Source organism: Lithobates pipiens, unplaced genomic scaffold (assembly GCF_037356315.1).
Source record: "Lithobates pipiens isolate NorthernLeopardFrog02 unplaced genomic scaffold, aLitPip1_a1.2 Scaffold_30, whole genome shotgun sequence".
NCBI classification, from domain to species: Eukaryota; Metazoa; Chordata; class Amphibia; order Anura; family Ranidae; genus Lithobates; species Lithobates pipiens.
Genome location: NW_027507791.1, coordinates 39,660,853 through 39,805,031, shown reverse-complemented (window position 1 = coordinate 39,805,031; position 144,179 = coordinate 39,660,853). Strand labels below are relative to the sequence as shown.

The following is a 144,179-nucleotide window of genomic DNA, read 5'->3' as shown; positions in this document are numbered from 1 at the left end:
CCTAGTGCTGCGTAAACACGATCGGAATTTCGGCCAGCAAAAGTCAGATGAGAGATTTTCATCGGAAAATGCAACCGTGTGTGTACGCTCCATCGGAATTTAGCTGGCCAATTTCTACCCAGAAAAAATTTGAGAGCATGTTCTCAATTTTCCCGATGGAAAAACTTTCTATCGTAAATTCCGATCGTGTGTATGCGATTCCGACACACGCAAAAACTCACGCATGCTCAGATTCAACTACGAGATGGAAGCTATTGGCTACTGGCTATTCAACTTCCTTTTTTCTAGTCCCGCTGTACGTGTTGTACGTCACCGCGTTCTAAGCGATCGGAATTTGGTGTGACCGCGTGGAGGCAAGACAGCTTGAGCAGAATTCCGTCAGAACACAAGTTTACCAAAAATTTTTAAAAATTGCATGGGGACTCCCCCCAAATTCCATTCCAGGCCCTTCAGGTCTGGTATGGATATTAAGGGGAACCCTGCTCCAATTTAAAAAAAAATGGCGTAGGGTGTTGGTCTGGTGTGGATTTTGAGGGGAACCCCGTGCCAAAATAAAAATGGCGTGAGGTCCCCCCAAAAATCCATATCAGACCCTAATCCGAGCACGGAAACCAGAGGGGGCGGGCCACCCGGGTACATCACCGTGTGGCCCCGCCCTTAGTAATAAAAGAACTGTCACCTGAGAGGACTGTCATTACGGCGGGTGCCTCCCATGGAGGCGGATCAGTGGTGGTGTGCGTTTTTTTTTTCGGTCCATCGGCGGAGCGAGAGAAGAAGATGACTGGACTTTTATTTTTTTATTTTTTAATAAAGGACTTGTCCCAAGATGTGTCTTGTGTTTTTTTTAACATTTTGACACTTTTTTGTGAAATGGTAGGGGTACAACGTACCCCATTACCATTTCGAACAGGAGGGGGGGCCGGGATCTGGGGGTCCCCTTGTTAAAGGGGGCTTCCAGATTCTGATAAGCCCCCCCACCCACAGACCCCCACAACCACCGGGCAAGGGTTGTGGGGATGAAGCCCTTTTCCCCATCAACATGGGAACAAGGTGCTTTGGGGGGCTACCCCAAAGCACCCTCCCAATGTTGAGGGCATGTGGCCTGGTACGGTTCAGGAGGGTGGGCTCTCTATCCCCCCCTCCCATTTTGACACTTTTTTGTGAAATGGTAGGGGTACAACGTACCCCATTACCATTTCGAACAGGAGGGGGGCCGGGATCTGGGGGTCCCATTGTTAAAGGGGGCTTCCAGATTCTGATAAGCCCCCCCACCCACAGACCCCCTCAACCACCGGGCAAGGGTTGTGGGGATGAGGCCCTTTTCCCCATCAACATGGGAACAAGGTGCTTTTGGGGGCTACCCAAAAGCACCCTCCCAATGTTGAGGGCATGTGGCCTGGTACGGTTCAGGAGGGTGGGCTCTCTATTCCCCCCCTCTTTCCCTGCGGCCTGCCAGGTTGTGTGCTCGGATAAGGGTCTGGTATGGATTTTTGGGGGGACCCCTACGCCATTTTCTGTTTAAATTTTGGTGCGGGGTTCCCCTTAAAATCCGTACAAGACCTGAAGGGCCTGGTATGGAATTTGGGCTCATCCCCATGCAATTTTTTTTTTCTATTTGGTTCGGGATTTCCCTTAATATTTTAAAAATTGCATGGGGATGAGCCCAAATTCCATACCAGGCCCTTCAGGTCTGGTATAGATTTTGAGGGGGACCCCTATGCCATTTAAAAAAAAAATAGGTGCAGGGTTCCCCTTAATATCCATACCAGACCTGAAGGGCCTGGTATGGAATTTGGGCTCATCGCCATGCAATTTTTAAATAAATAAAAAAAAAAAATGGTTCGGGATTCCCCTTAATATTTATACCAGACCCAAAGGGCCTGGTATGGATTTTTAGGGGGACCCCCATGCCGTTTTCTTCAATGACTTGCCGAGACCCGACAATTCATTATAGCTGCGAATAGTTTTAAATGACTTTTTTTCCTTTAGAAAAGTCATTTTGTTCAGGGACTGTTCTAAACACGGGAAACATGCGCCCCTTTACAGGCATACTATAGACACCCCCCAGGTACGAAATTGAAATGAATATTTCACTTTTATTGTTTCACTTTAAGCATTATTAAAATCACTGCTCTCGAAAAAACAGAAGTTTTTAAAACTTTTTTTTTGCATTGATACATGTCCCCTGGGGCAGGACCCGGATCCCCAAACACTTTTTATGCATATAAGCCTTTAATATTAGCACTTTTGATTTCTCCCATAGACTTTTAAAGGGTGTTCCGCGGCTTTCAGATTTGCAGCGAACACCCAAAATAAAAATAAATAAAAAACACCGTGGGACCACAGAAAAGGAGGATCGGGGCCAAAAAAAAAAAAAAAATAATAAAAAATAATAATAATAATAAAAAATAAATAAATAAATAAACACCCAAAATAAAAATAAATAAAAAACACCGTGGGACCACAGAAAAGGAGGATCGGGGCCACTCTGTGCAAAACGAACTGCACAGTAGAGGTAAGTATGACATGTTTGTTATTTAAATAATAATAAAAAAAAAACAGGAACTTTTAGTGTCACTTTAACTTTAGATGATATTCTAATTTTATGAGATGCACCTGTATATCCAATTACAAAAAAAAAAAAAATTCTTCAAAAAAAAATGTATTCTGCTACATCTCTTTCTTCCGAAGGAATTTCCGACAAAATTTTTATAATTTTTTTTCCCCCAAATAGAGCTTTCTTTGGTGGCAATTTTTTTTATATGTAAAAAGACCAAATAAAAAAAAAAGATTTTTACTTTTGTTTTTTCAAATTTTATAAAGGGTCATTTTTGTCCGTCATTGATGTACGCTGATGAGGCGGCACTGATGGGCACCCATAGGTGTCAGTGATGGGCACTAATGGGTGGCAGTGATGGGCACTGATCGGTTACACTGATAGGCAGCACTTCTAGGTGGCACTGGTTGGCACCACTGGTGCTAATCAGTGCCATTGATGGGTGGCAGTGATGGGCACTGATCGGTTACACTGATAGGCAGCACTTCTAGGTGGCACTGATTGGCACCACTGGTGTCAATCAGTGCCAGTGATGGGTGGCAGTGAAGGGCACTGATGGGGGGCAGTGATGGGCACTGATCGGTTACACTGATAGGCAGCACTTCTAGGTGGCACTGATTGGCACCACTGGTGCCAATCAGTGCCAGTGATGGGTGGGAGTGATGGGCACTGATGGGTGGCAGTGATGGGCACTGATCGGTTACACTGATAGGCAGCACTTCTAGGTGGCACTGATTGGCACCACTGGTGCCAAACAGTGCCAGTGATGGGTGGCAGTGATGGGCACTGATCGGTTACACTGATAGGCAGCACTTCTAGGTGGCACTGATTGGCACCACTGGTGTCAATCAGTGCCAGTGATGGGTGGCAGTGATGGGCACTGATGGGGGGCAGTGATGGGCACTGATCGGTTACACTGATAGGCAGCACTTCTAGGTGGCACTGATTGGCACCACTGGTGCCAATCAGTGCCAGTGATGGGTTGCAGTGATGGGCACTGATAAGTGGCAGTGATGGGCACTGATTGGTTACACTGATAGGCAGCACTTCTAGGTGGCACTGATTGGCACCACTGGTGTCAATCAGTGCCAGTGATGGGTGGCATTGATGGGCACTGATGGGTGGCAGTGATGGGCACTGATCGGTTACACTGATAGGCAGCACTTCTAGGTGGCACTGATCGGCACCACTGGTGCCGATCAGTGCCAGTGATGGGTGGCAGTGATGGGCACTGATAGGTGGCAGTGATGGGCACTGATCGGTTACACTGATAGGCAGCACTTCTAGGTGGCACTGATTGGCACCACTGGTTCTAATCAGTGCCAATGATGGGTGGCAGTGATGGGCACTGATCGGTTACACTGATAGGCAGCCCTTCTAGGTGGCACTGATTGGCACCACTGGTGTCAATCAGTGCCAGTGATGGGTGGCAGTGATGGGCACTGATGGGGGCAGTGATGGGCACTGATGGGGGCACTGATAGGCAGCACTTCTAGGTGGCACTGATTGGCACCACTGGTGCCAATCAGTGCCAGTGATGGGTTGCAGTGATGGGCACTGATAAGTGGCAGTGATGGGCACTGATTGGTTACACTGATAGGCAGCACTTCTAGGTGGCACTGATTGGCACCACTGGTGTCAATCAGTGCCAGTGATGGGTGGCATTGATGGGCACTGATGGGTGGCAGTGATGGGCACTGATCGGTTACACTGATAGGCAGCACTTCTAGGTGGCACTGATCGGCACCACTGGTGCCGATCAGTGCCAGTGATGGGTGGCAGTGATGGGCACTGATAAGTGGCAGTGATGGGCACTGATCGGTTACATTGATAGGCAGCACTTCTAGGTGGCACTGATTGGCACCACTGGTGTCAATCAGTGCCAGTGATGGGTGGCATTGATGGGCACTGATGGGTGGCAGTGATGGGCACTGATCGGTTACACTGATAGGCAGCACTTCTAGGTGGCACTGATCGGCACCACTGGTGCCGATCAGTGCCAGTGATGGGTGGCAGTGATGGGCACTGATAGGTGGCAGTGATGGGCACTGATCGGTTACACTGATAGGCAGCACTTCTAGGTGGCACTGATTGGCACCACTGGTTCTAATAAGTGCCAATGATGGGTGGCAGTGATGGGCACTGATCGGTTACACTGATAGGCAGCCCTTCTAGGTGGCACTGATTGGCACCACTGGTGTCAATCAGTGCCAGTGATGGGTGGCAGTGATGGGCACTGATGGGGGCAGTGATGGGCACTGATGGGGGCACTGATAGGCAGCACTTCTAGGTGGCACTGATTGGCACCACTGGTGCCAATCAGTGCCAGTGATGGGTTGCAGTGATGGGCACTGATAAGTGGCAGTGATGGGCACTGATTGGTTACACTGATAGGCAGCACTTCTAGGTGGCACTGATTGGCACCACTGGTGTCAATCAGTGCCAGTGATGGGTGGCATTGATGGGCACTGATGGGTGGCAGTGATGGGCACTGATCGGTTACACTGATAGGCAGCACTTCTAGGTGGCACTGATCGGCACCACTGGTGCCGATCAGTGCCAGTGATGGGTGGCAGTGATGGGCACTGATAGGTGGCAGTGATGGGCACTGATCGGTTACACTGATAGGCAGCACTTCTAGGTGGCACTGATTGGCACCACTGGTTCTAATAAGTGCCAATGATGGGTGGCAGTGATGGGCACTGATCGGTTACACTGATAGGCAGCCCTTCTAGGTGGCACTGATTGGCACCACTGGTGTCAATCAGTGCCAGTGATGGGTGGCAGTGATGGGCACTGATGGGGGCAGTGATGGGCACTGATGGGGGCACTGATAGGCAGCACTTCTAGGTGGCACTGATTGGCACCACTGGTGCCAATCAGTGCCAGTGATGGGTTGCAGTGATGGGCACTGATAAGTGGCAGTGATGGGCACTGATTGGTTACACTGATAGGCAGCACTTCTAGGTGGCACTGATTGGCACCACTGGTGTCAATCAGTGCCAGTGATGGGTGGCATTGATGGGCACTGATGGGTGGCAGTGATGGGCACTGATCGGTTACACTGATAGGCAGCACTTCTAGGTGGCACTGATCGGCACCACTGGTGCCGATCAGTGCCAGTGATGGGTGGCAGTGATGGGCACTGATAAGTGGCAGTGATGGGCACTGATCGGTTACATTGATAGGCAGCACTTCTAGGTGGCACTGATTGGCACCACTGGTGCCAAACAGTGCCAGTGATGGGTGGCAGTGATGGGCACTGATCGGTTACACTGATAGGCAGCACTTCTAGGTGGCACTGATTGGCACCACTGGTGTCAATCAGTGCCAGTGATGGGTGGCAGTGATGGGCACTGATGGGGGGCAGTGATGGGCACTGATCGGTTACACTGATAGGCAGCGCTTTTAGGTGGCACTGATTGGCACCACTGGTGTCAATCAATGCCAGTGATGGGTGGCATTGATGGGCACTGATGGGTGGCAGTGATGGGCACTGATCGGTTACACTGATAGGCAGCACTTCTAGGTGGCACTGATCGGCACCACTGGTGCCGATCAGTGCCAGTGATGGGTGGCAGTGATGGGCACTGATAGGTGGCAGTGATGGGCACTGATCGGTTACACTGATAGGCAGCACTTCTAGGTGGTACTGATCGGCACCACTGGTGCCAATCAGTGCCAGTGATGGGTGGCAGTGATGGGCATTGATAAGTGGCAGTGATGGGCACTGATCGGTTACACTGATAGGCAGCACTTCTAGGTGGCACTGATTGGCACCACTGGTGTCAATCAGTGCCAGTGATGGGTGGCATTGATGGGCACTGATGGGTGGCAGTGATGGGCACTGATCGGTTACACTGATAGGCATCACTTCTAGGTGGCACTGATTGGCACCACTGGTGCCGATCAGTGCCAGTGATGGGTGGCAGTGATGGGCACTGATAGGTGGCAGTGATGGGCACTGATCGGTTACACTGATAGACAGCACTTCTAGGTGGCACTGATTGGCACCACTGGTGCTAATCAGTGCCATTGATGGGTGGCAGTTATGGGCACTGATCGGTTACACTGATAGGCAGCCCTTCTAGGTGGCACTGATTGGCATCACTGGTGTCAATCAGTGCCAGTGATGGGTGGCAGTGATGGGCACTGATGGGGGCAGTGATGGGCACTGATCGGTTACACTGATAGGCAGCACTTCTAGGTGGCACTGATTGGCACCACTGGTGCCAATCAGTGCCGGTGATGGGTGGCAGTGATGGGCACTGATAAGTGGCAGTGATGGGCACTGATCGGTTACACTGATAGGCAGCACTTCTAGGTGGCACTGATTGGCTCCACTGGTGCCAAACAGTGCCAGTGATGGGTGGCAGTGATGGGCACTGATCGGTTACACTGATAGGCAACGCTTCTAGGTGGCACTGATTGACACCACTGGTGCCAATCAGTGCTAGTGATGGGTGGCATTGATGGGCACTGATGGGTGGCAGTGATGGGCACTGATCAGTTACACTGATAGGCAGCACTTCTAGGTGGCACTGATCGGCACCACTGGTGCCGATCAGTGCCAGTGATGGGTGGCAGTGATGGGCACTGATGGGGGCAGTGATGGGCACTGATCAGTTACACTGATAGGCAGCACTTCTAGGTGGCACTGATCGGCACCACTGGTGCCGATCAGTGCCAGCGATAGATGGCAGTGATGGGCACTGATGGGTGGCAGTGATGGGCACTGATTGGTTACACTGATAGGCAGCACTTCTAGGTGGCACTGATTGGCACCACTGGTGCCAAATAGTGCCAGTGATGGGTGGCAGTGATGGGCACTGATCGGTTACACTGATAGGCAGCGCTTCTAGGTGGCACTGGTTGGCACCACTGGTGCCAATCAGTGCCAGTGATGGGTGGCAGTGATGGGCACTGATCGGTTACACTGATAGGCAGCACATCTAGGTGGCACTGATTGGTACCACTGGTGGGAATTGATAGGTGGCACTTGTGGGCATTGATAGGTGGCACTTGTGGGCATTCATAGGTGGCACTTGTGGGCATTCATAGGTGGCACTTGTGGGCACTGTTAGAAAGCATAAATGAGGTATAATTGCCTCTTTCTTTTTGGGACCAATGTCCCTTTAAGATAAGCCGGTGATCGGCTTTTTTTTCTCCTCCGCTGTCAGGGTGTCAAGGATCACCGAGCTTTTGTTTGGCTAACAGCTGATCACAGGGTAAGGGGCCGGGACCAGCCCCTTACTCGGTCTCAGTGACTCGGTGATCACAAGGCACTCCGCGCGCACCCTGTGGGGCGCATGTAGGGAGCGGGCACGGGGGAGGCCGTCATATGACGGCCTTCCGAGAATTCAGGTCCGCACTGTGGCCGTCATTCGGCCATAGCGCGGACGTCAGGTGGTTAATCAACAATCAAAGTTACCCTGGATTCGGCTTTGGTTGGGTGCTCCTTTCTGTATTTCTATGGTTTGAGCTCATGTAGATGAACGGACACTTTGTCTATCCACGTTGTTGGGCGTCCTTCTGAGTTTGAAGTCCCCCCGTCCCCCCCCTGCTCATCAGGCTGCATAATTGTGAATTACACCTCCCGATAACCACAACATTTGTTCCAAGATAAAGAGCAGCCAACAGACAACCACATCAGTGAGTATTATACGTCCAACCTCCTCCAATCATCACAAGATACCAAGATCATCTGTTTTCCAAACGAGTATAAATACATCCATGTAATACCAACTCACAAGACGTCTCTCAGATAAAAGTCACATAAAAGTCACGTAACATATATGAAATAAAATATTTGTACTTACACAGCACGGTGATGAAGATGAAGAGAGACATGCTGGTCCCATCCAGTACGGGGAGTGGAAGGTATTTTGGGGAACAACAGAACTTATGACGGGTATTGCACTTCCTGAGCCATTTCTGTAGAATATTTTAAAACAGATAAAGCCGATTTACACACGGGATGATGGGATGGGCGCATTTAGTAAGACAGGAAACAGATTTCACAATAATCTCAGATCAGTTAAAGACTAACTCCATCCAGACAGGTGTGTGTTTTTGTTTTTTTTTGTTGGGTAGAGTAGAGAAGAGTTATGCCAGGCTGCAGGCCCGGATAAGGGTCTGGTATGGATTTTAGGAGGGGACCCTGCGCCCTTTTTAAAAAAAATTGGCCATTGTAACCGCAAGTCATTTTAAATGGGATTTGACTTGTTTTTGTTTCTTTAGAAACGTAATTTTTTGCTGCGGCTTGTTCTATACATGCTACAGATGCGCTACTTTACAGGCGCGTTAAGGAGAAACTCCAGACACTATATTTAACCACTTCAGCCCTGGAAGAATTTACCCCCCCCTTCCTGACCAGAGCACTTTTGGCGATTCGGCCGCTGCGTCGCTTTAACTTTAAATCCATACCAGACCTGAAGGGGCATCTTCATGGAGATCCGACAAGTCATTATAGCTGCGAGTAGTTTTAAATTACTTTTTTTTCCTTTAGAAATTTCATTTTGTTCATGGACTCTTCTAAACACGGGAAAAATGTGCCACTTTACAGGCATACTATAGACACCCCCCAGGTACAAAATTTAAATGAATATTACACTTTTATTGTTTCACTTTAAGCATTATTAAAATCACTGCTCTAGTACGGTTCAGGAGGGGGGGGCGCTCTCTCGTCCCCCCCTCTTTTCCTGTGGCCTGCCAGGTTGCATGATCAGATAAAGGGTCTCGTATGGATTTTTAGGGGGAACCCCATGTCAATTTTTTTTTATGGACGCGGGGTTCCCCTTAACCACTTACAGACCGGACCATTTTGCTGGTCAAAGACCAGTCCACTTTTTGCTATTCGACACTGCGTTGCTTTAACTGACAATTGCGCGGTCGTGCGACGTGGCTCCCAAACAAAATTTATGTCCTTTTTTCCCACAAATAGAGCTTTCTTTTGGTGGCATTTGATCACCCCTGCGGTTTTTATTTTTTGCGCTATAAACAAAAATAGAGCGACAATTTTGAAAAAAACGCATTATTTTTTACTTTTTGTTATAATAAATTTCCCCCAAAAATACATAAAAAAACATTTTTTTCCCTCAGTTTAGGCCGATACGTATTTCTTTTACATATTTTTGGTAAAAAAAATCGCAATACGCGATTATTGATTGGTTTGCGCAAAAGTTATAGCATTTACAAAATAGGGATAGTTTTATAGCGTTTTTATTAATAATTTTTTATTATTATTTTTTTTTTACTAGTAATGGCGGAGATCAGCGATTTTTATTGTGACTGCGACATTGTGGCGGACACATCGGACATTTTTGACACATTTTTGGGACCATTGTCATTTATACAGTAATGACTGCTATATAAATGCAGTGATTCCTGTGTAAATGACACTGGCAGTGAAGGGGTTAATCAGGGGGTGGCAGTGTAGGGGTTAAGTGTTCCTAGGGGTGTGTTACTAACTGTGGGGGGGTTGGGCTTTCATTTAGTGAACACTGATCTCTGCTCCAATCACATGGAGCAGAGATCAGCGTCACTAGTTGCTAGGCAGAATGGAGAAATGCTGTTTACACGGCATTTCCTCCATTCAGCCGTCCCGTGAGACGATCGCGGGTATGCCCGCGGCGATCGAGTCCGCGGGTCCCGCGACTGGACTCACGGGGGTCCCGACCAGCGCGGGAGTGCGCCACCGGCGGCGCGCTCCCGATGGCAGGGCGGCATTGAAGATTGGACGTACCTGTACGCCAATATGCCTGCCCGTGCCATTCTGCCAACGTACATTGGCGTGCGCTGGTCGGTAACCGGTTAATATCCATAACGGATCTGAAAGGGTCTGGTAATTGAATTTGGGGGAACCCCACGCTTTTTTTTTATTATTATTAATGACATTCAATGACTGTTCTCTGTATTACGGGGAGCCGACAATTCATTATAGCCACAAGTGATTTTAAATGACTTTTTTTCCTGCAGAAATGACACTTTGTGCAGGGACAGTTCTAAGCACGGGAAACATGCACCCCTTCACAGGCATACTATAGACACCCCCCAGGTACAAATTTAAAGGAATATTACACTTTTATTGTTTCACTTTAATCATTATTAAAATCACTGCTCCCAAAAAAACGCCCGTTTTTAAAACTTTTTTTTTGCATTGATACATGTCCCCTGGGGCAGGATCCGGGTCCCCAAACACTTTTTAGGACAATAACTTGCATATTAGCCTTTAATATTAGCACTTTTGATTTCTCCCATAGACTTGTACAGGGTGTTCCGCGGCTTTCGAATTTGCAGCGAAGACCCCAAATTGTACGCTATGCAGCGAACAGGCGAACATCGGGCTCATCCCTACTTACAGCTAGTGAAAACCCAAAATTCATCTCAGAAAAGTAGAATATTACATAAGACCGAAACAAAAAAAAAAGGATCTTTAACCGCTTCAGCCCCAGAAGATTTTACCCCCTTCCTGACCAGAGCACTTTTTGCGATTCGGCCACTGCATTGCTTTAACAGACAATTGCGCGGTCATGCGACATGGCTCCCAGAGAAAATTGATTTCTTTTTTTTCCTCACAAATAGAGCTTTCTTTTGGTGGTATTTGATCACCTCTGCGGTTTTTATTTTTTGAGCTATAAACAAAAAAATAGCGAAAATTTTGTAAATAAAAAAAAAAACGCATTGTTGTTTACTTTTTGCTATAATAAATATCCCCCCAAAAAATCTGAAAAAACATTTTTTTCCTCAGTTTAGGCCGATACGTATTCTTCTACATATTTTTGGTTAAAAAAAATCGCAATAAGCGTTTATTGATTGGTTTGCATAAAAGTTATGGCGTCTACAAAATAGGGGATAGTTTTATGGCATTTTTATTAAATTTTTTTTTTTACTAGTAATGGCGGCGATTTTTATTGTGACTGTGACATTATGGCGGACACATCGGACAATTATGACACATTTTTGGGACCATTGACATTTATACAGCGATCAGTGCTAAAAAATTCCATTGATTACTGTAAAAATGTCACTGGCAGTGAAGGGGCTAACCTCTAGGTGGCGCTAGGGAGTGATTAAGTGTGTCCTAGGGAGTGATTCTAACTGTGGGGGGGAGGGGCTGTGTGTGACACGTCATTGATCACCGCTCCCGATTACAGGGAGCGGTGATCGGTGTCCTGTCATTAGGCAGAACGGGGAGATGCTTGTTTACATCAGCATCTCCCCGTTCTTCCTCACCGTGAGACGATCGCGGGTATCCCCGTGGACATTGGGTCCGCGGGACCCGCAATCGTGGTCACGGAGCTCCCGGCGGGCGCGCGAACGTCCGCAAGCCGCCTCTTAAAGGGCTACATACAGGTACCTTAATCTGCCTGTACGTGCCATTCTGCCGCAGTATATCTGCGTGAGGCGGTCGGGAAGCGGTTAAAGTGGAGTTTCACCCAAAAAAAGAAAAAATGTCATTAATGTACATGAAATAAATGTAAAAAAAAAAACATTTGGAGAAAAAAACAATTTTTACTTACCTTTTTATGACTGTTGCTATGTGGACTCTCGAAATCTGCCTCCTTCATCACCTTGGCTCCTGACATCACTTCCCTGGGCACCTCCGCTCGCTACTGCTCCTGGGAGACATATGTGCCATAATTTCCCAGGAGGCAGCGCCGAGGGCTAGGTTGCCTTAACAATGGGGGGGGCGGGCACTTCCGCCGCCACCGCCTGTTGTTATGGCAACCTGTATAAATCACAGCGCCGCTACGGCGCGTTACTGCACATGCGCGAGAACGGGAGGTGGGGGCGGTGCATGCTTGTCGCTCAGCTGCACCGCATCCCGAAACTAAATGCTTGTGGGCATCACATGCCCACAAGCAAAATGACAACGGCCAGCAATTAATTATATACGTTTATTTCGGGTATCAAACGTAACATCGGGGGATGGATTCATCCAAAAACATGGGAATTAAATAATAATATCATTAACTAATGAAATTTTTATTTTATTTTTAATTAGTAAGTAACTCCGCTTTAAAGGAAATTTTCATTTTTATTGTTGCAAAAAAGAAAATGATTGATACATATGGTATCCCCCAGGGCAGTACCCAGGTCCATGGGCGTCCGCAGAACTTTTTCCAAGGGGGGGCATCATTTCAAGGCCACTCATGCTCCGCCCCTTTTCGACAATCTCATGAAAATCTTTCCACTGGTAATACATATGTGTTATATAACAGATAATTCATCTTCACTTTGTATTGGAAGTTACTCTGGCGGCTATGTTCCATGCCCATATAGCCTAGAGAATGTACATCTTTTTACATTGCAATACATCTGTTGTGGCCATATTTTGATCTCATACTGTCACTGTATAGACTGTTTTCATCAAGATAAAAATATGGCAACAACAGATGTATTGCAATGTAAAAAGATGTACATTCTCTAGGCTATATGGGCATGGTACGCAGCCACCTGAGTAATCTTGCGGACGCCCATGCTTTCAAAAACCAGCCCTGGAAAAAATTTCATACCAGCCTCACAGCATAACGTCATTATTTTCTTGTTCATGAAAGGGAAAAACCATACATTTTAAAGCACATTTGATGAAGAGAGTATTAGATATAGATATGAAATCACATAGGGCTATATATATATATATATATTCAAATTACAGTTAATAGTGGTAAGTGATCACTCATCAAGGGGGACCCCAGAAACTCAGAACGTGGGGGGGGGGAACCACCTTCTGCACAAAGAATACTCTAAGGTAAGGGGGGTGGGTTACTAATATAAGGAGGAAACCCTTTATATCAGTGCCCCTTACATTATCGTATTCATTCCCCCCTTACATCAGTGACCCCCGACTGGCCTGGCGGTGCTTTCACTGACCTCCTCTCAGGTGCACTGTGCAGGGCTCAGTCAGTCGGCTCCAGCTTGGAGGTTTTATCCTATAGTTTCCTGTTCACAGTCCACACAAGTCTGACTTCTCCCATGACCCCCATCCCGGCGGTGCTCCCACTCTTGACTCCTCTCGACTCCCTCAGAGACTGCAGACATGTTACAGGAGATGGACAGAGACTGCAGACTTGATGCAAGAGCTCAATGCAGCCTCACCAGTGCCCATCAAATTCAGCCTCACTGTGCCCACCAAATGCAGCCTCACTGTGCCCACCAAAAGCAGCCACACTGTGCCCACCAAAAGCAGCCACACTGTGCCCACCAAATGCAGCCTCACTGTGCCCGCCAAATGCAGCCTCACTGTGCCCGCCAAATGCAGCCTCACTGTGCCCATCAAATGCAGCCTCACTGTGCCCATCAAATGCAGCCTCACTGTGCCCATCAAATGCAGCCTCACTGTGCCCATCAATAGCAGCCTCGCTGTGTCCATCAAATGCAGCTTTACTGTGCCGTGAATGCAGTCTCACTGTGCCCATCATTGCAGCCCCTCCTGTGCCCCATTTCCCAGTCTACAGTCCCTGCCTGTGGGAAGGTGTGTTGTTGATGCTCGGTACAGTACCTTGCATGCCAGCAGGATATCCATGACGGCCAGCAGCAGGCAGGGTCTGTTCTCGTTTTGGATGGAGACGGTGCTCCTTCCAGGAGATCTGTCTGCTGTGAGATGGAGTGGTCCCTGGCCACCTGCACCTTCAGCCGTCCTCATTTTCCGGCCCCAGTCAGCCTGCCCTCTGGTCCTGGGGAAGTGGAGAGCACTGAGTGGGAGTTGGAGAGAAGGGGGAGCAAAGAGTACCGGCGGGGTTGGAGAACACATGGGTGGGGGCAAAGAGCGAGGGGGAGTGGAGATCACAGGGGTGGGGAGCGGAGAGCACTGGGGGGGAACTTGAGAGTACTGGGGGGGCCAACAAGAACAGGGGTAGAGAGCAGTGGGGGGGCTAAGAGTGTGGGGTGGTGGAGAGCACTGGGGGGGCTAAGAGTGTGGGGTGGTGTAGAGCACTGGGGGGGCAGAAAAACAGGGGTGGAGAGCACAGGGGCTGGAGAGTACTGCGGGGGGTACAAAGAGCAGGGGGGAGTAGAGAGCAATGGGGGGAGCTTGAGAGCACCAGTGGGGGCCACAAAGAACAGGGGTGGAAAGCACGGTGGACTGGAGAGCACTATGGGGGGTGGAGAGTACATGGGTGGGGGCAAAATGCAGGGGGAGTGGAGAGCACAGGGGTGGGGAGTGGAGAGTGCTGGGGGGAGCCAAAAACAACAGGGGTGGAGAGCACGGAGGGTAGAGAGCACTGGGGGGGGCTAGAGAGCACCAGGGGGGCAGAAAGGACAGGGGGGGAGAATGGGGGGCTGGAGAGCACTGGGGTGGGGGCTGGAGAGTGATGGGGAGAGCTGAAGAGCACTGGGGGGGGGGAGAAAGAACAGGGGGGAGAGCACTGGGGGGAGTGGAGAGCACTGAGGGGAGAGCACTGGGGGGAAAGAACAGGGGAAGAGAGGAGAGCGCTGGGGGGGGGCACTGGGGGGGGAGCACTGGAGGGAGTGGAGAGCACTGGGGGGGAAAGAACAGGGGGGAGAGCACTGGAGGGAGAACAGGGGGGAGAGCACTGGGGAGGAGAACACGGAGAGGAGAGGACTGGGGGGAGTGGAGAGCACTGTGGGGGGGGAGAACAGGGGGGAGCACTGGGCGAAGTAGAGAGCACTGGGGGGAACATGGGGGGAGAGCACTGGGGGGGGAACAGGGGGCAGAGCACTGTAGTGTGGTGGTGGAGGAGAGCACTGGAGGGGGTGGCAGGAGAGTGTGGTGGTGGAGGAGAGCACTGTGGGGGAGGGGGCAGGAGAGTGTGGTGGTGGAGGAGAGCACTGGAGGGGGTGGCAGGAGAGTGTGGTGGTGGAGGGGAGCACTGGAGGGGGGGCAGGAGAGTGTGGTGGTGGAGGAGACCACTGGGGGGGGGCAGGAGAGTGTGGTGGTGGAGGAGACCACTGGGGGGGGCAAGAGAGTGCGGTGGTGGAGGAGACCACTGGGGGGGGGGCAGGAGAGTGCGGTGGTGGAGGAGAGCACTGGGGGGGGGGGGCAGGAGAGTGCGGTGGTGGAGGAGAGCACTGGGGGGGGGCGGAGAGTGTGGTGGTGGAGGAGATCCCTGGGGGGGGGCGGAGAGTGCGGTGGTGGAGGAGAGCACTGGGGGGTTGGCAGGAGAGTGCGGTGGTGAAGGAGAGCACTGGGGGGCAGGAGAGTGCGGTGGTGGTGGAGAGCACTGGGGAGGGCAGGAGAGTGCGGTGGTGGAGGAGAGCACTGGGGGGGGGGGCAGGAGAGTGCGGTGGTGGAAGAGAGCACTGGGGGGGGGTCAGGGGAGAGTGGTAGTGGAAGAGAGCACTGGGGGGGCAGGAGAGTGCGGTGTTGGAGGAGAGCACTGGGGGGGGGCAGGAGAGTGTGGTGGTGGAGGAGAGCACTGGGGGGGGCAGGAGAGAGCGGTGGTGGAGGAGAGCACAGGGGGGGCAGGAGAGTGTGGTGGTGGAGGAGAGCACTGGGGGGAGCAGGAGAATGTGGTGGTGGAGGAAAGCACTGGGGGGCAGGAGAGTGCGGTGGTGGAGGAGAGCACTGGAGGGGGCAGGAGAGTGTGGTGGTGGAGGAGAGCACGGGGGGCAGGAGAGTGTGGTGGTGGAGGAGAGCACTGGGGGGGCAGCAGAGTGTGGTGGTGGAGGAGAGCACTGGGGGGGGCAGGAGAGTGTGGTGGTGGAGGAGAGCACTGGGGGGGAGGGTGCAGGAGAGTGTGGTGGTGGAGGAGAGAACGGGGGGGGGGCAGGAGAGTGTGGTGGTAGAGGAGAGCACTGGAGGGGGCAGGAGAGTGTGGTGGTGGAGGAGAGCACGGGGGGGGGGCAGGAGAGTGTGGTGGTGGAGGAGAGCACTGGGGGGGGGCAGGAGAGTGCGGTGGTGGAAGAGAGCACGGGGGGGGCAGGAGAGTGCGGTGGTGGAGGAGAGCACTGGAGGGGGCAGGAGAGTGTGGTGGTGGAGGAGAGCACGGGGAGCAGGAGAGTGTGGTGGTGGAGGAGAGCACTGGGGGGGGCAGGAGAGTGTGGTGGTGGAGGAGAGCACTGGGGGGGGCAGGAGAGTGTGGTGGTGGAGGAGAGCACTGTGGGGGAGGGGGCAGGAGAGTGTGGTGGTGGAGGGGAGCACTGGAGGGGGGGCAGGAGAGTGTGGTGGTGGAGGAGACCACTGGGGGGGTGGCAGGAGAGTGTGGTGGTGGAGGAGAGCACTGGGGGGGGGGGCAGGAGAGTGTGGTGGTAGAGGAGAGCACTGTGGGGGAGGGGGCAGGAGAGTGTGGTGGTGGAGGAGAGCACTGGCGGGGGTGGCAGGAGAGTGTGGTGGTGGAGGAGACCACTGGGGGGGTGGCAGGAGAGTGTGGTGGTGGAGGAGAGCACTGGGGGGGGGAGGAGAGTGCGGTGGTGGAAGAGAGCACTGGGGGGGAGGAGAGTGTGGTGGTGGAGGAGAGCACTGGGGGGGGCAGGAGAGTGTGGTGGTGAAGGAGAACACTGGGGGGGGGGCAGGAGAGAGCGGTGGTGGAGGAGAGCACTGCGGGGGGGCAGGAGAGTGCGGTGGTGGAAGAGAGCACTGGGGGGTGTCAGGAGAGTGTGGTGGTGGAAGAGAGCACTGGTGGGGGCAGGAGAGTGCGGTGGTGGAGGAGAGCACTGGGGGGGGGGGGCAGGAGAGTGTGGTGGTGGAGGAGAGCACTGGGGGGGGGGGGGGCAGGAGAGAGCGGTGGTGGAAGAGAGCACTGGGGAGGGCAGGAGAGTGCGGTGGTGGAAGAGAGCACTGGGGGGGGTCAGGAGAGTGTGGTGGTGGAGGAGACCACTGGGGGGGTGGCAGGAGAGTGTGGTGGTGGAGGAGAGCACTGGGGGGGGGGGCAGGAGAGTGTGGTGGTAGAGGAGAGCACTGTGGGGGAGGGGGCAGGAGAGTGTGGTGGTGGAGGAGAGCACTGGCGGGGGTGGCAGGAGAGTGTGGTGGTGGAGGAGACCACTGGGGGGGGTCAGGAAAGTGTGGTGGTGGAGGAGACCGCTGGGGGGTGGCAGGAGAGTGTGTTGGTGGAGGAGAGCACTGGGGGGTGGCAGGAGAGTGTGGTGGTGCAGGAGAGCACTGGGGGGGGGGGCAGGAGAGTGTGGTGGTAGAGGAGAGCATGGTGTGGGGTAGGGGGCAGGACAGTGTGGTGGTGGAGGAGAGCACTGGCAGGGGGTGGCAGGAGAGTGTGGTGGTGGAGGAGACCACTGGGGGGGGGGGGTGGCAGGAGAGTGTGGTGGTGGAGGAGAGCACTGGGGGGGGGAAGGAGAGTGCGGTGGTGGAATAGAGCACTGGGGGGGCAGGAGAGTGCAGTGGTGGAGGAGAGCACTGGGGGGGCAGGAGAGTGTGGTGGTGGAGGAGAGCACTGGGGGGGGGCAGGAGAGTGTGGTGGTGGAGGATAGCACTGGGGGGCAGGAGAGAGCGGTGGTGGAGGAGAGCACTGCGGGGGGCAGGAGAGTGCGGTGGTGGAAGAGAGCACTGGAGGGGGTCAGGAGAGTGTGGTGATAGAAGAGAGCACTGGGGGGGCAGGAGAGTGCGGTGGTGGAGGAGAGCACGGGGGGGGGGCAGGAGAGGGTGGTGGTGGAGGAGAGCACTGGGGGGGGCAGGAGAGAGCGGTGGTGGAGGAGAGCACTGGGGGGGCAGGAGAGTGCGGTGGTGGAAGAGAGCACTGGGGGAGGGTCAGGAGAGTGTGGTGGTGGTGGAGAGCACTGTAGCCCCCCCCCCCCTCGATCCTCCTATCCAGGCACTGTGGCACGGATGGGCATCTACTCCTCTGGATCACAGCGCTGGATGGCTGTGTTCGGCGGCCGCTCTGTAACACAGTCCCACCCCCCAGACCGGCTCATGTGATAGGCGGAGCGTGATTCTCTCTACTATCAGCCTACTAGCCGGTCTGGGGGGGCGGGACTGTGTTACAGAGTGGCCGCCGAACACAGCCATCCAGCGCTGTGATCCAGAGGAGAGAGCGGAGGGTGCAGCGTGGCGGCAGCAACACCTTGGGGATTCCAGGGGGGGGCGCTTGACCCCCCTTGCCCCCTGCTGCGGACGCCCATGCCCAGGTCCCCCATACCCCTTTTATGGCCAATTACTTGTACAAAAGCTTTCAAAATGGACACCTTTCCTGTTCGGCTCCCATAGACTTCAATGGGGTTCGCCATTGGGATTCGAACATTTCCCCCTGTTCGGGGGGTTCTGCTGTGAACCAAACAGGGGGGTGAACGGCCCATCCCTAATAAATAACCTTACGTTAAAGGCTTTCAGACGACACACAGTTTACATATGGAATGCAAACTTGTATTCTTACACAGTAATGCCATACAAATAAGGCAAGGTTGGTGGCCCCTGACTGGCGCATTGTAAGCTTTTGTTTGTTAACCATTTGCTGACTGTGCCCACAATATACTGCGGATGGACGTCTCGTGCAGGCAAAGCGGGGGGCGCACATGTGCTCCTCCCCGCCGCCGCTTGGTGTGATTGTAGGCCGTCGGCAGGTCCTGGCCAATGCTTGAGGACCTCCCGATCACCTGTTTCCAACCATAGCCCAGAGCCCCGTGTTCACAATCAACACAGGGCTCTGTACACAAGGAACGATCTCTTTGTTTCTTATCCCTGCAAAGCAGGGATAAGAAACAAAGAGATATTTAGTTTAAAAAAAAAGCAGCACGCATTATGCACATTTCACACAGTTCGGCACACAGTTAAACCTTTGATCGCCCTAGATGTAAACCCCACTTCCCAGCCAGTGTCATTAGTACAGTGACAGTGTATAGTATTATTACTGATTACTAGACAGTGTCAGCGGTGATGTCCAGCTTCAGTTAGTAAAAAAAAAAATATATATATATATATATATATATATATATATATATATATATATATATATATATATAGTTTGTAGTTGGAACTCCGCTTTAAGTACAAAAAAAAAGTCAAATTTCCTGTAATCATCACAAGAAATCAAGATCATCCGTTACAAAACGAGGTGTATAGCTTGTGGTTATAGTTGGTGTGTAGCCACATCGGGGTGTAATACAAACTCACACGACGTCTCTCAGCTAAAAGTCACATAATAAAAATATAAGATAATTTGCGCTTAACAGAAACATGATAAAAATGAAGACAGAGACGCTGGTCCCATCCACTCCCGGAAGGTATTTGGGCTGCAATAGATTTTATGACGGGTGTTGCGCTTCCTGAGCTATTTCTGCCGAATATTTCACAGCAGGTTAGGACAGGGGAGAGCGGGGGCTGGGTATATTTAGCAAGAAAGGAAACCGATTCACTGCAACTCAATCCAAAATGCGTGTTTTCGTTTTGGATTAAAGCGGAGCTCCGAGGACAACTGAATTTTTTTTCTTTTTTTAGGCACTTTTTTAGGCACTTCAATACCGGGACAATTCTCAGCTTCCAACGCTGTCGCACTTTGAATGACAATTGCGCGGTCATGCTGCACTGTAACCAAACACATTTTTTTATAATTTTCTTCCAACAAATAGCGCTTTCTTTTGGTGGTATTCGATCACCTCTGCAGGTTTTTTTTATTTTTTTTTGATAAACAAACAAAAAAAGACCAACATTTTTGAAAAAAAAAGTTTTTCTTTGTTTTTGTCATAAAATGTTGTTTTTCCCTTCACTGTTGGGCACTAAGGCCGCGTACACACGGGCGGATTGTCTGCCCAACTAAGTTCGTCAGACAATCCGACAGACAGTCCGTTCAAAATTTGCATGAACGGACTTGACCACACACGATGAGCAGACAGTCCGCTGAAAGCGTGCGCGATGACGTGTACAGCACGTACGACGGGACTAGAAAAACGACGTCCAATACACTGCAATGCAACCTTCGGCCGTGTAAATCCTTTCTGAGCATGCGCCATACTTAGTCCGTCCAACTTGCCTACACACGAGCGGACTGTCCGCTGAAACCAAGTTTGGACGGACAAAACCAAGTTTGAACGCACAAAATTTCGGAAATTCCGTAAGACTTTGTTCGTCAGACAGTCCGCTGAAAAAGTCCGCTGAAGCCCACACACGAGCGGATTGTCCGCTGAAACACGGTTCAGCGGACTAAGTTGGACAGACAATCCGCCCGTGTGTACGCGGCCTTATGAGGCAGCACTGATGGGAACTGATAAGGTGGCACTGATGGGCACTGATAAGGTGGCACTGACGGGCACTGATGAAGCAGCACTGATGGGCACTGATAAGGTGGCACTGATGGGCAGTGATAAGGTGGCACTGATGGGCACTGATGGGGCGGCACTGATGGGCAGTGATAAGGTGTCACAGATGGGCACTGATGAGGTGGCACTGATGGGCACTGATAAGGTGGCACTGATGGGCAGTGATAAGGTGGCACTGATGAGGCAGCACTGATGGGCACTGATAAGGTGGTACTGATGGGCAGTGATAAGGTGGCACAGATGGGCATTGATGAGGCGGCACTGATGGGCACTGATAAGGTGGCACTGACGGGCAGTGATAAGGTGGCACTGACGGGCACTGATGAGGCGGCACTGATGGACACTGATGAGGACTTACTGATATGTAGAATTGGAAAAACAAGGGAAAAAAAAGGGGGGGTGCGCCAACAAATAAAAGTAACTGTAACAATTGTCAGTAAACCACGGTGATTACACACGAGTATCAAAAATGTGCCCAGCCACCGACAAAAGATTTCGCTTACCAGATGGTAAAAGCGTAAAGCCCCATACACACTATCAGATTATCTGCTGATTTTTTCCTTCAGGTTTACCAAAACCATGTAGTAGAAGGGCCTGCCTGATTGCATACACATTGAAACTCCTAAGGTTTGATCTCATATTATATGGTTTTGGTAAATCTGAAGGAAAAACTCAGCAGAAAAACTGATAGTGTGTATGGGGCTTAAGGAGCGTTTTAGTAAGAGCCAATCGCAACCTCTCGCCTGTACCAGGTGTCTTGCTTTCCCGGGGGCGACACTTCATATACTGTAGGTCGTTACGGTGCTCCACACCGAACCTTTGAATGGACCAAAAATTCGTACGAACTTTAGAACCCTATTAAAGTCTATGGGAATCGAACGTTCGAAATCAAAAGTGCTAATTTTAAAAGCTAATGCAAGATATGCAACAGACAACACCAGCAATAAGGGGTATCTTCAGGTGTATAATGTGCTGGAGGCACACAACACCCACTTTAACTCCTGCAGATGCCTGTATTAGAGAACACCAGCAATAAGGGGTAGATACAGGTGTATACTGTGCTGGAGGCACACAACACCCACTAACTCCTGCAGATGCCTGTATTAGAGAACACCAGCAATAAAGGGTAGATACAGGTGTATACTGTGCTGGAGGCACACAACACCCACTAACTCCTGCAGATGCCTGTATTAGAGATCACCAGCAATAAAAGGGTAGATACAGGTGTATACTGTGCTGGAGGCACACAACACCCACTAACTCCTGCAGATGCCTGTATTAGAGAACACCATCAATATAGGGTAGATACAGGTGTATATTGTGCTGTGCTGGAGGCACACAACACCCACTAACTCCTGCAGATGCCTGTATTAGAGATCTACCAGCAATAAAAGGGTAGATACAGGTGTATAATGTGCTGGAGGCACACAACACCCACTTTGACTCCTGCAGATGCCTGTATTAGAGAACACCAATATAGCAATATAGGGTAGATACAGGTGTATATTGTGCTGTGCTGGAGGCACACAACACCCACTAACTCCTGCAGATGCCTGTATTAGAGATCACCAGCAATAAAGGGTAGATACAGGTGTATATTGTGCTGTGCTGGAGGCACACAACACCCACTAACTCCTGCAGATGCCTGTATTAGAGATCACCAGCAATAAAAGGGTAGATACAGGTGTATACTGTGCTGGAGGCACACAACACCCACTAACTCCTGCAGATGCCTGTATTAGAGAACACCAGCAATATAGGGTAGATACAGGTGTATATTGTGCTGTGCTGGAGGCACACAACACCCACTTTAACTCCTGCAGATGCCTGTATTAGAGAACACCAGCAATAAGGGGTAGATACAGGTGTATACTGTGCTGGAGGCACACAACACCCACTAACTCCTGCAGATGCCTGTATTAGAGAACACCAGCAATAAAGGGTAGATACAGGTGTATACTGTGCTGGAGGCACACAACACCCACTAACTCCTGCAGATGCCTGTATTAGAGATCACCAGCAATAAAAGGGTAGATACAGGTGTATACTGTGCTGGAGGCACACAACACCCACTAACTCCTGCAGATGCCTGTATTAGAGAACACCAGCAATATAGGGTAGATACAGGTGTATATTGTGCTGTGCTGGAGGCACACAACACCCACTAACTCCTGCAGATGCCTGTATTAGAGATCACCAGCAATAAAAGGGTAGATACAGGTGTATAATGTGCTGGAGGCACACAACACCCACTTTGACTCCTGCAGATGCCTGTATTAGAGAACACCAATATAGCAATATAGGGTAGATACAGGTGTATATTGTGCTGTGCTGGAGGCACACAACACCCACTAACTCCTGCAGATGCCTGTATTAGAGATCACCAGCAATAAAGGGTAGATACAGGTGTATATTGTGCTGTGCTGGAGGCACACAACACCCACTAACTCCTGCAGATGCCTGAGAAAAGAACACACTGTCCCTGCCTATCTTGCTCTTTCCCTGTGGCAGACTTATATAGTGTGGGGCGTGTACTAAACCCCCTGAGCTATAATTGGCCACAAGCATCCTGCCTGTGGCCAATTATGGCTCTCCTCGCTGCCGGTGCTGTGATTGGCCAAGCATGCGGGGTCACAGTGCATGCTTGCCCAATCATGAGCCAGCAATGAACTGCAATGGCGTAGTGCATTGTGGGCCGTTCGTGCCACACGAATTTGGTGCGAACCGTCCACAAAGTTCTGAATTCACAGAACAGGCGAACGGCCCATGTTCAAGTCGAACACCGAGCTCATGCCTAATGCTCAGAAAAAAAAGAGAATCTTCCCATAGCGTAAAACCATTAATAATCATAAAAAGAGGTGCACTTACATAAAAAAAAGTATATCCAATCATGTAAAATACAAGCTGGCCGGCAAACTCGGAAGCCCGTCCTCCTCTCATACAGCGTGGTTACGACACAGCGTGCCCTCCCAGACACGTTTCGTCAGAAGTGACGGTTTCAATGGGGAACGCATGTAGAATGTAGAATTGATGGGCACCGATAGGCGACACTGATATGCAGCACCGATGGGCTCCAATAGGCGGCACTGATATGCAGCACTGATCGGCACCAATAGGTGGCATTGATATGGAGCTCTGATGGGCACTGACAGGCAGCACTGATGGGCACTGACAGGCGGCACTGATGAGCACTAACAGGCAGCTGTGATGGGCACTGACAGGCGGCCATGATTGGCACTGATAGGTGGTACTGATTGGCACTGACATGTGGCACTGATGGGCAGCACTGATGATGAGGTACTGATGTGTTACTGACAGGTTTTACTGCTGGGCACTGATTGGCACTGTGGTGGGCACTGGCACAGTGGTGGGCTCTGGCACTGTGGTGGGCACTGATTGGCACTTTGGTGGGCACTGATTGGCACTGTGGTGGACACTGATTGGCACTGCGGTGGGCACTGATTGGCACTGTGATGGGCTCTGATTGCACATCTGATGGGGCTGTGCTCATAATCAATGTGCTTATTATCAGCACAGACCCCCCCTCTCTGACAGGGAGAGCCGTTGATCGGCTCCGATCAGTTCTCCCTGTCTGGGCGAACTGAGAAATGCTGTTTACCACCACCCTCTCCCTTTAGAATGTAAGCTCTACGAGCCGGGCCCTCCTGTCCCTTCTGTATTGAACTGTACTGTAATTGTGCTGCCCCCCCCCCCTCTACATTGTGTAAACAGTTGGCGCTATATAAATCGTGAATAATAATAATAATAATAATAATATCACTATGTATATATCTTTTTATTTTTTTTGTGGGAATTGGTTTCAAACGGTAGAGCTTTAGGGATTCAGTCACTCACCAGCTCTACTTTTAAAAGGCTTTTCCTGCCCACTTTTATTCACCACATTGATCACAGCATATATTCATTATTTTTTTTTTTTTAAAAGCTCTGAATTTAAAGCGTGATACTGTAGTTATCTGACACAGTTATTGTTTAATATAATCTTTGATAAAGGTATTTTTTTTTTCTTCTGGATTGTTGTTGGTCTTTATGGCTTAGGACCTCACAGGAACCATCAATATCATTCATGGGAATATGCAGAGTTTGGTATCATCCATTCCGGGTCCGGTATCCTTTCATAGATATTTATATCATTGACAGTAGCGTAAGTAGCAGTCAGATCCTCCTGGAAAAGATTAAAACATGTATTAGTATTATAGTAGTATTCTGTCTGTCCGTCCGTCCGTCCGTCCGTCCGTCCGTCCGTCCGTCCGTCCGTCCGTCCGTCCGTCTATCTCTACAAAATGATCTTTACAATGGCTGCCATGATCTACAAAAATTCCACAACACCCCCCACCCCCCCACTGCCTTCCCGGGAGACACACAGGTCCCGGAAGACAGCGGGACCATTCAGAAAGCACAGCACGACCTGCCCATGTGCAGTAGGAAACAGATTTTGAAGCTGCAAGGCTTCACTTCCTGTTTCCCTTAGTGAAGATGCGGGCGCCTGCACCCGGAGCCAATGGATGGGTCGGCTTAGGGTGCCAACATCGCAGGATCCCTGGATAGGTAAGTGCCCTTATATTAAAAGTCGGCAGCTACAGCATTTGTAGCTGTTGACTTTTATTTTTTTACTGGCTGGAATGCCTCTTTAAAGAGCAACTGCAGTCGGCTCACCTAATTTGTAATAAAAACATTTTTGCCATTCTGAAGTTTCCCCCCAACCACTTTGCATATTATTTTATATCTACTGAGGTTCTGTACTTGCCAAACATGCTGCAGAAATCTCCCTTCACCAAATCTGGCTGCAGCCATTTTAACTGTGGGCAGCTGAAGCAGCTGCCTGTTCACTTCCTGGATTTACACAGTGGCACACCGCCAGCCCTACCCTATTATGACTCATCCCCCCTCCCTTCCTGGAAAACACTTATGCCGCGTACACACGACCAGACTTTTCAACGGATTAGGTCCAACAGTCTTCCCGACGGACTTGGGGGGAGTTTCGATGGACTCTCTGAACGAACAGACTTGGCCACACACAATCACACCAAAGTCCGATGGATTGGAATGTGATGACGTACGACCGGACTAGAATAAGGAAGTTCATAGCCAGTAGACAATAGCTGCCCTAGCGTCGGTTTTTGTCTGTCGGGCCCGCATACACATGAGCTGATTTCTCGATAGGAACTGGGTCCGGTGGAGTTCCGATTGAAAAATTTGGAACATGTTCTATTTCTAAAGTCCATCAGATTTTTGGACAGCAAAGGTCCGATGGAGTCCACACATGATTGAATTGTCTGACGGATTCGTTCCGTCTGACCTTTGCTGTCGGAAAGCCCGATTGTGTGTACGCGGCATTAGGAGAGTGAGAGAGATGTGCATGATGTCATAAGCCTAGGCTAATGACCAGACAGGAAACAGGAATTGGGCTGTATACGGGATCTACTGGCAGAAAAAAAATTTTTTGCTATCCAAAGTTAAAACAACAACAAGGGCAGAAGATTTAATAGATGGAAAGTTGAAAAAAATACTGATGGTCTGCTTTAAGTTTAATGGACAGGGCATTAAAAGGGCACTAGACTGGATCTCTGGAAGGATCGACAGGTATTTTTCTGGTACTTAAAAAACACTACTTAAGGCGGAGGTCCTCCTACCGGTGCAAAAATTAAAAGACAGCAGCTACACATACTGCACCTGCTGACTTTTAATAATAGGACACTTACCTGTCTTGGAGTCCAGCGATGTCGTCACCCCAGTTGATGTTTCCATCACGTGCCACCATTGCGGGTAAGGGAACCCGGCAGTCAAACATTACAGCTTCGTGCCCGGGTCTTACTGTGCATGCACGAGGCACCTCTGCGTTATCCTACTGGCCCAGTGGCGGGGGGGAAAGGAGGAAGGAGGAGGAGGGAGCTGACTTGCTGGCGTACTTCGCCGCGGCCCAGTCTCCCGGAAGTGGGGACAGGATACCTGTCAAATGCCCCGTACACACGGTCGGAAATTCAGATGGAAAAAGTCCAATGGGATTATGTTGTCGGAACATCCGATCATGTGAGGGCTCTATCGGACTTTTCCCATCGGAATTTCCGGAGCACAAAGTTTGAGAGCAGGAGCTAAAATTTTCGGACAACAAAATCCGATCGCATAAATTCCGATCGTGCATAGACAATTCCGACGGACAAAGTGCCACGTGTGCTCGGAATAAACTAAGGCCGCGTACACACGAGAGGATTGTCCGTCCAACTTAGTCCGCTGAAACACGTGTTTCAGCGGACAGTCCGCTCGTGTGTGGGCTTCAGCGGACTTTTTCAGCGGACAGTCTGGCGGACTAAGTCTTTCGGAATTTCCGTAATATTGTCCGTCCAAACTTGGTTTCAGCGGACAGTCCGCTCGTGAGTAGGCAAGTTGGACGGACTAAGTATGGCGCATGCTCAGAAAGGATTTACACGGCCGAAGGTTGCATTGCAGTGTATTGGACGTCGTATTTCTAGTCCCGTCGTACGTGCTGTACACGTCATCGCGCAAGCTTTCAGCGGACTGTCTGTTCATCGTGTGCGGTCAAGTCCATTCATTCAAAAGTAGGACGGACTGTCTATCGGATTGTCTGACGGACTTAGTTGGCCAGACAATCCTCTCATGTGTACGCGACCTAAGAGTAACGAAAGCTATTGGCTACTGGCCCATTTATAGTCCAGACAAACGTCAGCTTGTTCTGAACGATCAGATTTTCCGACAACTTTGTGCGACCGTGTGTATGCAACACAAGTTTTGGGCAAAATCCCTCGGAAAAAATCTGACGGATTTTGTGGTTGGAATGTCCTACCGTGTGTACAAGGCATTAGACAAATGAGTGGAAATTCCACTTTTGGGTGGAACACCGCTTTAACTTGAAAAAGGTAAAAAAGGCAGCCATCATATCTATGGAGTGGTACATTTAAATGTATGATATTTTTGTCCTTGGGTTCAAATCTCCTTTACGTGTGAAGTGAGCTAAAATAAATTCATGTTATCTCCAAACATTCATTCATATAAATCAAATCAAAATGAGTTTTAATTCATCTAATTCCAAGTTGTATGTTTTCAATAAAATATGTTCAGTTTATCGAACACTTTGGAAAAATCAGTTTTATAATTTAACTGTTTTGGGTGTTTAAAATAACTCAGCCATAGGTCATCCCATCATTCTACAAAAAAGAAAAATGTTGGATACTTACATGTTTAATTATATTACCTATAAAGGGAACAAGAAAACAATGATCAATAATTATTATTTTAAAGGAAAACATAACACTTTTGCATATAATATATCCTTGTTGTCAAAGAGGGTGGGTTTAGAGCAGGGGTTCTCAACTTTTTTTGGCACCAAAGCCTGGAAAATTCTTTTAAAACCTCCTATGCCCCAGCAGTAAAAAATTACCTGTACAAATAAAGGTTATATTCACAAAAAATGCATGGGAATAAAACGAAAATGTATTGAAATGCTGAAAGGCTCTGGATGGGGCTGGGTGTCAATATGGAGGGAGTGAATACAGTTGGGCCGAGTGACGTCACACACCAACATTGGGTGGCGCACCATCCTCGGTCGGGATGTGTATACTGTAATATAGCAGAGACTTTTTAGGAGGACTTATCTACTGGCAGAGGCTGTGGGCAATAGTGATGGCCGAACGGTTCGCCCGGCGGTCGTTTCGCGGCGAATTTCCGACTTTCGCCGTCCGCGGGTTCGAACGCCTTTTTCCGTCGTTCGCCCCGGCGGACTTACGTGTTTAATGTATACAAGAACTTTAACCTTTCGTGACACGTTTATCATGTGTTACAGGACAACCAATTGAGACATGACAGCTCATGGACACTTGGACATTCCCCCTAACCTATAAATACACCCGATCCGGTGGCCATTTTACATTCTTTCTTCTGTCACTGTAGGGAAAGGATCCTGTGTGGAGTAGGGACAGAGAAAACGCTAGCTATTTGGTACACAAAAGTTCTTTTCAGGACTGGTATAGGTGTTAGGTCAGCAGCCTGAGTTTCTTTTGTCAGTTTAGATAAAGGGACAGAGCGCTGTATGCTGCTATTTTAGGGACAGCTCAGCCAGATTAGTCTTTCTTCATCATCATCATCATCATCATCATTAGCTGTTACTATCAGGTCCACAAAAGAGCTGTTCCAGCTAATCGTTCCAGCCTACTCTTTTTTGCCAATTTGTATAGGGACAGGCAGGAAGCAGTGTGTCAGGCAGTGAGGATAATTTTAAAGACTTGCTGTTACTATTAGTTCCACAAAGGTTCTTTTCAGGACTGGTATCAGTGGTACGGTAATAGGCTTGTACACGTATAATATTCTTTCTTCCAAATATAGAAAGAATATTATACTTGACTGCTGCCCTTCTGCTGCAGTCTGCTAATCATTCACAACTCACTTGTTCCACAAAGCTCTTTATCAGGACTGGTAACTTGGTCTGTCTAGGGTGCTACGGTACATAGGCTTGGGTGCGGTACAGTCTGCTGTTCTGTAAGGACCGCTATCGGTCCACAATAGATAGGGTTGCCGTGCACTACTGCTGACCGCTGCCCTATACTGCAGCAGTCCTTCAGCGGTATAGGGACTGACGCACAGTCTGCTAAACACTAATACACAACCTGCTTGGTCCACAAAAGTTCTTATAAGGACTGGTAACTTGGTATAGGGTGCTACGGTACATAGGCCTGAGTGCGTTACAGTCTGCTGTTCTGTAAGGACCGCTATCGGTCCACAATACATAGGGTTGACGTGCACTACTGCTGACCGCTGCCCTATACTGCAGCAGTCCTTCAGCGGTATAGGGACTGACGCACAGTCTGCTAAACACTAATACACAACCTGCTTGGTCCACAAAAGTTCTTATAAGGACTGGTAACTTGGTATAGGGTGCTACGGTACATAGGCCTGAGTGCGTTACAGTCTGCTGTTCTGTAAGGACCGCTATCGGTCCACAATACATAGGGTTGACGTGCACTACTGCTGACCGCTGCCCTATACTGCAGCAGTCCTTCAGCGGTATAGGGACTGACGCACAGTCTGCTAAACACTAACACACAACCTGCTTGGTCCACAAAAGTTCTTATAAGGACTGGTAACTTGGTATAGGGTGCTACGGTACATAGGCCTGAGTGCAGTACAGTCTGCTGTTCTGTAAGGACTGCTATCGGTCCACAATACATAGGGTTGCCGTGCACTACTGCTGACCGCTGCCCTATACTGCAGCAGTCCTTCAGCGGTATAGGGACTGACGCACAGTCTGCTAAACACTAATACACAACCTGCTTGGTCCACAAAAGTTCTTATAAGGACTGGTAACTTGGTATAGGGTGCTACGGTACATAGGCCTGAGTGCAGTACAGTCTGCTGTTCTGTAAGGACCGCTATCGGTCCACAATACATAGGGTTGCCGTGCACTACTGCTGACCGCTGCCCTATACTGCAGCAGTCCTTCATTGGTATAGGGACTGACGTACAGTCTGCTAATCACTAACACACAACCTGCTTGGTCCACAAAAGTTCTTATAAGGACTGGTAACTTGGTATAGGGTGCTACGGTACATAGGCCTGAGTGCGTTACAGTCTGCTGTTCTGTAAGGACCGCTATCGGTCCACAATACATAGGGTTGCCGTGCACTACTGCTGACCGCTGCCCTATACTGCAGCAGTCCTTCAGCGGTATAGGGACTGACGCACAGTCTGCTAAACACTAACACACAACCTGCTTGGTCCACAAAAGTTTTTATAAGGACTGGTAACTTGGTATAGGGTGCTACGGTACATAGGCCTGAGTGCAGTACAGTCTGCTGTTCTGTAAGGACCGCTATCGGTCCACAATACATAGGGTTGCCGTGCACTACTGCTGACCGCTGCCCTATACTGCAGCAGTCCTTCATTGGTATAGGGACTGACGTACAGTCTGCTAATCACTAACACACAACCTGCTTGGTCCACAAAAGTTCTTATAAGGACTGGTAACTTGGTATAGGGTGCTACGGTACATAGGCCTGAGTGCAGTACAGTCTGCTGTTCTGTAAGGACCGCTATCGGTCCACAATACATAGGGTTGCCGTGCACTACTGCTGACCGCTGCCCTATACTGCAGCAGTCCTTCATTGGTATAGGGACTGACGTACAGTCTGCTAATCACTAACACACAACCTGCTTGGTCCACAAAAGTTCTTATAAGGACTGGTAACTTGGTATAGGGTGCTACGGTACATAGGCCTGAGTGCAGTACAGTCTGCTGTTCTGTAAGGACCGCTATCGGTCCACAATACATAGGGTTGCCGTGCACTACTGCTGACCGCTGCCCTATACTGCAGCAGTCCTTCATTGGTATAGGGACTGACGTACAGTCTGCTAATCACTAACACACAACCTGCTTGGTCCACAAAAGTTCTTATAAGGACTGGTAACTTGGTATAGGGTGCTACGGTACATAGGCCTGAGTGCAGTACAGTCTGCTGTTCTGTAAGGACCGCTATCGGTCCACAATACATAGGGTTGCCGTGCACTACTGCTGACCGCTGCCCTATACTGCAGCAGTCCTTCATTGGTATAGGGACTGACGTACAGTCTGCTAATCACTAACACACAACCTGCTTGGTCCACAAAAGTTCTTATAAGGACTGGTAACTTGGTATAGGGTGCTACGGTACATAGGCCTGAGTGCAGTACAGTCTGCTGTTCTGTAAGGACCGCTATCGGTCCACAATACATAGGGTTGCCGTGCACTACTGCTGACCGCTGCCCTATACTGCAGCAGTCCTTCATTGGTATAGGGACTGACGTACAGTCTGCTAATCACTAACACACAACCTGCTTGGTCCACAAAAGTTCTTATAAGGACTGGTAACTTGGTATAGGGTGCTACGGTACATAGGCCTGAGTGCAGTACAGTCTGCTGTTCTGTAAGGACCGCTATCGGTCCACAATACATAGGGTTGCCGTGCACTACTGCTGACCGCTGCCCTATACTGCAGCAGTCCTTCATTGGTATAGGGACTGACGTACAGTCTGCTAATCACTAACACACAACCTGCTTGGTCCACAAAAGTTCTTATAAGGACTGGTAACTTGGTATAGGGTGCTACGGTACATAGGCCTGAGTGCGTTACAGTCTGCTGTTCTGTAAGGACCGCTATCGGTCCACAATACATAGGGTTGCCGTGCACTACTGCTGACCGCTGCCCTATACTGCAGCAGTCCTTCAGCGGTATAGGGACTGACGCACAGTCTGCTAAACACTAACACACAACCTGCTTGGTCCACAAAAGTTTTTATAAGGACTGGTAACTTGGTATAGGGTGCTACGGTACATAGGCCTGAGTGCAGTACAGTCTGCTGTTCTGTAAGGACCGCTATCGGTCCACAATACATAGGGTTGCCGTGCACTACTGCTGACCGCTGCCCTATACTGCAGCAGTCCTTCATTGGTATAGGGACTGACGTACAGTCTGCTAATCACTAACACACAACCTGCTTGGTCCACAAAAGTTCTTATAAGGACTGGTAACTTGGTATAGGGTGCTACGGTACATAGGCCTGAGTGCAGTACAGTCTGCTGTTCTGTAAGGACCGCTATCGGTCCACAATACATAGGGTTGCCGTGCACTACTGCTGACCGCTGCCCTATACTGCAGCAGTCCTTCATTGGTATAGGGACTGACGTACAGTCTGCTAATCACTAACACACAACCTGCTTGGTCCACAAAAGTTTTTATAAGGACTGGTAACTTGGTATAGGGTGCTACGGTACATAGGCCTGAGTGCAGTACAGTCTGCTGTTCTGTAAGGACCGCTATCGGTCCACAATACATAGGGTTGACGTGCACTACTGCTGACCGCTGCCCTATACTGCAGCAGTCCTTCAGCGGTATAGGGACTAAGAGTTTTGTCACAGGGTGATTTAAAAAATGACAGGCAGAGGAAGAGGCAGGCCCTTCCGCAGGGGTGGTAGGGGTAGGGCAGGAGCAACAGCCTTGAGCCAAAGTGGGAAGTTGCAGAAGGTGCGTTCAATTACTTTAAAGGACGCACCAGACTTGGTTGAGTGGCTCACTCAGCCTTATTCTTCTGCACCCTCCTCATCCTCTCGATCTGCACCCTCTTCTTCACTCTCTGCTATGTGCACCCCCAAAGACACTACCACCAACAACACCACCACCACCACATACCTTCCGCTTGAGTGCAAATGGGGGCCTTCATGCTCCAGTGTTTTAATAGGGACCCCCGTATAAAAAGCATGAGGGTCAAGGACCAGTACTGGGTGGCAACGTACTTAGATCCCCGGTACAAACACAAAATGGCGGAAATGTTACCGCCGTCGCAGAGGGCTGTCAGAATGCAGCACTTCCAGGCCTTGCTTCGAGAAATGCTGCATTCTGCTTTTGCGTGCGCTGGCAGAGGAGCAATTCCCACTCCCAGAGAAGGATTTGCGGGTACCAATCCAACAGCGCCTGCAAGAAGAGGCCGGTTTGAAGATGTGTTGGTGACTTCGGATATGAGGTCATTCTTTCAGCCGACCCATCGACAGGTGTCATCCGGATCCAGCATCAGGGAACGCCTAGACCGTCAGGTGTCCGACTACATTGGGTTAACGGCCGATGTGGACGCTCTGAGGAGTGATGAACCCCTAGACTACTGGGTGGGCAGGCTTGACCTCTGGCCAGAGCTTGCCCAATTTGCAATCGAACTGTTGGCTTGCCCCTCATCCAGTGTCCTGTCCGAAAGGACGTTCAGCGCAGCAGGGGGGATTGTGACCGATAAGCGTACTCGCCTAGCTCACGACAGTGTTAACTACCTCACATTTCTAAAAATGAATGAGGCATGGATCTCGGAGGAATTCAACACATGTGATCAGTAGACCATGTATATGTCTATAAACAATTTTTGGAATCAAGCACACAGACCTTCTTAATTCATTTGGCTCACTTCCCTGACCCAAAAAAGCACACCGTACTATATGCCCCTACCCTCCTCTTTGAAGAGATTGAGCGGTGTCATATTTCTACTGGGGCTGCTTATTATGAGGGGTTCCCACCATCCCTGTGCTGTGCTGACTTCCTCCTGGGTGTTCTTATTATGAGGGGCTCCCACCATCCCTGTGCTGTGCTGACTTCCTCCTGGGGGTTCTTATTATGAGGGGCTCCCACCATCCCTGTGCTGTGCTGACTTCCTCCTGGGGGTTCTTATTATGAGGGGATCACACCATCCCTGTGCTGTGCTGACTTCCTCCTGGGGCTGCTTACGGTGCTGCTGTCAGCGCTGTATGTCACGGAGCTGCTGTCAGCGCTGTATGTCACGGAGCTGCTGTCAGCGCTGTATGTCACGGAGCTGCTGTCAGCGCTGTATGTCACGGAGCTGCTGTCAGCGCTGTATGTCACGGAGCTGCTGTCAGCGCTGTATGTCACGGAGCTGCTGTCAGCGCTGTATGTCACGGAGCTGCTGTCAGCGCTGTATGTCACGGTGCTGCTGTCAGCGCTGTATGTCACGGAGCTGCTGTCAGCGCTGTATGTCACGGAGCTGCTGTCAGTGCTGTATGTCACGGAGCTGCTGTCAGCGCTGTATGTCACGGAGCTGCTGTCAGCGCTGTATGTCACGGAGCTGCTGTCAGCGCTGTATGTCACGGTGCTGCTGTCAGCGCTGTATGTCACGGAGCTGCTGTCAGCGCTGTATGTCACGGAGCTGCTGTCAGTGCTGTATGTCACGGAGCTGCTGTCAGCGCTGTATGTCACGGAGCTGCTGTCAGCGCTGTATGTCACGGAGCTGCTGTCAGCGCTGTATGTCACGGTGCTGCTGTCAGCGCTGTATGTCACGGAGCTGCTGTCAGCGCTGTATGTCACGGAGCTGCTGTCAGCGCTGTATGTCACGGAGCTGCTGTCAGCGCTGTATGTCACGGAGCTGCTGTCAGCGCTGTATGTCACGGAGCTGCTGTCAGCGCTGTATGTCACGGTGCTGATGTCAGTGCTCTGTATTACGGTGCTGCTGTCAGTGCTCTGTATCTCCTGCACCCTCTTGTTTGCCTACCCTGGTCCCTGACCTTCCCTCTCCTCCATTGCCTTCATTAGCTCCATAGTCCTGAATTGTCAGAACAATTTCCCAAATAAAAAAAAAATGCTTGTAGTTATCGATCCCAAATTCACCTCATACATGTATTATGCTATTGTCCAGGTGGTGGGACTACGTGCTACCCCCTAATAATTACCCCGTGGCCGCAAATTCGACCTAAAGGTTTGCGAAATTCGCCTCCCATTGAAGTCAATGGAGCCCGCGGCGAACGGTCGTTTTCGCGAACGTTTGTGTCCGTTCGCGTTTCGCGTTCGCGAAACGTCCCGTCGGAAGTTCGTCCATCACTAGTGGGCAACCCTTACAAGTAACGGCAAGGCGGTATGTTTAAATTAGAACAACATAATCGGAAACTGCACAATTGGATATTTAACCATTCCTAGTCATTTCTATTTTACCATCCAAGACTCGTCTTTGAAAACTCTTTGTACATATATCTAAACCTTTTGGGGGCTCTGACCATTTTGGTTGGATGGATGGTGTAAAGACCCAATATCACGCACCTGGTTGGAGGCTGAAATTCTGGGAGGGCTTTTACTCGTGACTAAGTGCAGAGTGCCCCCTGAAGGGGGCACAGGGAGAGGTATACTCAAAGCGGCAGGGGTCGCTGGCTGCGGCAAGCTGAGGTGGAGAAGAGAAGTCCACTGGTAGGCAGCTGATGAGCAGGGTCGACTGCTAGGCAAGGGTACCTCGGAAGTACCAGATGAGATCGTGCAGCAGGGAGAACCAGAAGCAGTGTCAGGAGCCAGGCTGGAGTTCATGCACAGGAAAGCAAGCAGCAGCAAAGTCAATTGAACAAGGCAGGGTCGTACACAGGGCATAAGATCAAGCAGGTAAACAGGAACAAGCCAACGGTCAAGCCACTACGTAATGTCCGTAATTGTTGGCCAAAATTTGTGTGACCATGTGTATGCACGGCAAGTTGAAGCCAACAACCTTCGAACAAAAATCCACGGTTTTGTTGTCGGAAAGTCCGATCGTGTGTACGAGGCATTAGGGTTTCTCATATATTATGTGAGTAGACAATATTACTCTTATACAGACAGACCTAGTTCATAGCTTTTTTGGAAGTCATTTATAACTTTAGTTGGTATGTTCTATCCTTATATCATTGTCTCCAATAATATACATGTCTCCACATTCGCCTCAGTGCCTGGTATTGGTGTAATCCCATGCCCCTCTTGGTATCTAGGTCTTTTCCCTTCATGGAGTTTTTATAAGTTTGCCATACCTTTGGTTGTGATACTGATAATTACAAGACGACTTATGTATCTGTGTATTCTTATTGTACATGTTTCATCTAGAAAGTATTTTCAAGCTCCTGAAGAAGCGACCACTCGCAAAATATGTAGAGCAGAACACTACCAGGCTGTTTCGTCCCACGCCACTGTCTTGGGTCCCTCTATAGTTGAAGCATCTTCATTGTCCTCAATGTGCTCCTCTTTAGATGCCTGTATGACCCGCAGTTACCACCAACTACTCAGGTTTGAAATCAATACATTGTATGATTTGTAATAATGTTTTAAGATGAAACTTGATAACATTTGTTCATTTTTATATATTGTTACCTACAAAGTCCATGTTTTCCTTTTGGTTATTGTTGGTTCTCTAATATATTTAGGGGTGAGGCACAGTACACTTATATGTGCACCCTCAGTGTCACCTGGAGTAATATATCATTTATCATCTACTGTATTTATGTTTGAAAGAAGCTGTGGAGCACTGTCAGAAAATGTTGAAGATTGTGGGGAATATGGGGGTCTGGTTTCTCTGCACCAAGCTGGGGAGAGCGGGAACATTGTGGGAGGATGGGATAGACTGTGGAGGCTTAGGGCTCCCAGGGGGCCTGGTGGAACTCTGGGCCACTATGGGAGGGTAGGGTCCACTATGGGAGGGTAGGGGCCACTATGGGAGGGTAGGGAGCACTATGGGAGGGTAGGGTCCACTATGGGAGGGTAGGGGCCACTATGGGAGGGTAGGGAGCACTATGGGAGCTGGGAGGCACTATGGGAGTTTAAGGGATTTGCAACTAGCCCAGGAGAAGGAAGGCCACGGTCTGGAAATGGGCCAGGGCCCAGCGGTTGAAAGCCACTGAATTAGAAGACTAAAAATTACTTTGATAATCATAGTCCTTTGATTCAACATTTGATTAAGGATTAGAGCTACTGCAAGTAAAGTCTGTTTAATTACATTCATCAATATAAAATAAGCTTATGATGATGACAACAAGACCTGCATGAGGTACACGTTATACATTTCCATAATTCAGTAACAAATGGAGGATTCAACTCATTCCGTCGAAATATAATTTCGATATTTACATTGATAGGCTTTGACGAATACAGCACTGTCACAAAATTTGACAACTAACCTTTGGGAACATGAATTATATCTAGGTAGGTGTAGTAGACATCTTGTGAATCGGGGTCCGCGTTATTTTCTGGAGGTTTATTTGTGATTTCTTAATAAGAAAATAGAAGACATTAAAATGGCATGAAACGTAATTCCTACTTGATCAAGTACACATACCCTTCAAATATGAAATGCAAACTTTTGTCTCAGGACTGTCAAGATGTTTTTCGAACCAAACTGTCTGATTTCCATGGTTGTAAAGATTTTTTTTTACACTTATCTCAGATTTGCACTGATTTGGGTATCTTTTTCAGATTTACTATTTACATGTGTGGCAAATGGTTTTAAAAAGAAACACACCTAGATTGAAGTTTTTCTTACTATTGTTTATTGAAAATATCTATTTTATAGATGAAAAAAGTTTTAGTAGATGTTTTTTGGTGGAAGTTTTAACAATAAAAAAAAATAAAAAATGATATATATGTGTGTGTGTATATATATATATATATATATATATATGTATATATATATATATATATGTATATATATATATATATATATATATATATATATATATATATATATATATATATATATATATATATATATGTATATATGTATATATATATATATATACGGTATATATATATATAGTGTGTATATATATATATATATATATATATATATATATAGTGAATATATATATATATATATATATATATATATATATATATATATATATATATACTACCAGGAGACATTAGTAAAGAGCACATCCCAACCCCCAAGCGGCCCTCAAGTTAGCAACCACATTTAAAGACAGGCATTTCATCAATCAATATGGTTTCACAAGGGAAAAGCTTAATATTCTTAATAGTGGGATTGGCGCCGTTTCTTCTCACCTTGTTGGGGGCGATGGGTTCCCCCATTCGGTGGGATATGCTGATCGATCAAACTCCTCTTGTTTTGGCTAGCTTGGGGATCTGTCACATTAAGTTCGACCCCTTGTTTGGATCCTGAATCTCAATCTATTTTTGTAAGTTAATATGTTCAACATATGTAATATATAATCAAAATGCTATGAAAATGATGAATATGTTCTATGAATATCTATTATGTGGGCATATCTTCGAATCGAAATTCGGCCGAATTTTGCATCTTTTGGACATTCGGATGCATCCGAATGTCCGAATAAAAAAAATAACGAATTACAACGAATACGAAAGAAATATAACGAATGAATTTGAATGAATTCTACATGATTCGGTAATTCTTTAAAGATCTAATGAAACAAAAGGTCAGCTCAAAGTAAATCTTATAGTCCAATCAGCTAATTAATTTTTTACTGGAGGTTGGATTACTGGCAAAGTGCATTCCTGAGAACTGAGTTAGAAGGGTGTTGTATTGTATTTGAGCCGAAGTACTAAATGATTTCAACATGATTCGAAATTATTTCAACCACATTCGTAATTATTTCAACATGATTCGACATTATTTCAACCGCATTCGAAATTTTTTTGCGACCCGATTTTGGGGCCACATATCTCGGGGTCACTTGGTGCTAGAAACCCCAAATTTGGTATGCAAACACAATAGTACTAGCACTACAACATATCCAAATTTCCCTGAGATACATGGCCCTAAAGTCGGGTCACAAAATATTTTCGAATGCCGGTTGAAATCATTTCGAATCATGTTGAAATCATTTCGAATGCGGTTGAAATAATATCGAATCATGTTGAAATTATTTCGAATGTGGCCGATTTTTCGAATTCGGTAGAAAACTAAACGAAATCCGAAAACGAATTTAAGGAAGTTAACGAATATAACTAAACGAAATTAACGAATTAAAGAATTAAAATGAAACGAAACTAAACAAATTTTTTCTTTTTGCACATGTCTAGCTTTGATATGTCATTTACTGTGTTTTTATCTCAACCAGGGTTCCTCCAGAGGTTGTAGGGGTTCCTTCGGCATTGGGCAATTTCTGCCTCTCAGATAAGTTTCCACCGACACCATTGATCTTTTTAGCTCTCTGTAAAGAGGTAATTCTTCCCAATGACCACAAGTGTAATGACCAATCTTCTCACTGACCATCACACTAATGTATCATGAGTTGTAGAGTCCTAATATTTAGCAGGGGTTCCTCAAGACTGGAGAACTATTTCAAGGGTTCCTCTGTGTTGAAAAGGTTGAGAAAGGCTGATTTATACCCTTGTTGTCATAAATTGTTGTATACAATAAAGATTTCCCAAACCTAATGAACGTTGTCTGATAATTAAACTGAGGGGGTTCCAACACCTTTAAAGTCCCAGCAGTTCTACATTTTTTTTTTTCCTATTTCCTATTTTTGGGATGTGGTGTTGATGTGGTTGGCCAAGACCATATGTGTTTTTCTATTTCACAAGGGAAAGGGTAATATCCAAAATGAAATGAGCCATGCCAATCAGTTGCCTTCTTTAATCATGATAATCCTTCTGCACTGATGACAAAAGCCATGGGATTGGTTGCTTGGATTAGTGGACACTGAACATAGTAATTTTTAGGTTTTTTTTTTCATGACCTTAGTATACAAACGTATTTGTTCCCCTTAAGCTAAACTTTATTGTGTTCATAAACTAGACCTTTTTTAAATAATTTAAATACAAAGTTCATATTCTTTAGTGCAGTAAACTCGTGGTAACCATTTATAAGTATAGCGATACCCTCACTTAAGAGGGCCGCAAGTTTGGTTTGGGTCCTGAGCACAGCTCCGCCAACCCCCCGGCAATCTGCACTACCCACTCTGGCACAGTTAGTATCTAGCAATACACATTAAATCACTTATACTCTAAATATGTGTGTGTGCGTGCGTGGGTAACTCAAGCTCATAGACAATCTTTGAAAGTATATAACTGACTTTACTTGTTGTTTTATAAAAGGAATAACATGAATTGAACATTTGGTTTGCAACACATAAGCAGGTCCCTGCAGTAACCAGTAATAAAGATAAACAGAGTAATCAGCACAATAAAGTATTGCTATGCAACTCTAACGCTGCCCTTTTTCAGCTACTTCCCCGCATGGGTAAACTAACACCCAGCACTATCTACCTATGCAGTCAGGCCTGACTGATCTAGATGGAAGTCCAGTAAAACAATATTCGCTAGCAATCTTTCGGTGGTGCACTTGAAGAACAACTTTGTAATCCAAACGAATAATAAAGATAAAGCATCTGTCTTTAAACAGCTCTCACCACCCGGACAAGTCCAAGTCCGGTTTCTCTGCTTTTTCGTCTAGGAACAGGAATCCACCGACCTCCCAGTCTTCAATCCTTCTGGTGTACTGCAGCAAGGAATGAGAAAATGTCTCTCAGGTGCAACTAGGCTGGCAGAGAGCTCTTTGGAAAAGAGCACAAGGCCCAGGCTTCAGGCCTTGTGCCTCAGCAGTTCAGCACAGATCTCCTCTTGCTAGGAGAGGGGGGGGTGTCCAAAGAGAAAGAACTAGGCCTCTCCCCCTCCTTATATGCCCTCCCCCATAAGTCTCTGGGGCATAACTCAAAACATCCTGGGAACCAGCGGGGTTCTGGGAACAGTAGTTTTATAGTCCTTAAAGAGACCCCGCTACATAAGTAACTGTGCAAATATAACCAGCCAAATGTGCCTTTTTCAACAAAGAGGTCTTGGTATTTAGTATACTATACTTAAAAATTACAACTAAAGAACCTTATTTTTGTAAGTCCACTTGTATAAATACAATGGAGTCTGAACCTCTAGTTCATTCATTAAAAACTTCTAATAGGCAAAACAATCTTGCTTTAAGTTCATTGGCCTTTGTATGTTCAGTAGGGATGGGTGAATGGTTTGGGGCGAGCATAAGTTCGGCCCGAACATCGCCCATTTGAGTGTTTGTCGAACACTCACATTTTCCGTGTTCGCCCACCAAGCGCACAGTCAATAAGTTGTCAAGAAGTGGGGCTGGGAAGCCGGCCGCCTCATCCTTAACAACGGACAAGTCATCAGCTGTCAGCGAGCTTCAATACTGACAGCTGACTGACTTTGCATGGATTTGGTCTGGCATGGATTTTGAGGGAACCCCCGTGCCAAAATTTAAAAACAAAATGGTCAGGAGTCCCCCCTTAAATCCACACCGGACACTTATCCGAGCATGCAGCCTGGCAGGCCAGAAAAGGGAAGGGGAAGCAAGCGCCCCCCTTCCTGAACCATACCAGGCCACATGCCCTCAGCATAAAGGGGTGCTTTGGGGCAGGGGGCTCTGCCCTCCTGCCCCAAAGCACATTGTCCCCATGTTGATGGGGACAAGGGCCCCTTCCCCGCAACCCTGGGTGGTGGTTGTGGGAGTTTGTGGGCAGAGGGTAGGGATGAGCCGAACACCCCCCGGTTCGGTTCGCACCAGAACTTTCGAACGGACCCCAAATTCGAACGAACGTTAGAACTCCATTGAAGTCTATGGGACTCGAACGTTCGAAATGAAATGTGCTAATTTTAACGGCTAATATGCAAGATACTGTCCTAAAAAGGGTTTGGGGACCTGGCTCCTGCCCCAGGGGACATGGGTCAATGCCTAAAATGTTTTTAAAAATGGCCGTTTTGGCGGGAGCACTGATTTTAATGACGATTAAAGTGAAAAAAAAAAAGTGAAATATTCCTTTAAATATGGTGCCTGGGGGGTGTCTGTAGTATGCCTGTGAAGTGCCACGTGTTTCCCGTTATTAGAAAAGTCCCTGCACAAAATGACATTAAACGGAAATAACACCATTTAAAACTGCTTGCGGTTTTAATGTTATATCTGGTTCCTGCAATATGGTTGAAAATCATTGAGAAAAATGGCATGGGTAGCCCTCCCTGCCCATTACCAGCCTATTTGGGTCTTGTACGCATATTAAGGGGAACCCTGTACCCATATTAAAAAAAGGAAATGCGTGTGGCCCCCAGGCCCTATATACTCAGAACAGCAGTATACAGGCGGTGCAAACAAGACAGGGACTGTGTAGGTTTGTTGTGTTAAGTTGAATCTGTTTGTAATTTTCAACTGGTACATTTTTAAAGTGTAGCTCCAGTCAAAAAATCTATTTTTAAGCTTTTTGGAAAACATAGGGAAGGGTTATCACCCCTGTATAATTTGTTTTGTCGTCCATCTTTTTTCATCTCACTTGCTGTTGTCTCCTTCCGTTTGCAAGTAGGAGATGTTTGTAAGTTGGATGTTTGAAAGTAGGGGCCTGCCCTATATGCTCTGCAGAAATGGCGGAACAAGGTGTTGGTTTTGCCACAACATTGTAAGCCCTCAAAGTGACTCTTGGTGGGCCCTGGAGCGCCCTGCTGTGAACGATTATATCAAGAATTGTAATTACATGCAATTGTTGAACAGTGGTAGAAAAATTGACCTTTGGTGGTTGTGGTGCTGGTGCCACCACACTGCAACCTCTGCCATATACTCTAGTTTTATTGCAGGAATTAGCCCTGCTGCAAAGCATTGCATCAAAAATTGTAATTAAACGCCCCTGTTAAACAGGGGCAGAAAAATTGGGCCTTAGGCACTGGTGCTGGTGCCACCACACTGCAACCTCTGCCATATACTCTTGTTTTATTGCAGGAATTAGCCCTGCTGCAAAGCATTGCATCAAAAATTGTAATTAAACGCCCCTGTTAAACAGGGGCAGAAAAATTGGGCTTTAGGCACTGGTGCTGGTGCCACGACACTGCAACCTGCAACGTACAACACGTACAACGTGACTAGGAAAAGGAAGTTCAATAGCCAGTAGCCAACAGCTTCTGTCTCGTAGTTGAATGTGAGCAAGCGTGATTTTTGGCATGTCGGAATTGCATACACACGATCGGAATAACCGATAGAAAGTTATTACATTGGGAAAATTGAGAACCTGCTATAAATTTTTGGCTGGCGGAAATTCGGACAGCTAAATTTCGACGGAGCAATACACTAGCTATATAGGTGAGTTGAATATAACGGTGTATACTGCGGTCAGGGCACGCAGACAACAACCATTACACAACAGCAAGATCGAAAAGCGTCCGAAAACAATCGGTGTGTACTGTGTTGAAGGTACACAGAACACCCACTAACTCCTGCAGATGCCTTTATTATAGAACACCAGAGATAAAGGGGTATATACAGATGTATACTGTGCTGTGCTGGAGGCACACACAACTTCCAATAACTCAGATGGCAAGTGGGTTCAAATAGAGAACAGCTATGTAGGTGGATATAGCGGTATGTACTGGGTACAGAGCACGCAGACAGCACGCACTATCTCCTAACACTACTGACTGCAAGCTCTATTATAAATGATAGATCACTAGCTATATAGGTGAGGTGAATATAGCGGTGTATACTGCGGTCAGGGCACGCAGACAATAACCAGAGAACAGCAGAGATAAAGGGGTATATACAGATGTATACTGTGCTGTGCTTCAGGCACACACAACTTCCAATAACTCCTGCAGATGGCAAGTGGGCTCAAATAGAGAACAGCTATGTAGGTGGATATAGCGGTGTGTACTGGGTACAGAGCACGCAGACAGCACGCACTATCTCCTAACACTACTGACTGCAAGCTCTATTATTAAAGCTAGATCACTAGCTATATAGGTGAGGTGAATATAGCAGTGTATACTGCGGTCAGGGCACGCAGACAACAACCACTACACAACAGCAAGATCGAAAATCGCCTGAAAACGATCGGTGTGTACTGTGTTGAAGGTACACAGTACACCCACTGCTTCAGATGCCAACACACTACACAAGGCCGCCCCGCTGGCGGCCTTATATAGTGTGGGGCGTGCACTACACAGCCTAAACTATGATTGGCCACAGGCATCCTGCCTGTGGCCAATCATGGCTCTCCTCGCTGCTGGCGCTGCGATTGGCCAAGCATGCGGGGTCACAGTGCATGCTTGGCCAATCATGAGCCAGCCGTGAGCGCCACACGAATTTGACGCGAACGGACCAAAATGTTCGGATTTCGCCGAACGGGCGAACAGCCAATGTTCGAGTCGAACGTACGTTCGACTCGAACACGAAGCTCATCCCTAGCAGAGGGCTTATCAGAATCTGGAGCCCGCTGTTCCCGGCCCCCTCCTATATAAATGAGTAGGCGGTACATTGTATCCCCTACTCATTCAAAAAGAAAAAGTGTTAAAAATAAATAAAAACAGTACGTTTTTGACAATCCCTTTATTAAAAAAAAGGGCCCCACCAATGTACATCCATCGTCAATAACACCGGCCCATAGGTTGACAATAATTCACATTGCAATTATAGAAGACAACTGGTAGTTTGTAGAAAAAAAAAACGCTATCTGTACTAGCAGATCCATGATTATTCGATGTTTACTCCAAAGAACTTTGTATGATGATTGTCCTTTGATGGCTGTAACTAGAGATGTAAACGATGTGCAATGTTATATTTTTTTGTATGTACATTTGGCAAATAAAAATCTTTAAAAAAAATAAAAAAATAACGGCACCCACCGCACCGTTGGACCAGAAGAAAAAAACAATTCTGCCCACAATGAAGGCTAACCGCCGAATGCCTGCTCCTCAGTTCTTAAATAGGTAAGGGACATGACCACATGGTGACGTCACCTCGTGGCCCTGCCCCCTTGTGACATCACTGACCAGTGCATGCTGAGTCTGTGACATCTCAAGGGGTGGAGCCACCAGATGACATCACCAGGTGACTCCGCCCCTTACCTATTTAAAAAACGTTTTCCCTGTTCAGGTGTTCTGGTGCGAAGCAAACCGAGGGGGTGGGGGGGTATTCAGCCCATCATTAACGTTCAGAATGGCACTGTGACGGAATACCAATTACCTGTTGTAAATATTGCTTGGTGCGGCTCTGGATGTGAAACCCTTTTTCTTTTTTTACATTGCCAGATAATAACAGCAGAGATGACAATGAGCACAAGACTCCCAATTACGGCTGCAGCGATTACTTCCAATTTTACAGGTAATTTTTTTTCTGTAAGAAATATATTAAAGAATAATAAATGGGGTCGGAGAAAAAAGATGAAAGAACGCACAAAATAAATGAAACATAAAGTGATACTAAACACACACTCTTTATATTACATTATATTCTTTTTTTTTGTATGTGGACGATGGCACCGTAATTAATTTAATTTAAAAAAAACTTTTTCCTTATCTAGATACAGATGTCACCAAACTTGTCTGCAGGGAAACATAAGCAGGAGGAGCTTCTAGTCCTCTGCTGCTGGTCACATGTTCAAAATAAAAAAGCAGCCTTTGGGATACAGAGTATACATCCTGTAACCATCTATGGGTTTCTTACATCTCTCTACTGGAATTTTGAACCATTCTTCTTTCGCCAACTGCTCCAGGTCTTTCAGATTGGAAGGGTCCCTTTTCCCCACTGCTGTTTTGAGATCTTTCCACAGGCTGTCTATGGGATTTAGATCTGGACTCATTCCTGGCCAGTTCAATACTCTCCGGCGCTTTGTCTTTAACCATTTCTGGGTGCTTTTTGACGTGTGCTTTGGGTCATTGTCCTGCTGTAGGACCCATGACCTCTGACGGAAACCCAACTTTCTGAAACTGGGCCTTATATTGCACCCCAGAATTCTTTGGTAGACTTCAGATTTCATAATGCCATGCACACGGTGAAGACATCCAGTGCCTGAAGCAGCAAAGCAACCAAAAAATATCACTGAACCTCCACCATGTTTGACTGTAGGATCTGTATTCTTTTATTTAGAGGTCTCATTTCTTTTTCTGAAATCAATTGCTTCCTGTAACCATCAATGGGTTTCTTACACCTCTCTACTGTAATTTTGAACCATTCTTCATTCACCAACTGCTCCAGGTCTTTCAGATTGGAAGGGTCCCTTTTCCCCACTGCTGTTTTGAGATTTCTCCACAGGTGCTCTATGGGATTTAGATCTGGACTCATTCCTGGCCAGTTCAGTACTCTCCAGCGCTTTGTCTTAAACCATTTCTGGGTGCTTTTTGACGTGTGCTTCGGGTCGTTGTCCTGCTGTAGGACCCATGACCTCTGACAGAGACCCAACTTTCTGAAACTGGGCCTTACATTGCACCCCAGAATTCTTTGGTAGCCTTCAGATTTCATAATGCCATGCACACATTCAAGACATTCAGTGCCTGAAGCAGCAAAGCAACCAAAAAATATCACTGAACCTCTCTACTGGAATTTTGAACCAGTCTTCATTCCCCAACTGCTCCAGGTCTTTCAGATTGGAAGGACCTGGCCAGTTCAGTACTCTCCAGCACTTTGTCTTAAACCATTTCTGGGTGCTTTTTGACGTGTGCATCGGGTCGTTGTCCTGCTGTAGGACCCATGACCTCTGACGGAGACCCAACTTTCTGAAACTGGGCCTTACATTGCACCCCAGAATTCTTTGGTAGCCTTCAGATTTCATAATGCCATGCAGACGTTCAAGACATCCAGTGCCTGAAGCAGCAAAGCAACCAAAAAATATCACTGAACCTCTCTACTGGAATTTTGAACCATTCTTCATTCCCCAACTGCTCCAGGTCTTTCAGATTGGAAGTGCCTGGCCAGTTCAGTACTCTCCAGCACTTATTCTTAAACCATTTCTGGGTGCTTTTTGACGTGTGCTTTGGGTCGTTGTCCTGCTGTAGGACCCATAACCTCTGACGGACACCCAACTTTCTGAAACTGGACCTTACATTGCACCCCAGAATTCTTTGTTAGCCTTCCGATTTCATAATGTCATGCACACGTACAAGACATCCAGTGCCTGAAGCAGCAACACAACCCCAAAGCATCAGTGAACCTCCACTATGTTTGACTGTAGGAACTGTATTCTTTCCTTTTAAAGGCCTAATTAATTTTTCTGAAAACAGTATAATTGTGGGCTTTACCAAAAAGCTGTAATTTAGTTTCGTTTGTCCACAGCACAGTCTCCCAAAAGGATTTTGACTTCCCCAGGTAAGTTTTGGCAAACTCCAATCTGGCTTTTTTAAGTTTCTTTGTCAGCAGTGGGGTCCTCCTGGGTCTCCTACCATAGCATCCCTTTTCATTCAGATGGTGCCGTATAGTGCGAGCTGACACAGTTGAACCCTGTGCTTGAAACTCAACTTGAATTTGTCTGGAAGTTGACCCAGGTACTTTATCCACCATTTGAATAATCCTTTGTTTCAATCTTTGATCATTTTTTTTCTCTTTCATCCATGTCCCGGGAGATTATCTACAGTGCCATAGGCTGCAAACTTCTTGAAAATGTTGCACACTGTGGACACAGGAACATTAAGATCTCTGGAGATGGACTTGAAACCTTGAGAGTGTCCAAGCTTTTCCACAATTTTTGTTCTCAAACCCTTAGACAATTCTTTGCTGCTATTTTTCTTCTCCATTCTCTGTGTGGCACACAGAGACACACAACAGAAAGGTTGAGTACACCGGTGGCTGCTGCCTGTCAGGTGGAAGCATTCGGGTGGCTGCGCTTCCACCCGATTGCGTCGGTACCCGAGCGCACCTCCGCCATGTAGTCTGGGTGGAGGGGAGGGAGAACAGCGGACACACAACAGCTCTCCTCTCCTTGGAAAGTGACGTGTTTGAGTATGACGCCACTTCTGGGTGGTCACTTTTTGCCCAGCTGGCATAGCCGGGAAGTAATGTTTTGCAGAGTGATCTGCATTGTAATACATTCAGTGGAGCCCAGAGGAGACATTGGGGGACATTTAGACTCAGTATGCCTCATGAAAGAAAACCTGTCACCTAAAGATCATTTCATAGGGGACTTTTTGTCCCCTACGTGATGAAAAAAATGGTTTGCCCAAAAATGTAAGTTATGCCCCAAGCACATAAAATCCCATATCCAAAAAACATATATATATACGCATGTATGAACGTAAACTGTCATTTCATGGGCGCACGTAAATTTAAGGTTTGACATGTTGGATATTTACTCCCTGCAACCTCGTATTTTATATTTTACCAAAAACGTAGGTAGTTTATTGCGTTAGTTTGCCCTAAAATTTACTTTAGTGTGTTTTTAACTTAAATTTAGCTTTTCCTAAAGCTTTTTGGCAATTTATATATATATATATATATATATATATATATAAAAAGCCGGTCTAATGCCGCTCAAGCTTGGCTTGCATACATACGGGTCACACAAAAGTTCTCTGAACTTTCGACCATCAAGAACGCGGTGACGTACAACACTACGACGAGCCGAGAAAATTAAGTTCAACGCTTCCGAGCATGCACGAAATTGTTTCCGAGCATGCATCGGAATTTTGCGCGTCGGAATTGCCATGGACGATCGGAACTTTTTCTATCTGAAAAATTTAGAACATGCTCTCAATCTTTTGCTGGCAGAAACTCAGCAAAAGTCCGATGGAGCCTACACACGGTCGCATTTTCCGACCAAAAGCTCACATTGGTCTTTTGCTGGCGGATTTTCCAATCGTGTGTACGCGGCATTATGTTTTTAGTTTTTTTTGGGTGCTTCAGAATTCTCTGCCTATAGGCTCCTGAGATGTAAATCCGGCCCTGGTATCTAGCACTTCTCGGGCAGCACTGGGGCCGTTATCTAACTGCTCTACGTCAGCAGAAAGGCACAGGCAGGCAGATGGGAGTACCTGTACGTCCCTTAGAATTTGCCACCTATCGGGTGCGCTCATGCCCGCCACACGCCGTGGGATCGTGCCCATGGATCCCAGGAACTCGATGTCAGCTGGCGGCCCACGATTAACAAGGCATTTCTCCCTTCTGCCTTGTGATATGACAGAGAACCCTGTCATTGGGACCAGTGATTGCTGTCATGTCAGTGGTAGCCCATCACCCCACAGTTAGAACATCTCCCTAGGACACACTTAATCCCTTCATCACCCCCTAGTGTTAACCCCCTTCCCCGCCAGTGTCATTTACACATTTACACATACATGCATTTTTATAGCACTGGTCGCTGTATAAATGACAATGATCCCAAAATAGTGCTAAAAAGTGTCTGATGTGTCTGCCATAATGTCGCAGTCCCGAAAAAAAATCGCAGATCGCCGCCATTACTAGTAATAAAAAAACAAATTATAATAAAAATGCCTTAAAACTATCCCCTATATTGTAGAAGCTATAACTTTTGCGCAAACCAATCAATATAGGCTTATTGCGATTTTTTGTTTTACCAAAAATATGTAGAAGAATACGCATCGGCCTAAACTGAGGAAGAAATTTGTTTATTTATATATATTTTTAGGGATACTTATTATAGCAAAAAATAAAAACCACAGAGGTGATCAAATACCACCAAAAGAAAACTCTATTTGTGGGGAAAAAAAGGACCTCAATTTTGTTTGGGTGCAACGTCGCACGTCCACTGCGCAATTGTCAGCTAAAGCGAAGCAGTGCCGAATTGCAAAAAGTGCTCTGGTCAGGAAGGGGGTAAATCCTTCCGGTGGCTGAAGCGTTGAAAATCCCAACCACAGCACTACCTGCTTGGAGTTTGCTGGTAGGGTAATTGGCCCTAGCATGCGTATGTACGAATGTGAGATAGGGACTTTAGATTGTAAGCTCCTTAGGGGCAGAGAACGATGTGAATGTACATATTAAATGGCTGCATCAATTGGTGGTGCTATATAATTAAGTACATAAAAAAATATAAATATAATATATATTTATATAATATAAAATAATATAATAATATAGTTTTTTTTACCCTCCCCCATTACCTGATGAAAGCCAATATACTCATCTAGGTCCTTTGTCCAGGCCCCCGATGTGCCGATCCCGTGTTCTGGCAGATAGTGTCCTGCCATCATATAGTGTCCGCCCCGTACTGCGCATGCACAGTACGGAGCAGAAAAAACTTCAGAAAATCTCCGAAGATGAACGGCGCCTGCGCCGTGAGTCGAGGTGGTAGCCCCACCATCCAAGCGGACATAGGGTTGGGAAAATTAGAGGGCCCCTTGCGGGCTCGCTTTGCTTGCCACGCTTTGGGCTCGGCCTCTCTGCACTCGGCTCTTTTATATTCCAAGTCTATGTCCACTTGGATGGTGGGGATAGAACCTGGACTGCATGCGCAGTACACAGCGGACACTATCCGATGGTGGACTGTATATGATAGGACACCGGCACTGTGATGGTACCCACACCCCCGTGGCAATGTCATTTTCTTCTCTCTCCTGAGAGGACCCAGCTGGTGGCCATACCTCCTTATAGAACAACATTTCTAAGGATACAAGACAAGTATTTGGCGCAAATCAAAGATATTAGGTTCCCACTTGAAAAAAAGGAGTCTATAAGGTTACATATGGTGAGTGCAGGGAATGCACTACTTTGTCCAGACCAAAAAAAGGAGGGAATAAATGTTCTTTAGTTCATGGAGAGGGGGAGGGGAAAAAGGGATGGGGAGGGGGGGATGGATCCGCATGCAGGGCTGCCACCTTAAAAGAGCTGAAACTTGAGCTCCTGGATTGCTGTAGATAAAGGAGAAAAAGGAGAGAAAGGGGCGCCTCCGGGTGCAGATTTTTTTAAAAGGTTTTATTTTCAGTGTAAAAAACATAAAATTTTGCACTCACATTTAGTAGGCAAAAAGTAAGCATTAAACACCAGGGGTCATCTGGTATATCAGATTTTTGGGACGTCAGCCAGTGGTCCGGTCCACATCTGTCATCTCATCGCGTTGTTCCTGTTCCTCTCACATGCTGTCCACTGCAGGTGTTTTGTATGAAGCAGCCGGCTTGTGGTGGACACGAGATGTGCGGTCTTCAAAACGAGGCTTGGGAGGCAGAGACGACCAGGGCGCGGGGCTGTGACGTCAGCGGGTATGCGACGCGTTTCTTGAGCGTGCGGGTCGAGATTGTCGGACGACCGCGCTCTTTCATCAGGCAGAATCAGAAAAAAATGCAGGGGACTCAGGATATAAATAGGGGCTGACGTCCCAAAAATCAGATATACCAGATGACCCCTGGTGTTTAATGCTTACTTTTTGCCTACTAAATGTGAGTGCAAAATTTTATGTTTTTTACACTGAAAATAAAACCTTTTAAAAAAATCTGCACCCAGAGGCGCCCCTTTCTCTCCTTTTTCTCCTATTTCTAAGGATACAGTTTAAGTAGGACTTTAATTTACCTTTCACAGAGATAAAGGATTCATCTGAGAGCTCCACCACATTTGTAATATCATTGCGGTGTATTTGTTTAGTACATTTGTACCGTCCAGACTGACTCCTGATTATATTAGGAATATGGAATGTGGAGTCGGATTCCGATGATTGTATCTCCTGATCATCCTTGTAGAATTTTGTGTTTATTGCCGTAAAATGTATTACATGATGACATCTCAGAGTCAGGGGGTCTCCTTCATAGATGGCAGATGGAGGTCTCTGCAGGATGACGTGATCTGAAATGTAATAAAATGATACTTTAGGTTGTTCTATTCACACCCAACAATCTGTAATGATGGAGATGAGATGGACGACTCACTTTCTGTAACATTTAGGAAGACGGGATCACTGATATCACCACCGATGGTCTGGCACTGGTAATCTCCACTGTCCTCCCATACTGAAGATCTAATGATATGAAGTCTCTGTTGATCTCCAGGTATTGGTCTCTTATCTTTGTACCAGTGATAGGTCCGGGGCTCCTCTGGTGCAGTAGACGGCACATCACATGTTAGAGTCACATCGTCATAGTATAATATATTCCCCCAGTTGGGTGTGAAGGTCACCACAGGTTTGATGGCCCCTCCTAAAGAAGAAAAGAGATCACACAGAACACATAGAGAGCACAGTGTGCAGCAAAACACAGAGAGGTGAACACATCTTGTATGAGAAAAATACATTCTCTATAGAAATGGGAATGTTTATAGTCCTGGGCACAGAGATTTTCCCACACATTGGTAAATCTCTGTTTGCAACAATGAAAACTACTCCTCTTAAAGTGATATAAAAGTCAAACATGTCATACTTACCTCCTCTGTGTAATGGCTTTGCATAGAGCAGCCCAGATCCTCCTCTTCTCGGGTCCCCCCACCAGTGTTCCTGGGCCTTCCCTCAGTTTGCTACGGGGAACACCCAAGCCGCGCAGCTGCTCTGTGTGTCCATTCAGACATGGAGCCGTGGCTTGGCCCCTGCCCATCTCTCTCATCATTGGCTCGCTGACCTTGATGGACAGCAGTGGGAGCTGCTGTCCATCAAGGTCAGCAATCCAGCCAAAAGGCCCAAAATACAAAGACGTAAGCCACAGGGATGAAGAAATGCTATAAGACTACATTAAAAAAAAAAGGCATGTTTTAATTGTTTTTTTTTATCAATTAACAAAATGGAAAGTAAATGAACAGAAGGGTAATCCAAATCCAAACAATATTTGGTGTGACCAAACCTTGCCTTCAAAATAGCATCAATTCTTCTAGGTAGACTTGCCCACAGTTTTTGAAGGAACTCGGCAGGTAGGTAGTTCCAAACATCTTGGAGAGCTAAGCACAGATCTTCTGTGGATGTTGGCCAGGGGTTCTTCAAACTATGGCCCTCCAGTTGTTCAGGAACTACAATTCCCATCATGCCTTGTCATGTCTGTGAATGTCAGTGTTTTACAATGCCTCATGGGATGTGTAGTTGCGTAACAGCTGGAGGGCCGTAGTTTGAGGATCCCTGATGTAGGCTGTAGCAAATCCTTCTGTCTCTTCATGTCATCCCAGACAGACTCCATGATGTTAAGATCAGCGCTCTATGGGGGCCAAAACATCACTTTCAGGACTCCTTGTTCTTATTTATGCCCCAAACTTGCAAAGAACCTCCATCCTGCGTCCCTGTTGCATGCAGACACTCATTATTTTACCTCTCTCCAGCCCTTGAGAGAACAAACCGCCTCCTGCTGCAACCAAATATTTCAAATTTTGCATCATCAGTCTATACCAACCTTTCTCAACCTTTTCAACACAGAGCAACCCTTGAACTAGTTCTCCGGTCTCGGGGAACTCTCTGCTCAAAATGAGAAATCTACAACTCATGATACATTAGTGTGATGGTCGGTAGGAAGAATGGTCCTTACACTTGTGGTCATTGGGAGGAATTACCTCCTTACAGAGAGCTAAAAATGATCAATGGTGTGAGTGGGAACTTATCTGAGAGGCAGAAATGGCCCAATGCTGAAGCAAACCCCTAGCAACCTCTGGAGGAACCCTGGTTGAGAATCACTGGTCTAGAGCACCAGCTCCCATATTTATGCTCCCCAGTTCCTGTTTTCTTGCACAGTTGAGTCGCTTAGCCTTGTGTCTGAGGTATGGCTTTTTGGCTGCAATTCTTCCATGAAGACCACTTCTGGACAGACTTCTCTGAGCATTAGATGGGTGAACCTGGGTCTTACTGGTTTCTGTGTCTGAGGTATGGCTTTTTGGCTGCAATTCTTCCATGAAGACCACTTCTGGACAGACTTCTCTGAGCATTAGATGGGTGTACCTGGGTCTTACTGGTTTCTGCCAGTTCTGTGCTGATGGCACTGCTGGACATTTTCCGATGTTAAAGGGAAGAAAGCATGATGTGTCTTTCATCTGCTGCATTAAGTTTACTTGGCCAACCACTGTGTCTATGGTCCTCAAGGTGTCTCAATCAATGGTGTCCTCAATCCTCAATGCTGAGAAATACAGGTAGACACATATCTACCCTGCCATACCATCAGGGAGGCATGTGATTGGCCCCAAATTTATTCTGCAGTAGTACAACGGCCCCAAACATACAGCCAATGTCAATAAGAACTATCTTCAGTGCAAGAAGAAGAACAAGCCCTGGAAGTGATGATGTGGCCCCCACAGAGCCCTGTCTCATAATGACATAATGGAGACTGTCTGGGATTACATGAAGGGACAGAAGGATTTGAGGCAGCCAACATCCACAGAAGATCTGTGGTTAGTAGAATTTGACCCTTCCCGGCTAACGACATCACAAAACTCAATCCCTCCTTGGTTATTTCCTGCCTTGATGACTGCAACTCTCTTCTCACTGGCCTACCCTTAAACAGGCTATCCCTCTTCAATCCAATATGAAGGCTGCTGCTAGACTCATACACCTTAATAACCGATCTGTGACTGTTGCCCCTCTCTGCCAATCTCTCCACTGGCTTTCCCTACGCCACCATCTAAAATTCAAAATACTAACCACAACATACAAGGCCATTCACAACATTGCCCCCCAGCTACATCACCAACCTCATCTGCAGATATTGCCTAAATTGTCCTCTTCGCTTCTTCCGGGACCTCCTGCTCTCTAGCTCCCTTGTTAGCTTCTTCCATGCTTGCCTTCAGGACTTCTCCAAAGCCTCTCCCCTCCTCTGGAACTCCCTGCCCCAGTATGTCCGGTCAGTTCCTACCCTGATCGCTTTTAGACCATCCCTGAAAACCCACTTATTCAGTGAAGCCTATCCCACCTCCACCTAAGAACTGTACTTGAGTCACCTCTATCAAATCATCCCGTGCAGCTATTACCTTTTGTACCACCTCACCCTCCCTTTAGATTGTAAGCCCCATGAGCAGGGTTCTTCATATTCCTTCAGTATTGAACTGTATTGCAATCGCACTGTCCCCCTTCTACATTGCAAAGCGCTGTGTAAACTGTTGGTGCTATATAAATCCTGTATAATAATATAAATAATAATAATACTAATATAATAATAATAATAATAATAATAATAATAATAATAATAATAAATAATAATAAAATAATAAGGTAATATAAAAAATATAAAACACACACACACACACACATATATATATATATATATATATATATATATATATATATATATATATATATATATATATATATATATATATATATATATATATATATATATATATTATATAATAATAATAATAATAATAATAATAATAATAATAATAATAATAATAATAATAAATATATATATATATATATATATATATATATATATATATATATATATATTTTTTTTTTTTTTTAATTTATTATTATTATTATTATTATTATTATTATTTTTTTTTTAAATAAAATAATAAGATAATATAAAGAATATATAACACACACACACATATATATATATATATATATATATATATATATATATATATATATATATATATATATATATATATATATATATAAATATATATATATATATATATATATATATATATATATATATATATAAATATATATATATATATATATATATATATATATATATATATATTGTTTTATTATTATTATTATTTATTATTATTATTATTATTATTATTATTATTATTATTATTATATTTTACTAAAATAATAAGATAATATAAAGAATATATAACACACACACATATATATATATATATATATATATATATATATATACATATATATATATATATATATATATATATATATATATATATATATATATATATATATATATATATATATACATATATATATATATATATATATATATATATATATATATATATATATATATATATATATATACATATGATCTCTCTCTCTCTCTCTCTAAATATATATATATATATATATATATATACATATATATATATATATATATATATATATATATATATATATATACATACTGTATATGTTTAGAGTTACTTTACGTTCGACCTAAATTCAAATCTCAACATATACATTCAAATAAATATTTAATCTTAGTTGTATATAAATATTAGCCAGCCTGCTCTGTTTTTGAATAGTCCCTTCTTTCTCAGTAACTTTTAAGATCTATTTTTTTTTTTACAGTATTTTTGTGTTTATGGCATCAGGTTTGTACTCACCAGATTTTCCCACGCTCAAAGCTGAAAAGTCAAAATGCACGTTTTAGAAAATATGTACAGCACATGTCATCAAAACATATTTAATATATTTCAATCATTCTTCGTTCTTTCCTTTTCAGTTATAAATAATAGATTTAACAAAGTTTTTCCGCAAATCCTAATTTTTTCAGGTCCCCAGAAGAAGATTGGAACTACCCCTCTCTCTTAGGTGGCAAGTAGACATCGAAAAAGTAAAGCTCTGGTTTGGATAAGTCAAGTAAAGCAACCAGACCTTATGCTGACACTTAGCCATTCTGGGGCATAAGTATCAATTGTCCTTATATAAACTCCATAAGCAACCTTATATAGTGGTTGGACATGTCCATTTACCCATCAGATCCTTCCATTCATCCATCATAACCCTCTTTCCAACACACTTCTTTTAGGTTTTACATAGCCTCCAATCAACCAACCCACCACCACCTTTATGAAGCTCATTTCAATCAGAGGTCAGACCCTTCTCATTCCTTCCTATGCAGTTCCAGTCAATCAGCCAGCAGACTCGAGTCTGTATCCACCAGATCCCCTTTTACTTATGGAGTGATGAGACCCCCCCACCCCCCACAAGCTGTATAAGTTAAGGCATGGAGATGCAATTCTGAGATCTACCTGTAAAGGGGTTATAACTTAAAACAATATTTAGTGACACGAAACAAGGAGAATTTGGCAGTAGACTGAGGACACATACCTTGGTACCCAACCCTAGCATTGCCCAACCTAAAGAGAAATAAATGTGTAGCGCTATGATAAAGGAATAAACTTATACGGATCACCATATAAATCATTTAAACAAGAAAAAACATATTACTTAATATTGAATTAAACATAGGAACCAAAACCTTATTTGAAGAATTAAATAAACATTGAAATATATATATATATAAGTGAAAAAATGTATATGTGTAAATATATAATGTTATATATAAAAAATATATATATATATATATATATATATATATATATATATATATATATATATATATATATATATATATGTATGTATATATATATATATATATATATATATATATATACATAAACCTTATTTGAAGAATTAAATAAACATTGAAATATATATATATAAGTGAAAAAATATATATTTGAAAATATATAAGTGAAGAAAATAATTAAAAAAGTGCTTGTGCCAAACAAGTCCCAAAAATATAATGACCAATGGTGAATATGTAGAGAGGTCAATTTTCCCAAAAGCTGCTTTCAGAAACAATGCGTGCTCTTCTAACATGCAACACCGTCACCACAGTGGGAATAGAGGAGGCTTACCAGAGGACTTGGACTTAGTGAGATGTACGTCCCTCCCCCCCAAGTCTTATGGGCTTTGTATATGGGATCTATCCGATAGGTATGGATATTCCTTGGACTTGTGCAACCACATCAAATTAGGTGAAAAAAATCGTTACTGTCCGATGCGAGATTGGAATAATAATCTCGTAGATGGAACCATAAAAGCAGAAACCCGACATAGCGTAATATTGTCACGTAGAAATTTTAATAGTTAAAGATCAAAAAAAGACTCACATTTTGTTGGCATCAAAAAAGCGACATGTACATGAATATGCATTGCCAAAACCTTTAACTACAGTTTTCTCCTTTAGAGATGACGATCAGCTGCCTTTACCATTGACTTTAGCAATGAAAAGAAACCTCTTCTGAAAATCACATTTGTGTTGTTGACTATATTTATATATATATCTAAATATATAGAAAACCTCCTGTTCCACAAACAAAGCTTACAATCAATTCTTATGAAGCGGCACTAGGCAAGAAATGCTCTGCCTAGATGCCTTCTATAGCTCCTTTATATGATCTATAGTCCACCACCACAAAATAATTGTAACTCTTAAGTCATTTTTATGGAACAAGAAAGTTTGTACAGTGCCCAACAGATGTGGGAAGAAGAGGGGGCATCATACAGATGCCAATAATAAAATGAGTCTAATGCCAAGCTTCCAACAGGTTCACAGTAATGAGTTGCTTTGCGTGTTTCTCACTCTCTCAAAGGAAAGGCACTCAGTTGATACTCAGAATATAATAACAAAATACTCGTAATAAAATAAATAAATATTAAAACTTTTCAACTTACACAGGAACACGAAAGCAAGGAAGATGGACATGGTAGCCGGGACCTTGAAGTTGTGACTGTTGCTCGGAGAAAGCAGAAGTTATGACCGCCTTCTTACTTCCTCAGTTTTATTTATAGACATTTCACAAGAGTTAAGAGTTAATGTCAATGTCGTGAGAAGGTAGGAAAAAGAAAAATTCTGTGAAAGCTAATCAGATCTCAGTTTAGTGCAGGCAGTTCTGCTTTATCTGATATGATATGAGTCGACAAAACTCATAGTACATTTTAGGGTGGACACTGCTGCCCTTGTACCCGCGATCACTGGTCTAGCTGTATCATACAGTAGTAAGGATCTTGTTTGCAGTCCAGTGTTGTTACTTTGGCAAGGTTTGGCTTTCATTGCTACCTCACTGAAGGTTACACCATACAGACAATCCTTTGGAGTAGATGTACTTATAAGAATTGTAAACTCTACAGGCAATCCTTTGTCTAGATAAGAATAGAAATAGGTGCTTTTTTGGGGGTAAATGTTCCTTTGGGGGTAGATATACCAATAAAAACTGTAAACCCAAGTTATAACCTACAGCCACTCCTCGGGGCAGATGTACCGATACGAATAGAAACAGGTGCTCTTTTGGGGTAGTTGGATGGATAAGAATTGTAAACTTAGGTTTCAGCCTACAGGAACTCCTCTGTGGTAGATGTAATGATAGAGATAGAAACAAGCATTCTTTTCGGGGAGGTATGCCAATAAAAATAGTAAACACTCTATAGTACCGCATTTGCCGGCATAATAAGACGACCCCTATTTTTCAAGTGAAAACATATAGATATATATATAACATATAAGACTACCCCACCTTCCAAGGCAACACCATTTAAAAAACACCATTTAACCACTTAAGGACCAGGCCTCTTTTTCGGACTTGGTGTTTCCATGTTTAAAACAGTTTTTTTTGCTAGAAAATTACTTAGAACCCCCAAACATTTTATATTGTTTTTTTTCTAACACCCTAGAGAATAAAATGGCGGTCATTGAAATACTTTTTTTCACACCGTATTTGCGCAGCGGTCTTAGAAGCGCACTTTTTTTGGAAAAAATTCACTTTTTTGAATAAAAAAATAAGACAACAGTAAAATTAGCTCAATTTTTTTTATACTGTGAAAGATAATGGTATGCCGAGTAAATTGATACCCAACATGTCACGCTTCAAAATTGCGCCCGCTCGTGGAATGGCGTCAAACTTTTAGCCTCAAAAATCTCCATAAGCGACATTTAAAAAATTCTACAGGTTGCATTTTTTGCGTTACAGAGGAGGTCTAGGGCTAGAATTATTGCTCTCACTCTACCGATTGCGGCAATACCTCACATGTGTGGTTTGACCACCGTTTTCATATGCGGGCGCTACTCACGTATGCGCTCGCTTCTGTGCGCAAGCTCGTCGTAACGGGGTGTTTTTAAATTTTTTTTTTTTTTCTTCTTATTTATTTTAATTTATTTTATTTATTTTTACACTTTTTAAAAAAAAATAAATAAAATGGATCACTTTTATTCCTATTACAAGGAATGTAAACATCCCTTGTAATAGAAAAAAGCATGACAGGTCCTCTTAAATATGAGATCTGTGGTCAAAAGGTACTCAGATCTCATATTTGGGCTAAAATGCAACAAAAAAAAAAAAATAAGAAAATCTGACATTTAAAAAAAAAATATACCTTTAAGAGGTATGGGCGGAAGTGACGTTTTGACGTCGCTTCCGCCCTCCTATGGTATAGAGACGAGTGGGGGCCATCTTAGCCTCACTTGTCTCTATGCCCAGCCGACAGAAGGACCCGATCGCCTCCGCCGCTACCGACGGCTCCGGTAAGCGGCGGAAGGTGCGGGAGGGCGGCGGGAGGGGGGGTGGCACCTCTCCCGCCGCCGATAGCGGTGATCTCGCGGCGAATTCGCCGCGGAGACCACCGTTATCGCACAGTCGACCGCCGCCTGAAGAGATGGATATCTCGGTTGTGCCAGCAGCTGCTGCCGTTACCGAGATATCCCTCTTCAAAAAATGGACGTACATCGTCGTGCGGCGGTCGGCAAGTGGTTAAAAAACACCATTTAAAAAAAAATGGATTCTACCACATACATTGGGGCAAAAAAGTATTTAGTCAGCAACCAATTGTGCAAGTTCTCTCACTTAAAAAGATGAGAGGCCTGTAATTGTCATCAGAGGTAGACCTCAACTACGAGAGACAAAATGTGGAAACAAATCCAGACAATCACATTGTCTGATTTTTGAAAGAATTTATTTGCAAATTATGGTGGAAAGTATTTGGTTTCTTACAAACGAGCAAGATTTCTGGCTCTCACAGACCTGTATCTTCTTCTATAAGAGGCTCCTCTCTCCTCCACTCATTACCTGTATTAATGGCACCAGTTTGAAGTTGTTATCAGTATAAAAGACACCCCTGTCCACAACCTCAAACAGTCACACTCCAACCTCCACTATGGTGAAGACCAAAGAGCTGTCGATGGACACCAGAAGCAAAATTTTAGACCTGCACCAGGCTGGGAAGACTGAATCTGCAATAGGCAAGCAGCTTTGTGTGAAGAAATCAACTGTGGGAGCAATAATTATGCAGCAGATGACATTTTCGACAAAATGTCATACGCATGTAAATCTAGTTTTTGCCTCAGAAGAGTAGGGGTTCTGAGGGTTAATTACATAGGTTGGCCTTGACATCAGTATGTCCGGGCTGTGTTGTAAGTTCTGCCTGGTCATGTGAGCGGTGAGGTGCACATGACAGGCCAGAACCAGGCCTGGTTGGACGTTTTGAGTATCAACCTTCTCGGAACCAATCAGTGGGAGTGCCGGGCCCCGCTGGGGAGTCTGGGAAGGGGTACTTAAGATGTGTGGGTCACGTGAGGAGAGGAGAGGAGTTTGTGAGACCTGTGTGGTCTGTTCTGGTTCCAGGATCGGAGTAGCCCCGTGAGGGGTCCCGGTCACGGAGTGTTCGACATCACGCAACACGTTCCTGTTAGAGGCCCCTGATAGTCCTGTCTGGTCTGGGGTAGGGATCCGTCTCTTCCCAAGTCTCGGAGCCGATTGTTCCGAGGCGCTGTAACTGAGGGAGGATTCAAGGTGTTCGGGTGTGCTCTCGGCTTGGAGGGACACCACGGCTCGTGGAAGTGACTCTTCAGAGGATGAGGCCGGCAAGTGCCATCCTGAGAAGTGTCTGGTTACTGAGTTGGGAAGGACATTGACAAATTCACGTTTTTCCAGTACCATTGAGGAGACAGGAAACATTCCAGGTATGGAGGAAAAAGGTTCCTGTTCACCCTTAGTTACAACTTATACACTTTCATAGGATTCTTTCAAGTTTTTCGTGTCAGCGTGCTGACCACCATGATCTCTGGCTAGAGATCTGTTCAGCCTTGAAGTACCAAGCTGCGAGTGGCTACTCTCTGGGTGGAATTAGAGACTTTGCTAGACCTGCTGTTCAAGGTGCCTGTTCTTCACCCGTACCCTCTGTTCCCATGACAGACTGTGTTATTGGATGTTACTACTGCAGAATAAAACCTTTTAAAAAGGACTTTATCCATGTCAGCGTTCAAGTCATTGGGTATCAACCCTGGGAACCCCCAGACGTGGAAGAGAAGGCCAAGAGAAGGTAACTGGTAAGCCCAATAAGTCAAGTCCACCCTGCAAGGGTTATGGCCGCTACAATTAGAAAATAGAAGACATACAAGACCACTGATAATCTCCCTCGATCTGGGGCTCCGTGCAAGATCGCACACCATCATCTTTTATGGAAAGGAAATACACTGCAAGTACACTTCTATAATATTTGATTTGTCTGTGCTTTACCTGCAATTTTCTGAGTCAGCGACAGGGACTCTGTAATTTTACAAGTTTTATTGAACAATGTATTTTGTGTAATGCCATGGATGAGTAAAATTCAAGAGACTGGCCTTGGGAAAAAATTATTTCCAATTGTTTTTTTTTAAGAAGCACATGATTAGAGCATGAGGCTCTAACTGACTTCAAAAAGAATGTGCTCTGGGAGTGGGGCAATGCGGCATGAGCCCACCCAGTTGTGTGACAATGGCAAATTAATATTAGCTATTGTGTTGCTGATTCTCCTCCTGGCCAATCAGGAAGCTGGTCCTGAGACCCGATTGGCGGAGAGGGAAGTGATGGTATTGGTCACAGAGGAGAAGGAAAAGCAGGGTGAAGCCCCTGCGCTCCACCCAGAGGAAGTGCTGCCCATGTTATAGATGGGGTGGAGGGCAGCGGCTTCATCCTGCTTCTCCTTCTCCTCTGTGATCAATATGATCACTTCCCTCTCCGCTAATTGGGTCTCGGGACCAGCTTCCTGATTGGCCAGGAGGAGAATCAGCAAGACAATAGCTAATATTAATTTGCGAAGTGTGGGGCTGGTTACCGACCGATGGGGGGGGGGGTTGCGGGTGATCTGACGGACCCTGCAGTGATCCATAACTGAGCCAGGGTCTGTGCTTCTCTCAGTACCCCAGGACACTCAGCTTAGATGTTACCCTCTCTTTGACCAACCTCTGTCAGATCTGAAGGCCAACAAGACGTTTTGGATAGTTTGCCGCCACCCCAAAAAAAAATTATCACCAGCCGCCACTGCTATTTACTTCATTGTACTGATCTGCACATTAAAGCTGAACTCCGGGCAAACAGCTCAATTCACAGATGGGATACATACTATTGGAGCTGTTTTTCCTGCCAAAGGATTTGTATTTTTGTCCGTTCAGTATGGAGATTTGTACTGCTCATTTTTTACTATCATTTTTCGAACATCAGCAAATATTGTAAAACATAAGCAACTTATCTTGATCTCATCTTAGACTTGCTCATGAACGTCACTTTATTTCCTTCCTATATAAGGCTGGATTCACACCTATGGCATTTTTTGTGCTTTTTGCATTTTGCAGATTTGCACTACAGTCCATTTATCATGGTTTCCTATGGAACACGATCTCTAGAGCAAATCTGCTAAATGCAAAAAGCACAAAAAATGCAGAGGTGTGAATCCAGCCAAAATGTGACTACTTCTGCTTTGTCCATGGCTCATCATGTTTGGTAATGTATTTAGTTCAGTTTTTATTCTTTTATTTATTTTTCAGATGTCTAGCATTGAATAATATTGAGTTCTAGCTGATAGTCCCTTATTATTTTTTTAATTCAACCAACGTGTATCTCAAATTCATGACGTTTCATTGAGGTCGGCGGTTCTTCCTCTTCTTCTACTGCTTGTTCTGAAAGTAGATGAAACACACATCAGCAGCTGATGTGATGATGCAAAGGTTTAATGAGTGATAAGGGGGTGCGTGACCTAACGCATGAATCAAGTTGATAAATAAAGTTTATTCTAACAGATAAATAAATGAATACAACGAAAATTACTACGTGTTCATAAAAAACAGGTTACAATATTCTCATTGGATAATATAGTGGAAATTATTATAAAACCCATGCAAGGGTATAGGCTGAATCAATGGCTACCACGTTTCGAGGAGACTCCTCTTCATCAGAGCCTTAGAAGACAGAAAACGGTCTGTATTGTGTGGTAGGTTTATATATGTGTCACATGACTGTCAGGGCTGGCTTAGCCCCTCCTCCTCTGGGCTGGCCACTCAGCTGTCGGCTAATTGCCAGCTCTCTTCTCTCTCCACAGTTACCAGCTGTTCCAGATGATGCTCGTCTGACCTGCCTATTTAAAGCCTTCCAGCTCATTTCTCCATTGCCTTCGCGTTGGTCACATCACAAGGAACCATCTCCTGCTGTTTGTTTCAAGACTGGCTTGCTGACATCCCACCTGGCTTCTTATCCTGCTTGCGGTTGCTCTCCTTGGATCCCTGACTTACGGCCTGGCTGATTACCCGATCTGGTTAATGAACTTTGGACTGGCTGACTACCCGCTCTGGCTACTGGACTCTGGCTATGCTTGACTACGCTTTTTTCTATTTACCTTTTTATTTTTATTATTAATAAACAAGTGTGATTTGATTGTACTTCTGTCTCAGTCTGTTTCATAGTTCCTGAGAATGGCAGATGGTGAGATCATCACAGGGTCGTATTCAGCACACTACAGCACTCTGGCAGGAAGATCACAGGGTCAGCTAACGATCAACTCAGACCTGTAACCACTTTACACAAGCTGCAGCTCCTTCACCAGCCGGTGTGCAGGTCCAGATGATCAACATTAACAACTAATGAACTACAATTACTGTACTCACCGTGCGGAGCCAAGAGTGCTATGATGTGGATGGGAACAACACGAGAACAGAGGAGAATTCACATATAGAAACACACCATCTGTCATGTGACACATCTGCCACACAGTCATCGCTCTCTATATAAACCCACCACATGATAGAGACCATTTTCTGTCTTCCAAGGCTCTGATGAAGAGGAATCCCCTCGAACACGTTAGCCATTGATTCAGCCCATACCCTCGCATGCAGGGCTGGACTGGGACAGAAATTTGGACCTGGACTTCATCCAGACCGGCACACTTACATTTTGAGTGTCCCATCACCAGCCAGTTACAACAGAGTGTCCCATCAGCACCCCCTTACATCAGAGTGTCCCATGAGTAGCCCCCTTACATCAGAGTGTCCCATCAGCAGCCCCCATACATCAGAGTGTCCCATGAGCAGCCCCCATACATCAGAGTGTCCCATGAGTAGCCCCCTTACATCAGAGTGTCCCATTACCAGCCCCCATACATCAGAGCGTCCCATGAGCAGCCCCCTTACATCAGAGTGTCCCATCAGCAGCCCCCATACATCAGAGTGTCCCATGAGCAGCCCCCTTACATCAGAGTGTCCCATGAGCAGCCCCCATACATCAGAGTGTCCCATCAGCAGCCCCCTTACATCAGAGTGTCCCATCACCAACCCCCTTACATCAGTGTCCCATCAGCAGCTCCCTTACATCAGAGTGTCCCATTACCAGCCCCCATACATCAGAGTGTCCCATCACCAACCCCCTTACATCAGAGTGTCCCATGAGCAGCCCCCATACATCAGAGTGTCCCATGAGCAGTCCCCTTACATCAGAGTTTCCCATCAGCAGCCCCCATACATCAGAGTGTCCCATGACCAGCCCCCATACATCAGAGTGTCCCATGAGCAGCCCCCTTACATCAGAGTGTCCCATCACCAGCCCCCTTACATCAGAGTGTCCCATCACCAGCCCCCTTACATCAGAGTGTTCCATCACCAGCCCCCTTACATCAGAGTGTCCCACTGAGCCATCGGCCCACCAGGAAACTCCCAGTAGTCCCGATGGCCAGTACATGCCTGCTCGCATGGGTTTTTATAATAATTTCCACTATTTTATCAAATGAGAATATTGTAACCTGTCTTCATGAACACGTAGTCATTTTCCTTGTATTCATTTATCTGTTTAGAATAAACTTTACTTATCAACTTGATTCGTGCATTAGGTCACGCTCCTCCTTTCTCCCTTATCATTCAGCTTTTCCAGACTTCCCCCAGTCAGTTCAGGCAGTGGGACACACATGGTCTCTTCATACAATTATCATATTATTTGAAAATACTACCACTTTGTACTGAAATCGTGCACGCACGAGCGCAAGAGAATATCTTTTCTGTCTACACATATGCAAAGGTTTATTCCCTGCTCTGTCAGAACAGTTTTTGTGCTTTTTTTCACATATTTAAAAAATAATTTTAGCTCCGAAGATTACTTAAAACTCCAAAAACATTATATATTTTGTGACAGTGGACACCCTAGAGAAAAAAAAATGGTGGTACTTCCAATTTTCTATGGTTTATCAAATGCTAAATTTAAGTAAAAAGATAGCCTAAAGCCCCATACACACTATCATTTTTCTGCTGAGTCTTCCCTTCAGGTTTACCAAAACCATGTAGAGGAAGGGACTGCCTGATTGCATACAAATTGAAACTCCTAAGGTTTGACCTCATATTTTGGTAAATCTGAAAGAGAAACTCAGCAGAAAAACTGATAGTGTGTATGGGGCTTAAGGTTAATTTTCAAGCACATAAACACAATATATTACCCATTTTTTTGTAAAATATAAAAGATAAGGTTGGATTGAGTAAATAGATACTTAAAGTGGTTGTAAACCCTTACAAACCACTTTGACCTACAGGTAAGCCTAGATTAAGGCTTACCTGTAGGTCCAAGAAATATCTCCTAAACCTATATGGTTTAGGAGATATTTGCCCGAAAACAGGCACCGCTGTCTACGGCACATGCGCTGTAGACAGCGGCGCGCAGGCTCACTGAGAGCGACATTCTCAGCGACGGAGCTGCCGCGTGTGTCGGCTCCCATGCGCATGCGCGGGAGTGACGTCATCGCGGCTTCGCCGAATGACAGCGGCGGAGCTGCGAGACCCCACCAACAAGATGGATGCGGCGGACTACAGGGGACAGCGGCGACTTCGCTGGCTCCTGTGTCAGGTAAGTGACACATAATGGACTACTATGTGATGCATAGTAGTCCATTATGCTTTGCCTTTGCAGGGAATGAAAGAGGAAGTAAACCCATCAGTGTTTACTTCCTCTTTAACAGGTCAAGGCTTAAAATTGTGTGTGCATCTGTGAAACAGCAACAGACTTCGGTTCCCTAAATTTTCAGGTCATCAGTTTAGAGTTAGGCCAATTTCACCCTTCTGCGTTTTGGCCTCAGTGTTGGTGTACCCATGGTTCTCATGTGGTTAACCCGTACCTTCTCATAGACTTTCTAATAAGTTGGTAGTTTTTGGCAAATTTTCTGAAAGTCCACCTCATGCCGGTTACACACGACCGGACTTTCCGGCAGACTAGGTCCGACGGAATCAGTCCGTCGGACAATCCCATCGTGCGTCGCGACCTAGAAATAAAACATGTTTCAAATCTGGCCGACGGACTTAATCCTTATCGGGAAAACCATTGGTCTGTATGCTAAGCCAGCGGACCAAATACGACGCAAGGAAAGCTATTGGCTACTGGCTATTGAACTTCCTTTTTTTAGTCCCGTCTTACGTCATCACGTTCAAAATGAAGGGACTTTTGAAGGGACTTAGTCCCTTCATTTGTGGCCAAGTCCGCTTGTTTGTAAAGTCCATTGGAACTCTGCCGAAAGTCCATCGAGAAGACCATCGGACCTAGTCTGCTGGAAAGTCCGGTCATGTGTACGCGGCAAAAGAAGTAGCATGAAGGACTTTTGGTGTGCTTTCAGAAAAATTCTAAAGGTAGGCAATAGCCATCCAGATAGTGATAGATTGTAGATAATGCTAAGCATATATTATAAATCAGTGTATTTATTTACAGCCAAAACATCATTAACAAAAGTTTATGAAGAGCCACCCCTGTAAAGGCCCCTGGAAGATGACTCTCCCCAAAGGTTGTGCTGACCTTGCAAGCCCTACGACGCAAGGAAAGCTATTGGCTACTGGCTATTGAACTTCCTTTTTTTAGTCCCGTCTTACGTCATCACGTTCAAAATGAAGGGACTTTTGAGCGGACTTAGTCCCTTCGTTTGTGGCCAAGTCCACTTGTTTGTAAAGTCCATTGGAACTCTGCCGAAAGTCCATCGGGAAGACCATCGGACCTAGTCTGCTGGAAAGTCCGGTCATGTGTACGCGGCAAAAGAAGTAGCATGCAGGACTTTTGGTGTGCTTTCAGAAAAATTCTAAAGGTAGGCAATAGCCATCCAGATAGAGATAGATTGTAGATAATTCTAAGCATATATTATAAATCAGTGTATTTATTTACAGCTAAAACATCATTAACAAAAGTTTATGAAGCGCCACCCATGTAAAGGCTACTGAAAGATGACTGTCCCCAAAGGTTGCCCTGACCTTGCAAGCCCTCCAACGCCTTTGACACCCTGGGTTCTGACATGATTCAAAGAGAGAATACACTTGCAAAAAACACAAGAGAAACAATAGAAATGGCAAATAAGTATTTTACTATATGTTCTTGAGTCAGTCAAGGAAAGAAGAATGTAAATTTTCCTCAAGCGGCAAACTTTAGCATTAAACAGAATTGCAGAGAATATACAATACAATGGCAGTAAATCAGGCAGTATTGACCAACAGGTCCTTGGAGAACCTATGACCCCAGGTATAAGAGTGAGAAGAAAGACTTTTTGTCAAGCAGCTCTCTCCAAACTCTGATGCCAAGGGCCAAATGGAATAGTAGGCACAATATGTGACAACACAATAAGCGAAACCTGAATAAGAGTTCCCCTTTAACATGAGCAGGTGTTATAAGCTGAATCCTTTGGAGGGGGTGACTTTGATGTAAGGTGTCCAAGATCTTCAGCTGGCTATGTAGGGATCCAAGATGTTGCTGTGAAATGGCAACCAGCAACGTGGATTTAACAAGCAAGGAATCTCTCAGGGAAAGCCTTAGGTGTAAGAAGGAAAGGGTAAAGGTGTCTGCATTCAGTGTCTCTGAATATAATGTTAATGGTGGGCTTCTGCCCGCTCACCACTCCTGGAGATAGCTCTTGGGTGGAGGACGACAAGAACGGGCTCTTGTAGGACCTGTAGTCAGATGAGAGGTGCCCAAATTGTCACCCGACAACCCAGGGATTCAGCGGTATCTGCGTTGGTATAGATGAAAGTGGCCTCAGATAGCCAGTTATACAAGTAGAAGGCGCCAAAACTAAAACAATATATATCCCTTAAATAGTTAGATGATAGCCACATTACTGATGGTAACCTGGGGGTTTACCTCTAGGAATAAGGCTCACTCATAGAAAACGCTCCATGCCGTGGCACCTGCTCACATCCACCAGAGTGACCTGGACCCTGTTCTGCAGCTGTAGGCCGGGCTCCCAAGAGACCAAGCCCCTGCTCAGACTGTTCTATTTATCTCTTCACCTAGAATTCCTCCTCTCTCCAGTCAGCTGGAACTTGTAGTTTGCAGCAGCAACAGGTCCATTGAAATCCCGTCCCTCTGGACTACATATCCCACAATCATCTGCTTTCAGTACTGGTCTCTCTCTCTCTTTCTCCAATCAGGAAATGATGACAGAATCCCCATGCTAGGCACTAGGGGGAACAGAGCTCAATGTAATCTTTGTTAAGGAATGTCCTATGATGGCAAAAGCGATATACAGTAGCTAGCACTTGGCTATTTTTAAAAAGCTCTTAATTTAAAGGGTGTAATTATCTCACACAGCTTTGTTTCATATAATCTATGATAGATATGTTTTCTTTTTTCTTCTGGATTGGTCAACTTCATAGGAACCCCCAATATCAATCTGTGGAAATGTGCAGAGTTTGGTATCATCCATTCCGGGTCTGGTATCCTCTCTTAGATATTTACATTTACATATTTACATATTCACAGTAGCGTATGTAACAGTCAGATCTTCCTGGAAATAATTAAAACAGATAACTGGATTAGTTTATAGGAATACTGCTATAATGTTTTTACTGTTATATCATCTACCAGTATCTATCTATCTATCTATCTATCTATCTATCTATCTCTGAGGATCTTAAAAAAAGAATTGATGGTCTTCATAAAGATGGCCTAGGCTATAAGAAGATTGCCAAGACCCTGAAACTGAGCTGCAGTATGGTGGCCAAGACCATACAGCGGTTTAACAGGACAGGTTCCACTCAGAGGTTGTCTTTGGGAAATAGATGTATGAGTGCTGGAAGCATTGCTGCAGAGGTTGTAGGGGTGGGGGATGGGGGTTCAGCTTGTCAGTTCTCAGACCATACTCCGCACACTGCATCAAATTGGTCTGCATGGCTGTCGTCTCAGAAGGAAGCCTCTTCTAAAGATGATGCACAAGAAAGCCCGCAAACAGTTTGCTGAAGACAAGCAGACTAAGGACATGGATTACTGGAACCATGTCCTGTGGTCTTATGAGACCAAGATAAACTTATTTGGTGTCAGATGGTGACAAGCGTGTGTGGGGGCAACCAGGTGAGGAGGACAAAGACAAGTGTGTCTTGTCTACAGTCAGGCATGGTGGTGGGAGTGTCATGGTCTGGGGCTGCATGAGTGCTGCCGGCACTGGGGGGCTACAGATCATTGAGGGGACCATGAATGCCAACATGTACTGTGACATACTGAAGCAGAGCATGATCTCCTCCCTTCAGAGACTGGGCCGCAGGGCAGTATTCCAACATGATAACCACCTCAAACACACCTCCAAGATGACCACTGCCTTGCTAAAGAAGCTGAGGGTAAAGGTGATGGACTGGCCAAGCATGTCTCCAGACCTAAACCCTATTGATCATCTGTGGGACATCCTCAAACGGAAGGTGGAGGAATACAAGGTCTCAATTTGAGTGCAGGCTTAATTTGGACATTTTCACTTAGGGGGTGTACTGACTTTTGTTGCCAGCGGTTTATTTCATTAATGGCTGTGTGTTGAGTTATTTTGAGGGGACAGCAAATTTACACTGTTATACAAGCTGTACACTCACTACTTTACATTGTAGACAAGCGTCATTTCTTCAGTGTTAGATAGAATAGAAGGGGTGTACTCACTTTTGTGAGATACTGCATATATATACATATATATATATATATATATATATATATATATATATATATATATATATATATATAATTTTTTTTTTTTAAAGGCAACACAATAGTTCTCCAAAAAAAGAATTTGTTGGATACTTACATGTTTCATTCTAGTACCTATAAAGGGAATAAGGAAACAATGAACAGTAATTACTATATTAAATCAACATAACACTTTTATATATTCTTGTTGCCAAACTATATTTTGAAATGCTGGAAGGCTCTGATTGAGGTTGGTGTCAATATGGAGAAGACAGAGGTTATAGAGGGAGTTAGGATACTCTGCAACAGATTTGGTTTGAATTTGATTTGGTGGCCCTGTACAGGATGAGGCTTTTGGAGGAAGCTGTGGCAGTGATGGACACTCTTGCAGGCCAAGGGCACTATGGTGAGCAGTGAAGAGGCTCTAAATCATACTGGGGGGGCACTGTGGGAGGCTAGGAGGCATTTCCAACTTGCCGGAAATATCTTCCGACAAAATGCTCCGATCATGTGTAGAGAATTCCGATCAGACAAAGTGGCACGCATGCTCAGATCAAATTCCTACATCAAAGCTATTGGCTACTAGCCTGAACGTAGTCCCTTCGTAACGAAATAACGTCATCGCATTAAGTACGATCGGATTTTCCGTCAACTTCGTCCGACCGTGTGTATACAACAGTTTCGGCCAAAATCCGTCGGACAAAATCAGACGGATTTGGTTGTCGGAATCTCCGACCGTGTGTACAAGGGCTAAGAGCAGGGCTGGACTGGGACAGAAATTTGGCCCTGGACTTCATCCAGACTGGCCCACTTACATTTTGAGTGTCCCATCACCAGCCCCCTTACATCAGAGTGTCCCATCAGCAGCCACTTACATCAGAGTGTCCCATCAGCAGCCCCCTTACATCAGAGTGTCCCATCAGCACCCCCTTACATCAGAGTGTCCCATCAGCAGCCCCTTACATCAGAGTGTCCCATCAGCAGCCCCCTTACATCAGAGTGTCCCATGAGCAGCCCCCTCACATCAGAGTGTCCCATCAGCACCCCCCTACATCAGAGTGTCCCATCAGCCCCCTTACATCAGAGTGTCCCATAAGCAGCCCCCTCACATCAGAGTGTCCCATCACCAGCCCCCTTACATCAGAGTGGCCCACTGGGCCATCGGCCCACCGGGAAACTCCCGGTAGTCCCGATGGCCAGTACATGCCTGGCTAAGGGTTCTGCAACTGGCTGGAGGCCCAGGAGAAGGGAAGCCATGGCCTGGTACTGGGCTATGGTCTGGTGGTTGAGAAACCCTGGATTATAGAACTAAAAATTTATTTGATACTCACAGTATTGTACTGATTAAACATTTGAGCTATAAGTGAAGTTCAATTAATTATATCTATGAACATAAAATAAGCTTACTATGATGATAGCGAGACTTACAGGAGTTATCAGGTATACATTTCCTTAATTCGGTTATAAATGGAGGACATAACTTATTCTACATGTCCCCTCTTTTCTAGAGAAACATCATTTTGATATTTACATTGATACGTTTTGACAAATACGGCACTGTCACAAACTGTGACTACTAACCTTTGGGAAGCCGACTTATATCTAGGTAGGTGTAGCAGACATCTTGTGGATCGGGGTCAGCGTTATTTACTAGAGGAAAAAAAAAAAAAACAGGTGATTTCATAATTAGAAAAATTAATAAAATTACATTGGCATCAAAGTAGTCCATCCTTGGTCAAAGGGCACATATCCTTTGTAAATAATCAATATCAAACTTTTGTCTCAACCATTGAGATGTAAAGAGAGAACTAAACTGATTTTTCATGGTTGTGTACATTTTTTTTCTGATTTGTAAAAGTTTAGTATTTTTCATATATACCATTTACATTTGTGGCACGTGGGTTAAAAAAAAAAAAAAAACACCCAGATTGAAGTTTTTCTTTAGTAAAGGTTACTAAAGAACTAAAGAATTAGTAATGAACACATCCCGGACGAGCCCCCAATAAATAGCAAAAATTGTTTAAAAAAAAAAGATAGTCATTTCATGAATCAATATAGTTTCATGAGACAAAGGACAACAGCAAAAATTAAATTAATCATGTCAATCAGTTGCCATCTTTAACCACTTCAGCCCTGGAAGGATTTACCCCCTTCCCGACCAAACGATTTTTTTTGCGATACGGCACTGCATGGCTTTAATTGACAATTGCGCGGTCATGCGGCGTTGTACCTAAACAAAATTTATGTCCTTTTTCCCTACGAATAGAGATTTATTTTGGTGGTATTTGATCACCTCTGTGATTTTTATATTTTTTTTTTTACATGTAGGAGAGAAATGTCAGAATTGGCCTGGGTGGGAAATAGTTTATTATGATGGTCCTTCTGCAATTAAAAGTGCCATAGGAAATATTATAATTTGTTTCTTTTTTTTTCATTAACTTATTAAAAAGGCTTGTTTCTCCTGTCTAAACTAAACTTTACTGTGTTCATAAAGTAGGCTTTTTTTAAATATATTAAATAAAACGTTTAAATCCTTTAGTGCAGTAAGGCCATAGTGACCGGTTTACAATTTACTGAGTACATCCAACCAGCCAAATGTATTCTAATTAGTTGTCATGAGTTAGTGCCTTTTTCAACATAGAGATCTCGTTATTAAAGCGGAGGTCCGCCCACACCTAGAAAAATTTAAAGTCAGTAGTTACAAATACTGCAACTGCTGACTTTTAATATATAGAAACTGACTGTCCAGGGAGCCCCCGATGTCGGCAACGCAGCCGATCTTCAGAATTGGTCGGGTGCAGCCGCTGCCATTGCCGGTAAGGGAACCCGGCAGAGTAGCCTTTTGGCTTCACAGCTGGTTCCCTACTGAGGGGGCTAAACTTCTGAGAGATGGCGCCGCCTCCTGGAAGTCGGGAAGAGGACCTGTCAAAAACAGTTCCCCATTCCCCCCTTCCCCTCTGAAAGATGCCAAGGATTCTAATATTATTATTATTATTATACACGATTTATATAGCGCCAACAGTTTACGTTACGCTTTACAAGGTAGAGGGGGGACAGCACATTTACAGTACAGTTCGATACAGAAGGGACAGGAGGGCCCTGCTCATAGCGCTTACATTCTAAAGGGAGGGGTTGGTGGTACAAAAGGTAATAGATGCGGGGAATTATTTGATCGAGGGTGGCTCAGGGACAATGGTTAGGTGGGTGTGGGATAGGCTTCCCTGAATATATGAGTTTTTCGGGATCTCCTAAAGGTGGACAGGTTAGGGGCTGATTGGATATACTGGGGTAGGGAGTTCCAGAGGACAGGAGAGGCTCTGGAGAAGTCCTGAATGCGAGCATAAGAGGAGGTAACAAGGGAGCTAGAGAGCAGGAGGTCCTGGGAGGAGCAGAGGGGATGATTAGGGCGATGTCTGCAGATGAGGTTGGTGATGTAGATGGGGACAAGGTTGTGGATGGCTTTGTATGTTATGGTTAGCATTTTGAATTTTATACGGTGGGGTGGGGGAAGCCAGTGAAGGGATTATCAGAGAGGGGCAGCAGCCACGGATCGATTAGTGAGGTGTATTAGTCTAGCAGCAGCAATAATTGTAGGCAGGTGTAGGTTGACCACCCTACACAGATGGTCCTGTCGATGACCACCATGCAGGGAGAATAAAGGACAGGAGGAATTCACGTTCCACTTGAGCCTCCATGTGTGTCAACGGGTGAGCAGCTGTCAGATTGGATGCTGCTCTCCCAAGTGACCTTCACGGCCATCCTTGTTGAGGGCAGTGCTTATAAAAACTCTGGCTCATTGCAGGTGGCACACCATTTTGCATGTGGTCAGGTTACGGACAGGAACCTGCTTGACAGGGAGAGTGTGACTTGAGTAGGGAAAGGTTCCTGAGGTGGTGGAACAGAGTAGGGTAATGCTGTGATGCTCCTTTTTTGCTTCTAGTGCTGTACACATCACCGATTACTAGCCGCCTCCTATGACAGGTGCTGCCGGTCCCTGGTATAGCCCTCCACAATTACATGTGCATGTCTCTGCAGTATGAAGCCACTACATGTATGAAGCCTCTGTTACAGTTGGAACATTCTTGAAAATATATATCCTTAAATTCTTAGACCTCAGTGTGCAACTCCCTCCCTCCTGGGTGCCCACACCGTCCGAACCATCTCTCTCTTCTCGCCTACATACTGATAGGAGTCCATCGGTCTTTGTATGATCAGAGTGGTACTATGGATACATTCAAATTACCTGCTTTAGATGTTGTTTGATGTGCTTTTTCATGTGAAACACTTTTTCTTGTTTTACATTTCCAGATAAGAACAGCAGAGATGACAATGACCACAAGACTCCCGATTACAGCTGCAGCGATTAACGACACGGGTAATTTATTATCTGTAAGCATACAGTAAGTATAAAGGACTTTTAGCAACATTAAATTACAATGAAGCTTGTGTAGCAATTGTATTTTTTTTTATATATATATTAATTACTATATATGAGCGGCAGGTACTCCAAGGTGGCGGATGTCGGCGGGTGCCGTTCTGAGAGCCTAAGCTGCGTTGTGTCCCCCGGTGTGGTTATCCCTGGAGTGGAGCTCTAAGTTGGCATTACTGCTCGGGTTAGAGTCTGCGCATGCTCCCCACTATTAATTACTTTCAACCTTGTGGAATGAGCTTACAGATGGCTTTTCTCTGTTCTAGCATGACTGTGCCCCTATGCACAAAGTCAGCTCCATATAGACATGGTTTGACCAGTGTGATGTGGAGAAACTCAAATGTCTTGCACAGAGCCATAAACTCAACCCAACTCAGTTCCAGAGCTCACAAATTCCAATAGACACTTTCAAAATGTCTTGTGGAAGCCTTCCTAGATGTGGGGAGGACGTTGTAGCTACAAATGGTCCTGGCTTTGGAATGAGATGTCCAACAAACCCATATAGCTGTGATGGCTCATTGCTCACAAACTTTTGGCCATAAATATTTAGAGGTGCTTTTTTGGAATATGGTGTTTTTTTTATAATAGGCGAAAATGGGTATTTGCCCAATGCTCCCACATTGAGAAGGATGTTTGGGGTGCAGTTTTTCTTATTATGGGATGGATCACGTGATCTCAGTAGAAAGTTTCTATTTCTTACTTTTACTTAGCATTAATTTTCCCAGAGTCCAGTGGTGTGGTCTATATCTGTGTGTGCAGAATAGAAAATGTTTGCAGACACCTTGTAATATATTGTACATATCATAGATCCAAAGGGATTTTTTTTTACCTTAACAAAGGTGAAGTTTATTGCTTTAGAAGTAAAAATTATGGAATTCTAAATGGTAGCTAAGCTTGGTTTGATCTTGGCTGCTCTCAGCACAGCCAACAAACACAATACTTTTCCGATTTGGATGTTGTACATTTCACTCTGGAAACAGCACAAAGCTAGATAGACTTCAATGGATTGTAGTCAGGGTCAGCCGGAGCACACAGTATGATCACATAAAGGTATTTTATGATTTCAAGTGTTTTATGTGGTTTTTAACTATGTAGAATATTCCCTCTGCTGTTTGTTTGTCTCATCTTATAATGATGGGCTCACATGTTGTAACTGTGTTGTAGTGTTGATCAATCCCCTTATGTCCATGTATTCATTCACCTAGCTTGTCCTTATCCGGTAAAGAGGCAACTTCTTGTGTCAGGCCACACAGCCTCCAATCCAGACCTCACCATTTCCTCTGTGTTGTATCACAAATGTGGGAGTGATAATGTGATGAAAGACTGCATGGTGATCTCCCTGTTAATTGCTTTGTCTGTTTGTGTCTGTGCCAGATCTAATTACTGTGTGACCTCCACCTGCAGAGCACTAGTCTGAGGGACCCAGGGATTGTGGGACATGTCGTTTCCTCACAGGAAGTGTCAGTTCTCAGACTACAGACAGAGATCATGCTTTAACCTGTGCAATGCTATGCCTCATGTTTGAACACAAACAAAAACTTCTGACACCAGAATGTGAAGATTTCCTTTACTATAGGCTGTGTGTACAGGTCAACCAAATGACACCAAGACACCACATGGTTCAACGCACATCTTATTCAGATTAAAAACATAAGGTGCGGGTATGAATGTTGAGGACACATTTTATCCACCCTTAGACTCCAGAAGGCAGTGCACCTAATCTTGTGACACCACACATTGAATCCTGGGAAAGCTGGAAGTGTTTTCTGTAATGTTTGCAGGTCTCATTGACTTGATTTACTTTTACACCCTTACCATATATCTGGATATAGAGCCCATCACTCATCTTCCTCACAGAGCCAGACCTCGTCGTCACTTCACAGGTATAATTCCCAGAATCCTCCAGCTGAGATGACGGCACTCTGTATGTATCAGATACATTGTATCCCCGCACAGCCTGTCCATCTCTGTAGAAGGCAAAGTGCAGCTCTGTGCCGCCTCTGAGTGGATCCAGTCTGGTGTCACATCTCACCGTCATCTCATCTCCTTCTATTACCCTGGACGGGGTCACTTTTATTTGCGGAGGGGAGAAGAGCTCTGGAAGAGGAAAGGATGACAATGATTGGTCAGTATGAGTTCTATTCCCTCATCTTGTGACTGTCAGGGAATAAAGAAATTAAAAGTGTATGTAAGGATAATGTATGATTGGATCAAAGCCATTCTTTTAGGTTTACATCCTCACCATATATCTGTATATAGAGTCCATCACTTCTCTTCATCACAGAGCCAGACCTCGTCCCCACTTCACAGGTATATTTCCCAGAATCCTCCAGCTGAGATGACGGCACTCTGTATGTATCAGATACATCGTATCCCCGCACAGTCCGTCCATCTCTGTAGAAGGCAAAGTGCAGCTCTGTGCCGCCTCTGAGAGGATCCAGTCTGGTGTCACATCTCACCATCATGTTATCTCCTTCTATTACCCTGGACGGGGGCACTTTTATTTGCGGTGGGGAGAAGAGCTCTGGAAGAGGAAAGGATGACAATGATTGGTCAGTATGAGTTCTATTCCCTCAGCATGTGACTGTCAGGGAATAAAGAAATTAAAAGTGTATGTAAGGATAATGTATGATTGGATCAAAGCCATTCTTTTAGGTTTACATCCTCACCATATATCTGTATATGGATCCCATCACTCATCTTCCTCACAGTGTCAGATGCCGTCCTCACTGCACAGGTATAATTACCAGAATCCTCCAGCTGATATGACGGCACTCTGTATGTATCAGATTCTTTGTATCTCCGCACAGTCCGTCCATCTCTGTAGAAGGCAAATTGCAGCTCTGTGCCGCCTCTGAGCGGATCCAGTCTGGTGTCACATCTCACCGTCATCTCATCTCCTTCTATTACCCTGGACGGGGGCACTTTTATTTCTGGAGGAGAGAAGAGCTCTGGAAGAGGAAATTGTTAAAAATAGAAATTAATGGGAAGACAATTATTCTCTAAATGTTGAAAAAATCTCACGATGCTTTGCAGTGGACACAGAATAATTTCCATCCGTGTTTGGCTAAGCCAGGAGTCAGCATGGAGGGCCGCGTTCACCTGCTAGTAAATGAAGACAACATTATACAGCCCCACACCTCTGGGTCATTTGCATTACATAGCCCCCTGCAACTCTGGACCCCTTTACATTACACAGCCCCCATACCTCTGGACACCTTTACATTACACAGCCCCTGCAACTCTGGACCCCTTTACATTACACAGTCCCCGTACCTCTGGATCCCTTTACATTACACAGCCCCTGTACCTCTGGACACCTTTACATTACACAGCCCCGCACCTCTGGGCCCCTTTACATTACACTGCCCCTGCAACTCTGGACCCCTTTACATTATACAGTCCCCGTACCTCTGGACCCCTTTACATTACACAGCCCCTGTACCTCTAGGCTCCTTTAAATTACACAGCCCCTGTACCTCTGGACCCCTTTACATTACACAGCCCCTGTACCTCTAGGCTCCTTTACATTAAACAGCCCCCGTACCTCTGGACCCCTTTACATTACACAGCCCCTGTACCTCTGGACACCTTTACATTACACAGCCCCTGTACCTCTGGACACCTTTACATTACACAGCCCCTGTACCTCTGGACACCTTTACATTACACAGTCCCTGTACCTCTGGACACCTTTACATTACACAGTCCCTGTACCTCTGGACACCTTTACATTACACAGTCCCTGTACCTCTGGACACCTTTACATTACACAGTCCCCCTGCATATTACACCATCCCCCCACACATCTCACAGCCCCCCCCACCCAGCCCCTCCCTGCATATTACACAGCTGTGTGAGTATGGAGGGATGGGGTGCTTTACATTTTTTTTTTAATTCTCTAATTTTTTTAAATGTGGCGCCTTTAATTCTTCTGTAAACTGGAAGTGATGTCATGACATAGCTTCCGGGTTACTAGATCCGAAACTTGGTTGAACCTGATCTCAGCTTCATTTGGGTCTCTGGCCAGTCGGCGGATGTGCCGGCTGGTCGCTTGGGCCTCCCGGTGGAACAGGAGAGCCTGGGCGTATCACACTGTTTGGGATAACAGCTGAGTGGCTTTTTAGCCGCATCGGTTGTTATCCTAAGAAAGCCGACCGTCGGCTCTAAAAAAAATGGTACTGGGGTGATGCGTGAAGTTGCAGCCATCACCCCGGAACAACCCCCTCAAGCCGAAGAAGCATATTTGCGTATGGTCAGCGCAAAGGGGTTAAAATGTCCAAGTTGTGTGTGCGCGTGAATTCACCATGTGTACTGACAGGCCGGACATTTAGCAGCGGCGGGCCATAGGTTGCCGACCCCTGGGCTATTGTATCCACTACAGCAATACGCGGAAATAGAGAACCCGGTAAGGTCAGTTGTTCTACCTGTATATTTAGATTGTGAATGGTCAACCAAGACACTGGAGGAAACCAACACAAACATACAGACTTAAAATGGGCAATGTCCTGGGAGGTAACTAGGCTCAGAACCCCGGTGCTACAATGGGAGGCTGGTAATAAGTCTACTTGATTGCATTAGGGTTTATCAGTCTACTATCAACGGAACCAGTCAGTCACTTCTCCTATTATTTCTCAGTTATATTTCCTGTTTCTTGGCTGTAAAGTGATATTACACCCAACATTGTTTAGCACTTTCACTAACGGATTTAACCTCTTACTGAGTATGCAGCTTCTTCATCTTTTAATCCTTGCCTATGCTCCAGTTTTAGCCAGTGCCATGACCGTCGCCCCAGGATTTCTGTTTAACCACTTCAGCCTCTGAAGGTTTTACCCCACTTCATGACCAGGCCATTGCGATACGGCTCTGCATCGCTTTAACTGATAATTGCGCGGTTGTGCGACGTTGCACCCAAATAATAGATCTTCCTTTTGGTGGTATTTGATCCCCTCTGCATTTTTAGGTTTTTTTCGCCATAAACAAAAAAAAAATTTTGAAAAAAAAATAAAAATTTCTTCATTAGTTTGGGCCAATTTGTATTCTGCTACATATTTTTGGTAAAAAAATACCAATAAGCGTATATTGATTGGTTTGCGCAAAAGTTATTGTTTACAAACTATGGGATAGATTTAGGAAATTTAAATTTTTTTTAAATATTTTTACAAGTAATGGCGGCGTTCAGCAATTTTTAGTGTGACTGCAACATTGCGACGGAGAAATTTGACATTAAGGGACACTTTTTGGGGATCAGTGACACCAATACATTGATTAGTGCTAAAAAAAAAGTACTGTCACTGTATAAATGACACAGGCAGGGAATGGGTTAACATCAGGGATGATCTGTGTTCCCTGGGTGTGTTTTCTTACTGTGTGGGGGATGGGTACACTCAAGGAAGAGAGACATTTGTGTACCTGATTAGCAGGAATGAATGAATGAATGAAATACTTGTATAGCGCATAATGCGAACTGAATCGCCTCTAGGCGCTGTGACTAGCTTTGATCATCTGCTAAAAGAGTCATAGATCTCTCTCTTCCTGTCTGACAGAACGACGATCTGCTTTGTTTCCATAGGCAGACCGTCTTTCTGTCTCTCCAGACATGCTGATTGGTTCCTACTGTGTCCAATTATAGCGGGAGTGCATCCCAGAATCATGTACAGGTACGTGATTTTGCGCTTAAGGGCCTCCCTGCCTTAGTAAATGTACGTGGAGTGGTCCTCAAATACTTCTGGCCGGGCGGTGGTTCTGTTATCCTGACCGGACGTCATATGATGTCTTTCAAGAAAACAGCTGGTGCTTCCGAGTTACTCTGGAGGCTCTTTACCATGTGATCAGCCGTGTCCAATCACATCTGATCACAGTGTGAACAGGAAAAGCCATGTATCAGCTTTTCCTCACTCGCGCAGACAGACGTGAGTACAGGAGAGCCGATCGGCTGCTGCCCTCACAGGGGGGTCTGCACTGATTGAATATCTGCGCAGCTCCCCCCCCCCCCCCCACGTATGCCCACACTGAACAACCAGGGATGCCCACAATGGATGGTCACCAGGCATGCCTCCCTGGACCACCAGGGATGGCAGTTAGTGCCCAGACAGATGCCAATAATCAGTCCCCAACAGCAATGCCTGCCAGTGTCATCACTGCCACCCATCAGTGTCCATCAATGCCACCCATAAGTGCCCATCCATGCAGCCTTTCAGTGCCCATAAGTGTCGCCTATCTGTGCCAATCAGTGCCACCTATGAGTGCCCATCAGTGCTACCTATCAATGCCCATCAGTGCTACATATCACTGCTGCGTATCAGTGCCCAACAGTGCTGCCTATCAATGCATCAGCGAATTGTAATCTGCAATGCCAGGATAAGAATTTTACCAGATTAATGTGTTTTTTTTTTCCTCAATGTGCTAAGTTTACATAACACTAATGCCGCGTACACACTAGCGTATTTTCCATCAGAAAAAACATCCAAGTTTTTACTGGTGGAATTCCACAAGGTCACACAAAAGTCCATCAAGAACACGGTGACGTACAACACTACGACGAGCCAGGAAAATGAAATTCATTGCTTCCGAGCATGCGTCGAGTTGTTTCCGAGCATGTGTACGAATTTTGGGCATCGGAATTGCTAATTTCCGATCAGAACTTTTTCCGACCAAAAAATAGAGAACCTGCTCTCAATCTTTTGCTGCCCGGAATTCCGCCAGCAAAAGTCCGATGGAGCCTACATTTGGTTGGAATTTCCGAACAAAAGCTCTCATTGGACTTTTGCTGGGGGAATTTCTGATCATGTGTACGAGGCTTAAGGGTTTGATTTTACTTTAAGAAGGAGACTTTCAATATTTGTAATGTTAGTACAGCTGTGCCCGTACTTATCTGATCCTCCCATCCGGGAATGGACAAGACCTCAGCCTCACTGCTGGAGGTGGTTCTGGTACCGGGGACAGGTTTGTCTCTATGGGAGGCTGTACAGGTCTACTCTGCCCCTGGAACTAGAACCACATCCAATATTCACACAATGGCCTCCTCCAGAGCTGAATGGAAGTCTTGGCACACAAATACAGTACATCACACATCACATCACAAGATATTGTATTATGACAGGTTCCTCTAGGACATTTTTAAAATCCATATGATTTATTTTTTGAGTTGTGAGTCCAAATAATCATCTTCCATGCTGACCCCATTTTTGCTGTGATTTCATCCACCTCGGAGATGTTTTTTTGATGGGCAGCTAGGGAACAAAATGGGCTTTAAATGGTTCATAAATGTTAGGAAAGCACACTTTTTGCAACAAAGTCAACGCTAAAGAGCATTTTTTTTTGTGGGAGTTCATCTTTCTCTGGATCAACCAATATTTCTAAAGATACAGTTTTAAATAAGATTTTAATTTACCTTTCACAGAGGATTCATCTGAGTGCTCTATCACATTTGTAAGATCATAGCGTTGTATTTGTTTAGTACATTTGTACCGTCCAGACTGACTCCTCGTTATATTAGGAATATGGAATGTGGAGTCGGATTCTGATGGTTTTATCTCCTGATCATCCTTGTAGAATTTTGTGTTTATTTCATTAAAATCTTTGACATGATGACATCTCAGAGTCAGGGGGTCTCCTTCATAGATGGCAGATGGAGGTCTCTGCAGGAGGACAAAATCTGAAATGTAATAAAATGATACTTTAGGTTGTTCTATTCACACCCAACAATCTGTAATGATGGAGATGAGATGGACGACTCACTTTGTGTAACATCTAGGAAGACGGGATCACTGATATTACCACCGATGGTCTGGCACTGGTAATCTCCTCTGTCCCGTCCTACTGAAGATCTAATGATATGAAGTCTCTGTTGACCTCCTTCTATCTTTGTCTGGTTTCTGTACCAGTGATAGGTCCGGGGCTCCTCTGGTGCAGTAGACGGCACATCACATGTTAGAGTCGCATCGTCATAGTATAATATATTCCCCCAGTTGGGTGTGAAGGTCACCACAGGTTTGATGGCCCCTCCTATAGAAGAAAAGAGATCACACAGAACACATAGAGAGCACAGTGTGCAGCAAAACACAGAGAGGTGAACACATCTTGTATGAGAAAAATACATTCTCTATAGAAATGGGAATGTTTATAGTCCTGGACATAGTGTGGATTTCCTCACATGTTGGTAATTCTCTGTTTGCAACAATGAAATCTAATCTCCGTAAAAAAAAATATATATATTTTAACCACTTCAAAACCTGGAAATGTCACCCCCTTCCTGCCCAGGCCAATTTTCAGCTTTCAGCGTTGTAACATTTTGAATGACAATTACGCAATCATACAACACTGTACCCATATGAAATTGGTATTTTTTTCCCCACAAATAGAGCTTTCTTTTGGTGGTATTTGATGATCTCTGTGGTATAAACAAAAAAGGTGCAACAATTTTGAAACAAAACGCAATTTTTTTTACTTTTTGCTATAATAAATATCCCTAATTTAAAAAAAACAAAAACTAATTTCTTCATTAGTTTAGACCGATACGTATTCTTCTACATATTTTTCGTAAAAAATATTGTAATAAGCGTATATTGATTGGTTTGCGCAAAAGTTATAGCGCCTACAAAATAGGTTATTTATTTATGCCATTATTATTATTTTTTACTAGTAATGGCGGCGATCTGCAATTTTTATCAGGACTGTGATATTGCGGCGGACACATCGAAAACTTTTGGCACTATTGGAACCATTGACAATTATACAGCAATCAGTGCTATCATTATGCACTGATTACTTTATAAATGTCACTGGCAGGGAAGGAGTTAACACTGGGGACGTTAAAAATGTTACCTAGGGAGTGATTCTAACTGTGGGGGGAGGGATTGGCTGGGGGAGGTGACCGATCGGTGTTCCTATATACAAGGAACACACGATCTGTCTCCTCTCACCCTGAGCGTGCCCGCAGGTCTCCGGAACTCGATGTTCTCCAGTGGCCCTCGATTGCGGTGTGGAGAGGTAGAACAGGGAGATGCCAATGTAAACAAGACATTCCCCCATTCTGCCTTGTGTCATGACAGAGATCCACTGCTCCCTGTCATCGAGAGCAGTTATCGCTGTTATGTCCTAGATAGCCCCTCCCCAGACAGTTAGAATCACTCCCTAGGACACACTTAACCCCTTCATAAACCCCTAGTGGTTAACCCTTTCCCTGCCAGTGCCATTTACACAATAATCTGTGTATTTTTATAGCACTGATCGCTGTATAGATGACAATGGTTCCAAAATAGTGACAAAAGTGTCCGATGTGTCCGCCATAATGTCGAAGTCACAATAAAAATCACAGATTGCCGTCATTACTAATAAAAAAAAAGTATAATAAAAATGCCAAAAAAACTATCCCCAATTTTGTAGATGCGACAACTTTGGCGTAAACCAATCAATATACGAGTAATTCCGACGGATTCATTCCGAAAGAGGTCCGGAAGTGATGTTGCATACACACGGTCGGACAAAGTTGTCGGAAAATCCAATTGTACATAACGTGATGACGTTATTTCGTTACGATGGGACTACGTTCAGGCTAGTAGCCAATAGCTTTGGCCTAGGAATTTGATCTGAGCATGCGTGGCACTTTGTCTGTCGGAGTAGGCTACACATGATCGGAGTATGTCCGATCGGAGCATTTTGTCGGAAAATTTTACCGGCAAGTTGGAAAAGTTGGTCCGTCGGAATCTCCGCCGGACCAACTTTTCCAACTTGCCGGTAAAACAGTCCAATGGAGACCACACACAGTCGGAATGTCCGTCAAAACGGTCTGATAGGACACATTCCGTCGGAATCTCCGACCGTGTGTACAAGGGCTTAGTGTGATTTTTTTTTTACCATAAAATATGTAGAAGAATATGTATCGGCCTAAACTGAGGGAAAAAAAAAAATTTAATATGTTTTTGGGGGATATTTATTGTAACAAAAAGTAAAAAATATTGTTTTTTTTTTCCAAAATTGTCACTCTTTTTTGTTTATAGCGCAAAAAATAAAAAACACAGAAGTGATCAAATACCACCAAAAGAAAGCTCTGTTTGTGGGGGAAAAAAAAACGTCAATTTATCTTGGGTACAATGTCATATGACCACGCAATTGTCAGTTAAACTGACGCAGTGGCGAATCGCAAAAAGTGCTCTGGTCAGGAAGGGGGTAAAATCTTCCGGGGCTGAAGTGGTTAAACTTTGGTAATTTCAGATGGATTTAAGGTATGATCTGAATTGAAATCTCAGCACAAAGGGATTTTCCAAGAAGCATTTATAATAAAAAAAAAACATAGAAGTGAACCAGCGAATAAAAAAAATAAAAAATAAAGTCAAGTTGAGAGGTGCGCCTGTTCAACCTATGCAAGAAACTTGAGCGAGCGTAAATGCCGCTTGCGCATGTGCAGTGCATAAATTGACCTAGCGCAGTTCCGAGTGTATTTGCAGGTGCAGCAGGCTTGCTCAGAGAAGTTAATTTTCTGTTCTATTTTGGGCATAATTGTTACTTGGACAGTCATATCTACACTTCCTCACATCACCCCCATCATATTGGCACTTCCAGCTTCTTTTAATTCTGAGTTGAAGAATGCGTGCGCCAGGTCTATAGCGGCGCACAGATCGCGGCTGCCCGTGCGCCGGCATGCTCATAGTAAATGGGGAATTGCGCTGTGTTACAGGCGCAAATGTTTTGTGAATACGAAAACGGCCGCTGTGCGTCGGCATGCGCCGCAACTCATGGCGCAAACGCTTCGTAAATCAGCCCCATTGTCCAGTATCAGGTTTGTACTCACCAGATCTTCCCACGTTCAAAGCTGAAAAGCCAAAATACACTTCTTAGAAAATATTTTGTACAGTACATGTCATTAAAACATATCTAATGCATTTCAATCATTTATCTTTCTTTCATTTTCAGTTAGAAATTCTAAAACATTTTTATAACAAACATGTTTGGTTCCCAATTTTCTCAGGTCACCAGAAGAAGATCAGAACTTCCACTCTCTCTTAGATGGTTTGAAGAAGTTGTGTTAAGCAACCAGACATTTGTGTTGCCATTCTACCATTGAGTAAACATCAGCTGCCCTTTTATTCACCCCATAAGCCCTCTTACACAGTGGACATGTTTATTTACCCATCAGAACATTCTATGAATCCATCATAACCCCCCTTACCAAGACACTTCTATTGCGCCTTACGTAGCCACCAGTCAACCCACCACCTCCTTTATGAAGCTTTTTCCAACCAGCACCTTTCTCTTCACCCTTATACAGTTCCAGTGACATAACTACTAGAACCCAACTATGAAACCACCAGATCCCCCCTTACTAACCAAGTAACCAGTCCACCCAACCCTTCATAAGCTCTAAAAGCCCAGGGGTGGAGATACTGGGATTCTGAGATGTACTGTGGACGTGAATATAACGTAAAACAATATTTCAATGACATGAGGCAAGGAGCACTCAGCAGTAGACCGAGGACACATACCCCGGTATCATGCCCAGCATTGCCCCCACCTTACTACAGTTTTCTCCTTAGAGCTGACAGTCATCTTCTACTATCATTTACTTCGGCAATTAAAACAAAGCTCTTCTGAAAATCACATTTGTGGGTCTGAGTTATCTAGATAAATGGGAAACTTGCAGCCTGTGCGACAACAAGACCACAAACACAGCTTACAAGAAATACTTATAAAGTAGCATGAGTCACAAATATGCTCTGCCCAGACGCCAAGAGCTCATTTCTACAATATGCAATCCACCATCACTGAGAGTGGATTATACTAAACAATTGTAACATATTGTATTTCCCATGGAACAAGATAGATCATACATTCCCCTTTAGATGGTGAACACAAAGTAAGAAGAAGAGGAAGAAGAAGAAGAAGAAGAAGAAGAAGGAGGAGGGTCGTCATACTTTGTCCACAACAGATGCAAATATAATGCTTGTGTTTAAAGGTAAAGCCTCCAACAGGCTCATAGTAATGAGTTGTTCTTTTATGTTTCACACAATCTCAAAGGAAAGACACTCAGCTGACACTGAGAATATAATAATAAAATACTCAGAATGAAAAAAAAAATATATATTTCTACTTACAAAGGAGCACGATGGCGAGAAAGACAGACATTGTAGACGGGACCTTGAAGTTGTGACTGTCCTTCTGAGAAGCAGAAGTTTTATCCGTCTTCGCACTTCCTGAACTTTATGTAAAGACATTTCACAAGAGCTAAAACCAATGTTGTGAGAAGGTAGAAAGAGGAATAATCTGTTGTGGCCAATCAGAACTCAGGTCTGCCTTATCTGATATGAGACATGCTAGACAAAACTCATATTACATTTTAGAGTGAACACTGCTGGCCTTGTACCCAGGATTGCTGGTCTAGTTAGTTCATATGATAGTAAAGACCTTGTTTGGAGTCCATTTTTGTCTCTTTGACAAGGTTTGGCTTCCATTGCTATCTTACTGAATAGTACACTTGGGTGACACCATACAGACAATCCTTTTTTGTAGATAAATTGTATACACAGGCTGGAGCCTACAGGCAATCCTTTGGGGCAATCAAACTCCCCCAACTTTGTTACAAATAACAACCGCCCCGCTAGATGTACAAAGACAAGCGCTTACACCCCCAAAATGTGTGTATCTCTTCTGGGGACTGTGGAATTTCGCTCCTATTTAGCAGCTGCTTTAAATCAGATTTTATATCAAATAAAACCCTGTCAATATCACAAAAGAAACTCTATAAAAATGAATCAATACATCAAACGATAAATTAATCCATCAAAACAGAGAAAAACAGCGCATCATACTATATTTGCAAAAAATGACCATTGAGTGCAATGAATGCTCAGATAATCCACAATAAAAATGTGTGGATTCAAAGTGTATATATAGTCCGTAAATTCAAACTCTGTGTCACATCTTATTGTCCATCTCCAATATTCAATTATAAACTCTTGATGGTGAGTTTTAAATCTCGCAGCAATTTAACATAGTTCTTTAAACTCTTGACATGTATTGCACCTTTGCCCGGAATACACCTCCACGCGCGCACGCACACACACACAACGCACCGGAAAATCAGTGCTAGTGAGAAGTCCCCCTTTGGTATTTCTCTTACCAGACTCAGCTGGTTTCACAAGCCTTATCGAAAATTCTTGTTGGTTGTTAATTCAGGTTTCCTTCACCATCGTATATCAAACCACCAGATCTCAGAGAGAGGGATAATCATAAAAAACGCATATAGTGTAATTCCATCGCACAACAAAATTGCTTTATTCAATCAAAAAACCATCAAACATTGCACTCACAAACATAAAATCTTTCAAAGCATTGGTTCTTATGTATACACAGCTTATTGGATCAGCAAGGTTGAAGGATAGTCCTACCGCCCTCAGCGTTGAATCACTCCCCGCTGATATCTCCCGGATCGGACACTTCCCCTCTTTCTCTCCTGTCAGCAGTGGCGTAACTAGAACCTTCAGGGCCCGATGCAAGAAACCATGAAGGGCCCCCCTGAACCCCAGCCAGGGCCCTTCCCTCTGAGTCTGGGGGTGGAACTCCAGGGCGTGGTCACAGGTATGACCTTTGTGAGCCCTGTAGTTCCACCACTGGTATCAGTAGTTTTTATTTTTTTTTATTTTTTTTTAGGTGCCCCATTGGGGGACTGTCCCTAGGCAGGGTGGGGTCCCCGTCCCCAGAAGAGATGAGGTCCTTTTCTCCAGGGCAGATGAAGTTACTGCCCCCAGGTGAGAAGGGGTCCCTGTCTCCAGGGGGAGATGGAGGGGGTATGTAATGGTGTGTGGGGGATGGGGTCCTCTCACTCACCATGACCAAGCTGTAGGCCGCCCACTCATCCATGTTGGCCTGGGCTCCATCCAGTGTGCTGGACGGGCGATCAGCATATCTCCCAGAAAGACCTTTCATCATCTGTGTATGACGGGGGAGGAGGGGGCTGGCAGACAAGCCTGCAGTGTCCTCCAGGGAGCCAGCTCTCATAGGGCTGCACTGCATCTGTGTACTTAAAGTTTGTTTACCGTGAGAAGTATGAAGTGCAGTGTGGGCCGGACTCGGGGGGGGCGGGACTCTGGCTGGGGAGAACAGACATTTTTCAATAAATAAAAGCTGATCATTGTAAGCACCCATGCCTGTGTTATATGATTTGTCTCATCCTTGTAACTTCAAGAGAGCTTTTCTGAAAAACAGACTAAGGCTGGCCATACATTATAGAATTTCCTTCTGTAGATTTCCTTTAGATTTACCAAAACCATTTAATATGAGGTCAAATCTAAACACTTTCAATTTGTGTGCAATCAGGCAGGCCCTTCTACTACACAGTTGAAGGTAAATCTAAAGGAAATTGGATAAAAAAATGGTATGGTTTATGGCCAGCTTTACTGACCGGATTACTGGATGAAAATAGATTAAAAAGCCTAAACTAATACAACCATTGCATGTAAATAATAAGCTGCAATATAATAAATGTTTGCTTTGGGGTATAAATACGGCTTTATTGAAAAGTTATTAACAAGATTGTAATCAATGATCCAAACCTGTTCACTATTTTTCATTAGTATTATTGTATTGATGACATATTGTCCAGTATCAGGTTTGTACTCACCAGATCTTCCCACGTTCAAAGCTGAAAAGCCAAAATGCACTTCTTAGAAAATATTTTGTACAGTACATGTCATTAAAACATATCTAATGCATTTCAATCATCTATCTTTCTTTCATTTTCAGTTAGAAATTATAAAACATTTTTATAACAAACATGTTAGGTTCTCAATTTTCTCAGGTCACCAGAAGATCAGAACTTCCACTCTCTCTTAGATGACAAGCTATGGTTTGAAGAGGTCGTGTTAAGCAACCAGACATTTGTGTTGCCATTCCACCATTGAGTAAACATCAGCTGCCCTTTTATTCACCCCATAAGCCCTCCTACACAGTGGACATGTTTATTTACCCATCAGAACATTCTATGAATCCATCATAACCCCCCTTACCAAGACACTTCTATTGTGCCTTACGTAGCCACCAACCATCCCACCACCTCAATCATCTTAGATATTAATCTAACTATATTGACACAGAACTCCTTCATAAAATTGTGCAAAATAATAATAATATTTGTTTTAAAAAATCGCTGATAAAACAATTTACGTCTAATTCGACGTTCAATCCATTAGGCGTAAGGGTGTTCATTCGATATATCCATTGGGATTCTTTCTTAGAAATCTCCCGGACCATATTTGATCCTCGCCAATTGGTATACACCCTATCTACCCCCCAAAATTTAAATAAAGAAGGGTCTTGATTGTGGTATTTTTTAAAATGCAGGGACACACTGTGATCTTTGTATCCTATTTCTATATTATACATGTGCTCCGATATACGCTTCCTCAGCGTCCACTTTGTTCTACCCACATACATAAGGTTACATGGGCACTGTAACATGTATACCACGTGTGTGGAGTTACATGTAATAAATTCTTTAATTTCGAATTTTCTGTTATTACCTGTTGAAATAAACTCTACTAGGCCTCTGATCACATGATTACCTCTGACGCAAGGTTGGCACCTTCTACATGAGAAAAAAACGCATTTATCCCAAAAGGTTTCCAGTTTTTTTAGGGGGGTTCAATACCTTTTTTACCACCTGGTCCCCAAAATTGGGAGCCTTTCTGTAAATAAACAACGGGCGAGGTGGTAGGGACTGCGACAATGTTCTATCTAGGAGCAATATATGCCAGTGCCGGTTCAGTATGGTCTCTACTTCTTTGTACTGGACATGGAAGTCTGAGATGAACCCCCATTCTTGATTGGTGGAATTCTCCTTTAATCTGTTCTCAGGGCATTTATTTCGCTGGATTTTTCCTATTTCTACTACTATTTTATTCAAATCATTTTCGTTATACCCCTTTTCTACGAATCGTTTCTTAATAATATCTGACTGGGCGTAAAAATCGCTGTCTAATGTACAGTTTACGCCGAATACGCAACACTTGACCCTTGGGGATATTTTTTAACCACTGTGGGTGGTGTCCGCTATTCAAAGGTAGGTAGCTATTCCTGTCTGTGGGTTTGAAATATACTCTTGTAATAAGGCCCGCACCTTGCCTCATTACATCCACATCCAGATAATGTATTTTTTCCTTGCTGTATTCGTATTCCAAACAAATATTATTTTTATTGGCATTTAAAAACTTCATAAACTCATGCAGGGAACTTTCTGAACCCTCCCAAACGAACAAGAGGTCATCAATAAATCTTTTATAAAATACAAGTGATGTTCTATGTTGTTGCTGTCGTGCAAAGACCACCCTATCCTCCCATTCGGCCATGAACAAATTTGCTATGCTGGGGCAAATTTAGCCCCCATGGCCACGCCTCTTTTCTGGGAGTAAAACTGTTGGTTGTACCAGAAGTAATTCTGGGCCAAACAAAAATCCAAAGCCTGTCCCAGAAAAACTTTCTGTTCATGAGGGATATCATCCCTTTGACTCAAGGCCCAATTTAGGGCCAGCAGAGCATCATCGTGTTGAATGATACTATACAGCGAGGATACATCTGCTGTAACTAAATGTATTTCAGCGCCCTCTGTTAATTTAATCTGACTAATTAACTGTAGTAATTTTTTTGTGTCTTTTAGATACGCTTTCGTATTTTGGACACTGGTTTGTAAAAACTTGTCGAGATACTGTCCCAATCTCGCTGTCACAGATCCAATACAATTTACAATTGGTCCGGCGGGTGGTCTCGTTGGGTTCTTATGCAACTTGGGTAATGTGTAGATTGTAGGCACTTTGCAATAACTTGGTACCTTTGGGGCAGATGTACAGATAAAAATAGAAACAGGCGCTCTTTTTGGTTGGGTGTATCAATATGAATTGTAAACTCGTTTACAACCTACAGGAAATCCTATGATGTAGGTGTACCAATAAAAATTGTAAATTCATGTTACAATCTACAAGCAATCTTTTGGGTAAGGCCGCGTACACACGGGCGGACTGTTCGCCCAACTTTGTCCGTCCAACAGTTTCGGCAAACAGTCCGCTCAAAATTAGCATGGACGGACATGGCCACACACGACGAACGAACAGTTTGCTGAAACCATGCGCGATGACGTGAACGGCACGTACGACGGGACGAAAAATATGACGTCCTATACACTGCATTATAACTTTCGGCGTGTAAATCCTTTCTGAGCATGCGCGGAACTTAGTTTGACGAACAAGCCTACACACGAGCGGACTGTTCGCTGAAACAAGGTTTCAGCGGACAGTTTTACGGAATTTCCGAAAAACCTTGTTCGTCAAACTGTCCGCTGAAACTGTCCGCTGAAAGCCCACACACGAGCGGACTGTCCGCCCAAACACTGTTCAGCGGACAAAGTTGGGCGAACAGTCCACGCGTGTGTACGCGGCCTCAGACGTACTGATAGGAATAGAGGGAAATATGCCAATAAGACTAGTAAAGACTCTATAGCAGGCACATGCTATTAGCGGACCTCCAGCTGTTGCAGAACTATAAGTCCCATGAGGCATAGCAAGACTCTGACAGCCAAAGAATGACACCCAAAGGGCATGACACCCAGAGGCAGAGGCATGATGGGACTTGTAGTTTTGCAACAGCTGGAGGTCCGCTAATTGTATATCCCTGCTCTATAGTATTCCTCTTTTGGCTGCTACATATGCTGGGCCAGCATAGACAGTAACTGTTGCTACCAGAAGATAGAAGTCTAAGATGTGCAATGAGGGAGGGGGCTGTTCTAAGGAATCAACACTAATGGAGTAGTCAAATTTTTTTGCAAATTCAAAGGCGCGTTGAAAGTGAATAAAACATGGGTCACAAGCACGCGAACGCCGGAGATGGCTGCCTGAACTCCACGCTCCACGCTCTGCACCACCGGACACTACAGACCCGGCTCACAGAGCACAGACTCCACTCAGACTTGACAGCTCCAGCCCTTACGATCGTGGACATCGTCAGGCAACCAGGGGTATGTACAAGGGGCACAAAAAGAAACAAAAAGCAAAGATACAGCCAAAAGCTTCCCTCACTGAGGGGAAAGGCAAGATGGCGCCTGAGCCTCCTGAACCTAATTATACCATGAGGCTCTCAGCGGCTGATCGAGCTTCCCCAACGGATAGCCTGCTGCAGTTCCCCACTGACCTTGTAAGTCCAGCTTATACTGACCCAGAGACACTGCTCTCAAAATTCTGCTCTATAATGCGGGGTGAAATATCCACGGCCTCCCGTGAGCTCTCTTCTGATCTCATGTGAGGCCTTAAAGAGATAGACCACCGCACAAACCAGCTAGAGCAGTGGATGGACTTAAACAGTACTGTGCTAGAGGGACATGAAGATGAAGTGGATAGGTTGAATGCTGAACTTACAGTCATTGGCAACCATAAGGAAAATCGGACAGATAAACAGACACAAATCAATAAGAAGAACCATTTATTGATTTATTGTTGCCATAAGATGATTTTTTTTATAAAAAAACAATTAAAATTCTCCTTTGCATAGATGGTAGAATGGTGAACTTGAAGGCTTACGTGATAAGCTGGAGGATGCCGAAAATAGGGCCCGCAGGGACAATCTCTGAATATGCGGGATCCCAGAGGTTATAACAGACCTGCAAGGCACCGTCACAGCCTTTTTCCAGGTACTAGCACCTGAGCTCCCACTAGAGCGCCTGAAATTCAATAGCATTCACAGACCCCTTGCACCTAAACCTATGGATGGCCCTGCCAGGGATGTTATTCTAAAATTTCATTTTACCACACTAAAGAGATAAAGTCCTGATCTTTCCTTCCAGAACCATTCTCTCTTACTGTTCACATATCTTTCTCCAGTCCCGATCGTGAAGCGTCAGAACCTGAAACCATATCTACAGATCCTGCAAACACATGGCATCAAATATGGATGGGGGTTCCCCTGTAAACTTTATTTTTCTTATCAAGGCCACCAATTCCAAGCTTCTTCACTGCCTGACTTGCGGCTTCACTTCCAGGACCTGCAACAGGATCTTCCATCATCCCAAAGGGAGCCACCCTCTTCATCCCCCCGTTCAAGGGCATCTCAATCCCTCCGCAAAATGTCCCAGGCATCCCAGCAGGGCACTTAGGCCCTCTGCACTCTCTAGGCCCAACGTTACCTGGATGTTCTCACAGGCTGAGGATGAACTCCTTTGGTTCAGGTTTTTCATTTTTCTTTATGTAAGGGCCTGGGGTTTTTTTCAGGCTTCCTGGGATTTTTGTCCAGGTTACACATGACAAGACCGATTTAGTCTCTTCTCAGTTACCACTTGGCTGTCTAGTGCCTCACCATTGACATTGCCTTCTTTTTTTTTTTCCTGTTCTATTTTATTTGAAAGTACATCTAATTTTCCGCTACTACAATTAGTTGGCATTGACGAGTGTGGGTTTGTTGTCCTAGGCCACCAGTTTGGGAGAGGAGGTGGTGGTGACCAGTGATTGAGGTCCTGTCCGAGCGGTGGATTGGTGGCTGTATGGTCTACTTGTCTCAGCGGTAGGGACCCCAGTTTGGGAGAGGAGGTGGTGGTGACCAGTGATTGAGGTTCTGTCAGAGTGGTGGATTGGTGGCTGTATGGTCTACTTGTCTCAATGGCAGGGACCTCAGTTTGGGAGAGGAAGTGGTGGTGACCAGTAATGGAGGTCCTGTCGGAGTGGTGGATTGGTGGATTGGTGGCTGTATGGTCTACTTGTCTCAATGGCAGGGACCTCAGTTTGGGAGAGGAAGTGGTGGTGACCAGTAATGGAGGTCCTGTCGGAGTGGTGGATTGGTGGATTGGTGGCTGTATGGTCTACTTGTCTCAGCGGCAGGGACCCCAGTTTGGGAGAGGAGGTGGTGGTGACCAGTGATTGAGGTCCTGTCAGAGCAGTGGATTGGTGACTGTATGGTCTGTATGGACTCATCTCAGCGCCAGGGAGTTCAGGTTGGGGTCAGCTTTGTATCAGAGCTTTACTATAGACTGGGCTTGGACCACTTGTGTTTGAGGTCTCCCTAATTTTTGCAGAAGTCTCCTTCCTTGTCAAGGGGCAGAACAAGAGTAATGCTGCATACACACGATCGGACTTTTCAACAGCAAAGGTCAGACGGAACGAATCCGCCAGACAATTCGATCATGTGTGGGCTCCATCGGACCTTTGCTGTCCAAAAATCTGATGGACTTTAGAAATAGAACATGTTTCAAAAATTTCGTCCGGAACTCCACCGGACCCAGTTTCTATCCAAAAATCCATTCATCTGTGTGCTAGTCCGACGGACAAAAAACGACGCTAGGGCAGCTATTGGCTACTGGCTATGAACTTCCTTATTCTAATCCGGTCATACGTCATCACGTTCAAATCTGTCAGACTTTGGTGTGATTGTGTGTGTCCAAGGCCGTTCATTCGGAAAGTCCTTCGGAACTCCGCCGAAATCCGTCGGGAAGACCGTCGGACCTAGTCTATTGAAAAGTCTGGTCATGTGTATGCGACATAAGATTTACTAGACATGCGCAATTTGTTTTGTTATGAAATTAAATTTGGACAACATTTTCGTTAATCAGAGATTTGGTATGTATCCCAATTTCTGAACCCCAATAGTGACTGTTAGGAATCTTCTCGTGTGATCAGTCAAAACTCCAGATGTATTGAGAAGAAGACAATTTATTTCTGATGTGGCCCACAAAAGGGAGACATGCTTACAGGACAAAAGCTGCAGTAAGAGTCTCACAAAAGAATGTGTCACCCCCCTCCTTATACCCTACAAGAATACCACCTCTATGCTTCTATTGGCTGAGGAAACATAGATAGCGTGTCATGGTACCTGATGGTACTTTATTTTGGCTACCAGCGTTTCCTGTACAATCTTATGCTACCATATATAGTAAAGCATAATCATCCTACAACTTACTATGGAGTTAGTTAAGACAAAACAATACAACAAGTTAATACAACAACGTTCTCAGAAGTCATTTTAAAAATCAGTCTCAGGAATATTGTTTTTATAATAGTCACACAATAAACATTTAAAACTTTTCTAACAGTGACAAATTTCAATAAATCCGAAATAAATTATAATGAAACAAATTATCCAAATTTGAAAATAACTTTAAATTTGAAAATAATTTGAATTTGAAATGGAAACATATTGCATTAAATACAGTAAGGTATAAAAGTGAAATAAGATGATTTCTACTTACGCTGCTTTATAGTATTGAATAGAAAAGAATAGAACAGAAGAAAAGGAATAAGATAGAATTGAACAGAATAACACAGAATACAACATAAAATAATAGACTAGAAGAAAAAGCAATAGAATAGAAAATAAAATAATAGAATAACATCTAAAAGAATGGAACGGCAGTAAGACATTGGATCACTGTTATAAACGAAACTATATGTAAATAGAGAGTAGTCTATACAAACAGAGGAAATCGTAGAGAATTTGAGAGGATGTGGAGGCCTTGGCTGGAAAAAATGGGACCCCCCCCCCCCCCCCCTTAGAGGAGAGAGGACATGGTCAGATTGGTGAACCACTGAAAGTAAAGTGATAAATATGTTTCCTGACAGACTCCATGGCAGCCTACGTGTGGGTTTAGTCCCGCCTCCATTACCCTATAGGACGATACTCCCATAAATCTTTGCTCCCTGCCAGAGGCCGTGTTCTTTTTTTGTCCTCCTCCATAGGACCTAGCATGTGTCTTTTACCCTGAAGACTTGCATTTTTTTCTGTGATGCAGACCGGCCGAGCGACTTGGAGTCGCATATTTCCAATAAGCTCTAGCTACTAGCGGACTATGGAAAGGAGCATATGGAAGAGGCGCTGAAGAGGTGTATTCCTGGTCACTGACAGGTTAAACCGTGTTTTACTCGTGAGCCTAGCTACTAGCAGGTGACTATCGCCCCCCCAGAAGTCCGGCATGTGTTTGGGGACCTACCTCGGCTGGTGTTCGTGTACAGGAGTGGTGAGCTTTATGTTTTCTTCCATGGCAGCCATTCTATGTTGTTCTGTGTATGTTTTTATTTTCTCTGTGTTTTCCCCATACACCATTCGTGCGGAGTGTCTGGCAAGCTGGGTGGCTGGTTTCCTTGCGTTCCAGCCGCCCAGCTACTTCCTCGTTCGCCGCTCGGTCATTCTGCGCATGTGCGGGACCGACGCGAGGACGAGGCTTGGTTCGCGCACGCGCATTGCGGGCTTCGCGCATGCGCACTAGCATTTTCATGGCGTAATTGATAACGTCATTTAGGTGGCAGTTTTAAAAACAGAGAACAGCTTGCAGAGCCTCTGGGATGCTTGTAAAGCCTGCAGGGCCATTCCTGAGTCCTGATTACTTCAGCAATAGGTATGTGTCTATGGGGAAAGGACATATTATCTGTTTTTTTCCTAGCTGTTCTCTGTGTTTAATTGGGGCTATTTTGTTCCAGCCCTGATGGATCCTTTGGATGTCTCGCCGCCTGCTAGTGGCCAGTCCTCTCGTAGCAGGTATTTTTTGTTCCTGGGTTACCTGCAGCCGGGGGGGGGGGGGGAAGTGGAACATTAGTGTATGTTCCGCTAACACAGTTGGGTTTCTCCTTTTTCAGCCCTTCTAGGTCTACCCAACGCCGGAGTTCTCACCGAGGAAGTGATTAGTCTAAGTCCCACCGCCGGCATTCCTCTTCCAGATCCAGACGTCATGATTCTCCTGCGAGAACTAGTCTCCGTAGCCGGGAACCATCCCGCCCTTCCACGGCTTGCTCCAATCATGCAGCTGAAGGATTATGTTGGGGGTGTAGGATGCATGTTCCTGCTGACAAGTCCCTTTGTGATGCCTGCTATGTCAAGGCGACGGGCGAAAGGAGTGACTCTGACCAACAACTGAAGTCTATGGTTGAGAAGTTAGTCAAGGACAGTCTAAAGAAATTTGAAGCCCCCCATTTGTCTCCCATAGAGTCTCCAAGGTCTCCAGGGAGGGATGTTCAGGCCCAGGACACATGGGATTCCTCTTTGCCCAGCCATCCGTCTGCTGTCCTCTCAGATAGTGAATCTGAGGAAGAAGAGTCTGGTTCTGGTTTTGACTTTTCCTTGCTCCCTCCTTTGGTCAAAGCCATCAAGGAAACGCTGAACGTGGCTCCGGCGAAGCAAAGAAAGTTTTTTAAACAACTAAAGAAGGAGCGTATTAGCTTCCCTTTTCTCTCAGAGTTGGGGGAAGTGATCTCGGATGAGTGGAGCAAGGTAGAGAAAAATAATTCTCTTCTATCCAAGATTCAGAGGCTTTACCCTTTCAAGGAGGAAGAGGTTAAACATTTGGAGTCTTCCCCGATGGTGGACGCAGCAGTAATGAGACTGGTCAGACACGTGACCCTTCCTCTAGAGGATACAGTCTCTTTTAAGGATGCTCTGGATAGGAGAATTGATTCTGACCTGAAGAGGATCTACCTTACGGCTGGCATGGCCTGTAAACCAGCTCTGGCCTTAGCGGCCCTATCCAGAGCAATGGAAGTTTGGTCTGATAGTGTTCATGAGACACTTAGAAATGTCTCAGAAGACCTTGCCAAGGGTTCTCCCATTCAAGAACTAAGGCTGGCTTCAGCTTTCTTGGGGGAGGCCTCGATTGATATTATCCGGCTGGTGGCTCGAGTTATGCTCTCCTCTGTAACTGCCAAGCGTGCCCTGTGGCTCCGTCCTTGGCTAGCCGATCCCGCTTCTAAGCAGGTTTGGTGCCGTATTCCCTTTGATGGTTCTTCCCTTTTCGGCAATAAGCTGGAAAGTGCTATAACTCGGGCCACTGGGGGTAAGTCTGGGTTTCTCCCCCAGGATAGGCATCTGCAGAGTCAAAGGAGATCATTTCCAAGAAAGCAGGGTCATCACCGTGCCAGGGAGGCACGCAGTTACAGGCCTGGACGGGAATTCTCCAGATCTTATGTCATGTCATGCATTGCAATATTGGAATATGAAAATATAATTCCCTTTTTATGATTGTAATGATTATTGTGTTATTGAATTTTGTATTGGAAAAAATTGAATAAAGAATACATTTAAAAAGAAGGGAAAAGGAGGAAAAAAAAGGGGGGGGGTGGAATAAAAAAGAATAGACAAGAATAAAACAGAATAAAAAATAATATAACAGAACTGAATATAAAATAAAAGAATAGAATAGAAAAGAAGAGGGAAAAAAAACGAAAAAAAAGGAATAGCGTAGAATAGCACAGAATAGAATAGAAAATAAAAGGATGGAATAGAATATATTCTATTCTGTTTTAATCTATTCTATTTTTTTCTAATTGTTCCTCATTTTTATTCTATTTCTTAATTTCTATTCTATTCTGGTTTATTCTTTTCTACTCTATTGTATTCTTTAAATTCTATTCTATTATATTTTATATTCTATTCTTATGCTCAGTAGGGAACCGGCTGTGAAGCCGAAAGGTTTACTGCCGGTTTCTCTTATGATGAATGGCAGTGGCAATACCTGACAGCCTATGATAAAGTTGCTGACTTTATTTTTTCCTCAGGCGGAACTCTTTTTTTCACTTTTATACCTTACTATATATTGCAATATGTTTCCATTTCAAAATCAAATTCATTTTCATTCCAACATAACGAATATGACACAATTAAATTATTAACTTAACAAACAAATCTAATATGAAACAAAATTAAATTTTTCCTCCTGCACATCTCTAAAGTGTAATGCCCTGTACACACAATATTTTTTTCCGATGGAAATTGTGTTATAGGACCTTATTGTCAGAAATTACGACCGTATGTGGGCTCCATCACATACTTTCAATAGGAATTTCCATCACACAAAATTTGAGATCTGGTTCTCAAATTTTCCGACAACAAAATCCGTTGTCGGAAATTCCAATCGCGTGTTCACAATTCCAACGCACAAAGTGCCACGCATGCTCAGAATCAAGCAGAAGAGCCGCACTGGCTATTGAACTACCCTTTCCTCGGCTCATCGTCCGCGTTGTACAAAGTCAGCACAGCACAGGGATGGTGGGAGCCCCTCATAATAAGCAGCCCCAGGAGGAAGTCAGCATAGCACAGGGATGGTGGGAGCCCCTCATTATATGCACAGCAGAGGTACAGCCCCAGGAGGAAGTCAGCACAGCACAGGGATGGTGGGAGCCCCTCATAATAAGCAGCCCCAGGAGGAAGTCAGCATAGCACAGGGATGGTGGGAGCCCCTCATAATAAGCAGCCCCAGGAGGAAGTCAGCATAGCACAGGGATGGTGGGAGCCCCTCATAATGAGCAGCCCCAGGAGGAAGTCAGCACAGCACAGGGATGGTGGGAGCCCCTCATAATAAGCAGCCCCAGGAGGACGTCAGCATAGCACAGGGATGGTGGGAGCCCCTCATAATAAGCAGCCCCAGGAGGAAGTCAGCATAGCACAGGGATGGTGGGAGCCCCTCATAATAAGCAGCCCCAGGAGGAAGTCAGCATAGCACAGGGATGGTGGGAGCCCCTCATAATAAGCAGCCCCAGGAGGAAGTCAGCATAGCACAGGGATGGTGGGAGCCCCTCATAATAAGCAGCCCCAGGAGGAAGTCAGCATAGCACAGGGATGGTGGGAGCCCCTCATAATAAGCAACCCCAGGAGGAAGTCAGCATAGCACAGGGATGGTGGGAGCCCCTCATAATAAGCAGCCCCAGGAGGAGCAGGTGAAAACTGGACCAACGGTGCATGGCAGACAATCCGCTTCTCTCTTTCTCATCTAATGAAAATTCGTATTTCGGATAGGAAATTCTTCAACAGAATTTCGTATTTCGGATAAAAACCAAACTTCCATCAGCATCGACTGTCATATTGAGGTATATTTTTGCCTTTAAATTCATCGTAATGAACGTCGTTCATACAAATTAACGAACCTAACGGCAATTCGTATTTCATACGAAACGAAACGGAATTTCGGATACGAAATACGAATTCATTTTAATACGAACCGTAACGGAACAGAACGAAACTAATTTATTGATGGCGCCCATGTCTAATGGTCATGGCCTCATATAAAGTTCCAACTTCTTTTCCTTTTTTGTTTAAATCTTTTTATTGAAAAATAAAGTAGTCATACAAATAGTAAATATGTACCATGAAATGTACATATGACAGTCCGAATAATAGGTTCAGATACATATTAAATCAGTAACAATCTGTAGGTAGTGAGAAGTGTACCTACTTACAGTGAACATGCAACCAATTGTAATCGTTAAATTCTGTACCAATAACTTGAGCATAGAAAAGAAACAACAGAAACCATATTGATACCTGTCAACCTGTCCAGCTGTGCTAAATCAGATTAGAAGCAAGATGGTAATCCTAGACTCGATTATTAAACGATTTCCATGGGAACCAGTTCTTATCATATTTCTGCAAATTACCGTCCCTATATGCTAAAATTTGTTCATATTCCATTACGGAGTTCATTCTGGCTTTGACGCTTATAATTGATGGAGGGTCTGGTGTTTTCCAATTACTCATGATCAGGGATCTTGCCGCTAGGAACACATGCAAGACCACTGATCTAAATTTTGGTGGGAAGTCGTTTATATTTATACCTAGAATGGCCTGTTCCTTCCGGAGTGGGGCTCTCTTCCTTACGATCCTAGAGATCATATCAAACACAGCTACCCAAAAGGGTTGTAAAATTGGGCAGGCCCACAGCATATGTAGCAATGTCCCAACATTCCCGCATCCCCTCCAACATACGTTGGAGATGCCGTTAGAAAATTTAGCAACAATGTATGGTGTGTAATACCATCTTAACAAGATTTTTTGCATTAATTCATCGTAGTTTGAGCACCTGGAGTACATACGTATGTGTTTTATGGCCATTTTCCATTGGAGATCTGTGAATTCCTTTCCTATTTCCTTTTCCCAACTTAGAAATTTTGTGGGTTTGGTAAAGGCATCTTTAGAATTCAAAGATTGGTAAATCACTGAGACACCTTTTAGATTTTGGAGAGTCAGAGTGTAAATGAAACCATATTTTTTCAGTAACTGGCAACCACACCACTTGAAATGTCTGAAAATAGGAGGCTAATTGCGTATACGTTAAAAATTCAGAGCTTGGAAGATGGAATTTCTCCTGTATCTTACTAAATGGAAGTATTTTACCCTCTGCAGTTATATCTATCCAGTTTACCACTTTGTGTAATGACCATTGGGATAATCTAATGTTTGGTATATTCCATTTAACAATGTCCAAAGGTATTGGTACTCTTTTAGATGGGTAGAATTCATTCCCTTCAGATGTTATTTCTTTCCATGCTGTGACTGAGGCTTGGATAGTAGGGTGTTTTGGGATATTGTTCCGTTTAGTAATACAAGCTGCCATAAGCAACGCCAAGGGAGGGGAGTCCCTCATCCAAGCCTTTTCCAATTTACACCATGGTGTGGCATCTAAATCTAGGAACCAATATCTCAGTTGGTCCAGAAGAAATGCGGCATAGTAATCCCGCAATACTGGAATACCCATGCCTCCCGTTGATTTTTGTCTATACTGCATATTGGGGGAGCATTTAGATTTTTTGCCATCCCATACAAAGTTCAACAACTGCTTTTGTAAAGTAACTAAAAAAGAGTGCGGAAGGGGGATTGGCAGAGCCCTAAAAAAATAGGTTAATTTGGGAAGAATAAACATTTTGTATGCCGCAATCCGGCCTGACCATGACAGATAAAACTTCAGTAGCTTACTAATATCCTGTTGAAAGGATGATACTAGGGGAACATAGTTTTCTTTATACAGTTTATCAGTGGGGTAAGTAAGATTCACGCCTAAGTATTTGATTGAGGTGGTAGTCCACGGGTATGGGAATGTATTTTTTAGATACGTTGCTAACGGTGGGCCGATGTTCATTCCTAAAATAAGTGATTTTGTCGTATTAATTTTATAAAAGGAGATTTTGCTAAATTCCATAAGTACTGAGTGCGCTGCTGGCAGAGAGACTGAGGGATTAGTTAGGGACAGTATGACGTCATCTGCAAATAATGATACTTTGTACTGTCCCCCACTCGTGTGTATACCTTCGATCAGATGGTCTTCTCTCAATCTCTCCACCAGAGGCTCCATCACAAGGGCAAAAATAATTGGAGACAGGGGACAGCCCTGCCTAGTCCCATTCGTTATATCAAAGGGTTTAGAGTATAAGCCCTCGGTATACACATGGGCCGAAGGTTGTGAATAAAGGGCAAGTATAGCCTCCCGTATCATGCCTTCCATCCCAAATTTAGAGAGAACTCCCCGCAAATAACCCCAGTGGATTCTATCGAAAGCCTTCTCTGCATCCAGTAACAGAAGCAGAGAAGGCTCCCTTTTATGCTCCACCAAATACATGAGATTGATCATTCGTCTGGTGGCGTCAGTAGTCTGACGGCCCGCTACAAACCCAACTTGATCATAATTTATCAACTTGGGTAGAACTATTTTCAGTCTATTTGCAAGTAACTTAGCGTGGAGTTTCACGTCCACATTTAATAGTGATATCGGACAAAAGTTCTGCGGTACATTAGGGTCTTTTCCCGGTTTAGGAAGAGTAACGATCGTCGCTGTGAGCATTTCTGGAGGGAATGATGCCGCTGCTGTCGCAGCATCAAACACTCGGGACAGATGTGGCACTAAACTGGAGCTGAAGAGTTGGTAATATTCCGATGAGTAACCGTCGGGGCCTGGGGCCTTATTGCGTGGGAGGCTGGCTATAACGTTCGCTATTTCTGATAAAGTGATTTAGATGCTCGAGATCATCTTTGGATAATTTAGGTAAATTAATTGAATCCAAAAACGCTGCTATTGAGGATTCAGTGGGTTGGTGTGTCTCTCCATCTGATTGTAAGTTGTATAGTGTCTTGTAATACTCACTAAACATATCAGCTATTTCCTGCGGATTCATGTGTTTCTCATTAGTTTTGGGGTTTAGAAGGAAGGGCAGTTTTTGGCGGATAACTTTGTCCTTAACTTGTTTGGCCAATAATTTACTAGCCTTGTTACCATATCCATACCTCTGGGCTTTAAGAGATTGGTATTGATTGTCATGTTGTGCAACCAACAAGGATCTCAAGTCCTGTCTGGTTATGAATAGTTGTTCCCTAAGGTGTTGGGTGGTTTGTCGTTTGTTTTCAGCTTCCAACTTATTTTTTTTTTTTAATAGAGTGTCTAATTTTTCTGATCTTTGTTTCCTGATCCTACGACTCAACTGAATAAGCAGACCTCTTATGTAGGCTTTATGCGAGTTCCATACTACAAAGGGATTGCTCACTGAGGGTATATTTCGGTCGAAAAATGCCACAAGTTCTTCAATAAATTTCCTATGACCTGGTTGCGATATAGTATAAACATCGTTTCTCCATCTATTTGCTCTTGTTTCCAAGCAGTGATCCCCCACATCAACCGAAATCGGTGCATGGTCAGACCATGTGATGCAGTGGATCTCCGACCTGGAAATTTGCTGTAACGTGAATTTGTCAACCAAAAACATATCAATACGTGGATAACTATGATGAACATTCGAATAAAAAGTGTAGTCTTTTTCAGATGCGTGTTGGCATCTCCATACATCAAACATTTCCGAGTGGGAGATGAAGCCCTCCAGTGACACCCTTTTTGTTAGACGCTGACCTGGACTAGAGAGATCCATCTCCCCCCCAGGAATTGCATTAAGATCGCCACACCACACCATCTTCCCTTGTTTAACTTTAGACACCTTTTTCCACAATTTGTTCAAGAAGGAAAGTTGTCTGACATTAGGTGCATACACATTTACCAAAGTTAATTTTATACTATTAATCTCACATATTAGCACAATATAACGGCCTAGTTCATCCAGGTGTACTTCTATAGGTTTAAATTGAACTGTGTTTTTAATAGCAATAGATATACCTCATTTTTTTTTGAAAAATTTGCTAGAAACACATGGGGGAATTGCTGATTGTGGAACGTAGGTGTTTTGTGGGTAGCAAAGTGGGTTTCTTGGAAACAAATCACGTCACTATGTAAGCGCTTAGCTTCTTTCCATGCCAACTGATGTTTAAAAGGGCTATTAAGGCCTTTGACATTGAGTGATGAAATGCGAAAGGGCATGGTTTCAAAGGGCCTCCGCCTCTGTTTAATTAACTTAGTAAGATTTGAGACCGGCCTATACACCTAAGCAGGAGACCCTGTAAAACCTCTCTGTACACCCCACGCACCACTGAAATATAAATGCTCAATGCACCGGTAAAGGTTGTTCTAAGAACCAAGCACAGACAATCACCTGAGGTCAGTTTAAAATACTGTGACTATGGTTTGCTTATAATACCACAGAAAGATGTTCAATAGGGACAGTGAAGTTGTCAAACTAACCACAGATTGGTTCAAATGAAATCGGTCAATGGAAGGAATTCGCTGCGTAGATGAGCGAATCTCTTTCAGACCAGTGCGGTGAGTTCACCGCTCAGCTTAAGGGGGTTTCTAAATGCAGTAACAATCTGCAAAAAAGAGAAAAAAAACTAACAAATTAAACGTAAAACAACTGAAAACGGCTACATGATGGCCGGGCCATCAGGGGGAGAATAGGGATAAAATCCTAAGAGTGGATGTACTCGTGTCCATGACTTGAACACGTGGCGATGAGCATACTCATCCTTGGTCTGAGTCGTCCGCATGCTCTGGTTCCAGAATCTGCCAGTCCTGTAGGAGTCGCAATCCTTCCTTCAAGGTAGAGATTGTATGAGTAGTGTCCTCTCGAACGATCTGTAGGCGAGCAGGGTAAATCCACCGATAAATTATGCGATGGTTGTTTAATGCTTTCGTAATGGTGGACAATTGCCTGCGTTGTTGCATCATAAACACTGATAAGTCAGCAAAGAAGGACAGATCCTGCAAATCTTCCGGTAGGGATTCCTTGCGTCTGGTTGCTGCCATAAACTGATCCTTGATATGGTAGAAATGGATACGGATGATGGTATCCCTAGGGAGATGAGCTGACACATGCTTGGGTTTAGGGAGTCTGTGGATGCGGTCCACAAGTAAATCTTCCAGCGGTGCATCTGGGAGGACTGCCTTAGCTATCTGCAAAAAGTGACGTTTTAGGTCTGGAGGTTTAATGGATTCAGGTATGCCTCGGATTTTTACATTATTTCTCCTAGACCTGTCCTCCAAATTTGCTAATTTCAGCTTCATAAGCATAATTTCTTCTTCCCTGTCATTATGGGCATCCACCAGGTCATTGAAAGTTGCTGCAAATTCTCCCATTTTAGTTTCAACATGGGCCACTCTCTGAGACACTGAGGATATCTCTGACTTAAAGTTCCTAGTGAGGGTCTGAATGTCAGCATGTATCGTGGAGCGTAGTGACACCAGCATATCTTTTAATGTTGTGTCCAGAATAGGGGCATTGGCTGTGGGGAACTCTGACAGGGAATCTTGCAGCTCTCTGGTGTCCTCCAGAGAGGAATCTAAGCTTACTTCAGCCTCCTCTCTGTCACTACTGTCCAGTCTGGGCTTACTTTTAGCAGGGCTGGTCACCCCAGAAAGCGGAGGGGTGCTGGTATTTTTTCCTAAGTAGCGGTGTGGGTGTTCTGGAAGTTGTGAGGCCGGTACCTGTCTGTTGGGCACAGTGTGAGCGCCATGCTCTCCTTCACCGCGTGTACCGCCGCCATCTTGCTCCGCATACCGCCGCTGTGTGAGGAAATAGTCCGGTAATTTATTCGGTTTGCCACCGCTTTTTCTTTTTCGTTGAGGCATCTCCAGGCTTCCCCGCACCTCCTAGGGTTGACTGCGCCAGGAAACGAGGCTTGTAGATCGGGTAATCTCCCCCATTTGGCCCGTAGATGTGAGGAGCTCTTCACTGAGCGTCCATCTGCTCCGCCGGCTAGCCACGCCCCCTTCTTTTCCTTTTTTAATGTAGGCACTTTATCATATATTGCTTATTGGAGCAGCGCTGAGTATAATATTCACTTTTCATTCACAATATATTACAACACAATATGTGAGAAGTGCACTAAGCGAAACCCGAATAAAATTTCCCCTTTAACATGAGCAGGTTATAAGCTGTGTCCTTTTTTTTTTGGGGGGGGGGGGAGTCCTTGATGTAAGGTGTCCAAGATCTTCAGCTGGCTATGTAACAATGGAAACTGGATAGCTGGGGGTCTACCATCAGGGATAAGGCTCACCCATAGAAAGCACTCCGCACCGTCTAAGATGTGGCATCCACTCACGTCAACCAGAGCGGCCTAGTGCCTGCTCTACAGCTGTAGGCTGGGGTCCCAAGAGAGCAAGCCCCCTCCCCGGACCATTCTATGTATCTCCTCATCCAGAATTCCTCCTTTCTCCAGCCAGCTGGAACTTGTAGTCTGCAGCAGCAGCAGCAGGTCCATTAAAATTCCGTTCTTCCGGACTACATATCCCACGGTCCTTTGCTTTCAGAAGTGCTCTCTCTCTCTCTCTCTCTCTCTGTAATCAAAAAATTATGACATAATCCCCATGCAGGGCACTCGAGGGAACAGAGCTCAATGTAATCTTTGTTAAGGAATGTCCCATGATGGCAAAAGCAATATAGCTAGCACTTGGCTACATTTAAAAAGCTCGGAATTTAAAGGGTGGTAATACAATTATCTGGCACAGCTTTGTTTCATATATTCTTTGATAGAGGTGTTTTTTTTTTGTTCTTTCTGAATTGGTCGACTTGACAGGAACCGCCAATATCTTCCAAAGTATCATCCATTCCGGGTCCGGTATCCTTTCTTAGATACTTGCATTATTAACAGTAGCGTATGTAACAGTCAGATGCTCCTGGAAATAATTAAAACAGGTAATATTGATGGATTAGTATTATAGGAGCACTACTATCATGCAATTACAATTCTATCATCTACAAGTATCTCTATATCTATATCTATATCTCTTATGGGGTTCACAGAAGAAAACTGGAAGGGCTGACAAGATTTAATCCCTTCACACCTACCATACACAAGTATGGGGCCCCACTGGACTGGGCTTTTTTCCATAGGTCTGCATATTCGTGTATATCTCCCAGCACGGAGAACCCCCCCACCCCCCCAATACTTACCTGACCCCATCTCGTTCTTGAGATGTGCATGAGAGCAGTAGCTCTCCTGGGTCTCTTCCCCCTCATTGGCTGAGGCAGCAGCTTAAAGCCATGGGCTCCCCGCCACTGGTGCCCCCATAGCAAGCAGCTTGCTATGGGGGCACTAGGCAGGAGGGAGTGGCCAGGAGCGCAGGCGGAGGACCCGAGTAGAGGCGGATCAAGGGTCCTCTGTGCAAAACCATTACACAGTGCAGATAAGTATAACATGTTTGTTATCTAAATAATAAAAAAAAGCCATTAAAGGGGTTGTAAAGGTAATTTTTTTATTTTCTACATAGGTTACTTTAAGCTAGTGCATTGTTGGTTCACTTATCTTTTCCTTCGATTTCCCTTCTAAATGTTTTTTTTTCTTTGTTTTCTTTGTCTAAATTTCTCACTTCCTGTTTCACCCCAGTAAGCTGTTCAGTAAGCTGTTCTGGCTGACTAACCACCAGCTCGGATGATGGTGAGAAGTTTACTGAGGAGAAACAGGAAGTGAGATATTCAGACAAAGCAAAAAAACATTTAGAAGGGAAATCAAAGGAAAAGGTAAGCGAACCAACAATGCACTAGCCTAAAGGAACCTATGTAGAAAATAAAAAAATTACCTTTACAACCCCTTTAATATTACTTTAATATAGAACAATGAAAGCACGTATCTACCAACTGACATTAGACCAACATACAACAATAATATCTATGTTCTCATTGTTTTAGAGGACAGCTTGTGTAAATGCTTCCAAGGCATTTGTTTGAGAATTGTCCTCTCAAACATTTAAGTAACCTGATGTCTGCTTCGAATACAAACAAACAGATTCTAACAGAATACTGTCGTTACGTCACGACATGTCATTTCATCAGGGTTTCCGAACACCATCCAAAATCTAAACCTTCTACATATTTTCAAATTGGAGATTCACAGCTGCAAGCCCGCTCTCATCATAGGAGATCCATAAGGCCGATTATACTTCTTATTGAGATAAGAGCTCTGGGAGCATTAAGCTATTGCTGTTAAGAAGAACGTGTTTATATCTCTTAGCCCTTGTACACACGGTCAGAGAATCCTTCAGAATGTGTTCTATCGGACCGCGTTGTCGTATAATCCGACTATGTGTGGTATACATCGGACTGATTGTGTCTGAATATCCTTCGGACCCAATTTTCCAACTTGTTGGAAATATTTCCCGACCAACGGGTTCGATCGGACATACTCCGATCGTGTGTAGCAAATTTTGATCGGACCAAGTGCCATGCATGCTCAGATCAAATTCCTACATCAAAGCTATTGGCTACTAGCCTGAATGTAGTCCCATCGTAACGAAATAACGTCATCACGTTCTGAAAGATCGGATTTTTCGACAACTTAGTCCAACCGTGTGCATGCAACAGTTTCGGACAAAATCTGACGGATTTGGTTGTCGAAATCTCCGACAGTGTGTACAGGGGCTTAGAAGAATCGTTTCACTGCTTTTGGATATTTTGGACTTTGAGCACTTATTTCACTGCTCACATTATTTTTAGCACACGATTGATTTATTAGTTACACCATTCATCATTCAGAATATCGCACTGATCACTTCTACTTATACTCACTTATGTGCACCGTGTACACTTCTAGGTCTAGCAGCAGTTTTCTAACATTTTTTCCTTTATCAATAATGTATTCACTTGGTAGCACGAGGGACTATATATATATATATCCCAAACGCGACACAATAATTCTACAAAGAAAATGAATATGTTGGATACTTACATGTTTAATTCTAGCGCCTATAAAGGGAAAAAGAAAACAACAAGCAGTAATTATTATATTAAATAACAACATAACACTTCTATATATTCTTGTTGCCAAAGATGGTGTGATTAGATCAGTGGTTCTCAACCTTTTTGAGATCAAAGTACAGAAAATTCTTCCGAAACCTTCCATGCCCCAACAGTAAAGAATAAAGTTCATACTCACACAACAAAAGTACGGGAATACAAACCATGTATTAAAATGTTGGAAGGCTCTGGGTGAGGCTGGTGCCACTATGGGGTGGATGAAGGTTATAGAGGGAGTTAGGAGGCCCTGCAACAGACTTTGTGGCCTTGTGAGGCTTTTGGAGGAAGCTGAGGAGCACTGTGTAGGACACTGTTGAAGGTCGAGGGCACTATGGTGGTTCTGAAGCAGACTGGGGGAGGGGGGTGGTCCCTGTGGAAGGCATTGTGTAGGTGTAGGGCTCTAAGTGGGCCTGGGGCACTGTGGGCCACTATGGGAGGTTGTGGGATTCAATGTGAGCTGGAAGGCACTGTGGGAGGTTAAAGTGGTTGTAAACCCTTTACAACCACTTTAAACTACAGGCAATCCTATAATTAGGCTTGCCTGTAGCTGCACTGGATATCTCCTAAACCTGCGCGGTTTAGTAGATATCCCTGTATTTCCATGTGCCAACGTCATGCGGCACATGCGCACTTAAGCCAACTGAAGCAATGGCACATAGGTGACATTGCTTCAGTTCTACTGTGCTGTTCACACAAGCGCGGGAGTGACGTCATTGCGGCTCCGACCAACCACAGCGCCGGAGCCGTGATACCCGGAAGCAAGTCCCGATCAACATGTCGGCGGCCTGAGGGGGAGACGAGGACAGCTGTGGAGGCTTTGTTCTCGGGTAAGTAATTCATAATGAGCTAGTATGCTATGCATCATTAAGCCTTTATCTTGCAGGGTGTGTTTTTATTTATTTTTTACTGCAGGAGGGTTTACTTCCTCTTTAAGGGATCTGCAAGTGGCTGGAGGCCCAGGAGAAGGGAAGCCGTGGCCTGGTACTGGGCTACAGTGTGATGGTTCAACACCATTGGATTATAGGACTAAATATTAATTTGGTAATCACAGTCTTGTCCTGATTAGTCATTTGAGCTAATATAAGTGAAGTTGAATTGATTCAATTCATAATTATAAAATAAGCTTGCTATGATGATAGCGAGACCTACACAAGTTATCAGGTATACCGTATATACTCGAGTATAGGCCGACCCGAATATAAGCCGAGGCCCCCAATTTACCCCCAAAAAAACTGGCAAACTTATTGACTCGTGTATAAGCCGAGGGTGAGACATGCCTGTCCATCCCTGTGTGTGTGTCCGTCCATCCCTGTGTGTCCGTCCATCCCTGTGTGTCCGTCCATCCCTGTGTGTCCGTCCATCCATCCCTGTGTGTGTGTGTGTCCATCCATCCATCCATCCCTGTGTGTGTGTGTCTCCATCCATCCATCCATCCATCCCTGTGTGTGTGTGTCTCCATCCATCCATCCATCCATCCCTGTGTGTGTGTGTCTCCATCCATCCATCCATCCCTGTGTGTGTGTGTATCCATCCATCCCTGTGTGTGTGTGTGTCTCCATCCATCCATCCATCCGTGTGTGTGTGTCTCCATCCGTGTGTGTGTGTGTGTGTGTGTGTGTGTGTGTGTGTGTGTGTGTGTGTGTGTGTGTGTGTGTGTGTGTGTGTGTGTCCAGCCTACCTGTGTCCCGAGCCTTTGTCCCGAGCCTCCGTCCCGTGTCGTGCCTTGCCTTCGTCCCGTCCCGTCCCGTCCCGTCCCGTCCCGTGCCGTGCCTTGCCTTGCCTCCGTCCCGTGCCCTCTTCGTTGGCGGCCATTGTAAAATTCAAAAGCCGCGCCTCCTCCTTCGCCTGTGATAGGCGGAACACTGAATTTCCCAGCAGCCTGTGTTCCGCCTATCACGGACGTCGTATCATCCTCGTACTACGGACGAGGATGATACGACGTCCGTGATAGGCGGAACACAGGCTGCTGGGAAATTCAGTGTTCCGCCTATCACAGGCGAAGGCGGAGCCGGAGGCGCGGCTTTTGAATCATAGAATGGCCGCTGTCTGTCTGCTCGACACGCTGATCGAGCGGGCAGACAGCGATGACTCGAGTATAAGCCGAGGGGGGCACTTTCAGCCTCAAAAAAGAGGCTGAAAATCTCGGCTTATACTCGAGTATATACGGTAAATTTCCCCCAATTCGGTTATAAATGGAGGACACAACTTATTCTACGTGTCCCCTCTTCTCTAGAGAAACATCGATAGATTTTGACAAACACGGCACTGTCACAAAATATGATGACTGCTCACCTTTGGGAAGTCGACTTATATCGAGGTAGGTGTAGCAGACATCTTGTGGATTGGGGTTTCCTGAAGGAGAAAAACAGGTGATTTCATAATAAGAAAAAATTTATAAAATGACAATGGCATCAAAGTAATCCATCCTTGGTCAAAGTGCACATATCCTTTGTAAGTAATCAATATCTAACTCCTGTCTCAGGACCATTGAGTTGTAAAGCGAGAACTAACCTTTTTTAAATGTCTAAGCTGTTTATTGGGGGCTCCTTGGGGGCTCATCCGGGATGTGTTCTCCTGGAAGTGTGTGTGTGTATATATCTATATATCTATATATATATCTATATATCTATATATATATTTATATATACACACACACTTTCAGGAGACATTAGTAATGAACACATTATGGATGAGCCCCCAAGGAGCCCCCAATAAACAGCTTAGACATTTAAAAAAAAAGACAGCCATTTCATGAATAACCCATTCCCGCCGAGCATGTGCATACTCGGCTTTCGGGGGTTATACCGGGATGATGCCCGCAGGCATCCTCCCGGTACCTTTGTTGAGAGCGGGTGATCGGCTTTCCGAGGATAACAATCTGACGTGGCTAAAAGCCGCTTGATTGTTATCCCTGAGGAGCGGGAGTGGAAGCCCCCCCCCCCACCACCTACCGACGCTTTTCCCGGGCCTCCCGGTCGCACGGGAGGGCCGATCGATGATCCGGCTCTTCCGGTGGCTAGTGACAGATTGGAACGAAGCAGGAAATGGCTTCGCTACAGTCTCCTTGATGTAAATGCGGAAGCGACGTCACAACGTCACTTCCTGTTTACTCGGCTGCCAATGGCGCCAGATTTTAGAAAAATATACAGTATTCAGATACGCCGTTTTCGGTGATCTGAATACTTTGAAGAGCAAAGGAGGGATTTGGGGTCTTTTAGACCCCCGATCCCTCCATAAAGAGTACCTGTCACCACTTATTACTGTCACAAGGGGTGTTTACCCCTTTTAGATCCCCGATCACTCCATAAAGAGTACCTGTCACCACTTATTACTGTCACAAGGGGTGTTTACCCCTTTTAGACCCCCGATCCCTCCATAAAGAGTACCTGTCACCACTTATTACTGTCACAAGGGGTGTTTACCCCTTTTAGACCCCCGATCCCTCCATAAAGAGTACCTGTCACCACTTATTACTGTCACAAGGGGTGTTTACCCCTTTTAGACCCCCGATCCCTCCAAAAAGAGTACCTGTCGCCACCTATTACTGTCAGAAGGGGTGTTTACATTCCTTGTCACAGCATTAAAAGTGATCAATTTATATTTTCATAGTTAGTTAGGTTGAATAAAGACACCAGTCCATCCAGTTCAACCTGAGTGAGGTGTCTACAATTGTCCCTATCCCTATACATTGCACACTCACATCGGTCCCTATCCTCAAGGAGCCCCCAATCCAAGGTCCCCATTCATATACTAGGGCCAATTTTGGATAGAAGCCGATTAACCTCCCTGCATGTCTTTGGAGGGTGGAAGGAAACCGGAGTACCCGGAGGAAACCCACACAGGGAGAACATGCAAACTCCAGGCAGGTAGTGTCGTGGTTGGGATTTGAATCAGCGACCCTTTTTACTGCTAGGTGAGAGTGCTGCCCACTACACCGCTGTGCCACCCAATATTAAAAAAAAACACAATTTAATAATATAAAAAAAATAAAAAAAATTAGAAAAAAAAAATTTAAATCGCCCCCCATCCCCGCGAGCTCGCGCAGCAAAGAAAACGCATACGGAAGTCGCGCCCGCGTATGTAAACGGTGTTCAAATCACACATGTGAGGTATCGCTGCAATCGTCAGAGCAAGAGCAATAATTCTAGCGCTGGACCTCCTCTGTAACTTGGACCTGGTAACCGTAAAAAAAAAAAGGCGTCGCCTATTGAGATTTTTAGGTACCGTAGTTTGACGCCATTCCATGAGTGCGTGCAATTATAAAGTGTGACATGTTTGGTATCTATTTACTCGGCGTAAGATCATCTTTCACATTATACAAAAAAAATGGGATAAATTTACTGTTTTACTTATTTTTTTTTAATTCATGAAAGTGTCCCTTTTCCCCAAAAAATTGCATTTAAAACACCGCTGCACAAATACTGTGTGACATAAAATACTGCAGCAATCTCCATTTTATTCTCTAGATTCTCTGCTTAATATATATATATATATATATATATATTAATTGTTTAGGGCAGCAGGGCCATAGTAACCAGTTTACAATTCAATCCAACCAGCCAAATGTATTTTAATTGGTTGTCGTGGGTTGGCGCCTTTCTCTTCTTATTAAGTGCATTACAATTAACACTCTAAAGATCACTTGATCGTATGAGGCCACTTGTAGTAATTTTATAATCACGGAAACATTCAGCTCATTTTTAAAGCTTCTAATAGGTGAGAAATACATGTAGACAGGTGTAGGTTCCCCTCCCTACAGAGACAGTGCTTTTTTTTTTTTGACCACCATATGCAGAGTGTTGGAGGACAGGAGAAATTAATTAGTATTAGGGAGGGATTTGTCCTAGGAGGGGTGCATTTGGGGAGAGGATTTGTCCTAGGAGGGGGGCATTTGGGGAGAGGATTTGTCCTAGGAGGGGGGAATTTGGGGGGAGACTTGTACTAGGAGGGGATTTGGGGGAGAGGATTTGTACTAGGGGGGATTTGGGGGGATTTATACTAGGATGGGGTATTTGGTGGAGGATTTGTACTATGAGGGGGACATGCTGGTAGGTTAATTAGACCCTGTCCAAAAAATTGGCCATAGTATGTGTATGTCAATGTTGTAAGTGTGTCGGGACTCTACAGGTTAAAAGACTGCATAAATAGCTGCAGATGGACACCGCTGGCAAGAAAAGCGCCCTGAGGCGATTCAGTTCGTATAGGTAGCGCTATACAAGTCATTCATTCATTCATTCAGGGGGCATTGGGGGAATTTGTACTAGGAAGGGGCATGGGGTTGTACTAGGAGGGGATTTGGGGCAGAGAATTTTTACTAGGGGGGATTTGGGGGTATTTGTACTAGGAGGAGACATTTGGGGGGATTTTTACTAGGAGAGGGCATGGGGGGCTTGTACTAGGAGGGAATTTGGGGGAGAAGATTTGTAATAGGAGCGGGATTTGGGGGAAGAAGATTTGCACTAGGAGGGGGATTTAGGGGGCGTATTTGTACTAGGAGGGGGCATTTAGGGGGATTTGTACTAGGAGAGGGCATGGGGGGACTTGTACTAGGAGGAGATTTGGGGGAGGAGATTTGTACTAGGAGCGGGAGTTGGGGGAAGAAGATTTGTACTTGGAGGGGGGATTTAGGGGGCGGATTTGTACTAGGAGGGTGGATTTAGGGGATAGTATTTGTACTAGGAGGGGGCATTGGGTGGAGGGATTTGTACAAGGAGGGGGCATGGGGGGACTTGTGCTAGGAGGGGATTTGAGGGAGATGATTTGTACTAGGAGGGGGCACTTGGGGGGGATTTGTACTAGGAGGGGGATTTGGGAGAGATGATTTGTTCTAGGAGGGGGGATCTGTGGAAGAAGATTTGTGTGTCTCTATCAGTTTGAAGTCATAGACTGTATAGACATAGACTCTGTTACAGTGTGTTCTTGCCTACATAATGATAGGAGCCCATTGCTCTTTGTATGATCAGAGTGATACTATGGCTGGATTTCTAATTACCGGCTGTGGGAATTGCTTGAGGAGGGTCTTGATGTGAAAACCTTTTTCTTGTTTTACATTTCCAGATAAGAAGAGCGGAGACAACAATGACCACAAGACTCCCGATTACGGCTGCGGCGATTACCGCCCCGGATAATTCATTATCTGTAAGAAACATGTTACATTAACTTTAAAATAAAAGACAGCACGGCAGAGTATAAAAGGGGCACAAAGTTGGCTAGGGAGCAAGCATACATGAGTGCCCCCCTTAACAAGCCGCTTGATATGGGGGCACTCACTGGGGGGGGGGGGGGAGTGGCTAGGAGCACCTTTAAAGCTCTAATGCTTGAAGCAAGTTCTCCCACCAGATATGGAGCCCATCGCCCATCTTCCTCACAGTATTGTTCCTTGTCCTTAACCGTCTGGGTTACAAAGGCTGCAGGTGGGAATTATTGTCAAATCATTGGGGTAATGTTGTTAAAACCCGTGTTATTTATTTGTAATTTATAGTGCTGAAGGCCCCTACCACTGTTTAGGGAGGTTTGACCAAGTATGGGGGAGATGGGGTCTTCACCATTAAGAAAAGTCCAGCTAAGTGTGACTAAAACAGCGTACACGTGATCAAACAATCCGGTGGAAAAGTCCAATCCACCCGTGTGTGGGCTCCGGCGGACTTTTTTTACCCAAAAGTCTGGCGGACTAAGAAAGTAGTTTTGCACCTAAATATGTCTGCCGGACTCGCATTTCGGCGGACAATACGGCCGTGTGTGTGCTAGTCGTACTTTTGAAATGAATGGGCTTTTCCCGCCAGGAGAAAAGTCCGCTCATTTTGAGCATGGCTCCAGGTAGCCGGGACCAGCGAAGGAAGCGTCGCTGGCCCCGTCACCTGGTATGGAGTTAAAGGGGAAGCTCTACGCTGAAAAAATGGCGTGGGGGTCATCACCAGGTCCATATCAGACCCTTATCTGAGCACGCTACCCGGTCGGTCAGGAAAGGGGGTGGGGACGAGCGAGCACCCCCCCCCCCCCTGAGCCGTACCAGCCGACTTATATAGGGACATCGCCGGATGATGTCACCGCCCATTATGATGTCACAGCCCCAGAGGATGCTGGGACTGTGACAAAATAATGGGTGGGGACATCATCCAGCGTTGTCCCTACATAAGTCGCCGCATGCTGCGTGCCTGTCATTGTGACCAGAGACAGCGACGAGGCAACAGCTCAAGAAGAGAAGAACAGAAGGCGGTGGCGACAGAAGACTGGCAAGAAGACCGGCAAGAAGAACCGAAGAGGGGACAAGACCCTCGAAGAGGGGGACAAGACCCCTGAAGTCGGAAGAAGAGGGTCGGCGGGGAAGAAGAAAGCTGGGCTCCTCCGCTAGTAAAAGAGCTAGCAGAAGATAGCGGAGGAGTCCGGCAAGAAGACCCCTGAAGAAGACCCCCGGAGCTGTGCAATAAACTACTTTAACCCTTTTGTGTTGTGTTTTTTTTAAATTTTTTTCACAGGTGAATGGGTAGGGGTACATTGTACCCCATACTTATTCACATAGGGGGGGCAGGATTATTAAAGGGGCTCACAGATTCCGATAAGCCTCCCGCCCGCAGACCCCAAGAACCAACGGCCAGCGTTGTCTGGAAGAGGCCCTTGTCCTCATCAACATGGGGACAAGGTGCTTTGGGGTGGGGGGGCCGTGCGGCCCCCCTTCCCCAAAGCACCCCCCATGTTGAGGGCACGCAGCCTGGTACGACTCAGGGGGGGTGGGGCGCTCGCTCCTCCCCACCCCTTTTCCTGACCGGCCAGGAAGCGTGCTCGGATAAGGGTCTGATATGGACCTAGGGGGGGACCCTCACTAAGTTTTTTCGGTGTAGGGCTTCCCCTTTAACTCCATACTAGGTGACGGGACTCAGCGACGCCTCCTTCGCTCGTCCCGGCTACCTGGAGCCACGCTCAAAATGAATGGACTTTCCTCCGTGTGTGGGGGCGAGTCCGTTCATTTCAAAAGTACCGCAGATAGTCTGGCGGTATGGTGGATAGTCCGGCGGACCTAGTCCGCCGCAAAAGTACCATGTGCGGGCATTTAGCTCGTTCGGAAAGTCCGGCGGACAGTCCGGTGGTTTGTCCGCCAGACTAAGCCCCCGTATACACGGTCGGAGAATCCGTCGGAATGTGTCCTATCAGACCGTGTTGTCGGATAATCCGACTGTGTGTGGTATGCATCGGACTGTTTCCATCTGAATATACGTCGGACCAAATTTTCCAACTTGTTGGAAATACTTTCCGACAAACTGGTTCGATCGGACATACTCCGATCATGTGTAGAGAATTCCGATCGGACAAAGTGCCACGCATGCTCAGATCAAATTCCTACATCAAAGCTATTGGCTACTAACCTGAATGTAGTCCCATCGTAACGAAATTACGTCATCACGTTCTGAAAGATCGGATTTTTCGACAACTTTGTCCGACCGTGTGTATGCAACAGTTTCGGACACAATCCGACGGACAAAATCCGACGGATTTGGTTGGCAAAGAATGTCCGACCGTGTGTAAGGGGGCTAAGTCCGCCGGATAGTCTGATACGTGTGTACGCGGCATAACTGACACTAATGCCGTGTACACATGACTGGACTTTTCGGCAGACTAGGTCCGACGGGATCCCATCGTGTGTGGGCTAGTCGGAAAAAAAAATCAGACGGACCTAGAAATAGAACATGTTTCAAATCTGTCTGATTGACTCAATTCCGATGGACTAAAAACCAGGAAAACCATTTATTTGTGTGCTGGCCCGATGGACCAATTACGACGCAAGGGAAGCTATTGGCTACTGGCTATTGAACTTCCTTGCTTAGTCCCGTTTACGCCATCTCATTCAAAACGAACTGACTTTCCAACGGACTTAGTTCGTTCGTGTGTGGAAAAGTCCATCGGACCTCCGCCGAAAGTCCGTCGGGAAGACCGGTCGTGTGTACGTGGCATAACTATACCATGACCTGGATAAATGAGAGTCTTCAGAGGAACATTCTGTAATGTCTGTAGGCCCCTTTGTTCTAATTATGCTGGATCGGAATTGTAGGCGATTAGGTTATAGGTAATGTACTTTTATATTACCAATTTATAATTATACTGTGCTGCCTCAGCATTCTGTTTATAGTCGTTTATTGAGTTTTGCTATGTTCCTGTAGACCAGTGAGGCCGCGTACACACGGGCGGACTGTTCGCCCAACTTTGTCCGCTGAACAGTGTTTCGGCGGACAGTCCGCTCGTGTGTGGGCTTTCAGCGGACAGTTTCAGCGAACAGTCTGCTGAACAAAGTTTTTCGGAAATTCCGAAAAACTGTCCGCTGAAACTTGGTTTGAGCGGACAGTCCGCCCGTGTGTAGGCTTGTTCGTCAAACTAAGTCTCGCGCATGCTCAGAAAGAATTTACACGCCGAAGGTTGCATTGCAGTGTATAGGACGTCGTTTTCTAGTCCCGTCGTACGTGCCGTTCACGTCATCGCGCACGGTTTCAGCAGACTGTTCGTTCGTCGTGTGTGGGCAAGTCCGTCCATGCTAATTTTGAGCGGACTGTCCGCTGAAACTGTTTGACGGACAAAGTTGAGCGAACAGTCCCCGCGTGTGTACGCGGCCTGATTCTCAACTAGGGTTCCTCTAGAGGTTGCTAGGGGTTCCTTCAGCATTGGGCCATTTCTGCCTCTCGGATAAGTTCCCACTGACACCATTGATCTTTTTAGCTCTCTGTAAGGAGGTAATTCTTCCCAATGACCACAAGTGTAAGGACCATTCTTCCCACTGACCATCACACTAATGTATCATGAGTTGTGGATTTCTAATTTTTAGCAGAGGTTCCCAGAAACTGGAGAACTATTTCAAGGGTTCCTCTGTGTTGAAAAGGTTGAGAAAGGCTGCTGTAGACCCTACTTCTCTATAGTGTTCGATATATCAGCCCTTAGCTAGGATAGGAACTCCCTTCTTCTCTGTGTGTCATGTTAGTTTCTCTTCCTGAAGAATCAGGAAGCTTTTAGATAAAATGTCTTTTCACCTGCAAGAAAAAAAAAAACCCTAAAAACATCCTGGAGCCTGGAATGAGCTACAATGGATTTCACGTCATCTTGGTGGGCTATCAGTGCTTGTGGATCTTCTCAAGTCAGCGAGTTGCCAAACTATCAATACAGACTGGACTTCAGGAGGAATGTCTTTTGTACAAAGTGATATTAGAGACGAAACATGTACAGATGAGAGGCTTATTCAATTCTTCAAGCTCACCGTGTATCTGGATATGGATCCCATCACTCATCTTCCTCACAGTCTTGGACGCCGTCCTCACTTCACAGGTATAATTCCCAGAATCCTCCAGCTGAGATGACGGCACTCTGTATGTATCAGATACATCGTATCCCCGCACAGTCCGTCCATCTCTGTAGAAGGCAAAGTGCAGCTCTGTGCCGCCTCTGAGCGGATCCCGTCTGGTGTCACATCTCACCGTCATCTCACCTCCTTCTATTACCCTGGACGGGGGCACTTTTATTTCTGGAGGAGAGAAGAGCTCTGGAAGAGGAAAGGATGACAATGATTGGTCAGTATGGATTCTATTCCCTCATCATGTGACTGTCAGGGAATTAAGAAATGAATTGTGTATATAAGGCTAAATTATCATTGGAACAAAACCATTCTTTTATGTTTACATCCTCACCATATATCTGTATATAGAGCCCATTACTCATCTTCCTCACAGAGCCAGACCTCGTCCTCAGTTCACAGGTATATTTCCCAGAATCCTCCAGCTGAGATGACGGCACTCTGTATGTATCAGATACATCGTATCCCCGCACAGTCCATCCATCTCTGTAGAAGGCAAAGTGCAGCTCTGTGCCGCCTCTGAGCGAACCTAGTCTGGTGGCACATCTCACCGTCATCTCATCTCCTTCTATTACCCTGGACGGGGTCACTTCTATTTCTGGAGGAGAGATCTCTGGAAAAGGAAAGGATGACAATGATTGGTCAGTATGAGTTCTGTTTCCTCATCATGTGACTGTCTGGGAATAAAGAAATGAAAAGTGTATATAAGGCTAAAGTATCATTGGAACAAAACCATTATTTTATGTTTACATCCTCACCATATATCTGAATATGGATCCCATCACTCATCCTCCTCATAGTGCCAGACGCCGTCCTCACATCACAGGTATAATTCCCAGAATCCTCCAGCTGAGATGACGGCACTCTGTATGTATCAGATACATTGTATCCCCGCACAGTCCGTCCATCTCTGTAGAAGGCAAAGTGCAGCTCTGTGCCGCCTCTGAGCGGATCCCGTCTGGTGTCACATCTCACCGTCATCTCATCTCCTTCTATTACCCTGGACGGGGTCACTTCTATTTTTGGAGGAGAGATCTCTGGAAAAGGAAAGGATGAAAATGATTGGTCAGTATGAGTCCTATTCCCTCCACTTGTGAATAAAAAGAAATGATTCCCTCCTATTATTGCTCTAAACCTCTTCCCTGGGCCAGTTGATAACCTCTCATGGTTTCCAATACCACCTCCATGCCAACGACACCCAGATTTATCTCTCCACTCTTCAACTCACCCCCTCAATCTCCTCACAGATCTCCAACTTACTGAATGACATATCAGTATGGAGGTCACACCACTTCCTCAAACTCAATCTTTCTATTCTTTCTTTCTTATATTTCCTCCTTCACGATCCCCCCCTTGTGACTTCATCATTAATATCAACAACACAACCATTGGTCCTCCACACATGCCAGGGTCCTGGGTGTAATCATTGACTCTGACCTCTCCTTCAGCCCCCATATCCAATCAGTGGCTAAATCCTGCCGCCTTCACCTACGCAACATCTCCAAAATTCTACCCTTCCTGACTAATCACACCACAAAGCAACTCGTTCACTCCTTGATTATTTCCCGCCTTGACTACTGCAACTCTCTCCTTAATGGCCAACCCTTACACAAGCTCCTCCCCCCTCCAGTCTATTATGAATGATGCTGCTAGACTAATACACCTCACTAATCGTTCCGTGACTGCCGCCCCCTCTCTGCCAATCCCTTCACTGACTTCCCCTCCTCCACCGTATAAAATTCAAAATGCTAACCATAACATACAAGGCCATCCACAACATCGCCCTCATCTACATCACCAACCTCATCTGCAGATATCGCCCAAATCATCCTCCTCCGCTCCTCCGACGACCTCCTGCTTTCTAGCTCCCTTGTTACCTCCTCTCATGCTCGCCTTCAAGACTTCTCCAGAGCCTCTCCCATCCTCTGGAACTCCCTGCCCCAGTCTGTCCGCTCAGCCCCTACCCTGTCCACCTTTAAGAGTTCCCTGAAAACTCATTTATTCAGGGAAGCCTATCCCACAACCACCTAACTGTCCCCTGAGCCACCCCCCATCAAATCATTCTCTGCAGCTATTACCTTTTGTACCACCACCCCCTCCCTTTAGAATGTAAGCTCTATGAGCCGGGCCCACCTGTACCTTTTGTATTGTACTGTAATTGTGTTGTCCCCCCCTATACATTGTAAAGCACTGCGTAAACTGTTGGCGCTATATAAATCGTTAATAATAATAATAAAAAATTAAAAGTGTATATAAGGATAATATATGATTGGACAATAGGCATTCATTTAGGGTTACATCCTCACCATATATCTGTATATAGAACCCATCGCTCAACTTCCTCACAGTCTTAGATGCCGTCCTCACTCTACAGGTATATTTCCCAGAATCCTCCAGCTGAGATGACGGCACTCTGTATGTATCAGATACATTGTATCCCCGCACAGTCCGTCCATCTCTGTAGAAGGCAAAGTGCAGCTCTGTGCCGCCTCTGAGCGGATCCAGTCTGGTGTCACATCTCACCGTCATCTCATCTCCTTCTATTACCCTGGACGGGGGCACTTTTATTTCTGGAGCGGAGAAGAGCTCTGGAAGAGGAGAGTGTTAGAAATAGCAGATGATGGGAATACATTAATTATTCTCTAAATCTTAACAATGACACAATTCTTTGCAGGAGACACAAAAACGTTTTCCACCCGTGCTTGGCTAAGTGGACCGGTTGTATCCACTACAGTAATACACAATAATAGGGAACCCGATATGGTCAGCTTTGTCACAAGTCATTTATTCTGCCTCAATATTTGGACTGTGAGTGGTAAACTGAGACACTGGAGGAAGTCAATATAAGTATCCAAACATCAAGCAGGCAATGTCTTGAGTGATAACTGGGCTCAGAGCCCCCCGGTGCTGCAAGGGAAGGCTGGTAACATGGCCACTTGATGGAGCTTTAGGGCTTAGCAGTCCATAATCAATTTAACCAGTCAGTCACGTTCTCATATATTCCAGTTATATTTTCTGTTTCTTGGCTTTAAAGTGATATTACACCCGACATTTTGCATGAATGAATGAAATACTTGTATAGCGCACAAGGCGAACTGAATCGCCTCTAGGCGCTTTGTAACACTTTTAGCAGCGGATTTTATCTCTTACTAGGTATACAGCTTCTTCATCATTTAATCCTTGCCTATGCTCCAGTTTTAGTTGATGCCATGACCGTTGCCGAAGGATTTCTGTTTAAGGGTGGTTTCCTTTCTCCTGCAGCAACCTATGGAGTCACCCTTGCATTCAGGGACTAGAGTTGTGTCTCCCTACGCGGTGTCAATCAATAGAAACACAGCCCCTTAGCCTAGGATGGAAAGGAAATCCTCTGCCCCTCCATCCTACTCCTCCCCCCACCCTATTCTCTCTCCTTCACCTCCTCCCCACACCTTCTTCCAGCAAACAGACTGGCTGGAAAATGTGCTGCTCACTGTTAATTCTTTCCTGTGAAGACCAGAAATTTAGTGAAGCAGTACTGAGATAGCAGGAGCCAGCTACATTGAAAATTGTAAACTGCAATGCTGGGATAAGAATTTTACAAAATAGCTTAATGGGGATTTTTTTTGGTGTATACACGACCGGACTTTCCAGCAAACTAGGTCCGACAGTTTTTCCGACGGGCTTTCGATGGAGTTCCGGCGGACTTTCCGAACGAACGGACTTGGACACATATAAACGGACTAAGTCAGGTCGAAAGTCCGTTCATTCAAATGGGGTGACGTAAGCAGGACAGAAAAAATAGCCAGTAGCCAATAGCTGCCCTTGCGTCGTATTTGGTCCCTCAGACCAGCATACAGACGAAAGTTTTTTACGATTCGAGTCAGTCGGAATTGAGTCCGTCGGATAGATTTGAAACATGTTCTATTTCTAGGTCCGGATTAGCCCACACACGATCGGATTGTCCTACGGACTAATCCCGTTGGACCTAGTTTACCGGAAAGTCCGGTTGTATGTACACAGCATGAGGGTTTAATTTTACTTTAAGAAGAAAATAATCAGTATTTTTAGTGTTAGTACAGCTGTGCACACATCCGACCATCTCATCCGGTACTGGAGGAGTCCTCATCCTAACTGCTGGAGGGGGTTCTGGTTCCGGGATAGAAGTGCCTCTATGAGAGGCTGTACAGGTCTACTCTGCCCTGGAACTAGAACCACATCCAATATTCACACAATGGCCGCCTCCAGAGATAAATGGTAGTCTTGGCACACGTATACAACACACATCACATCACAAGATATGGTGATCGCTTCCTCTAAGGAATTTTTAAAATTCATATGAATTTATCAAGTTTTGGCCAAAAATAAATATTAGTCAGGTCCATCACAGCTGTACATGGACGTTTAGGAATTTTGGGCTCATTTAGATGAGTGCTGAGTCCCGTCCTCCATGCTGAGCCTCTGTTTGCTGTGTCTGCATCTGCCTCAGAGCTGCATGCTTTTTATTTGATATATACATATATATATATATATATATATATATATATATATATATATATATATATATATATATATATATATATATATATATATATATATATATATATATATATATCTATATATATATATAAGAGGGCCAGTATGGTGGCCCGTAATTATGGGAGGAGCCCGGAGGGCATATAATCAGACCACCCACAACGGTCTGTGTCGGTTCCAGTGCAAGGTACTGCACATCAAGGGGCCGACTCTTCTCAGCTCCCTCACGGTCGTCTATCTGTGTGTCCAATCGTAGGTGCACTTCGGCTTCTTCATTCGTGGTCTTCGTCGGCGGTTCCCGCTCATGGTCGCAGATAAGTAGTATCCGAATCTTTTCATATCATGTGCAAACTTGCGGCTTATCATGCTTACTATCCTGCACCCCTTTCGCAAAACCTACCTCTGAGTTGTTGACACTCATGTCCCGACATCGTTCAGCACAGGCATAGTACATTCGTAAATTCTTTCTACCAAACATATGATTCATTCATAGATCCAAGCCTCCGAGTCGCTGTCGGTTGTTCTCCAATATCATTCGCCATAGGCTTCACTGGTTATAAAATTCACTGTTCTCATCCTTTTTTGAGATAAACAGGTATTGTTTGTATGGGTTTCTGTGGCTGATTGAGGTGTAATTAAACCCACCTGATGTCTTTCCTGCACTTGACTAGCCTGGGGGGATGGGTGGTTGATAGGTGTTTGGTTTCACAGTAAGGAATGGCATACACTCTACAACCAATTCGTATCAGATACTCCTTACTGCCAATTTATATCAGATTCATCTCATACATTTTTGAGCTGATTCATGTCAAATGTATTGCAGAGGCTGACTCTGCCAACTCACTGCATGTCCACGTAGTTGTACCTTCGAGATCGGTCGTATATCTTCATCGATTTTCCCACGCTCGGACCGCTACACACTCGCTGTCGCAGGTAGGACTTTGTTGTTACCGCTCTTCTAAACTCCAATAGTTACCTTATCATGTTCGTTTATCATGTTCGTTTTGCAAAGTCGCACTTACGCCACCGTAAGTCTATGTCATCTTTCATGTATTTCATCCTTTCTACCCAACGCGGGTTTACTCGAGCCGATCACTTCACGGTCGATGCGGTCAAATTCGACATTCAAGCCCCTTGCTCACCTCGCATCTACGGCCGATTCGAAATCTAGTCGCAACTTCGCTTCTATTTTTCGGATCCTCGGCAATCACAAGCCCCTTCAACCGTCATCACCATTTAGTTGATTCGAACCCAGCCATATCATTGGCAATACGGTCAGATCTGTCATACGAGCCCCGTAGTCACCTCATATCTATGGCCGATTCGAAATCTAGTCGCAACTTCGCTTCTATGTTTCGGATCCTCGGCAGTCACAAGCCCCTTCAACCGCCATCACCATTTAGTCGATTCAAACCCAGCCATATCATCTGCAACACGGGCAGATCTGTCATACGAGCCCTGTAGTCACCTCGCATCTACGGTCGTTTCGAATCTAGTCGCAACTTCGCTTCTATGTTTCGGATCATTGACAATCACCAGCCCCTTCAACCACCATCACAATTCAATCAATCCGAACCCAGCCATATCCTCAGCGATACGGTCGGATCCCATATACGAGCCTCTCAGTCGCATCTACGGAGGATTCGAGTCTAGTCGCAACGTCGGCGCAACGATTCCAGTCCTTGCCAAACGCAACTCTAACAACCAAGCCGAATCCTGTTGCATCACCGACTCAAATGGGTCAAATCGTTCGCAGACTATTCCATAGCTATAGCCCAGTTCAAACTAGTCACATCGACTGTACGAATTCAGCAGTACTTACGTTTGACTTTCTCAGTCTATCCATACATGATCATACACTATTTTCTCCACCAATTTGCTCAGTATTGCGCAGGTCATTCCTACATAATCCCATCTCCTCTATAACCTTTCTTTCGCCTTTCAACAAAGCTGCGTTCTTGCAATCGCTGCAAGTCTTTCTGCATTTGGCTCAAAACTGCCAATCGTCTCCAGTAGCAACACTGCTGTTCACCTCATACCTACACACTTATAAATCCGCAAAACATTGCTTTCACCTTTCAAATAAAGCTGCTTCCTTGCAATCGCTGCGAGCATCGATGCAATGGCTCAATACGGCCACTCATCTCTAGTAGCAAAACGGTTGCTCTCCTCATTCCTACACACTTATAATTAAATTTATAGATTCAGATAAAGCTGCTTTCTTGCAATTGCTGCAAGCATCTCTGCAATGGCTTAATACGACCACTCATCGTCTCCAGTAGCAACACAGCTGTTCACCTCATTCATTCATTCATTCTCACCTCATAATTCAATTTATAATTCAAATAAGGCCGCTTCCTTGCAATCGCTGCAAGCATTTCAGCAAATGGCTCAAACTGCCACTCATCGTCTCCAGTAGCAACACGGCTGCTCATCGTTTTCTCTGTCGCTTTCCCCTTTTAGGCCAGTTAGAACACCAGTTAGTCCACCCTGCACCAGGTTTGGACAGTATCTCCCAAAAAAAAAAAAAAAAAAACATTGTCGAGGGCTTGCATCTTCACCAGGGGGCCAGCTTTGCCCCAAACAGCTCTTTGCAATCCCCATTGTCAAAACGAAATTCTCATGTCACCTTACTACAGGCTCCCAGTCAACTCAGTTCTCGACCACCAACCAGTCGACTTCACAACTAGGGCATAAAGTCAGGTGTTTAGTTCAAAGGGATTCCCCCGTTCTCTTAAACACTCTTTCACTACATATTTTTACTTCACATACAGAATTTGACCTGCTCCTGAGGCGTTAGCAACTGTCACATACTTCTGTGCACTTCACTCTGTTTTCGAAGCACAAGCCTTCAATACGCAGACAAGGTCGCCTAATCTCCATACTTGCTGGCAGTGCAAGCATTAGTAGACCGAACCCACGTCAATTAACTACAGATCGCAACATTCCTACTTAGTATACCAGACTTCAGCTACCCACCCCAGTCCGCCCTGGGGTGCTCTGGTTCATTAGTCTGTGCCGAGCACAAACTGACACCCGAGCTATCGGTTACCTAGCCAGTCACCTCCTGGCTCACCTCGGTTGTTACGCATTCTTTTGAGTTTTCTAAAGTCACACTCAACAGCGCTCGAGCGCAAACCAACTGTCACTATGGCTGTCGTTCCTTGTCCTATTCTTGTTTCCTTCCGCCTTTCATCTTATCTACCCAACGCAACTATCCCCTCCTACCTTTGCAACTTACCTCAAACATACGCACCCCCCCTTGCTTTTAGTTGACGCCATGTCGCAGGCAGACAGTGAGGACCTTGCCTCAGCCCTGCCATCACCCTTTACAGGCTCAGCAAGAGGCGGTTTACAGTCTCACAAGAGCTTGGACCAATAAAAAAAAAAATAAATAAAAAAAATAAAAAAAAATAAACTCATAGCAGAACGGTGTCGCAGGAGTAAATCCTACCCTGCGGCAGCCAGGAAACCAAGCCTTTAGGCTACCGTTTCCACCGCCAGTGGCACCCCTTCCAGGCACCACTTCAGTCTATCTTCTTTGCGACTACTCAGCTGCACTCCTGGATAACCACACTGTCAGCAGCAGTCGCCGAAGACCAAGCAGAGTGACAGCCCTGGAAGTACGCCCAGCTGTGCCCCTACCAGCTCCAGTCACCACCGTCATTCCTGTACCTTCACTTACAGATACACCCAACTTCTGCACCATCGTCTTCCCTGCACACCTTGTCCTAGCAGGGCATCTAGGAGGACATCTTGGATGACAACGACGTTAACTTAGCATCCCTCCTCATAGCAGTACACAACTTGGCCTAGAACAAATCATATTCGCGGGGAGATGTCTCCGTCATCCTGAAGGCCAGAGACCATTTACTTAACCACAAGCTCACTGTCACAGAGTTTGTGCGGGCCTTGGGGACAGTCAGAGACATGCTAGGCAGAGCAACCCCAACAGGAGGGTAGAATTGGACCCGTATCTGCACGCAGCAGGTCACAAGTACGCAGGGTGCCCATCCTTTGACTATCACTGCTCATTTTCAGCCAAGGCAGCAGCCAGACTCAAGGGGATCTTTTACCTCCCATCTTTTTGTGTTTCTCTTCCAGGCAAAGACCCTGACTAAATCCTTAAATTAAGATGTGCCAGCTATAGCAGATCTGCCCATGAGAGTCGAATTTCTCACAAATTGGAATGGCATGCCAATGTGTATTCCCTCAGCATCTCTCTCTTCATCTCAGGTAGTCATGGTCACCGCAGCCTCCACAGGTCCTCGCCTCAATTTTGGCCAAATTGGGTTTATAGGACCATGGCCGTCAGAAATCCTCTTGATTCCTGGGTTCAGTTAGTCCTCCTCTTTGTTCGACCTCTACCCCATTGTCGCAGCAGCTCAAGTCTGGTGCAACAACTGGGCAGGACAAGCGGTGACGTTCACCACAGACAACCAAGCTACAGCCAGTATTATAAATAAAGGAGGTCCTAGTACCTGGCCATCGTGGCCTTCCTGTGCAGGCTGGTGCCACTATCCCCACAGCACCAATCTAACGTCCTATGCATCCACATCCCAGACCAACGCAATAATCTGGCCGACGCACTACCCGTTAACTTTGCTTCGTTATTTTTTGCAGGAACCTGGAACCGACCCGACCATGTCTCTTATCCCACACTGGTCGTAGCTAACCTCGGATTCAAACAACACTTTAACGACGCTACCTTCCTTATTAATCTTTCACTATCTCACAACTCCCTGAAGGCCTACCGGGCAGCCTAGAGGTTCTATGTCAGGGTACTAGCCTCAAACCCCAGCGCAATACCAAGAGTTCTCCATCACATCCTGGTCTTCATATTATGCCACCGCACACAGTTGGCATTGTCGCACAATACCTTAGACCCCACTCAGCTGTCCAGTATTTCATCCCCTTATGAGATCCTAACAAACCGTCTTGTTCGCCGCCCATACGGTCAAGACTATGTTGTGTGGTATTCACAGGCAATGACCCCAAATCAGTATCAAACGGCTACCCGTCACCAGCGCCATATTCCGAGACATGTCTTTCATCCTGTCACATTCCCCTTTTGGCTAAATTCAGCCTGGTCCTTCAAGCAGCCATCTACCTGGCTTTCTACAGCTTCTTACGCCCCAGTGAATACTGTCACCATCCCAGTTGTAAAGTGTTACGTAGACGCCACCTCACACGCCATCAGACTTCATCTTGCTCCTCAGCGTGTCCAAAACACAATAGTCCGGTACAGGGGTTGACATAAAACCTTTCCAAACTCTTAAAGCCTGGTGCCCCGTGTCCATCCTAGATCAATTTTTGGCCCATATGTTTGATCCCTCGCAGAACAGCCCATTACTACCGTTCTCGATTAGTACCCCAGGCAGCAACCAGTTCATTAGTCACGTCAGGTTCCTTTTGAGCAAATTAGGCCAGGGCCTTGGTCATTTTCTTGGACATTCTTTCGCATTGGAGCAGCATCAGCAGCCTCACGAAACGGGGTCCCAGTCCACGCGATCAAAGATGGGCAGGCGGGAATCCACCTGCTTTTCTCGATACATCTCCAATCCACAAGTGGAAATGTCCTGAGCCTTCAGAAACTTTGCCCCGTAGTGTCTTGTTGTACATAAATTAATAATTACCTCCCTACACCAAATCTTTTGCGGCCTTCTCTTGGCATATCGCCCAGCAGAGCAGGGCTCACCGCCCAGCTCACCAGGGCTTACCTTACAGCAGACCAAGGGCACAATTCAGGTCTATTTTATGTTGTTAGTCTTGTGACGTGTTTATGTGTTCTTTCATATCTCTTAGAGCGGAGGGCTCCAACCATAAATAAGAGGGCCAGTATGGTGGCCCGTAATTATGGGAGGAGCCCGGAGGGTATATAATCAGACCACCCACAACGGTCTGTGTCGGTTCCAGTGCAAGGTACCCACCCACCCATTTCCCTTCTCAGAGTACTTCACTTAAAACACGTTTCTCTACAGAAACATTCATTTACTTTCTTAAGGTATGCGGCCTTCTCTTGGCATATCGCCCAGCAGAGCAGGGCTCACCGCCCAGCTCACCAGGGCTTACCTTACAGCAGACCAAGGGCACAATTCAGGTCTATTTTATGTTGTTAGTCTTGTGACGTGTTTATGTGTTCTTTCATATCTCTTAGAGCGGAGGGCTCCAACCATAAATATATATATACACTACCGTTCAAAAGTTTGGGGTCACATTGAAATGTCCTTATTTTTGAAGGAAAAGCACTGTACTTTTCAATGAAGCTAACTTTAAACTAGTCCTAACTTTAAACAAATATACTCTATACATTGCTAATGTGGTAAATTACTATTCTAACTGCAAATGTCTAGTTTTTGGTGCAATATCTACATAGGTGTATAGAGGCCCATTTCCAGCAACTATCACTCCAGTGTTCTAATGGTACAATGTGTTTGCTCATTGGCTCAGAAGGCTAATTGATGATTAGCAAACCCTTGTGCAATCATGTTCACACATCTAAAAACAGTCTAGCTCCTTCCAGAAGCTACAAAACTGACCTTCCTGTGAGCAGATTGAGTTTCTGGAGCATCACATTTGTGGGGTCAATTAAACGCTCAAAATGGCCAGAAAAAGAGAACTTTCATCTGAAACTTGACAGTCTATTCTTGTTCTTAGAAATGAAGGCTATTCCATGCGAGAAATTGCAAAGAAATTGAAGCTTTCCTACAACGGGGTGTACTACTCCCTTCAGAGGACAGCACAAACAGGCTCTAACCAGAGTAGAAAAAGAAGTGGGAGGCCGCGTTGCACAACTAAGCAAGAAGATAAGCACATTAGAGTCTCTAGTTTGAGAAACAGACGCCTCACAGGTCCCCAACTGGCATCTTCATTAAATAGTACCCGCAAAACACCAGTGTCAACATCTACAGTGAAGAGGCGGCTGCGGGATTTTGGGCTTCAGGGCAGAGTGGCAAAGAAAAAGCCATATCTGAGACTGGCCAATAAGGACAATGACCCTAAACACACCTCCAAATTGTGCAAGAACTATTTACAGCAGAAGCAGGCAGCTGGTATTCTATCGGTAATGGAGTGGCCAGCACAGTCACCAGATCTGAACCCCATTGAGCTGTTGTGGGAGCAGCTTGACCGTATGGTACGCCAGAAGTGCCCATCCAACCAATCCAACTTGTGGGAGCTGCTTCTAGAAGCGTGGGGTGCAATTTCTCCAGCTTACCTCAATAAATTAACAGCTAGAATGCCAAAGGTGTGCAATGCTGTAATTGCTGCAAAAGGAGGATTCTTTGACGAAAGCAAAGTTTGATGTAAAAACAATGTTATTTCAAATACAAATCATTATTTCTAACCTTGTCAATGTCTTGACTCTATTTTCTATTCATTTCACAACGTATGGTGGTGAATAAGTGTGACTTTTCATGGAAAACACAAAATTGTTTGGGTGACCCCAAACTTTTGAACGGTAGTGTATATACACACAATATATATATATATATATATATATATATATATATATATATATATATATATATATATATATATGTCCTTTCTAGGTGCTTTTTGAGTGTATGTATACAGAAGAACAGTGACATCTGTCAGTGATATGGCTTTTCTGATAAATAAAGACATATCATCCCCCAGTCATTGCTGACAGAATAATGTTTTTGAAAAAAACATCCCCCCCCAAAAAAAATATATCACTTTAGCAGTCTGCATAGTAAAATTTAAAGTCAATTCCAACAACAAAGTCACTTTAAAGAGCACTTTTGTGGGAGTTCACCTTCCTCTGGATCAACCTAAGGATACAGTTTTAAATAGAATTTTAATTTACCTTTCACAGTGATAAAGGATTCATCTGAGTCCTCTATCACATCTGTACGATCATTGCGGTGTATTCGTTTAGTACATTTGTACCGTCCAGACTGACTCCTCGTTATATTAGGAATATGGAATGTGGAGTCGGATTCTGATGGTTTTATCTCCTGATCATCCTTGTAAAATTTTGTGTTTATTGCATTAAAATCTTTGACATGATGACATCTCAGAGTCAGGGGGTCTCCTTCATAGATGGCAGATGGAGGTCTCTGCAGGAGGACATAACCTGAAATGTAATAAAATGATACTTTAGGTTGTTCTATTCACACCCAACAATCTGTAATGATGGAGATGAGATGGATGACTCACTTCTGGTAACATCTAGGAAGACGGGATCACTGATATCACCACCGATGGTCTGGCACTGGTAATCTCCTCTGTCCCGCTCTACTGAAGATCTAATGATATGAAGGTTCTGTTGATCTCCAGGTATTGGTCTCTTATCTTTGTACCAGTGATAGGTCCGGGGCTCCTCTGGTACAGTAGACGGCACATCACATGTTAGAGTCACATTATCATAGTATAATATATTCCCCCAGTTGGGTGTGAAGGTCACCACAGGTTTGATGGCCCCTCCTATAGAAGAAAAGAGATCACACAGAACACATAGAGAGCACAGTGTGCAGCAAAACACAGAGAGGTGAACACATCTTGTATGAGAAAAATACATTCTCTATAGAAATGGGAATGTTTGGAGTCCCGGGCACAGAGATTTTCCCACATGTTGGTAAATCTGTTTGCAACAATGAAAACTACTTCCCACACTCCTTTTGCTGACAGAACCATTTTTTGCGCTTAAAAAAACATTTTAAACCAGAAGATTACTTAAAATCCCCAAAACATGAAGTATTTTATGAAAGCTGATTCCCTTAAAGTGACACTACAGGTAAATAAAAATAAAAATAACAAACGTGTCATACTTACCTCCACTGTGCAGCTCATTTTGCACACAGTGGCCCCGAACCTTGTATTCTGCGGTCCCTTGGAGGCTGTCGGATCCTCCCCACAACAGATAACCCCCTGGGAGAAGCGCTCTCCCGGGGGTTATCTTGCGTGCATGCTCCCAAGTCCAGCATACGGTATCCATAGATGCCAAATGCAGGACTTGACCCCGCCCCCTGGTGGCGGTGTCATTGGATTTGATTGACAGCAGCAAAATACACAGTGGCGGCCAGTAATGCAGGTGCAGAGGCACCACTCCCTTAATCCATGCATCCAGCCCCCTAATCTATATGCAGGGCGCTGGACACATGGATTCCAATGGGGTTTTTTTAAGCATGTGATTAGAGCCAGAGGCTCTAATTGCCTTAAAAAAAGGGTGGGCTCGGGGGCGCAGAGCACTGTGCCCCGAGCACACACACTTGTGTGACAATAGCGAATGAATATTCCCTATTATCTGATTATTCCCCCGTCCAATCAGGAAGCAGTCCTGAGACTCGTCACCCAATTGCCCGAAAAGAGAGGTGATCCAATTGGCCACCTAGGAGGCAGAGGGAGGAGACACACAGCAGAAGCTGCCTTAATGCTGAGGTGGAGGAGATGCAGGTCAAGCCACCGCCTGCCGCTCGGAGGCGCACTGCTCGCAACATAGATGGGGTAAGTACGGAATTGGCGACCAACCAACCAGGGGGGGAAATGGGGTCTACGGGTGACCTGACCAACCGAGGGTAGCTATGGGTGCATTGTTTGTCTCTCCCCCCAAAAAATATACCACCAGTTGCCACTGAAAATACAGTATGGTTGCGCAGTGTAAAAAGATGCCCAACATGTCAAGACTTAAAATTGCTGGTGTCCATGAAATGGCAACAAATTTTGGTGACAATTTAAAAACCCATACAGGTCATCAGTCTAGAGTTAAATGTGTTTAATAACTCTAGAATTATTGCTCTCACTCCAGTGTGCATGGCGATATGTAAAGTGTGTAGTGCAATTTTCCTGTGTAGGCACACCCAAAGGGTATGTTTACAGTTGCATGGCTTTGCATGAGATTTCTTTTTACTTCCTGTTATGTCTACAAGACAGGAAGAGAAATCTCTCCAAAGGGACACAGATGGCAACCAAGAAATTAACTTTAACTTTCCCTACTGTATCCAAATCAAAAATCATCGTTTTCTTTATTTTGCTGTTCCGCTTATAAAATTCTACATGACAAGCTAGAAGTTTCATTCTAAAAACTGGATGCTCACACATTTTTAAAATATGACAAATCTTTCTCTTAAAGCAGAATTAAATTGTTTTATACACAAATTTCTAGCAGGAAGGTTTTCATAGTAGACTCTGCATGGGGGATTTACTAAACCGGAGAGTACAAAATCTGGTGCAGCTGTGTACGGTAGCCAATCAGCTTCCAGGTTGGTTAGTCAAAACTTAATTGAACAAGCTGAAGTTAGAATGCAGAGCTGCGCCAAATTTTGCACTCTTCAGTTTTAGTAAACTGACCCCACTGAGGCCTTTTCTTCCATATAAGATTCTGTTAGCAATTTTCTTCTGATTGCAAGATGAGTCGCACTTGCTCAGCTCAGTGTACTTTCTCGGCAGGTCTTAATGCCAGGATGTATTACCTCCTGTGCATATGAGTGGGAGTTAAGTCTTCCCAGGTTAGTTTACCAAGATGTTTGAACCTGGAAGATAACCAGGTGAACATGTTGAAGATGTCTGCTCTGGCAATGGAGAGACAATGGAGATTGTAGACATTGTATCCAGTGGTGGCTGGTGGGGTTTTTTTTGGGGGGGAGACACCTCCCCAACCCCCTCTGTGGCACTAACACACTCCCCCACCACCACCCACTGTCCTTACCTTGGATGCGGGTGGTGACAGCTTGGTAGGCTCGGGGAAACTGCTCCAGTGACCGGTGTCCTCTCCGGTTACCGGAGAGGACATTCCTGCCTGACTTTAAACTTTGGTAATTTCAGACGAATTTAAGGTATGACCTGAATTGAAATCTCAGCACAAAGGGCTCTTCCAAGAAGCATTTCTATGATACATTTAAATTAACATTACATTTCACTTGTGTGCAAATTGTGGCTAACCCACAATGTTCAGAATGGTCGTCAACCATTGCATTAAAGTGATGTTAAACCCAAAAATGTGATATAGCACCCTCCTATATAGGTGCTAGGATTAAATAGATAGATCTAGTGTTGGCTCACTGTGTTCAGTGGAGCTGGGTGTGTTTTGATAGGTAAATTTAGTTTGTCCCACTGTAACCCGTGTGGCTATCGATATTGTGTTAGGTAAATTTAGTTTTGCTGACTGTAACCAGTGCAGGTGATTAATTAGGTCCTTAGGTTCAGTGTTCTCAGCTGCTGCTAGTCTGTTTACTCCCTCTGCTTTCCAAGGAGCTGGAGATGTCTCTGGAACATAGGTGTGCAAGTATTCAAATTACAACATGAATATTTGTGCAGCCCTGGCCAATCCCAGGGTGCAGGGTCCTGAAGGCTGCTGGGAGGCTGTATATATTCAATGGTACACTGAGCTCTTGGTACTTCCCTACAAATGATCGGTCCAGCCCCAAGGGCTCCTTCAATCCAGGGCATGTTTATCCATGTGCTTGCTGCTTGTAGGCCTTAACTGGGCAACCTGAGGGCCTGGATGCGGAAATTAAGGAGAGCTCACTGAGGGGCTGTCTGCTGAAGATCTGGTATCACCAGAGGAAAGTGTTGCTTGGTAGTTGGAAGGAGGCAACCAACTGTCCCTGGACATTTTGTGAGTACAGACTGCTGAGAGATCTTAGAGATTTGTTGGGTGCTGCCACCCCCTCTTGTGCTAGAAAGTCAGCTGTGTGTTTGTACAAAGGGAACATTGGCTCCTGAAGATCTTAGTCTTATCTTCTGAGAAGGGACTCTGCTCTTGTTGCTCTAAAAGTAAGAAGCTTGTGTGCTTTTAACTGCTTCTATTACAAAGCCAAATCCACAGTTTGCTATATGCAAGAACTTCTGCTTCAGCTTTACATAAAGGAGTTCACTGTCCTCAACTTGTACATCGTTTCTGTTTTTGGAGTATCGCACTCAATTCCCTCAACCCTATCCCAGTTCTCCAAATTAAAAAAAACAACAAAAACAACACCCCTAGACTGGTTATTGAGGAAAAGTGTGGCTGAGATCATGTGTGTCTGGCTGTGGGGCAATCCACCAGAAACAAGAGGTCCACACTACTCATAGGTGATCCAGCTCCAACACCATGATCTCCTCACTGCGGGGTGCTCGCCCGGTCACAGCTCAAGCAATAATGAAAGGAAATTCTGGATGACTGCACACCAAACTGAGATCCATGATATGAAGAACATGAGGAGCACTACATGTACAACCAGGGGTAGTACAGCTTACATGTTTCACACACAAATTGTGCTTTATCAAAGCCCACCGGTGAAGAACCTGGGCAAAATTCCAGCGACTCCTACGGGAGTAAGCGGGCTACATTCGTTTTCTTTTTAGGCTTTATTTCCTCTTTTTTCTCCAGGTTATCTGGTCAGTAATTTGCCTCCTGTAATAGAGCGCCCCCCACTCTGTATGAATGAGAGCACAGGGGGCAGATTTGGACAACAGTCTTGTCAGTCTGGGGGGAGGGGGGGTTGTAGAAGTACTAGATTAGTACGGATTACTGGATGAAAATAGCTTAAAAAAGCCTAAACTAATACAACCATTGCATGTAATTAATAAGCTGCAATATAATAAATGTTTCCTTTGGGGTATAAATACGGCTTTATTGAAAAGTTATTAACAAGATTGTAATCAATGATCTAAACCTGTTCACTATTTTTCATTAGTATTATTGTATTTATGACACATTGTCCAGTATCAGATTTGTACTCACCAGATCTTCCCGCGTTCAAAGCTGAAAAGCCAAAATGCACTTCTTAGAAAATATTTTGTACAGTACATGTCATTAAAACATATCTAATGCATTTCAATCATTTATCTTTCTTTCATTTTCAGTTAGAAATTATAAAACTTTTTTATAACAAAGATGTTTGGATCCCAATTTTCTCAGGTCACCAGAAGAAGATCAGAACTTCCACTCTCTCTTAGATGACAAGCTATGGTTTGAAGAGGTCGTGTTAAGCAACCAGACATTGTGTTGCCATTCCACCATTGAGTAGACATCAGCTGCCCTTTTATTCACCCCATAAGCCCTCTTACACAGTGGACATGTTTATTTACCTATCAGAACATTCTATGAATCCATCATAACCCCCCCTTACCAAGACACTTCTATTGCACCTTACGTAGCCACCAGCGAACCCACCACCTCCTTTATGAAGCTTATTTCAACCAGCACCTTTCCCTTCACCCTTATACAGTTCCAGTGACATAACTACTAGAACCGAACTATGAAACCACCAGATCCCCCTTACTAACCAAGCAACCAGTCCGCCCAACCCTTTACACACTCTAAAAGTTCAGGAGTGGAGATACTGGCATTCTGAGATGTACTGTGGACGCGAAAATAACGTAAAACAATATTTCAATGACATGAGGCAAGGAACACTCAGCAGTAGACTGAGGACACATACCCTGGTATCATGCCCTAGCATTGCCCCCACCTTACTACAGTTTTCTCCTTAGAGCTGACAGTCATCTTATGTCTTCATTTACTTTGGCAATTAAAACAAAGCTCTTCTGAAAATCACATTTGTGGGTCTGACTTATCTAGATAAATGGGAAACTTGCAGCCTGTGCGACAACAAGACCACAAACACAGCTTACAAGAAATACTTATAAAGTAGCATGAGTCACAAATATGCTCTGCCCAGACGCCAAGAGCTCATTTCTACAATATGCAATCCACCATCACTGAGAGTGGATTATACTAAACAATTGTAACATATTGTATTTCTCATGGAACAAGATAGATCATACATTTCCCTATAGATGGTGAACACAAAGTAAGAAGAAGAAGAAGAAGAAGAAGAAGAAGAAGAAGAAGAAGAAGAAGAAGGGTCTTCATACTTTGCCCACAACAGATGCAAATATAATGCTTGTGTTTAAAGGTAAAGCATCCAACAGGCTCATAGTAATGAGTTGTTCTTTTATGTTTCACATACCGTAATCTCAAAGGAAAGACACTCAGCTGACACTCAGAATATAATAATAAAATACTCAGAATGAAAAAAAAAAAAAGATCTTTCTACTTACAAAGGAGCACGATGGCGAGAAAGACAGACATTGTAGACGGGACCTTGAAGTTGTGACTGTCCTTCTGAGAAGCAGAAGTTTTATCCGTCTTCGCACTTCCTGAACTTTATTTAAAGACATTTCACAAGAGCTAAAACCAATGTCGTGAGAAGCTAGAAAGAGCAATAATCTTTTATGGCCAATCAGAACTCAGGTCTGCCTTATCTGATATGAGACATGCTAGACAAAACTCATATTACATTTTAGAGTGAACACTGCTGACTTTTTACCCAGGATTGCTGGTCTAGCTAGTTCATACGATAGTAAAGACCTTGTTTGGAGTCCATTGTTGCCACTTTGGCAAGGTTTGGCTTCCATTGCTATCTTACTGAATAGTACACTTGGGTGACACCATACAGACAATCCTTTTTGTAGATGAATTGTAAACACAGGCTGGAGCCTACAGGCAATCCTTTGGGGCAGATGTACAAATAAAAATACAAACAGGTGCTCTTTTTGGTTGGGTGTACCAATATGAATTGTAAACTCGTTTACAACCTACAGGAAATCCTATGATGTAGGTGTACCAATAAAAATTATAAATTCATGTTACAACCTACACGCAATCTTTTGGACGTACTGATAGGAATAGGGGGAAATATGCCAATAAGACTAGTAAAGACTATAGCAGGCACATGCTATTAGCGGACCTCCAGCTGTTGCAGAACTATAAGTCCCATGAGGCATAGCAAGACTCTGACAGCCAAAGAATGACACCCAAAGGGCATGACACCCAGAGGCAGAGGCATGATGGGACTTGTAGTTTTGCAACAGCTGGAGGTCCGCTAATTGTATATCCCTGCTCTATAGTATTCCTCTTTTGGCTGCTACATATGCTGGGACAGCATAGACAGTAACTGTTGCTACCAGAAGATAGAGGGCTAAGATGTGCAATGAGGGAGGGTGCTGTACTAAGGAATCAAAACTAATGGAGTAGTCAAATTTTTTTGCAAATTCAAAGGCACGTTGAAAGTGAATAAAACATGGGGCACAAGTACGCGATCGCCGGAGATGGCTGCCTGAACTCCACGCTCCGCGCTCTGCACCACCGGACACTACAGACCCGGCTCACAGAGCACAATATCCACTCAGACATGACAGCTCCAGCCCTTATGATCGTGGACACCATCAGGCACCCAGGGGTATGTACAAGGGGCACAAAAAGAAACAAAAACCAAAGATACAGCCAAAAGCTTCCCTCACTGAGGGGAAAGGCAAGATGGCGCCTGAGCCTCCTGAACCTAATTATACCCCGAGGCTCTCGGCGGCTTATAAGTCCAGCTTATACTGACCCAGAGACACTGCTCTCAAAATTCTGCTCTATAGTGCGGGGTGAATTATCCATGGCCTCCCGTGAGCTCTCTTCTGATCTCACGCGAGGCCTTAAAGAGATAGGCCACCGCACAAACCAGCTAGAGCAGTGGATGAACTTAACCACTACTGTGCTAGAGAGACATGAAGATGAAGTGGATAGGCTGAATGCTCAACAGTCATTGGCAACCATAAGGAAAAGCGCTATTTGAGCCAGTCTAGTGCGGACAGATAAACAGACAAAAATCAATAAGAAGAACCATTTATTGATTTATTGTCACCATAAGATGATTTTTTTATAAAAAACAATTAAAATTCTCCTTTGCATAGATGGTAGAATGGTGAACTTGAAGGCTTACGTGATAAGCTGGAGGATGCCGAAAATAGGGCCTGCAGGGACGAATATGCGGGATCCCAGAGGTTATTTTTATTTTTATTTTTTTATTCTTTATTTAAATTTTTCATTTAAGTTGCGTACAAAACATAATCAAGTATTAAAAGAAAACCATAGGACCAAAATACATTCATGCCCTTACATTTTTCACATTATCCTGGTTTTCTTTCTTTACTTCTCGAGTTCTTCTAAAATATCTCCCTCCCACCCCTCTCCCCACCCCTACCGACCCATTACCTTGTTAAAAATCATAGATTGTCTAAAGATTTTCCAGTATTTCCATTTCACATGGAATCTCTTTCTTTCTCTTTCTTCCTCCATTCCCAGCCCTTCAATACTATACTTTTCCTCAACTTTTCCTAACCATTCATTTACTTTGGGTGCTTCTATTTCTTTCCATTTTTTCGGAATCAGACTTTTTGCCACGTTTATTAATGAACTTGTAAGGGAATTCCTATACTCCTTAATTGGGGTATCTACTGCATGGCATAGGCATAACCATGGGTTCTCAGGTAACTGTATTTTAGCTATTACTTCTATATATATTATTATTTCTCTCCAATATTCGGATCCCAGAGGTTATAACAGGCACCGCCACAGCCTTTTTCCAAGTACTAGCACCTGAGCTCCCACTAGAGTGCCTGGAATTCAATAGCATTCACAGATCCCTTGCGCCTAAACCTACGGATGTCCCTGCCAGGGATGTTATTATAAAATGTAATTTTACCGCTCTAAAGAGAGGCTTATGCAAGTGGCAAGATAACGCCCTGATCTTGCCTTCCAGAACCATTCTCTCCAATTGTTCACAGATCTTTCTCCAGTCACGATCGCGAAGCAATGGAACCTGAAATCATATCTACAGATCCTGCAAACACATGGCATCAAATATAGATGGAGGTTCCCCTGTAAACTTTCTTTTTCTTATCAAGGCCACCAGTTCCAAGCTTCTTCACTGCCTGACTTGCGGCTTCACTTCCAGCACCTGCAACAGTATCTTCCATCATCCCAAAGGGAGCCACCCTCTTCATCCTCCCATCCAAGGGCATCTCAACCCCTCCGCAAAATGTCTCAGGCATCCCAGCAGGGCTCTCAGGACCTCTGCACTCTCTAGGCCGTTCTCATAGACTGAGAGGCTGAACTCCTTTGGATCAGGTTTTTCATTTTTCTTTATGTAAGGGCCTGGGGTTTTTCTCAGGCTTCCTGGGATTTTTGTCCAGGTTACATAGTTACATAGTTACATAGTTAGTCAGGTTGAAAAAAGACACAAGTCCATTCCAGTTCAACCTTAAAACAAATAAAAAAATAACCGTACAATCCAAATAACCAATTTTATGCCCACAATTGATCCAGAGGAAGGCGAAAAAAAACCCCAGCAGAGCATGATCCAATTTGCTACAGCAGGGGAAAAAAATTCCTTCCTGATCCCCCAAGAGGTGATCGGATTTTCCCTGGATCAACTTTACCTATGTTAGTACCTAGTTATATTATGTACCATCAGGAAAGTATCCAGGCCTTTCTTAAAGCAATCTACTGAGCTGGCCAGAACCACCTCTGGCGGGAGTCTATTCCACATTTTCACAGCTCTAACTGTGAAGAAACCTTTCCATACTTGAAGATGAAATCTCTTTTCCTCTAGACGTAAAGAGTGCCCCCGTGTCCTCTGGGTTGACCGTACAGAGAACAACTCAACACCAAGTTCACTATATGGACCCCTAATATATTTGAACATGTTGATCATATCCCCCCTTATTCTCCTCTTCTCAAGAGTGAATAAATTTAGTTCCTCTAATCTCTCCTCATAGCTAAGCTCCTCCATGCCTCTTATCAGTTTGATTGCCCTTCTCTGCACTTTCTCCAGTTCCCCAATATCCTTTTTGAGAACTGGAACCCTAACCCTAACCCTAAGGTTACACATGACAAGTCTGATTTAGTCTCTTCTCAGTTACTACTTGGCTGTCTAGTGCCTCACCATTGACATTACCTTCTTTCTTTTTTTTTCCTGTTCTATTTTATTTGAAAGTACATCTAATTTTCCGCTACTACAATTGGTTGGCATTGGCGAGTGTGGGTTTGCCGTCCTAATATGAGAGATGGTGGGCCTGGATGGGGGTCACCTGCACGCGACACACTGACTGGTATCATTGGGAATCACAAGTGAGTAAAATCCAGCAGTATATGGGAATTAGGAATGAAGTAAACATCTTGTGGTAACCTTCCGGGAAATGGAGAGCGTTAAGCAGCCAAAGAAGGAGAAGCAGCCAGTTTGGGAGAGGAGATGGTGGAGACCAGTGATGGAGGTCCTGTCAGAGTGGTGGATTGGTGGCTGTATGGTCTACTTGTCTCATCGGCAGGGACCTCAGTTTGGGAGAGGAGGTGGTGGTGACCAGTGATGGAGGTCCTGTTAGAGCTGTAGATTGGTGGTTGTATGGTCTGTATGGACTCATCTCAGAGGCAGGGAGCTCAGGTTGGGGTCAGCTTTGTATTGGAGCTTTACTATAGACTGGGCCATGACCACGAGTGTGCGAGGTCTCCCCAATTTTTGCAGCCGTCTCCCTCCTTGCCGTGGGGCAGAACAAGAGTAAGATGTAATAGACATAGGTAATTTGTTTTGTTATGAAATTAAATTTGGACAACATTTTTGATAATCAGAGATTTGGTGCTGTATCCAAATTTACGAACCCCAATAGTGACAAATTTCAATGAATCTGAAATAAATTATAATGAAACAAATTATCCAATTTTGAAAATAATTTGAATTTGAAATGGAAACATATTGCATTAAATACAGTAAGGTATAAAAGTAAAATACGATGATGAATTGATGAACTTAGATAGAATTGAACAGAATCACGCAGAATACAACATAAAATAATAGAATAGAAGAAAACACAATAGAATAGAAAATAAAATAATAGAATATCATCTAAAAGAATGGAATGTCAGTAAGAGATTGGATCACTGTTATAAATTAAACTATATGTAAAGAGAGAGTAGTCTATACAAAAAGAGGAAATAGAGAATTTGAGAGAATGTGGAGGGCCTGGCTGGAAAAAATGGGACCCCCTCCCCCCCTTAGAGGAGAGAGGACATGGTCAGATTGGTGAACCACTGAAAGTAAATAGATAGAATATATTCTACTCTGTTTTAATCTATTCTATTTTTTTCAAAATGTTCCTAATTTTTATTATATTTCTTAATTTCTATTCTATTCTGGTTTATTCTTTTTTACTCTATTGTATTCTTTAAATTCTATTCTATTCTCTATTCTATTCTTATGCTCAGTAGGGAACTGGCTGTGAAGCTGAAAGGTTTACTGGCGGTTTCTCTTATGATGAATGGCAGTGGCAGCATCTGACAGCCGATGCTAAAGCTGCTGACTTTTATTTATTTTTTCCTCAGGCGGAACTCCTCTTTTTTCACTTTTATACCTCACTGTATATATTACAATGTGTTTCCATTTCAAAATCAAATTCATTTTCATTCCAACATAACGAATATGACGCAATGAAATTATCAACTTAACAAACAAATCTAATATGAAATAAAATAACATTTTCCCACCTGCACATCTCTAAAGTGTAATGCCCTGTACACACAATATTATTTTCCAATGGAAATTGTGTTATAGGACCTCATTGTCGGAAATTCCAACCGTGTGTAGGCTCCATCGCCAACTTTCCATAGGAATTTCCGTCACACAAAAT

General features: G+C 44.9%; 3 protein-coding genes across 3 annotated transcripts; all 3 read right to left on the bottom strand.

Annotated features, from left to right (window-relative positions):
- Nucleotides 1–24,583: 24,583 nt before the first annotated feature.
- On the bottom strand, nt 24,584–58,127 carry LOC143942674 (low affinity immunoglobulin gamma Fc region receptor II-like). The gene is made up of 8 exons (XM_077464053.1): nt 58,065–58,127; nt 55,925–55,945; nt 51,601–51,867; nt 51,248–51,517; nt 44,984–45,133; nt 37,176–37,265; nt 27,934–27,950; nt 24,584–24,905 (listed from the first exon to the last, which is right to left on the bottom strand). Exons 1-8 carry the CDS (start codon nt 58,093–58,095, stop codon nt 24,801–24,803), a joined length of 951 nt encoding a protein of 316 aa, XP_077320179.1. The 5' UTR covers nt 58,096–58,127; the 3' UTR covers nt 24,584–24,800.
- Nucleotides 58,128–67,982: 9,855 nt separating this feature from the next.
- LOC143942183 (high affinity immunoglobulin gamma Fc receptor I-like) lies at nt 67,983–138,808 on the bottom strand. The gene is made up of 12 exons (XM_077463439.1): nt 138,732–138,808; nt 89,623–89,643; nt 85,798–85,818; nt 82,746–83,012; nt 82,399–82,662; nt 77,675–77,956; nt 77,248–77,529; nt 76,821–77,102; nt 74,820–74,963; nt 72,158–72,226; nt 70,695–70,711; nt 67,983–69,419 (listed from the first exon to the last, which is right to left on the bottom strand). The coding sequence occupies exons 1-12, from the start codon at nt 138,760–138,762 to the stop codon at nt 69,381–69,383; spliced, it is 1,719 nt and encodes a 572-aa protein (XP_077319565.1). The 5' UTR covers nt 138,763–138,808; the 3' UTR covers nt 67,983–69,380.
- On the bottom strand, nt 107,630–120,384 carry LOC143942680 (Fc receptor-like protein 4). Its single transcript, XM_077464059.1, has 5 exons — nt 120,120–120,384; nt 115,878–116,021; nt 112,178–112,237; nt 109,818–109,834; nt 107,630–107,769 (listed from the first exon to the last, which is right to left on the bottom strand). The coding sequence occupies exons 1-5, from the start codon at nt 120,340–120,342 to the stop codon at nt 107,722–107,724; spliced, it is 492 nt and encodes a 163-aa protein (XP_077320185.1). The 5' UTR covers nt 120,343–120,384; the 3' UTR covers nt 107,630–107,721.
- Nucleotides 138,809–144,179: the final 5,371 nt, after the last annotated feature.

Bases quoted from the DNA above. Each gene is read 5' to 3' on its own strand.
- LOC143942674 (XM_077464053.1), bottom strand. From the start codon at position 58,095: ATGTCCATCTTCCTTGCTTTCGTGTTCCTGT. The intron at 51,868-55,924 runs GTGAGTACAAAC...TTTCTTCTTTAG, and splicing joins TTTGAGCGTGGGAAAATCTG to GAGGGGCCATCAAACCTGTG. The intron at 45,134-51,247 runs GTAAATTAAAGT...TATTTCTTACAG, and splicing joins ATCCTTTATCTCTGTGAAAG to AAAAAAAATTACCTGTAAAA.
- LOC143942183 (XM_077463439.1), bottom strand. From the start codon at position 138,762: ATGTCTGTCTTTCTCGCCATCGTGCTCCTTT. The intron at 85,819-89,622 runs GTGAGTACAAAC...TTGGCTTTTCAG, and splicing joins TTTGAACGTGGGAAGATCTG to CTTTGAACGTGGGAAGATCT. The intron at 77,103-77,247 runs GTGAGGATGTAA...TTCCTCTTCCAG, and splicing joins ACTCTATATACAGATATATG to AGCTCTTCTCCCCTCCGCAA.
- LOC143942680 (XM_077464059.1), bottom strand. From the start codon at position 120,342: ATGACGGTGAGATGTGACACCAGACGGGATCCGCTCAGAGGCGGCACA. The intron at 116,022-120,119 runs GTGAGCTTGAAG...TGTTTCTTACAG, and splicing joins GATCCATATCCAGATACACG to ATAATGAATTATCCGGGGCG. The intron at 112,238-115,877 runs GTAATTAGAAAT...TTTCTCCTTCAG, and splicing joins TCAAGCAATTCCCACAGCCG to GAAACCCCAATCCACAAGAT.